Raw genomic sequence first — 144,179 nt, forward strand, 5'->3', positions numbered from 1 at the left:
TAGGTTTATCATCTATTATTTAACATGACCACAAAAGTTTCCTACACACAATATTTTGTGAGGCCCGCAGCAAAAAAAAAAAAAAACTTGGGCACACAAAACGAATCTCTATAACATAACACAATCATTTTTCCTACAACATAACTCTTATAAAACCCACATATTTATATAGGTTTATCGTTTCTCAAATTGTTAGACCATAAGCTAGTAATCATAACCATATGTGGTGGGTAAAAGCATTAAATACGGGAAATAAATGAGAATCAACGATCATGATTACTAGTTGGACGTCCAACAACTTGAGAAATAATTTCACACACACACATATATATATGGGATTAATGTTTCTCATGTTATAGAAGATAAAATTATTTTTTTATACACATATAAAAGTGTGTGAGGTCCGTGTGAAGAGAAGAAAGAGAAAAATGAAATATGGATATCGCACACTATTATGTATCTAAGAGATAATTTTATTTTCTTCAACATAGGAAACACAAATCCTATATATATATATATATATATATATATATATATATATATATATATATATATATAGGGTCAGGATCATTTTACACCAGTGTAAGTTACACTCTCGATCTTGTCCGTTGATCCCACTTATATCTAAGGGTTCAAATTTTTTAGCAATGTGAGCCATTAGATACAAGTTGATCAATGGTCAAAATTGAGTGTAAGACTTCTAACTCTTACACCGGTGTAAGAATATCCTGCCCCATATATATATATATATATATATATATATATATATAGGGATTGACGTTTCTACTGTAACGGGAAATAAAGTTATCTCATGTAATCCAAAACGACGAATTTTGGGATTGAGTAAAAAAATGCAAGTTATTTTAGTAAAATATAAGATACAAAAGGAGAATGAAATTACTTAACTATCCTGTTTTTTTTTTCTAAACCCCAAAATGACGTCATTTTGAAATTTTTTGAATAATTTTATCTCATATTGCATGAGAAACAATGGTGGGCTTAGAATTTTTATTATGGGGGTTGAAAATAAAATATCATATTTACAAGTGTTATTAAGACTAATAATAGGGATTCATTATTACAAGTATTTCAAGGGAGGGACTAACTATTAATATTAATAGTTTATTATTATTATAAAAAATATAATTGTATACACATAATAATAAAAGAATCAAAGTTTAGGAGAGGCGACCGTCAATTCATGCTCCTCCTTTATCCGTCCTGGGGAGAAACATTTTTTTCAGATATAAATATATATATATATATACTTTTCAATTTTTTTTTCTTTTTTTGTAAGTTTTTAGAGAGAGAGTGTGTATAGTGGCAAACAATAAAGATTGTAAGCTCAAACAAAAAATTATAAAATTTATGCAAAAAGTTATAGTTATAAAAATTTTATTTACAAACTACAATATGTATTAGGGGTAATCCATTCTAGCACACAGTACATTACCCCTAATACATAGTGTAATTTGTAAGAGTTTGTTAAAATTTTTTTGTATATATAACTCTCTCTGATCAGACCAATTACAATATGGGCTGGCCAATATATATCGGGCCTAATCACACATGGTTGAAATGATGAGGATGCTCTGCTTCTTGGGCTAAAAGTTGTTGATGATGATATATATGGATTCTGGTCCTTTGTTGGTACAGTCGTTGAGACTGGATGAGGGTACCTGCAATGACACTCCGATGCTTAAGTTAGTATCAGTTGCAGGTTTATGTGTATTCTTACTGAATTAGATGATCATACCTAGGCATGTACCCTCTATTTATATAGTGGTTCTGTTGCCGCCTTCAGAAGGCGGTAGGGCCTCTGATTGACCGTTCGTTGGCTGCAGGTTTGGCCATAGCCTTATCTCTTAATGTCAGGCTATCTTGATAGAGTAGTGGCAAGCTGGTGTTGTCCTCTGTTTATTAGTACAAAGGCGCGGTGAGTTTGTATTAACTCTTGAGATAACTTTCTTGCCTCTGAAGTTATGCTAAAGGACAGTTTCATGCACGATGGGGGCCTTCGTGAATTTGGGCCTCGTTTGTATGTTTTTGGGCCTCTAACGGGCCTACTATATTTTATCCATATCAGTTTCCCCTTAGCTCACAGTTTTGATATATGGCAAAGCTCTGAGGTATATATATGTATTTGTGCGCGAAATACAAAAGTGATTGGGCGCGATGATTTGATGCCGCAATAACCATGTCGAAGAGTCATCATGACTTATCAGCTTAAGAACGGTTGATTAGATATTAACTGTCAGAAGCATTTAATGCTACCGCAATTACGTGCGTGTTTAATGGCAAGCATGGGCTGTTTTGAGGTGTAAATATTTTACCTTCCCCCCACGTGTCCCTTTTAATCCGTTTTACTCAACACATTTTTAATCTTTTGAGTATCCATTTGGTAAAAGTTTCATATTTGTATTGAGCTATTCGATTTGGAGGGAAAATTCTTCATCATGATAATAAGAGATCCTTTGTTCCTCAGCATTCGTTTGCTTCCTCTGCTCTTCCGGTGTTGACACGTCCTGCTCTTGGTTCAGTTCATCTAAAGTATAAATCTCAGGTATGCTCTTCGTTCTATTTTACTACTTCATCTGTTTCATTTTTTACTTTGATCTTTGGATATGTCTGATAATCGCAAATTTATGAATTTTATCAGATTATCCGAGCGGTCTGGCTCATCCAGTCCCCCATCTAGGTCGTTACCTAGGTCGAGGTCATTTGGAACCGGGGAAGCGTGGCTTACTGACAAGTGTGTCTCTCCCTGGAAGAAAGTAATCGTAAATGATAACCGTATGCCTTCTGTTCGACGGTTTGAATTTGGATCATCTTCGCGAAAACCTAATCGCGAAAATGCAAAAACTCTTTCTCAACGAAGTTCATCTCTTTTTTCAAAAGTTTCCTTTAAGATGGTCAGTCCCATTTTGATTTCGAGTGACTCTGCTTCAAGTTTTGATTGTAGTTATAGGTCTGTTAATACAGTAAACCCCAAATCGTCTCCTTCAATTTCATCGCGCGATATCTCTTCTCCCATCGCGCAAGATCCTTGTGATCAAAGGAGTCCAAGTCCCCTGCCCTTAAATGTAATATACCCAGCGAGGTATCCTTATAAGAAAAGGAATTTTGACAATTATACTTCTGCATTTGTTGTCTCTTCTTCTTCGTCTGTCTCTACTGATTCTTCCTCTTCTGAATCAGATATCGTTTCGCCTAAAATTAGGGAAATCATGGCGAGGCGCAGTGCTGGTGACAAGAAGAAGCAAAAGCTAAATCCTGATTCAAAGAAAAAAGACATTCAGATTAATCCTGAGGCGAAGAAGAAAGCACTACAAATTGGTTCTGATCATTGGCGCCATCTGGAGGAAGTTTAATTATCTTCCTTTCCCACAGACAACGCCAATGATCAGACCAAATACAATATGGGTTGGCCAATGTATATCGGGCCTAATCACACACGGTTGAAATGATGAGGATGCTATGCTTCTTGGGCTATAAGTTGTTGATGATGATATATAGATTCTGGTCCTTTGTTGGCACGATCGTTGAGACTGGATGGGGGGTACCTGCAATGACACTCCGATGCTTAAGTCAGTATCAGTTGTAGGTGTATGTGTATTCTTACTGAATTAGATGATCATACCTGGGCATGTACCCTCTGTTTATATAGTGGTTCTGTTGCCGCCTTCAGAAGGCGGTAGGGCCTCTGATTGGCCGTTCGTGGGCTGTAGGTTTGGCCATAGCCTTATCTCTTAATGTCAGGCTATCTTGATGGAGTAGTGGCAAGCTGATGATGTCCTCTATTTATTAGTAAAAAGGCACAGTGAGTTTGTATTAACTCTTGAGATAGCTTTCTTGCCTCTGAAGTTATGTTAAAGGGCGATTTCATACGCGATGGGGCATCATGTCGTGTTATGCGCGATGGGGGCCATCGCGCCTAACTTTGGGCCTTCGTGAAATTGGGCCTCGTTTGTATGTTTTTGGGCATCTAACGGGCCTACTATATTTTATCCAGATCACTCTCCAAAAATTATATCATATAGTTGCAAGTAAAAAAACTTGTAAGTTATAAAAATGTTAGTAAAAGTTACATATTCATAATCTTTCATTACAAAGAATTTTAAAAAATTATAAATTTTAGAACCAAAATTATAATATTTTTATAAAAAATTATGAAATTAAAAGAAAAACAATATCATACCTCTCTAGCTCTCTCTGTTTTTTTTCCCCGAGTTTGATGTAAAAGGGGTTGTAATTCCTTGATTTGCAAGACCAGGCTTCATCATCTTTCTTTCTAATTAGTGACTAGAAAATGAATCCACGCATTATTCAAGAAGATAAATAAGAGTTATGTTGTAGGAAAAATAATTTGGTCATGTTAACATATGACAAAATAAAATCATTGAACAAAGTGTCTCATTTCATTTTTTTGTTATTAATTTTTTTTTGTCTTTTAGTGTTGCTTGGTAGAAATTTTCTTCATCTAATATGACAAATAAAGACCAAATGATAGTAGTTCAATTAGCATATGAGAATTAAACAGGTGGGGGTGAGAACATGTATATGTTCGAATCTTCTCAATATTACCTTTGAGAAATATTTAAAGCCTTAATTTTAGATTCATTTCCAATCGGATTAGTTAGGAAAGAATGAATCTATTGAAATAAAAAAAAAAAAAAAAAAAAAACCAAGATTGCCAAAGCTGGATCTGGATTAAGAACGATCTCCATACTTTAGATTTTATTGTCAGCCTTTTTAAGAATGGAACACTTGGGACTTGCGAAACACCTACTCATAGCACAACCCTTTTACATGCTAGTAGGAGCAGAAAGATAGTTAATACCTACTTCCTAGGGTAGGAAGCTCAACTTTATATCAACTCAAGCTCAATAATAAGAAGAGTTTTGGTGCACTATAATTTATATATTTATATACATGGAGAGTGGAAAACACCTTTCCGGTTTTTGTTGCTTGAACTTTCCCTTGTGCTGCAAATGCAAATAATTTATCAGTGAGAACTATATCTATCCTTTTCAAACAGAGTAAAAAAAGAAAAGGTCACTGTCATTTTCAGTTACGTTTTTGTATTCCTTCTCTACTAGCCAGAAGGCACAGCCGCACAGTACAATAGGGTACTCCTATAGTCCTATTGGGCTATTAAACTTTATTTTCAGTGTTAGTAGAATACCGTACACTCGATCATTTTTTATTAGATACGGTAAAAATTAACTTATTTAAATTATCTATATTTTTATGATTACTTTCATTCATATCCCATTTGTTTTCCTTATTTAACAAGATATGCCGAAAATAGAAGAAACAATGATCAAAATGTCATTGTTCTCCAACTTTCTTCTTTAAATGCCACGTCAATAATGTTAATTTCTCATATGCCACGTGGACAAGTTTGCTATTTTAAGTAGTGAACTTGGTTGCAATTAATGCATCTGCATGTTTTCATCTGCCACGCCACATGGCAGACATGCAACGAAGTTCGCTAGGGCGGTTGCATGTCTGCCACGTGTCATCGTGGCAGATAGAAACGTACAGGTACATTAATTACAACCAAGTTCACTACCTAGGAACGTGACACATCAGCAAACTGAGTTCGCTACAGTGCCCAACAAACTTGTCCGCGTGGCATATTAAAAATTTACACTGTTGACGTGACATTTAAAAAAAGAGAGTTAGGAAACGATAATATTTTGATCACTGTTCCCAAAATATGCTTCGTAAACTTGGGATGAACATTGCCTTTGCATGCAGCTAATTATAACCATAAATTTAATTTATTCATTTTATGGCAATTTGCTCATTGAGGGAAAGTTAGTTTGACCCAAAGCTTAATTATTCTCCTTCGTTCAGGGGTTCAACATAACTGGAGTCCTTTCGTGTCTTAATTCTTGTGTTGGAATCATATGCAACGCAATAGAGAGACCCTTTATTTACTTAATTAATGCATAACCGGAAACAACACAAAAGGTTGCTTTGCAAAAAATCGTATTATTATATATCAGTATTATTTTATAAGCATAAATATTTATAGTGGATTATGAGTAATAAATAAAAGGAGCACAATGAGTACCTAGAACGGAGGGAGTTAGAAAGAAGGCATTTTCTTCTAATTAATAGTTCCTTTTTCCTCTTCAGGTGAAACATCATTAATAAATATATATATATATATATATATATATATATATATATATATATATATTAATAAATAAAAAAGGAAAGAGGAGAGTTGCCTTTATATGTGGATATAATTAAGGTATGTTGAGTTGAATTTGAACCTTGATGGATCACTTTAGTCAGACACAAAGGTTCCTTACCACATGCTGATTCAACTTACTTAGAGCAGAAAACAAATTGGATCCACTTAATAGTCCTTAATCCTCTTGTTTATAATAATAGAGAATAGTGGATGTTTAACTAAATCAAAACCCAACGGATGTGATTTATTTATTCATTAAGGACCAAATAATGCTGCCTTGGTGGGCATTCCATTAAAATTGCATTATTTGCACTTGTATATCTCATGAGGGTGAGGAAGGGACTAGACAAATACAAAGGTACCAACCGTACAATACAAGGGAATTGGGCTACCCAGCCCAATAATCTCCATCTTAATCTTAGTGCTTAACAAAAGTATGCAACGGGCTTGAGTTCGCCTAAATGGGCTACAAGTTCAAAATGGCACAAACATTGGCCCATTCATAGGATATACATCTGACCCTTGTCATTATATGTGGTTAGTTAAAAAAGAAAGGGGAAGGATATTGTGACAACGAAGTTGTGTTACTACCAAGTGACTACCAATCAATCTCACCGTTAGATCGATTATGTTGATCCAACGGTTATATTTATTTTCATCTTTGTATGATCATGATTCCCCATATTTAAAGTGAAAGCATTAAATATGAGAAATCATAACCATACAAAGGTAAAAATAAATATAAAGTATTAAATTTGGGGAATCATAACCATACAAAGATGGAAATAAATATAACCGTTGGATTAACATAATCGATCTAACGGTGAGATTGATTGGTAGTCACTTGGTAGTAACACAACTTGGTTGTCACAATATCCTTTCCCAAAAAGAAATATGAAAATTTAAAATTTCTTCTAATATTCATTGAGCTATTAGTAAAGGTGTAAATAGACTAGGCTATGTTAAGTTTTGACTTAAATAAGTTAAGGTTATATAAAATATTTTAAGTTTGATCTGACCAATTAACATGGTGTAGACTAAAATATAGATTTGACTTATATTTAAAAATCAAAAGGTTTGGTTTAGGCTTTTTAATCTACATGGTAATGATGTGCTCCCTAAATATGTGATTTCTTATTTATGTGTAGCACGAATAATATGTAGGTGTGTGCTGATTGTAGTGTTTTGGCACCCTTTGAATGATTATATGGTGTTGCACATTATGCTAGTTTTCTTGAAATACATATGGATATTCTAATTTAACATGGTTGATACTTGACGATGATGAATTTTATCGAAATCGTGGCTACTAGCTTATGCGTATGATGAGTGATATGTCATTGTGAGTTAATTATAGCGCCTTCCTATGAAACACCGACACTTCAAAAACTCTGGCGTATTGTGTCCGACACTTCCCGACACTCTCGGACACTCCGACACTCCCCGACACTTCATCACGCGTTATAGAAATTCAAAAAAAGGATTTAAGAATTTATTTCCTATGTTGAGCTCACCCATGGAGACAAGAGATAACTTCTTAGGCTTCGTTTGAGAGTTAATTTTAGGAGGGGAAGGGAAGGAAAGTGAAGGTTTTAGTAAGCCCTTCCCTTGTTTGGGAGTTTAAAAAAAGGAGGGGAAGGATTTAGGGAACCCTCTTTCTTCTTAAAATGAAAGTTCTTCCAATTTGGAAGGTTTGAGGGGGAAAATATTAAAAATTATGTATCTACCCTTAGCATTAAAATGTGAAAACTATATAATTGTGAATCATTTTTAAATGTAAAATTATTAGAAAAGTCTCAAATACCGTCAGAATTTATCGACGAAAAATATTTCGTCAAAAAATAGAGATGAAATTTTTGATAAAAATCATATACGTCAGAAAAATTTCGTCAAAACTAAAGACGAAATTAGAGACAGAACTAGATTTTGCCATAACCACAAACATAAATTTTCTACGAAAAAAAAATTCAGTCAAAATTACTGATAGAATCTAAATTCCGTCGAAAGTTTTAACGAAAATATTTTTGGCCAAAATTTTTATGAAACACATTTCCATCGAAAAGTTTCGACGTAAAACAATTACGTCAAAATTTTTTACGGAAAATATTTCCATCAAAATTTTGGCGAAAAATATTTCTGTAAAAAATTTTGACGAAATTTTTTTTTTGTCAAAATTCTTTACAGAATCTAAATTTTTCCAAAATATTTCACAAAAAAACATATTCATCGAAATTTTTGACGAAAAATATTTGCATCAAAATTTTCAACGAAACACATTTCTATCGAAAATTGTTAACGAAATTTTTTTTTTATCAAACTTCTTAATAGAATTTAAATTCCGCACAAAGTTTGCGACAAAAACATTTTTGTTAAACTCTTTGGCAAAAAGAATTTCTGTCGAAATTTTTAACGAAACATATTTCCATTGAAAATTTTCAACGAAAAATATTTCCCTCAAGTTTTTTGGTAAAAAACATTTCCATCAAAATTTTCAACGGGACGCATTTCTGTCAAAAAATTTCGACAGAAAGTATTTCCGTAAAAAATTTTGATGAAAAAATATTCTGTCAAAATTCTTTCCAGAATCTAAATTTCGTCGAAAGTTTCAAATGAAATATTTCCCTCAAAATTTCGAACAAAACAATTTTTGTCAAAAATTTTGTCAGAATATATTTCCATCGAAATTTTAAAATTTTTGAAAGAATTCTTTTTCATTTAAACATTTGATGGAGGAAATCATTTTCGTCTAAACTTTTGATGGAAACTAAATTTCGTCAAAAATTTGGTTAGAAAATTTATTTTTGTAAAAATTTTCATCAGTTGAAAAATTCTGTGTCTTTTCAACAAAAAGTATTCTGACGAAAAAAATAATTTTGTGATGAAATTTTCATCGTTTGCAACGTAGAAATTTCATCGAAAATATTATCTTTTTTCGTGTTGTGAAAAGTACATAAATAATTTTTTTTAGAAATTTTAAATTTAATTTAATTTGTCAAGTATAATAATTATATTAATTCTAAAAAAAAAGGTAAAAATATCTCATTGACCCTCTATTATCCTCCCATTCCATTTTTTTGACTCCCAAACAAGGGAAGGGGATACCCTCCAATTTCCTCCCCTTCCTTCCCCTCCCTCCCCTTTGGATCCCCTTCCTTCCCTTCCCCTCCAAACTCCCAAACAAAGCCTTAGGAAAGTGCCTATGTTGGGATGAGTCTCATGGAGACATCAAGGACAAGTGTTTGAGTATAAAAATACAAAGTACAAGTGTCTCTCACGACTTTAGTCCTTTGTTGAGCTCAGCCATGGAGACAAGAGAGAGTCTCTCAGGAGATATCCTAGAGTGGATGAGTCTCGTAGAGGCATAAAGGACAAATGGTTGTTTATAAAGATCTAAGGGGTCGCTTGTTACAAGATTTTTTTTAGGATTCTCAGGAAACTGAAAGTAGTAATCGTATTTATCCACGTTTGGTACAAGAATTTTAAAATTTGTCCGAAAATCTGATTTTTTCGGAATTTTATTTTATGTGTAAATTTTTTTGAAGATACCATCCAGGAATACCATCTAGGGTGGTATTCTAGAATTTCTATGGAAAGGGAAAATTTAATATAACTAAACATAGTATCAAGAAAATTAACTCAATATTCTCGGAAATATTTAGCCTACCAAACAACTTTTTGGTAACATTCTCAGAAAATTTATCTTCCCATCATATTCTTGGAAAACGTGATTCCCAGATAAATTTTTTTTTCTCCTCTACCAAATGTTCCCTAAAGGATAAGTGTTTGTTTTGATGAGTGATGGTACAGATGATATGTAAATAGACCTTCTATGTACTGTCTTTAACTTGACTTTGTGCAATAGAATTCATATAAGGGAAAAGTATTATAAGAATCTAAAGCTTATTGAGAGTTTCTCTCACCCCTTTTAAGGGCTGCATTTTTGCAGGAAATGAGGAAGAATAAGGAACAAGTTTGTATGATGTTTAGTGATTCTTGGTTGCTATGGATGAATGTGTTTTGTCCCTTTCTTGTTGGCTTCTATCGAAAGATGATTGTATAAGTTATGTAATGATATAATGTATTGGAATTTTTTTGAAAAATGCCATAGACTGTAAAATAACAAGAGATGAGAGGAATATTGAAATAAATTTATATATTAAATTGATTCAGGAAAGTACAATATATAAAGAAACACTAATGGGCTTAGCCTATATCTAACCTAAATCCTAATGAAATAAGAAAATAGATCTTTATAAATAATAAAGATATCCTAAAGATATTCTTTCCAACACTCCCTCTCAAGCTGGAACGTATAGATCATAAGCAATAAGCTTGAACAAGAAAGACTAAGAAACATAACATCAAAATAAACGAGTGGGGGTTGTAACAATTCTACAACTCACCCTAAAGAAAAATAACAAATATTGTAAACTAAAATAAAATATTATCTATATCTCGAATACTCTCCTTTAAGATGGAGGGACACTTCATCTTGGGAAGAAAGAAAACTAAAAGGATGCTTCACGGAATGTAAGTCGAAGAAATCGACAGCAAATCAACTTGAATGACAATCAGTTAGAAGAGCTGGCAAATACATCAGCCTAAAGGGCTGGGAAAGACATTGTTGCAATTGGAATACAAGCCGACGGAGCCAAGTGTAACTGGAATAATCCGTGGACCAGGCAATAACAGAGATAATGGGAAAAAGACATTGTTGCAACTGGAATACAAGCCGACGGAGCTAGTGTAACTAGAATAATCCGCGGACCAGGCAACAACAGAGATAAATGTTGCAACTGGAATACAAGCCGACAGAGCCAATGTAACTCGAATAATCCGCGGACCAGGAAACAACGAGATAAATTCTTCCCCTGAATGGGAGGCCAAAATAAATCAAATACAAGCCAAATCAGACTTGAATAACACCACAAACATATGTCGGAATAAAATAAAATTGGCCAAATACAAGCCACAAAAGAAAATAAAAATAAAAATAATAAATCAACGAAGAAGAAGAAAACATAGTCGGAAGAAATAAGATTCGACTGGAGAAGAAAAGATGATGCAGCCGAAGGAAAGAGACGCGGAGGGAAACAACGACGCCGGTGATGATGGAAGTGGATAGAGGGCTGGACGGTGGCTAGGTCGATGACAGTTACGGAGCACAACACTTGCAACGGCGAAGGCAGGAACGAGAAGAAGAAACTAAGAGAAGCAGAGAGAAAAAAGAGAAAGGGAAAAGTTGGGAAAGTCAATCCCTCATGGTGGGTGATATCTCTCTACTATCATATTAAAATTATGAAAAAGAGTAAGGAAAGGCAGACAAGGATTCCTCTCGTTAGGCTCTGATACCATGTAAAATAACAAGAGACGAGAGGAATATTGAAATAAATTTGTATATTATAAATTGATTCAGGAAAGTACAATATATAAAGAAACACTAATAGGCTTAGCCTGTATCTAACCTAAATCCTAATGAAATAAGGAAATAGATTTTTATAAATAATAAAGATATCCTAAAGATATTCTTTCCAACATAGACCATGGTAATTATGATGCTAAGTTAGTAGTTGTAATTGTTATTCTGTGAACTGATGTAATTCCAAATGTTTGTCTATATGCATTTTATGAAAAAGGGGCCTCAATGGCATGAATTCTACATCTGAATATGATATTAGAATGAAAAGTTTGATGTGTGGCGTTCTTCCATTTGTAATATGAAAAATCTAAAATAGATATAAGGGTGTATAAGAAGAATAATAAAAATAACAATAATAGAGTTGAAACAGATTTTTGAAATGAATGCTAAATAGGTCTATATAGGAGATGTTTTCATAAGGAATGTTTGGAATAAATGGAGAGGTTGTCCTAGATGTTATAATGTGCAGAACTGATTAATGAGGATAATCGATAATCTAGTAATCTATGAATCCAAGAAGTTTTAGACCAACTCTTCTTAATATTGATCAAGGAATAATTGTAGTATAAGGTAATTAGTTAAGGAGTACAATCCTTAGCCTCAAGCAACCAAAGGACTTAATCATAGTGGCGTTATTATTCATTATACTCGATGGAAGAATTCCTTATTTGAAAAGTCCTTAAAATATGGAGCTAAGGAAGTGAGTAGCTAAGGTGATTACTTCCATATAGTTCCATGAGAAATTAAATTAATTCTATGAGTGGGCTGTTCTAAAATTAATGAAGAACAAAATTGTTATTTGCATGAAGTTAACTATAAAGTATAAAATAAATGGTTATAAACAAAATTATAAGTTGAGGAGAATTTTTTTGAATACTATAAAAATGTAATTGATAGGGAAATGGTTCGAAAGTGAGTTTGGTCGGAAAATGTAAAAAAAGTTGTTTGGTTAGAAAAATTTTTACCGGGCAAATTAAGTAAGATTTATAAAGTCTATGTTTGGTTTGAGGTAAAATATAGATGAGGAAATAACTTCAAAATTACAAATATAACCCCATAAAAAAAGTGAAACCTTGGCACTTTAGATGAGGGTATTTAAGTCTATTCGTGGGTTGCTCTTTTGCCATTTAGCTAGCTAAATGTAAAATATCACCCTCAAGTTGTCTTTCTAAATAATAACTTTGTCTTGCATTCTATGAACAAATAAGGAATGCTATGCAAATACAATACCTAGGGAAATTTTGTAAAACCATCTACCAAACATTGCTTTCTTACTTTGCCAATTTGATTTGCATAGGTAAGTTTTAAGAAATCTTCAACCAAACACCACCTTAATGATTTGTTCTATTGATAGGCGGTTGTCGAGAAGTTTTCTTTATGCTATAATTTTATTTCCGTAACCCAATCTGCATCAGCCATGGCTGAATATCTTCGGGAATGTCAAGGTGATTATGGGTCGCAGCATGGCGCACATTAATCACACGATCATTGACATTCGGATCGTCACAGGTGTTTCACACATTCGGATAATTATATATTTGTCTCAAAGAATCAAACCACAGATATACATATATAATAGCGATATGAAATTCAGGTTGCTGTACGTTAATTCCAGAAGAAATCATAACAAAATAATTTTCATCTAAAAGAAAGCTCTAATGACTTCCAAAGCTCTTTCTATTGAGGAGCTGATGCTGTACAAGAGGAATTTATTAAATTTCTCTGTTACTTGCTAAAGACGGTTAGGCAAAAGAGGGAACAATCACAATCAAAACCGATAGCACCTTCAAAGGAGAATGATTATCTCAATCACTTAACTTTCTGTCACTTTTATCTTTCTTGAAGAGAGCTCATATTACTAACTTAACAACACACAAGATTTATTTAATATTGAAAACAGCCATAAACCTCTCCATTATTCTTGATTGTAATTCTAAGGAATGTCCCTTCTTAGAGATACCTTTTTCTTAGAGATACCTTTATTCTTATTAGGTGAGGGATTCAAATTTATGATTTAAGGCATGATGTCATTAACATATATTCCTAAGATCCATACGGCAATCACATATGTACCTTTAAGACAAACAATCTAAATTAGCCAACTAGTCATTTAATCCAATCAGTACATGGTTACAAACAGCCTAATCGAGAAAGAAAGTCCAAAGCATTATTTGATGTTCAAAAACAAACTGTGGCAGCTCTCTTTCTAATTAAAACTGGGAACTCACGTGGTCACCAAAATTTCTAATTTTTGGATACGATAAAATAGACATATATATATAGCTATTTCTGTCTTATATATACTACCCCTATGGTATATCAAAATATTAGTCAGGGGTTTTCTTATAGTCATTAGTCTTATAGCCCTTTCCTTATTTGCAAGTCAGTTACACACCCTATTACGTCACATATTATGAGAAGAGTGCACATAACAACATTGCATTCATAAGTAGCATTACATCAACTTGCTCCCAAAGTACTCATGTCTTAAGCTGAAGGAATTAGAAAATATGTTTGAAAAAAAAAAGGAATTCCAAAATAGAATAGTTTCACTACATATATAGCATCTTTTGCATACATGTAACGTAACATATAATTTTAGTACTTTAACAACTTGTCCTTAAATCAACATACAATTAGGAACACACACTTATCCTTTTGTCTTCATAAGACTCGTCCAAGATAGATATATTTCCTATAAGAGACCATATATTGTCTCCATGGATGAGCTCAACATAGGAATAAATCCCAAGAAACATCCTCACGTGTCTTTTTTTGTCTCCATGAGGCTCATCCAAGATAGGAATACGTCCTAAGAGACCTCCTCTTGTCTCCGTGTATGAGCTCAACATAGGAATGAATCCTATAAGAGACATCATTTTTCTTTAAACTTGGCCACACTTAGTTTATGAATCACAGTTCAACAAAATTCTTACAATTACAGTTGAAACATTACGATCAGCCTACATATACATGTCAGCAGTAGCGGACCTACACTATTGCCATTGACTTCAAGTGCAGACAATAACTTGCATATTCATTTGTTTACATAGGGGATAATTGGGGGGCATTTTGCATGGGCAACACAACTTGGAATATCAAACTCAACAAGCACCAACCGATCTCAACACTCTCTCTCCTCTTTGGGTACTTCTCTCTTTGTCTCTCATTTTCCTCACTCTGACGGATACTCACTCATCTTTCCTATATTTCCTGACTATCTTGCATATTCATCATACCCAATAAAAGTTTGCATTAAATTTATCTTCTTTATTACACCAACAATTTCATCACTGAATGAATTTTTTCGTGTTGATATAAAATTAATAGGGGGGAAGAATTTCCCCCTCTTGCCCATTACATGTGTTTTCTGGGGTAATTAATCGAAGCTAATGATAATAATCTAAATAATGATGCATTTGACTTGATTCTGTTAACAAATATTACTCTTTTTCCTGGATTATTTGGAGAATGCTGCAATAGAGGTTTAGGTGTGGTGAGAGACCTTAAGAGGGGAGAAATTATTCTCAGAGTTCCAAAATCTTCTTTAATGACAACAAAAAGCGTCATGGAAGATGAAAAACTCTGTGTTGCTGTCAATAGGCACTCTACTCTTTCCTCAGCTTAGGTTTCTTTCTTAATTGTACTACTTAAGTTTGATAGATCTGTTGCTGGTTTTGTTTATATTGCTAAGTTGAAACTATTGTTCCTACAATCTAATTGGTGAAATTGCATTAAAGCCTTTTAGTTTTCATTGTCTTTCAATGGTTACACTAAACCAAGCCAAATATTTTTTGTTAAAATTATTGTATGCTTGGTTGAGTTAGGCTCTGGCCACACTTATTAGGATATGGTTTTAACTTTATTGTTGTATTATTAATATTATGCATTGTTGCTTACGATGAGTCTTTTTATGTCAAGTTGAAATTTTATTTCCTTTTATTTTCTTGTTTATATTCTTTTATTTTTTAATGCATTTAAAATTTTCTTTAAAAAATAAGAAATGTTGTTTATATTCTTTTGAAACCCCTCCGCTAAATGTGAAAATATAAATAATATTTTCTAGAGGTCCGCCACTGGATGCCATAATGTGCATTAACTAGGAACCTTAGTTTCTACGAAACACACTAATGGCAATTATTCAACATCTTTAAATCAGAATACCCATGACCATTGCAAACTAATAGACATATAATCAATATGCACACCTCATGGAATCACTTAAGTATCAAGAAGAGAAATTTTTTGCTATAAAGCATTATAACAACAACCATCTTTAACATCATCTAATTAAGGCATTAACAATCATTGTAATAAAGCTTTAAGCTAAGTGCACACAATTATCGAGCAACCAAAGGAAGAAAACACAAAGATTTGCAAGCTTAAATAATTTCTAATAAGAAGGAAGTTCACTTCTTGAAGTTAATTCCTAATTTCTTCTTTATGTTGCTGAACTTCTGCCCAAAAAAGCAGAAACTTTAATTAATTGTTGATTTCAGATACGATTAAACCTTTGGCCGTGCCCTTGCGAGATGTTGTTGAACTAATGCATGGTGGGGGTTATATTTCTCCCCTTCTTTTATGAATTTTATCCATAAAATTAAATGGAGCTACCTAACAAGATAACCTTATTAACAACTCTGTGTAGCAGCTTACTCAAATACGCTCGAGTAAGACTGTACTCGAGAAAACAAGCGGCCTACTCGGTTAAATCACAACGGTTGGATGGCTGGAGAAACATAATTTTAGATAGTGACTCCACAACGGTTGTCACTATGCTGACTAGAGTTGGGTGATGCAAATTGTGAGTCCAAACTTGTGACTTGCATACGTGCAATTTTAGCTAGAGATTGGAGGGTCATGATCATGTATACTTACAGATAGGGATGGCAAAAATGAGCCAACCCATCGGGTTGGCTCGTAACCCGCACAAAACGAGCCGGGTTGGGTTGGCAAAAATGAGCTGCCAGCTCGATTTAGCCCGACCGAGCCAACCCGAGCTCAAACGAGCCAGCTCGCGGGTTACTCTTTTTTTTTTTTTTTTTTTTTTTTACAATGGACTTTACTGATGGATTCTCCACTGATGGACTTCTTTTATTTTTTATTTTTTGGCTTTACATACGTTTTATGGTTATCGTGAGTTAGAGTAATTCAAAAAATCATGATAAATGACTCTTGTGATTCGTGGAGTGGTTTGTATTTCATTTAATGTTTTTGGATTTTGTAAACTACTCTACTTGTAGTTGGACTGCAAAATACAATAATTTTATACAGGAAAACAAACCACAAAAATTAAATTTTTTGAGCCAACCCGCTAGCCAATATTTTGAGCTAACCAACCCACGAGCCAACTCACTAGCATCATTTCGAGCTAACTCGCGAGCTTTTTTTGAGCCAACCCGTGAGCTTTTTTACGAGCCAACCCGCGAGCTGATTATCGAGCCAACCCGCGAGCCAACCCTAACCCGGCTCGGGTCGAGCCGGGTTGGATTTTCTGGCTCGTTTTTTTTTTTCGAGCCAACCCGACCCGACCCATTTTTTTCGGGCTGAATGCGGGTTGGGCCGGATCGAGCCGGGTTGGCCCGTTTTGCCAACCCTACTTATAGAGAAGGAAACACTTGCACAAACTGGATGGCGAACTTTCCCCTAGATCATCAAAATCATGCAGATACTTTATATTTAATTCCCCGCCCCCCGGGATTAGTTTGTTACTATTAGCAGATAAAGCCTCTTTTTCAGGGCTAGGACCATCTCAAAGTAGTTTGTTTTTTTGAAGCCTTTTTTTTCTACCAAAAAAAAAAAGAGAAAAAGAAATTGTAAGAGATAGTAATAACAAAAAATAAATTTATTTTATTTTATTAATTATTGTATAATTTATTTATGTAATATTTTATATATTTAATTAATCGAAAACCCTAAAATACAAAAAAATATCGAAATACTAAAGCAATAAGTAACATACAATAATATAGACAATAAGACTTGAAAAGAAAGAAGAAACCCTATTTAGAGGATGCAATATTTTTAAATAAAGAATGTAAAATCCTGTAATTATTATATATGTGTTTTTTCTTTTATTGGACAGAGTATGATAGGATATTTTTTTTTCTTAAACAAATTATGGGTTTTATTTATTATTGATATGTTTAATTAGAATTAGCTCGTTATTAGGAATATATATTATAAAAAAAAGAAGTGACATATTGCTCAATAATTCTGAGATAAATATGAAGAAAGTGAGAGACAATTATAACATAAAGCAAATTTATTATATTTTATTAATTATCGTATGATTATTTTAAGTAGGGTTTTATATATTTTTAATTCATCGAAAACCCTAGAATACAAAAGAATCGAAATATCAAAGCAGCAAGTAACATACACCAATATGAATAATAAATTTGTAATAGAAAGAAGAAAACCCTATTTTAAGGATGTAATGTTGTAAATAAAGAATGTAAAATTGTGTAGTAATTATAGATGTGTTTTTTCTTTTATTGGAAAGACTATGATAGAATAATTTTCCTTTTCAAACAAGTTATGATAGGACAATTTATAAATTTTATTTACTAAATTTGTTTTCCAATAATTAGTTATTTATTAGGAGAGTAATTATTAATATTTATTGTAAGGGTTTGATGTCTCATGTTATAGAAGATAAAATTATCTCATATATACATGCGTAAAAGTACATAGGACCTCTGTGAGATGAGAAAAAAGAGAAAAATAACACGGGTCTCATACACTTTTATATATATGTAAAAGATAAAATTTATTTCCTACAACATGAAAGACATTAAACCCCTATTGTAAACACATGTATATGATTGTTTAAGTAATAATATTTAGTTTTACTCATATTTCAACCTAGCATCAAAACCCCAATTATTTCCTATCACTATTGATTTGTGTAACACCACGCGTATACCCGGTTTGTTAACATGTCATCGTATTAAGCCACGCTTAATAAAATAAATGCAGAATATCTTTTACTTTTCAATTATGACGTCATTATCATTAACCAAGTTGATTACTAAATTCTATTTCAAAGACATCGCATGTATGTAAATTGCAAAAGACAGCTAACTGAAATACCTCAATAGATAGATAAGTGAGTATCTAAGTCACGGATCTACAACATGTAGTCCGGACAATATCCTGATACATTAATACAACTCAAACCTAAAAGCATAAGGTCAAATCAATGTGGCATGGACAATCCCCATGCTAACCAAATAACAACATAATCAACAGAGACTCATCTCAATAATCCATAATGTAACATCTCGTGTTAACCCGGTTTGTTAACATGTCATCATATTAAGCCACATTTAATTAAAAATTGCAGAATATTTTTTTTTTAATTATGACGTCATTTTCATTACCAAGTTGAATTACTTAATTCATTTTCCAAAATATTGCCTGTATGTAACTTGCAAAAGACAGCTAACTGGAATACCTCATAAAATAGATTAACTGTGTATATCTAAATCACGAAACTACAACACGTAGTCAGAACTATAATCCTGATACATTAATACAACTCGAATCTAAATAAGACATGATCAAGTCAACGTGACATGGACAATCTCCATGCTCACCAAATAAGGCAACAAAGCCCACAAGAGTCTCAACATCAATAATCATAAAGACTGCAAACATAAACAGCATCCAAATACCAGTCATGTCAGCATACAACATATATCAATCAACCAAGCTCTAGCCTCCTGCCACCAGAGGCATCAGCCCCCATGTTACCTGAACCTGAAAATGGTGCCCCAAACGTGGGGTGATATCTCTAAACAGAAATCTCAGTAAGACAAGGGGTCCTTACGGATCTTCCACCCCAAGCTCACTTACATGTGCAATATAAGTTCTAAAAACAATATACATTATAAGTTCCAAAATAGTGCAATGTAGTAGATAATCATGTCATGTGTGTCAATACTAATCTGCTGGCCAGAGAAATGCAGGAATACGTCTATTACCCACACTAGTGCAAGACGCCACTTGCACCCACCCACAGTGTCACCGTCTTGTATGACGCCACATACTCAGGCTTACCGTCTAAGTGGAATAACAAATACATATTAAAAGCCATTGCACATAAAGCTCAACAATATTTTCAAATATCAAAGCATGTAAACACATCATGCATATAACTTATTCCCCCATGGGGTATGGTGGAACCACACAATGGCTAAATCGAGGACACGAAAGCTTACCTGTCAAGTAGTATACTCAAGCTTAAAATCCAAACAGCAGTCCACAAATCACAAAACAGCAGGATCAAGGTCTGTTTATAACATAAATATCATCAATACTCATGCTTAATAATTTCATGTAAAAAAGAATACGTTTTCTTTCTCATTTTCGCTTACTGCACACTTTCCTCAAAGCCTTAAGCATTGAACCACGTTTACTCTTTTTAGAACTTTAATTGCAAATCGTTACCGAAAATTATAAGATTTTAATATGTTAAACTAGACATCTCCAGTTTTACAACGACATAATATACGTCTGAATCGGAGTTGTATAACTCCGGTTATGTTTTACGCAAGGTGACTGCTGCAACAGGAATTTCCAGCAACCAAAACGTGACTTCAAAATGACACTGCGATCAAACCACTTATCCAATGGTTACTAAATATCACATAGTTTTAGACCTATGTGTTAGCTTCACATAGGTCCAAACGGCACTCAATTTGGAGCTCTGTAGCTCAAGATATCGAATTTTTACTAAAATAGGTTTGTTGCTGTCCAGACCAAAATATCGGGATATTGCCAAAGGAATATCGGGATATCAATATCCGGATATCGATATCGGGATATCAATGTCCGGATATTGGTTTTCCAATATCGGGATATTTTGCGACAGTATTCCAAAAATGCATTTTTTTAGACTTTTTCCTACAAGATTCAACTTTTATCCACAACTGAAGTTCAAGCTACCATTTTCATATATATATTCATGCTCGTTTTCATCAAGTTTACTTATTCGTTTCATTTAACAAGTTAAAAATCCATTCTTTTCAAAGAAACTCAAAGAGAAAAGTTGAGATTTATACCCAAAGCTTCAAAACAGCAAAGAGGGATGTTCTTGGAGCTCTCTATGAAGCTCCCAAGGTTCTGACTTCAATGTGCACAAAAATAACACACCAAGAAGGGTTCTTTCTCTTCAAAGATCATTCCTTGAAGCCCAAAATGCTATCTCAAAGGCTCTCACAACTCCAACCACAAAGTCAGCCCCCACACCTCACACTCAGTAGCTAAAACTCAGAAATGAAGTAGCCTCACATGCACCCAAGGCTTGCTCTCACTTATTCAAGGTATGTAGGTGAAAGAACAAGAAGAAAAATGCTCTCTTGGAGGTTTCTATGGAGGAAGAAGAGGGTGGCAAGGGTGACACTCAGAATTCTGAAGCACAAGTCATGTAGGAGGCACAATATGGCCTAGGGTTTTGGGCCAAATGGGTATATATAGCCCACTTAAGTTTTAATCGCACTGTATTAGCGTTAATAGCTAAGCTTAGCATTTTAATCCCAAACTTAGGATTCTGAACCTACTCATTTTTCTAAGATTTATCATATTTTTATTTTATTTTTCGTAGCAACTTTACGGTACGCGCATTTTACAAAGCCAGTATCAGTTCTGGTACCAGTTCTCATTATTTTGAGCTGAAATTTGTTTTACAAGTCCTATATATTATTCTAATGACATATACATACTTTTTGTAATTTTTCGGGATACTTCATCGGTACGCATTTATAGCGAGTAGCAGATTCGGTATTTGCACTTTTCATCCGAAAAGCGACTTTCAACATTATTAATTACTTTCTATAATTATTCAAGCCTTATCATAATTATTAGGGTCAATTATGAAATTATTTCATAATTCTCATATTTATTTAATTAATTTCCTTAATTAACGGTACAAGTTCTTACACATAACATGAAACTAATAGGATAACCGCAACAAACATAATCCAGCATCCAAACATAATCAGCATAAGCGAAAATATCAGCTAAGCTCCGGCCTCCTGCCGCTAGAGGTCTCAACCTCTGGGTTACCTGAACCTGAAATAAGTGCCCCAAACATGGGGTGAGATCTCTAAACAGAAATCTCAGTAAGACAAGGGTTCCTCAATGATCTTCCACCTCAAGCTCACTTACATGTGTAATATAAGTTCCAAAAGCAGTTAAACAGTATAAGTTCCAAAACAGTGCAATGCAGCAGATAATCATGTCATGTGTGTTATAACTAATATACTAGCCAGAGAGGTGCAGGAATACGTCTATTACCCACACAGTACGCGCCCATGTCGTACCTGCCCACAGGAACTTAATCTCGTCTAGACGAACACCACATACATATCATAGGCATTTGCACTTAACAGCTCAATAGCATCTCAATAAAACATTACATGAAAACACATCATGCATATAACCATCCCCCCATTGGACATGGTGGAACTAACAATGGCTAAACCGAGGACACGAAAGCTTACCTTGCAAGCTAACTATCCAAGCCAAGAGTCCACACAAGTTCAAAGTCCACACACAGCAGAATCACAATCTGTTTTGGACCAGCAATCATATCAATATTTAACACAACAAGCGTATAACATAAAGACAACGCCTTTTCTTTACGTTTCATGTCTTTAGGCTTCTCACAAAGCCATAAGCCCTTAATCATTTTGATTCTGACTTAAAATAGTTATTACGGAGTAGCCAAACATGGGTCCACAAATCCAAAACAACATTCTGTATGAACAGTACCCTTACTGTCCTCGAAAACCCAAAATATTCGGATATATGTCGGGGTTATATCCGGGTATCCTATCTGGATATCCATATTCGGATATCTCAGGACCCATATTCAGATATCAATATCCGGATATCATATCCGGATATTTCGCGACAGAATACAGTTTCTGCATTTCACGAGATATCACACCCAAGGTTCCATTTTTAACACTTCAATACGTTAAAGCATGCATCTTTAAGTCCATTTAGGTTCATATACTGGTTGGTTACTTAAACAACTCCTTAAACATGCCAAGACTCCATTTTTAAGCAACTAAAACCCATGATCAAGGTGATGAAGCTTACTCAAGCTTAAAACAGAGCAACAATGGCTCTTGGAACTCTCCCAACAGCTCCCCAAGTTCAGACTTTAAGGAACCACGAAAATGCAACACAAGGTGGGTCCTTTACACTCAAAGGTGGCTTCTTGAAGCCTCCAAAGACAAAAAAGTGGCTTCCTCCAAGAGAACCACCAACTCAGCCCACACTAACCACACCAAGGCAGAAACAAACTCAGCAAACAGGGACCTTTGACTCACACAAGCCTTGCTCTCACTCACCTAAACCACTTTGATGAAGGAACAATGCACAAAGGTGGTCACTTTGGTGGAGTTTGTGAAGAAAAGGGCTATGGAAGAGTAGAGGAAAGGTGGCAACTGAAGAATACTCAGAAATCTTCACGTAGGCAGCCTCAATATGGCCTAGGGTTAAGAGCCCAAGGTTATTTATAGCCCACTTAAGTTAAGACACACAGTATTAACAATAATACCTACGCTTAGCATTTTAATCTCAAACTTGGGATTCTGAACCTAATCATTTTTCTAAGATTTGTCATATTTTTATTTAATTTTTCGTAGCACCTTTCCGGTACGCGCTTTTACATAGCTAGTATCAGTTCTGGCACCATTCTCATTATTTTGACTTGAAACTTGAAATCAAAGTCCTACATATTATTCTAGGACTATTTATGCACTTATTATAATTTTTCGGGATACTTCATCGGTACGCACTTATACCGTGGAGCAGAACCGGTATCTGCACTTTTCGTCAGAAAGCGACTATCAGCATTATTAATCACTTACCATAATTATTTAAGCCTTATAATAATTATTATGGTCAATTATGGAATTATTTCCTAATTTCTCATAATTAATTAATTAACTTCCTTAATTAACGGTGCGGGTTCTTACAATTTGCCCATAAAAATTAAGATTTTCTCACGTGATATATGATGATGCTATATAACACATAAATAATTAAGATCTATTTCCTATTGATTAAGTAATATAATGTTTAAGTAATATAATTTTTAAGTAAGAGATCGTTCCCACGAGGATTATATTCAATCACTAATTTACTACTTCAACTTAAGTTGGACAATCGAAATTTGATTTGTAACAGGATTTGAATTGAAATTTAAATATTAAAACTAGTTAATAGCAAGAATAAAAGCAAGAATTTAAATATTTGATTACTAAATAGAAAAGAAACGTAGCTAGTGTTTTCTGATTTCCTTCAATCTCCTTATTATGTTTGAATTCCTTCTTTAAGTTAATCGTTCTTAATATCAATCTAATCGATTCTTTCTAATGTAATTAGGGCTCAATCCCTTGTTACCCTAAGTCTTTACCATCTTGCAAGAACCCTAGTTCCCCGGTTATTCCACACGAAAATAAGCATTAAATTCAAGAATCTAAAGTTTACGCAAACCCTATGTCTATCCGTAGAATCATAAGGATTACGATGAAATTATCAGATACAGATCATGCACCAACATTCCTATTGTCATGCATTTACCTAAGATCAATATATAAGATTCAAGCTCATATAAAGCATTAAGAAAAGATAATTTCATTCATGATAAAAAGGAAAATTAACATAAAGAATTGTTCAAGACATAAATGATTAAGTGAATTTCATCTAACCCTAACTACTTCAGAATTTAGCCAGACATAGCAAAATCAAGAAAGAAAAGAATTAAGAAAGCTCCCCCAAATTCCATATTAGAATGGGAATTCTTCAATAACTCCAGTGCAGACTTGATTCTGATCTGTCTCCGCCTCTCACGAACATGAACTGATGAAATCTTCGCATCCCCTCTGCCTTCGAGTACCAAGAATGATCAAAGAATGTCAAAAAGTATGTAATTCTGCCCCAAATTATGTTTTTAAGGGCAAAGAATTTGTGCCCTAGGTGGACACTTCAAGTGGGCCTAAGTTGGGTCTTTCGGGGCGCTTAAGCTTGAATTTGGGGGCTTAAGCTCGCTGATGGGCGCTTAAGCCTGATTTGAGAGCTTAAGCCTCTTGGGACAGTAGTGCAGATTTGTATGAGGACGCTTAAGCCTGAATTTGGGGGCTTAAGCACCCTGAGGCAGTGACTTTTTGCAATTTTTGGAGTATTTGGGGGCTTAAGCCCTAGATTAGAGGCTTGAGCCTCATCTTCAAGAATTTAATTTTCTTTCTTTTTCTTCAAATAAGATCTTAATATCTTAAATTCTTGATCTCCATCTCTCCAATCTTCATAGTTGCTCCCAATTATCATCAAATACCTTCAAAATAAGCAAATATATATTATTTAATCCATAATTCATAAAGTTCATGTTTTTGTGTCAATAAACCCTAGATTTAAGTTATTTAACTTGATAATTCATGTAATTTTAGTCTATAAAACAAGATAAATTAAAGATTTATCAGACAGCTTGTAAGCTCTTTCCTGAAATATATCATGCAAAAATCTCGTTGCTAAAATAGAGTTTGGCTATTTAAATTCATAGCTTGGCTATCTTGTTCAGCAATGTGACAATTACATAACGATCCTTTAAACTGAATTATTTTTTTAAATGAATTAAATAATGATAACGGTCCTATAAAATAATAATTTTTGTTGTACAACGTTCCTAAAGATAAAGGAATTTAATTTATCCAATATTACTTGAGGGACAAACAATCTTGTATGTTCAACTCATGTTGACCCTTTTTACTCACTCCAAGCCATTAATGGGCAGCACAGATCTCCAAACACTAATTGAATTCAAATCTCCAATCAAGAGATTTAACGTAGTGATCAAGTGTTCTAATAGTTAGTACCCAAGTTTACGGATCTTGATCTTAGCCGAACATTGCCACCTTTATATTAAGTTGTTCCATTACTTCTAGTGTCATATAGTGTGCACAACACAATGGCTAGCGTTTGGAAGTCATGGTGTGTTTTGGTTACTGCACTTCATTTGTTGCACATCACGTCTTCAAATTTCATGGTCGATAATCTACCAGGTTTTGGGAAACTTCCATTCATGTTGGAAACCGGGTGAGTTAATATTACTTACAAATTGATGAAGGCATGAGAGTGGCTAGTAATAATGATTAAACTGTGCTTGCTCAGTGACACTGACATACAACATATAATGAAGGTACGTAGGAGTGGGTGAAAGAGAAGAGGTGCAACTATTTTATTATTTTGTTGAATCTGAAAGGAATCCCATGAATGATCCACTCCTACTTTGGCTTGTTGGAGGTCCTGGTTGCTCTGCCCTTGCTTCTTTCTTCTATGAAAATGGTAAATATCTTTCTAACAAATCATCTTAATATCATTATATTTATTTAAAACAAACAGTATTTATTTATTTTTTATTCTTTTGGTAAAAAAATCATTCAAATCAAACAGTATTAAATAAAAAGTACTAATACATTACAAAAAATTTAATATTTCTTCTGTGAGCAATAAATATTGCGATATATAAAATTATTCTCGCTGCAAATATTGCTTACAAAAGCCATTGCAATGTTTAGATATCATTTAATTTGTGTCAATACAGTCATCCTAGGAAACCAAGGTTCCTATTAGGTTGAATATGAATTGAGGATGACTTATCAAATTTCTCGTTTAAGTATTTTCTATATGTTTATCAACTTAATATATAGTACATGTTTTTATGTAAGAATATCATATAACAATAGAAAAAGAGTAAGAGATGGATTGAAAAATATTATTAAAAACATAATAGATAAAAATAAATAAAATTACAATTCTTTAAATAAAAGTATAATTTACTAATTAAGTGACAAAGTAATAGTAATACATAAATTATTACTATCCATATCTTTTGTTATCTTAAATAGTAATATTTTATCATTGAATATCTCTCTCTCGCTCTGTCTATATATATGAACAGTTCATTTATTTTTATTATTTTATAAATTACAAGTCTAAGTAAAGATCGTATATTTATTATTATCCACTAACCCATAGCATTGACTTTAAAGATTTTTTTTTTCTCTTTTAATATTTAAATTTATCTTCTATAATGACAATATATATGTGTATTAAATAGTAAACTAACAAAAAAGATATTTTATATAAGAAAAAATATGTAAGTTATATAAATTGAGTTTAAGTTTCATATTTTGAATAAGTTAAACACAAATTTTAATTTGAGACATAATTAAAGGATATAGACTTCAGTAATTTCTATTTTTCACCAGCAAAACTGGAGTTTTGAGTGCCCATCTGTGATAGAAAGCGTAAGTTGATCTTGGATTTTCGTGAGTCCAGGAAGCCCGTATTAATTCTTGAGCTGACTTGGTTGCTCATGATACTCTTGATTTTCCTTACTCGGTGGAGCTAAGCTTCTTGTTTTAACATCTTTTGCAGGACCACTTAAGTTTAATTATGACAATGTTAATGGCAGTTTTCCAGAACTTCAATTGAATCCAAATGCTTGGACGAAGGTATTCACTTTGCAGTTAATATATAATTTAATTAATTCTAAATCCAACTAACTGTTTCTCCTAATAATCTTATTAATTACTACATAAAAATAATAATTGCATTTTTATGTTCTTAATATATTATCTAATAGCAATCAATAAATATAAGTCTTAAGTAATAACGTTATTTATAAATCTCGGCATTAAATTTTGTTATTGTGTTCATGTAAGTCTTAACTTTTCAATATGTAAATTTTAAATAAGGTTACTTTAAATTGAGAATATTTTTAAAGCTTAAAAATAATAACGTTTTCTCTCTCTCTTTTTTTTTGGTGTGGATGTTTTCTCTTTTAATTTAGTGAATTATCATCACAATGAACTTTAAATTAAATTAAGGTTGAATACACTCATATTTGTGCCCACTTTACCAATAAATTCATTTTGAAAGAATTTTTTTTTTGGAAATATGTACATGTGTGTATAAAATTATATACATTCCGTATTTCTTTAAAAACTAAACTCTAAATCTCGGTGCATAATACTCCCAAACTTGTGATAGTGGGGATGGAGGTTGATTGTATATGTAGTTTTATCTTTGCATATTGAAAAGAGATTGTTTTCATATTGAAAAGAGATTGTTTTCAGACTCGAACTTGTAACCTTCCAATCACAAAGTGCAATCTTATTGCTATTCCAAAGACTTGCCCTCATTTCTTTAAAAACTCATTATGAATAATAAAAAATAAAAAATCAGTTTGTTCATCCTTAAATTTAATTTAAACTACAGTGGGATCTTAATCCATTAAATTAAAGGTGAAAAAAAATCATAAGTTTACATATTAAAGGGTTAACACTTACCTTTAACACACTTATATACCAAGTATTTTTCCTCATTAAGTTAGTTACTTTTCTTCCTCCTTGCTAAAGTTAATTACTTTTATATTTTCTCTTTTTAATAAAATTATTTGATTTAAAAAAATCATATTTAAGTGAAATCAATGGTCAAACATTAGTGTATACACTTATGTCAATTAATCTATGAGGTTTGATTTTCTCATGTTGTATGAGAATTCAATTCTCATGTTGTGACTCAACTAGTGGTGGATTCCACATTTATTAAAAGAAGAAAAGAAAAAGAAAAACTTTACACGTAAATCGAAGGGTTATAATATGAGAATTGAATTCTTATGCAGCGTCGGAAAATGTTTTCCCTTAATCTATATATGCGTATGACATGTGCGAGTGCGACGTCCAAGATTATTAAAAACTCTTCATGCGTGTGCATGTAAATAACCTGCAAGTTCTTAGAAATAACTCATTTTGACTGATCCATTCCAGGTACTCAACATATTATATATCGATGCACCCGTTGGCACAGGATTTTCTTACTCAAAAACCCAGCAAGGTTATTATAGCAATGACAAGCAATGGGTGGAACATATGTATGATTTTCTACAAAAGGTTCACCATGTTTTTTAATTATTACTTTCGAGAAAACTTCTGGCTGCAAGTGTATTTCATGTTCTTAGCATATGATGGTTGGAAGTTATTATTGTTTTATCTTCTTTCAAGTGGCTTGTGGATCACCCCAAATTCAGATCAAATCAACTTTACATAGGTGGTGGATCATATTCAGGCATGATTGTTACTCCCCTTGTGCAAAAAGTATATGAAGGTGAATATTGTGAATTTTTACATTAGGATGAAGCGATTCCACAATAAAATTGAAATTTTATTTTCCTTCAAATTATTTTATGATTGTCATTGACTTGTAGGTTATAAAGCAGGAAATTTACCACTCCTAAACATTCAAGTACACAAAGATGCCCATGATTTATGTTGTTAGATAATATGGATACCGTTCTAGTATATATATTATAGAATGTTTTAATCTCATTTTTTTGGATTTTGTATTTGAATTGCACTAGGGTTTTGTGCTTGCAAGTCCATCGATTGACTCTTACCAGGACATTAATACAAGAGTTCAATATGCTCACCAACGAACACTTGTATCAAATGAGCTATATGAGGTTATTATTCAACTCATTTAGTAGCACTTTGGATCATTAAGAATACTTTAGTGTTCTGTCTTAATAATGAATCGATTTTGAAATTCTTTTAAGAAGGTGGATCTATATTTGGAGAACATATATTTATGTAAACTAAGGTGCCATTATATTTCGCTTTTGCAGTCAATCAAAGCTAGTTGTAATGGAGATTATATCAGTCTTAATCCGAACAATGCAAATTGCATGTCAGATTATGAAGCCTACTCGGAGGTCAGAAGCCATCTTTTACTGCTGCTGACTTTGAAGTTGTTCATGTTCTTCCAATACATTAACTAATTAATACTTCACTACGTTGCTCAGTCAGTCCGTTACATAAACATGTTTCAAATTATGCAACCAAGTTGTATCAAAGGGTCTCACAAGAATCAAAGAAGGCTCTTTGAAAACCTCGAAACTATTCACCAATCAACATTTAGGTGTCAGGTAATTAGTAAACCCCTCTCTCTTTCTATTTCCGAAAGAAATATTTTAATTTTAATGAAACTTAATTACAAGTTACAACATTGATTTAGGAAGAAGAAAATGCATTAGTTGAATTGTGGGCAAATGATCCAAATGTTCAAAAGAATCTCAATGTTAGAGAGGTAATAAACGTTCTTTTAATGTGATATTAATTACCAAAAAAATAAATAAAGGGAAATTGGAAGTTGTATTTAAGAAAATGTGTGATGCATGTGTAATTGTAAATGTCATATAGGGAACGAAAGGACATTTCGAAAGATGCAATAATATTAGTGATACATATACAAAGAATGTTCATAGTGTTGTTGAATATCATCAGAATCTCACCAGCACAAACCTTCGATCTCTAATTTACATGTGAGTTTTCACTTTACATAAGCAAAATTCATTTACTCAAACTTTTCAGGTTAATACATAAGCAATATTTACTTGTTTATTTTCTTTTTTGGTTCTTTTGCAGCGGCGATCTTGACATGTCGATACCTTATCTTAGTACACATTCTATAATTAAGTCACTTAATTTGAACTTGAATAGCACTTGGCGTCCGTGGTTCACTGACGGTGAAGTGGCAGGGTTAGTTAAATGAATAAGTTTACTTAATTTTATGGAATTTATTTTATGATAAATTATCTACCATGAGAAGTTTTGAGTTCATAAATTATTATTTTTTTTGGATAAATGAGTTCATAAATTCTAATTAACTTACAATTATCATTATCATGTTTTGTTATTTTGTTATTTTTATTTTTTGGATTTTTTCACGATTTATCATAAACTCAACTAATCCAGTTCGAGTTATGTCAAATGCACATAGAGGACGGCTCTCTTAATTAAGACTATTTTTTTCTTACTAATTCAGTTTTTTTGTTATTTCTGCTCACAGGTATACAGAGAGATATAAAAAGAATGAGTATCACCTAACATATGCCACTGTTAAGGCAAGTTACTTATAAAATTTTAAAAGAACTTAATGTTGTTATTAGTATTACTGTGACTCCACTACTATATATTACTACTACTACTATTATTATTATTATTATTATCTGTTTTCTCTTTTATTGAAGTTGGGAGGTCAAGAGCCTTGTGTTTTTTTTCTTCTTTTTTTATGGTAAAATTATTGTATCAATTAGTCAGTTTTTGACTTTTTGCATTAATTATAAGGTTAAATATTTTTTTCAAGACAGTCTTAAAGAGTTAAAGGCCCCACATTTGAATAATTAATTAATTTGTTAAGTGTTGATTCAAATTTCATCTTTTTATTGTGTCAAAAGAAGGCTACATAAATTACAAGTTTACATTTAATTTCTACATATGTATAATGCCAACCTCTCGTCTAACACCAAATGAAAAAAATAAAGGTTGTGTCATATTATAATCTGAAAGAGCGTCAGGTGGGAGGGTTTTCAGAGCATTGTTGATCCTTTTTTGATATTCGTTATGACTTTGCCATTTTTCCTGTTTTATCTGTTTCTATTTTGTTTTTTTATTTTAATAAAAAAGAGTGAGGTGTACTTATGGGTGCCAACCTAGTTGCCATGCTTAGCACTTTACTCTGACCTGATTGGGTTTGTGTATAATCTGAAAGAGAGCCAATGGTAATGTCTATATTATTTACAAAGTAATTTTTTCCCCTTTTGATCAGTTGTAACAATTTGAGTTTTGGGTCATGTACTTTGCATTCTTTTCTATCCATTTCTTCTCTCTTCCATAGAGCACCTTGTTGGCTTCCCTGAAGATGTTGAACCCAAAATAATAATAAACTTTTAAACGAGAATTATAACTGTATGAAGTAATTAAGTAATAATATCAAAATTACATTATTGTGTAAATAGTTATGCCCACTTTTTTATCTTTATTTTTCATCTATTTTATATTATTTTATATAAAAAAAAAAACAGAGAAGCTTACATAATTATATCCTTACTTGTTTATTAAATGTGAACATGCACCTTTACTTTCAGGGAGGGGGGCACGTAGCTCAAGAATACAGTCGCAAAGAGATTTATGAGATGATCCATAGATGGTTCTCATATTATGATATCTAAATTATGATTTTCACTACATGCATTTTGGGAGTTAGTAGTTTTTTCTTTCTTTCCTTTATGCTACTATCGTATTGTTTCCCGGCAGTACTTGTTCGCCAGATCCTGTTATTTGAAATAAAGTGAGTGTTTGCACTTAATTGACAAAAACTAGAGATAGCAAATGTAATAAACTTTTCCCAGGAAATAATTCGTTTACAAACTTTTTTTATAAATTACACTAAGTATAATCGATCATACACTCTTGATTGAAATATGACTGATCATACTTAGTGTAGTTTGTAAGAATTTATAAATAAAAAGTAATATAACCTTTCCCATAATTTATAGGAGTTCTAAGAAACCCTAACCCTAAGTTGAATGGGCTCTAGGCTTCTTGGGCTATTCTTACACACTAGGCCTAATTAGGCTTTAATAAAAGAACAAAAACCCAACATTAGATACTACCTGTAACACCCTGTATGCATCCGGTTTGTTAACATATCATCGTATTAAGCCACGCTTAATTTAAAAATGCGGAATATCTTTTTCTTTTCAATTATGACGTCATTATACTTAGCCAAGTTGATTACTTAATCATTTTCATAAAAACATCGCTTGTATGTAAATTGCAATAAGACATCTACTGATATACCTCAATATATAAATAAAGTGTGTATCTAAAATCACGGATCTACAACTCGTAGTCCGGACCATAATCCTGATACATTATTACAACTCCAAATAAAACAAGACATAAACAAGACTATGTGTCATGGACAATCCTCATGCTCACCAAATCAACAGCGTCTCAACAAGATGATATACAATCATAAACTGAAGCTAAAACATAAAGCAGCATGCATAACCAGCATCCAACAAGTCAGCATAAAATAACAGCAATTCTGACTCAGCTCCGGCCTCCTGTCGCCTGAGGTCTCAACATTACCTGAACCTGAAATAAGCGCCCCAAACGTGGGGTGAGATCTCTAACAGAAATCTCAGTAAGACAAGGGGTCCTTAAGGATCTTCCACCCCAAGCTCATTTACATGTGCAATATAAGTTCAAAAGCAGTTTAACAATATGATTTCCAAAATAGTGCAATGCAACAAATAATCATGTCATGTGGGTTATAACTATTCTACTGATCAAAGAAATGCAGGAATACGTCTATTACCCACACAGTACCAGCCCATGCTGTATCAGCCCATGCTGTACCCACCCCCAAAGGGCTACCCCATGGTTTCCCTTTAAGGCAAACACCACATAAATATCATACAACAATTGCACTTAACAGCTCCATAGCATTTCAATAAAATAGTACATGAAAACACATCATGCATATAACCATCCCCCCATGGGAAATGGTGGAACCAACAATGGCTAAACCGAGGACACGAAAGCTTACCTGGCAAGCTCACTATCCAATGCCAAGAGTCCACACGGCTCAAGTCCAACACACAGCATATCACAATCTGATATGGACCAATAATAAATCAATAAACATGCACTACAAGCATAAATATTAAGACCACGCCTTCTCATTACGTTTTACGTCTTAAGGCTTCACACAAAGCCATAAGCCCTTAATCACATGATTTTGACTTAGTTCATTAATTACAGAAGTCCAACTTCATCAATCTAGGGTCCACAAACCCCCAATAGCCTACTGTACACACAACACAGCTACTGTTCTACGAAATCCCAGAATATCCGGATATTCCACTGGTACATATCCGGATATGCAATATCCGGATATCTCACTGTCCATATCCGGATATGCAATATCCGGATATACAGATTCCCATATCCGGATATCCAAATCCCCATATCCGGATATCCAATATCCGGATATTTCACGGGCAGATATCCGGATATTTCACGACAGAATGTAGAAACTGCATTTCGTGAAGATATCCTTCCAAGGTTGGGTTTTCACCGATTATAAACACTTAAGCATGCATTTCTAGGTGTGTTTGACATTACCCAACGTAAAGTTATCATCTTTAAGCCTTTAGATGCATCAAGGTTCCATTTTTAAGCATAAAAACTCATGATCATGGGTTCAACCACTTACCCAAGCTTCAAACAGAAAAGAGGGACGCTCTTGGAGCTCTCAAAGGCTCCTCACAGTTCTAACCTCCAGGAAAAACGAAAATGGAGCAACAAGTTTGGTTCTTGCACTCAAAGATGGCTCCTTGACACCCAAAAATGCCAAGAAAAGGTGCACACTCTCCCCCAAACCATAGACAGCAACAACAATCCACCCCACAGCCACTCCAAGCCAGAAAGGAGCATCCTTTACCCTCTCACTCACACCACCAAGTGTTTACTCAAGAGAAGAGGAAGAAAAATCAAAGGGAAAGATTCCAGGTTCACCACCCAAGGGAAGAGCACAAAGGAACCAAGTTTCTGGTCAGCCACCTCAAGACTTCACATAGGGTAAGTTTGTTATCTAGGGTTTAGTGCCTAAAAGCTATATATATAGTCCACTTAAATGAAATCACACAGTATAAAATTTAATTGCTACGCTTAGCATTTTAATCCCAAACTTTGGATTCTTAACCTACTCAATTTTACAAGAATTATCATTATTTTCTTATATTTTTCTGAGCACTTTTCCGGTACGCGCTTTTCATAGCCAGTATCAGATTCTGGCACCAGTTCTCATTATTTGGACTTGAAACTCGTTTTACAAGTCCTATATATTATTCTAGTAATTATCATGCACTTATTATAATTTTCCGGGATACTTTTTCGGTACGCATTTATACCGACTAGCAGAACCGGTATCTGCACTTTTCTTCCGAAAAACGACTTTCAGCATTCTTAATCACTTATCATAATTATTAGAGCCTCATAATAATTATTAGGGTCAATTATGGAACCAATTCCTATTTTATCATAATTAATTAATTAAATTCCTTAATTAACGGTGCGGGTTCTTACACTACCCTTTACTTATCGAAGTTGAGGAACGAACGTATCCAACGAAATAGGAGATCATAGAGATCTATACAATGTCCAACTTTTGGGCGAGATATCATCGTATCCATCCTTCATTAATAATAATAATAAGGGGAAGTATTCATTTACAAACTTTTAAAAATTACACTATGTACCCTCGGAAGTACATTACTAACCGAGTGTACTTCTGGGAATATATTATGTAGTTTGTAAATAAAAATTTTGTAAATATAACACTTCCCATAAATTATATGCTTATAGTTATCCGCCTCCCGGTCTTCACTTTGTGGTTGCAGAAGCTGAGGTAAAATCATCTCTGTGATAGTGAAAGAGTGCTCACTCACCAATCTTATCCCTCTTGAGAGATAGTCTGGAAGATCTATCACTAGCTAGGATCAAGGAGATTGTTCGTGCAGAGGAGAGCATTTCGTGAAGAGTAATCAAACACGAGGAGATACTGCATAGATCTGCACAACAAGAGTTATGTAACGCCTGGCCGCTTCAAGAATCAATGACTATCCCCACATACTAACACAAGACTTTTCAGTGTGCTTTTTCCTCACTCGCACACTTTACAAGAGGTCACCCATCCAAGAATTGCCCCAAGTCAAGCACGCTTAATTATGGAGTTCTTCCGTTTTGGGCTACCGAAAAGTAGATGCATATTGTTAGTATAGGTAGTACCAATTAATTCTTATAAGCTATCCCAAACTGCGCAGTCTCATACCTACACAGTCTTTGGAATCCTTCTCTTTCAGGTGTCGATTCTATTCATTTATGCATATAACCCCCCGCTGGAAGCCTGTCAGGAGTCGTTCCTTGTCCATGCCTTTTTGCACCGGCGATCACTCTCCGCCCTCGTCAGCGTTTGGGATGTTACATGCCCACCAGCTTCCGCCTGGTTCGCCCTCGAACCACACTGTACTGGAAGAGAGGCCCTGCTCTGATACCACTTGTAATGTAACACCTCGTGTGCACCCGGTGTATTAACATACAAATGGTAATAACGCGGCTAATTAAATGTGGAAGCTAACTTTTTCTTTTCAATTATGCAATCATTAATCATTAACCAAGTGGATTAATTATTCTTTTCAAAATATCGCCTGTATGTAGGGGTGTGCAAAAAAACTGGTTCACTTGCCCTGTCCTTGATCTGACCATGACCTGACCCATAAATACCTATATTTTTTGAACTGAGTTTAGATACTGACCCACTTTTATTTGGGTCAGTTTTAGACTTGACTTGTTTTAATAATGATCCACTGACCCAAAACTTGACCCACACCAATAATATAATTTTCCTTTTCAAACAAGTTATGATAGGACAATTTATAAATTTTATTTACTAAATTTGATTTCCAATAATTATTTAAGAATACAAAAAAATCATGTGATTGGTGGAGGTTAACAAAACTTCCAAAAAAATAAATAAATAATCATCTCTCTCGCACGAGGCATTGGGTACGGGATCTAGTGGTGTGGTTCCTCTAAATCGATGTGCTTGGTGTTGAACGTCAATTCCATGCTGCTTAGGTGAAATGATGCCAAATAAATCCGCGACTATCACTATAAATATTTGATATCATACCTAAAAAATAACACATGTAATTATTTCACTTCATAATTGTAATAGCACTCTTCACATTAATAATTCAATTTTTAATGAAATCAAGTAAAACATTGTCGTATAATATTTTTTCCCAATAAATTAATAGAAAATAAAATCAACGTGAATTCCTCAAACAAATATAAAATTATAAATGATGGAACACAACATAAGCTCTAAATAATAATAATAAAAAAAACCTTAAGGGTTAAGATTGCTCAATGATTCGGTGAAGAAAAAAAATTACCCAAAGAAAGCAAGAGAAGAGACTATTATACTTTATAGCATAAAGTTAACTTTGTTACAAGTGTTTGATTTTCTCATGTTGAATGAGAATTCAATTCTCATGTTGTGGAGATAAAAAGTATGTGAGACTCATGTGTTAGAAAAAATTATATGTAAGACTCATGTCAGCACGAAAATCGAAGGATATGTAAGAAAATTTTAATTCTCATGTTGAATGAGAATTATAAAACCCTTGCTATATTCTATTAAATATTACATAATTTATTTAAGGTATTATATATATATATATATATATATTAATTTATGGAAGTCCCTGGAGTTCAGAAGAACAGAAATACCGGAGGAGTGAGCAACAGACAGTGATAGAGAGAGAGAGTTTAAGATTGGAAGAGAAAGAAGAAAACCCTAATTCGAGGACGTAATTTGTATCAATCGATGAAAAACCCTAGAATCGCAGGCACATCGTCATCGACGTAGATGCTTGTTGTCGCTGGAATATCGTGGGATCTGAATTGGTTCCTGCAGTTGATATTCTCCATTCTCGTCGTTGCCGTTGGGTTGCACACCTTGGTGAAGAACACAGCTTCCAAGTACTTTGAGGTCGACGCCAATTTCGAAGGGGAGAATCATCCTCACACTGCTCCAATGGTCGGCGTTCTCGCCGCCGACGATCCTATTTGCGCCGTCTGCGCCACCCACGCCACCAAGAAGTGCTCCCGCTGCAAAGCCGTCCGATATTGGTACCACTCTTGATCGTTATTCTTATTTTTATTATTACTATTTTTGTTTTGTTTTTAATTCAATGTGATCGTTATCATTATGGAGGGATTTTGGTTTCTTTTAGGTCTTGGTAATTTATAGGATGTTGCCCTCTTGTATTGGTTTTGGCTTTTAGTTAATTGGCTTAATTAAGTGATGTAAATTCAGGGTTTAATGATGGAATTGACAAATTTATGTTTTTTTTATTAATCTGATAGGAATGGTATTAGTTATCGTATTTATTTTTTTTAAATAGGAAAAGGAAAGGTAAAAAAAAAACTGAATTTAGTTTGCCTGTTTGTGGCAATTTTTCAGCTCAAGAGAATGCCAACAGTCGCATTGGAACTCCGGGCATAAGACGAACTGCAAGGATGTTCGTGACACTGTTGCCATAAGTTTGACTCAAAATGGGGCAACTAATGGTGGGTTTAGGGCTTCTGAAGCAGGGGATAAAAGCTTGCCTTCAGTTGCATTGGTACCTGGTTGTGGAACGTCCAGGCCAATCAAGCAACCTAAAGATGTAATTTTCTTTTATGGAAGTATTGTCAAATTCACATTATGCTTTGCTTACCCCAGGTAGTCAAAGGAGAAAGGCATCCTTGAGGCAATGAGGTTTTAACGGCTTGAGGCGACATGCCAAAAGCGCACACCTTAGCGTAGAAAAGCCTCCTTACCTTTAGAAAAAAGAAAAGATTAATACACTTGGCTATTTTGCATTAAGCTTCCATATTAATTAATTACTCAAGATAAAAAAAAATCACTCCGCATTAAAACCTGACTAGTGGGTGTAGGGGTGGAGGCAATCTTTTGTACGCAGCCTTACCCTTGCATATTTGCAAAGAGGCTATTTTCCGGATTCGAACCCGTGATCTTTCGGTCACAAAGGAGCAGCTTTATCACTAATCCAGGCTCGCCCTCTTTAATTAATTACTCAAGATAGTAAAAATAAAATATTATGATTATTAATTTGCAAAACCCTAAGCTACTTGTTGCTAAGCAGCCCGACGACCAAACAAGTAGTTAATTTTCTTAACATTCTCACTAGTTTAGCTCATTTAGCATTCCAATTAACAAGTTAGGTGACTTTGCTTTCAGAGATTTTCTATCTGTTGTGGATAGGGCACTCAAATTAAGGTAGTCAAAATCGTGATCTTTCTCATGAGATCACACTAACATTGTTTTCCCTGCCCCAGCAATTTCGTTCACACTCTGGAACATGTTTTGGTGGGATTGTCGTGCAAGATTGTACGACCGTGATGATCCTACTTATCTTGAAAAAAACCTGTTTTCAAAACACCCATGCCCACTCGACAGAAAAACCTGTCTTTTACCCAGTTTTTAACTCCCATTTCGCTTAGATAGCTTTCCTTCTGAAGCCCTATTCATCCCCGTTGTGCTGCTGCTGCTGTTCCTGTTTTTAGTTTCAAGTCACAACAAGCTGGTTCGGCTTTTCTGCTGCTGCTGGTTCTGACATCGATGAGTGCAGCATCTTGCTTGCTCCTGTTTCGGATGGTCAGCCACTGCTGGCTCCTTGTCTCAACCGTGGTTTAGTGCCTCTTGCCCCTTCTTTGTTCTGCTGCCCACCTGTTGCTTGTGTTCTGCAGCAATATTCTCTTTGTCTTTGAAGGTGTTCTGCATTTCTGCGATTAGCCTTTTCTGATTCTGTGTTGTGCACGCTACTGTCTTCTAGTCTCTCCTGTGGGTTTCGTTGCCTAGCCTTTGCTCTGTTTTGCTCTTCGCATGTCCCTTCTCTTCTGCAGCAATCCATAAGCCTGAATTTGAATTTAATTTTGTATCCTAGGTAGGATCTTACAATCTGTGTTACAATAACATGGTTTATGTATTTTTCTTCCCATTAAAATTCTAGATATGATCTCGATTTTGACTACCTTGCTAAAAATGTGCCTCCCTTGAGCTAGAAAGACGTTTGTAAGGCACTAGAGGTGCATTTGTAAGGCGTAGGGGCATGCCCTTCACTGAAGGGCAGTGCCTCAACCGGCAAGAGTTGCTGATCCCTTCTGGCGCCTTGCCTCAGTGCCTTTTATTCTGTATTTACGAGTTTAAATCTTATATTTTCTTTCTCAGCACACCAAATTATACATTTTGCCTTTTTCAGGTTCTTTTTCCCTACGATGAATTTGTTAAACTTTTTAACTGGGACAAGCCAGGATTTCCTCCTTGTGGACTCTTGAATTGTGGAAACAGGTTTGTCCTTTTCACAATTGGGTTTTATTGCGATTAGGGGATTCAGGAAGAACTATACACTTATTTCAAATCTTTGTAGTTGTTTTGCAAATGTGGTTCTTCAGTGTCTCTCATTCACAAGGCCACTTGTTGCCTACTTGTTGGAGAAGGGTCACCGCAGAGAATGTAATGTCATAACTCAGACCTTTTGGTTCTTGATGGTTATCACCTATTCCTCATGCTTATGTTAGTTGGTGGTGGATTTTCAGGCAGTCGTAATGATTGGTGCTTTCTATGTGAATTTGAAAATCATGTTGAAAGATCAAGGCTAAGTTCACAGGCATTTTCTCCAAGGAATATTCTCTCTCGTTTGCCTAATATTGGTGGTACTCTGGGTTATGGAAGACAAGAGGATGCTCATGAGTTCATGAGGTTTGCTTTTCCTTGCAACATTGTCATTTCACTTTTTGTAGTGAATTGTATATTGCCTGTTTTGGAAGGATTTATATCTTATATTTAGTTTGATAAGATATGAAAGGTGCTTTTTTTTTTCCAATACCTTTTTTTTGTAGGTTTTCCATTGATGCTATGCAATCTGTTTGCCTTGATGAATTCGGTGGAGAAAAAGCTGTCCCTCCGAACCTTCAGGAGACAACCCTTATTCAACACATATTTGGTGGCCTCATTCAATCTGAGGTTAGACACCTAATAAAACAAATAAAAATTTTCTTGTTAGAATGGATGCTTTTCTACTGTTTGATTACATGTATAATGAAAGTGGAGAGACTAAAGATTATGTTGGCATTGAATTATTAAATGGAATTTACTGTGTTTTGTCTTCATATCTTTGAACTAAATATGTTAGTCTAGGCTAAGTGGTAAGACTCCATAATGGTGTAGAACACCAATTAAGGTAGGACTTGGAGGATGACATAATATCCTGTTTGGTTTTTATTTCCAAGAACATTTTTATGTTTTTAAAAATAATAAATAATAATCAAACCTGTTTGAATGAATGTTTTCTGGTCTTAATTTTCAAAACAATAGAATAGGAGATATGTTTCAAATGCAAGAAAGCAAGAACATTTTAGGATACCTGTTTCTCATCCTTCCTAGTATTTTTTTTGGCTGAATATCAGTTTCCACCTCTTGTGTAATTTTGATAGTGACATGGATGTGGCTGTCTGTCTTTAATCTTTTAATCTTTCTTCGTGCGAAACTAAACAGGTGATTTGCACAAAATGTGATAAGATTTCAAAGCAGTATGAAAATATGATGGACTTGACAGTTGAAATTCACGGAGAAGCTGCCTCGTTGGAGGAATGTCTAGACCAGTTTACTAGCAAGGAGTGGCTTCATGGGGAAAATATGTATAAATGTGACGGGTAAGGTTACCCTTCCTATTGAAAGACATTTTCACCTTAACAAGGTTTATTATTATCACATTGCAATGATTGCATATTGTTTCTTGCCATTGATGTCAGCATCCTTTAAAAAAAAATTAGTTATGATCACTGTTTTTGTAGTTTGATTAATTGAATGCAGAGGACAACATGAGGATTTTATTTTGTGGATTGAAGTGGAAGTTAGCCCTCCCCCCCCCCCCCCCCCCCCCCCCCCCCCCCCCCCCTTCTTCTCTCTGTCTTTTTCTGTCTCTCTCCTTCCCTTGATTTTTTTCAATTTTGCTCTAGGCAGAAAAATAAGTTCACGAGGCTGTTCTATAGCAGTGAACCATTAACAGTAACAATGTAATACTATTGCGTGCTTTGAAAATTAGAAATCAATTCAAAATTTGTACTGGGAGCTTTTGAAACACTGTTGTATCTCATTTGCATAAAGTTGACCATATACCTTAATTTTAACAACCAAGATAAGGTGATGCATGGCTGTAGCTTTATAGTTATATGGCAATAGCAAAATGCATTTTGCTTAAGCATTAACCATAAAAATTAACATAATAAGATTTTTCCTTAATTCAATTACTGGTTTTGGTTATACCAGAATTCTTATCGATTTTGTTTCCTGTTTAAATATAAGCTTGAGGTTTTTTTTTTTTTTCCTTCAAATTTTGGGGTGTGTTATTTGATAACTGAGGCACATGATTTGGAAAGATTTTATAAATAAGGAATTTTCTGTGGCAGAAAGTAAGTTTTGTCAACAAAAATATAATTTGAACATTTGCTTTTGATAATGTACTATGCTGTCAGGTAGACCCTTTTCTTAAACAAGTTTTGCTACTGCTTGCCAGGTGCAAGGACTATGTCGAGGCATGGAAACGTCTTACTGTGAAACGTGCTCCAAATATTCTTACAATTGCCTTGAAAAGATTTCAGGTCTGAGTAATTTGATCTAGACTATCTGGTTAAGTTATTGTAGATGATTTTAGTTGTATCGTATCTAATACTTCCCTGTCCAAAAATGTGCTTCATGTGATGTGAATTTTATGTTAGTTTATCATGATTATATACCCTACATTGAGCACATTAATTTTCCCCCCTTCTAGCATATAAAAGCTTGAAAGGCTTACATGTATTTAGTGTTATGAACTTTGTCAAAAAATTTCTCTTTTTTTTTTGTTGGTATTGTGTACATGCAGAGTGGGAGATTTGGAAAACTTAACAAGAGAGTAGCCTTCCCTGAGACTTTGAATCTCAGCCCTTACATGAGTGAAGCCGGAGATGGATCTGATATCTATAAGCTATATGCTGTTGTAGTCCATATTGATATGCTAAATGCTTCATTTTTCGGTCATTACATCTGCTACATCAAGGATTTCCATGGAAACTGGTATTGGATTGATGATTGGAAGGTAGATTTCTTTGTCTCCCCATGCAACTTTGGTTGTTGGGTACTCTGTATATCGTGCTTGAACATTCAGTATCCTCATTTGAGTTGCACTACACTTTTCAGGTTATGAAGGTGGAATTGGAGGAGGTACTTTCTAAGGATGCATACATGCTGTTGTATAGCAGGTATTCTTGTGACCATGTGTTGAAGATATGCTTGGACTTTCAGTAATCCTATCTTTTGTTGGATGGCTTAGGTTATATCTTTATGCTGATATTAAGTTGGTCATGGTCTTGGATTTTTTTCAAGAAAATAAATGCCCTTGTCTTAAAGGTCTACTTTTGGTTATTTTGATCAAAGGCCCAATAGCTGGTTCTGTTAACATGGTCTCAAGTGGAGCTAGTCAGTACAGTTTTGAGTGTTTTTGCCTTTATTAAGTGATTTGATGCATAACATGACTTGGATTGGATTGTCTGATCTCTTGAATAGTGGAACTGGCCACTGACTCAACCGGTTTTATGTGCATCACCAAAAAAAGATTCAGTTCTGATCTTTTTTGCTCGTTAGGCTTCATCTTTCATTGCACTCTGATGGAACCCAACAATTTACAGCAAGAATAACAACAATTAATAGTAAAATAACACTTCCATTAACAACAATATAGGAAATACAATGATGAAAATACAGAAAGATAAACCAAAAGACCTCAACTCCCCTTCAAAGCCAACAAACCTAGGCATTAAAAGTTCCCTAGAGATCCTTCCCCAAAACCCAATTCACCAAATACTCAATATCTACATATCACACTACACACACTCCTTTTATTCTAACTCAGAACATTCTAGAAGCTTTCCTAATTAACTAACTAACCAACTCAGGCCCATCACACTCTGTCTTAGCCTTTTCTTTGGTTTACATGGGGAACCCTAGGCCTTGGTGATATATTCAGTTTTAACTAGTTTGCTAAGATTAAGTGTTTAGTTTTGCATTCCGGTGTGTAGTGCATTTGCTCTGATTTCTGGTTGGGATCTGAAATCTTGGAACTTTGAAGTTGGTTTGCACCTATTGAGAACTCTGGTATTTTGAACCTATGACCTATCTTTACCTGAGGTTTGATAAATAATGGTTCCAATATTTGAAGTTGGGGCAGATGCATGTAGCTTTTTTATCACTAATTTGTGATTGTGTTAATTACATTCTGATTGAAATGGCAAGTATTGCTTGATATGATCTTGGACAGGTGTAATGCCCGACCATCAGGCCTTCAAATTCAAACTAATGAATCTTCAGGGATAGCAGAAGTGCAAACAGTCGAAGTGGAAGGGGAGCCTGCCCAAACTAAACAAGCTGAATGCCTCTCAGATGTGAAAACTTTGACTTGCCGTAGAGGTTGTGATGTTTTGCCATCTGATGTTAGTCCAGAATTGAAGGTTTCTAGCCATGAATACGAGTCTTCCACTGCATTGAACTCATATGCCAAAACAGAGCATTCTGAGGATATGGACAAGATTGATGTTGAGTCAACTGATATTGCAAATGAGATTTCTTGTAGTGCTGTTGAATTGTCTTATATGCCTATGTCTGAAGCTGTCGAAGATTTGATGGATGTAGATATGGGAAGATCTTTAGAAGAGACTTCAGGCTGCGCTGAAGAACAAGATGATACTGATATGGCTAGGTCTGGTCCTTCTCCGGGTTTGCCACATGACCTTTCTTGCTTTGATAAGCATTCTTTTGTTTCAACGGATTATCAAAATGAAGAGGAAGATTCAGAACATATAGATGTGGTTAACTTCAAGTTGATAACAGCTAAAGATAATGCATATTATGGCAATGGGTATGTCCGTGCAAACAAATCCGGTAATGATGCTGGTACACTGTTTTCTAGCAAAGGAAATGGAATTGAGAAAGTGAAAATATCAGCTGACAAGTTAATAATTTAGGCGCAGCTATTTTTGTTATTTTTTCATATCATTTGATTATCCCATCATCGAAAATATGTGGTGAGTTGGGAGATTTTTGTCTGAGGTTTCAGTATTTGGAGGAACCTTGGATCTTATTGTAACATTTCTAGATGGATTCTCTAATTTAAATATACTGATAGAATATAACTGCTTTGTCCTTATTTTTCTTCATTCTTTGTATATAAGAAAAGCGTAATTATAATTTGCCGCATGCCTCTACTGTTGCTAGTTGTACTTGTGACCCCTAATCTGATTTCACTAACAAGAATTTTTCTTTTGGTTCGAGAAGATACTTTGATTGCATATGTCCTTATCACTAATTTGAAAAGTTGGTGCCCTAAGTATATAGTCAAAGTCGAGGAAGAAACGCAAAACAATAGGTATACCTTGTACTGTTATTTAAGCTTGGGGAAAAGGCTATTTTGTGTTGGATTCAGAAGGTCATATTCACTTCACTAAAGACAAGAATTATAAATTCGGTGGCTATTGGAAGAGTCTATTCAAGTTCTTAGAGACTAACTGGAATAAGTGCCTGAATCTGAGAATGCCTTTAATCTATGTTAAATTAACTAATTACACTCGAATGGTATTTTTCAGAAGCTTATTTTGTTTATAGAATGTATGGCCTTGATGTTAAGTAAGTGTTGTTGAGATTCTTATATGGAAATTATACGTAAAGAGCATTATTAATTGCACAACCATCTAAAACAAGCATAAGGAAATAGTAACTTTACCAAACATCTATTGTCAAATGTGGATTAGAGGCCAGTGAACTTGATTTATCTCAGTAACGTCTCAGATTCCACAGAGGAAGTTCATTGGAGCCTTCTTTTGGTTAAAAAGAAAAAAAAAAGGGGGCGGGGCCAAAAGAAAGGCCAACTTAAACGAGGGTGCATCATGTGAGGAATCGAGACCACTGCATTGGGCCTTAATGGCTTTTGGGTGTGTTAGCATCTGCTTGAGCTGAAAGCACACGAGGAGCAGGAAAAGTAAAAAATCATGATTAATGGCTTTTGCTTTACAATATTTCCCCCCCCCCACTAATTTACTCTAATCGTTTTTGGAAAAAGAACAAAAAAATGCTTGTCTTGTGGATGGGGCTTGAGCGTTGACTTGTTGTTGTATTTGTATAGCAAAGAGCAAAGAAGTCAAAAGATTCCTTAACGAGGAGCCAAAGGAACAAAGAATAGAGGGTTGCTTCTTCCTTTTGCTTTGGGAGGGTCAGCTAAAAACTACAAAAGTCACAGATAAAACACAACACTTCCCTTTGACAATTGACATTGAAACTCAGTAGTCCTTTCTCTTTCTTTTATGCAACCCCCCCGAATCCAAAGCCAAAGCCTTTAAGCAGAGTCAACGACTTCTCTTATATAATGGCATTTATAAGCACATCATATTTTGCATCGAAAATTTAACATTAAGCCACTCGAGTGTGGTGTGTGCGTGTGCTTTGTCATATCTTATGTTAGTGTCAACCATCCAACCCCAACAAAAAAAAAGTTCCCCAGGAAGGTTCCCACCTCACTTCCTACTTGTTGAGCTCGCTTTCCCTTTTTTCACTCTTTTGGATTTCCTTCTCCAACGCCCATTTTAAACACACAATCCAACCTCAGAAGCTCTTATTATCTATCTTTTGTGTTCATTTGCTTTCCTATCCACTCAACAAAGCAGCACCTTCAGTTCTATCAGGTGCATTTCTAACCTTTTTTGATTTTGTTCGTGTGTCATCATTATCTTTCTGCTTTCTCGTTTCCCTTCCATTGAATGTGTCTTGAGTGACTATTTTTACTATTTGGAAATCTGAGCATTCTTTTTATTCCTGGTGCGAGGGTTTCTAATAAAAGGGGTAGAAGGAAAGAGAAGACAAGAGTAGAGGGAGAGATGAAGAGAAGGAAATTCATTTTTATTTTAAGTACCAAGCTTCATTTTTGCTTCTTAAGGATAGCTTGTTAAGCTACAAGGGTTTTTTTTTTTTTTTTTTGGTTTGTGGGTGGGTGGGGTTGGTTGGGTTCTTTTACAGTTCTCTAAAGTTTGCAGCTTTAATTGGTTATCAAAATTCAAGAAGCCTTGTAATTTTTTGTTGCAAAACTATAGGGGGATGGGGAACTAAAGGGAAAATCTTGATCTTTTGCATGCAGATAACCTTTTAGATTATTACTTAACGGCCACCCTTTTTCCTGATATATTTTTGGTTCAATTTGAAAGTGTTCATTTACATCAATTGGCTCAAATGATTGTAATAGGCTTTAAAAAAAAAATTGGAAAAATTGATTTCTTGATAACATCTTACTCCCCTTGTTTCTGCAGTTGTTTTCTCCATATTTCTGGTCAATGGAACACAGTTTGAAAAGAAAGTCCCCAGAAAACGGATTCAATAGCTTTTCTCTGGATGATCTTAATGAAGATCTCTTTGAAAGGGTACTTTCATGGTTACCAACTTCCACATTCTTCCGCCTTACTTCTGTGTGCAAAAGATGGAAATCAGCTGCTGCTTCTGTGAGTTTCAAGCTTGCTTGCTCACACATTCCTTCGCGTAATCCTTGGTTTTTGATGATTGCTCCCAGCCTCAACCAATCTATTATCTTTGACTCTTCTGAAAACACTTGGAAGAGACTAAATCATCCTTGTCTTCTTCATGAAGATTCCAACAGAAGTTGCATGCCTGTTGCAGCCTCTGGTGGCCTTGTTTGCTACAGAAAATTGTCAGGAAACTTCATTGTGTGCAATCCGGTGACCGGAGCTTGTAGTGAACTCCCTCCATTGCATTTTGCCCCAGAGAATCAATCTCTCAATGCCATTGTGATGAGTACAACTTGCAAAGACCAAATCTCCTACAAGATTGTATTAGTCTTTGGTGAACTTCCAAATCTTTTGTATAAAGTCTACCACTCAAGCTCTGGCAGTTGGGAAGACGAGACCGCGCTGATGAGGAAGGTTGATGATAATTCCATGGATTGTGATTCAACTGATGACAATGTTGTTTACTTCCTTAGCAAGGCTGGAAATGTGGTGGCAAGTAGCATGCAGAGAAGTCCATCTAAGCAATACTCATCAGTTATTACTAAAAAAGATGGTAAAGAGATAGTTTATTTTCTTAGCTCCTCAGGGACAGTAGTGGCTTGCAATTTGACATGCAAGTGCTTCTTTGAGTACCCCAGGTTGTTACCTGTTTTTAGTGAGTACTCTATTGATGTTGTGGAGTGTAATGGTGAGATGGTAGTTGTGTTGTTATATGAATTCTTGGAAAGTACAAGTCTTAGGGTGTGGAAATTTGATGAGGCTAATAGATGCTGGCAACAGTTAGCAGCAATGCCTGCAGCAATGTCTCATGAGTGGCATGGAAAGAAGGCAGATATTAACTGTGTTGGAGCTGGTGATAGGATATTTATATGCTTGAACTCCCCTGAGCTGTGTACTTATATTATGTGTGATTTGGTGACCGACAAGTGGATTGAATTGCCAAAATGTTGCATAAATGGCCAAGTCATAGAGTTCATGTCTGCCTTTTCATTTGAGCCCAGGATTGAGGCTTCTGTATGACAGTAAAATGCCCCAGCATTGTTTCTTGATTTTGGTTATCATCATTTTTTTTTTTTTTGGTGTTCTGTTAGCTTAAATTTTCTTTTCACTTGTACTACAATTTTTCATGCAAAATAGCTAGTTGGAGATTGGTATGAAAAAAAGAGACGGAAGCTAATCAGAATTATTGATTGCTGACCGAGATATTTGTAATTTTCTTCATTGATAAGATTGAGAGGCTGAATTGATATTTAGTCATTTATGTTAAAGGGTTTGATGGACTAAATTGATGTCAATTTTATTTAAATGACCAAACTAATATTATATCCATCTTTCATGGACTAAAATAAGTGTTTAATATTTTTTTTAAAAGATTAAACTTTTTTTTTAGTCCTCCATAGATGAAAGTGACGTAATTTTAGGGCATGTTTGATTACTTTTTTGAAAAATAGTTTCTTAGGTTAAAAAAAAAACTTGTTTGGAAAGGATTGGTATATAAAAATAAATTTTGTATTTCAAAAAAAACAAAAAAAATCAAAACAACGATTATATAATGAAGAACAATCTAGGAATGTTCTAATTTTTTTTTTCTTGTTTTTGTGGTGCCAATTTTATAATTATGAAGATTGATTAATGACATTTTTATAAATAAATTTATTTTTTAATTTTAAATTATTTTACTGTGACAATTTTATAATATAGACAAATACAATTTATTATCTTAATAACTTTAAATGTAACTATATTTTAACAAATTTATCATTCTTCAACACTAAAATTAATTTTCAAAATTTATATTAAAAAAGTTTTTTGTAAAAGAATTAATAACATATCAAAACACATTTGTCCGTGTCAACAAACAATTCGAAATGACTCGACTTTTTTAGAATAGGTCCGAGTCAAATAGCAATGATTCGAATCACTTTACACTATTTCAGAAACCCAAGGACTCAATCGTATGGATATGTAAAATACAGGATTTCCAATCCTAGCAGGATTGGGGGGGGGCGGATACTCAATTTCAAGTGAGTAAACATAATTCTATACTCGATCTCATAGATCCATATCGAATTCTGTGGAAAGCCGTATTCTACACTGTGAGATTTATAGAAAATTAAAGAATATAAAATTAATTGAGACTTATCAACTAAAATAAGGGGACATTTACATTATCTATCTTTTTAATCTTTCTATCATTATTATTTTTTTATCACCGTTAGATCAGATTTAAATTAACAGTCTCAAATATAATAATTTGTTTGTCTCTTTTCCATCTGTTAATTTAAATATAATCCAACATTAATAAAAGGGAAAATCAATCCTTGTTAAGATTGTGATTAGTAGGTTAATATTTGTTAAGAAAATTAGTTCATTCTTATCTTACTTTTTCTGTTATAACAAACCACACCTTTAGTGCAGAGTGGTGCGTTTTCTTTGGTCATTTTTGTTACAGGTTGTTAGGAGATTCCTTTTTGCTTTTCTCTCTCTCTTGTATATATATATATCAGAGATACCAATTTGTAAGTCACACAAAAAGATGAATATATAGTTTTTCTTCTAATATGGTATCAAGAGCATATAGGTTCTTTCCATTTTTTCTCTGATTGTTTGCCATGGCCAAGGGCCAGCAACCTCCGAAACCCACCACCACCACCACAAATCCGGTTGAGGACACAAACAGTCCATACTATTTGCACAATGCCGATCATCCAGGTCTTGTGCTTGTCACTCATCTTCTCACAGGGACAAACTATCACACATGGAACAGAGCTATGTCAATGGCTCTCACTGCTAAAAACAAATACCAATTCGTTGATGGATCACTTCCTCAACCAGACTCGGATGATTTACTTTCCTCTTTCTGGATTCGATGCAACAGCATGGTCACTTCATGGTTACTGAATTCCATTGCTCGTGAGATTGCTGATAGTCTCCTATACATACCCACTGCAGCAGGGATCTGGATGGATCTCAAGGAACGATTTCAGCAAGGTAATGGTCCTAGGATTTTTCAATTGAAATCCCAAATCACTACACTCACTCAAGGAGCTCTTGATGTGAACACGTATTATACACGATTGAAGACACTATGGGATGAATTGAAGGAATTTGAGCCTATGCCTTCCTGCACTTGTGGTGGATTAAAGGCTTGGACTCTGTACAGAGAACATGAACGTTCCCTCCAATTTCTAATGGGTCTTAATGACTCCTTCTCCTCTACACGAGCGCAGATCTTGCTCATGGAACCATTACCATCTCTTGGTAGAGTTTTCTCACTTGTTGTGCAAGAAGAACGTCAAAGAAACATCCATTCCCATCACTCAGTTGGATATCCTTCATCTGTGCCTACTGTCAATGCCACTCAGATGCCGGGAAAACCTCGCCGTCCTTTTTGCACTCATTGTTCCATGACAGGTCACACCATCGAAAAGTGCTTCCACCTTCATGGATACCCACCTGGTTTCAAGGGAAGAATGAAGAACAACCCTGGTCAGGGGAATACTGGTTTCAATTCGGGCCACAACTCCACTGCTTATGTTTCAGCAGATGGTCCATTTTCTTCTCCTGGCCCAATAGGCCCAAATCCAAATCTCACCCCAAATCAAGTGTCACAGCTCCTAGCACTGCTTCACACTTCAGGCACGCCTTCTCCAGCACATAGCACCGTGTCAATGTCTCCAGCTCACACCTCTTCTACCTTCATTGAGTCACCTCAAATGGATTCCGCTTCTGGTGAGTCACCTTCGTTTTCTTCTTCGGACTGGATCTTAGATACAGGAGCAACACATCATATATGTTGCAACCTCAATCAATTCCTTTCTTCTTCTCCTATTGTTGATTTTTTTGTCAATCTACCCAACGAGACTTCTATTTCAGTGCCACGTTTGGGTTCTGTCCGCATATCTCCCAATTTAATTTTACCATCCGTGTTGTATGTGCCAGATTTTAAATATAATCTTTTGTCTGTCAGTTGTTTAACGTCTGTCTTCAAACTCAATCTCTCCTTTTCATCCGCTTCGTGTGTTTTGCAGGATCTTACCACAGGCCACACGATTGGGACGGCTGAGAGACAAGGAAATTTGTATGTCCTGCATGCCGTCTCCAATGGTCCTATAGCACAGGTCTCATCCGCAAAGTTGTCTTCTCTCTGGCACATGCGTTTGGGTCATCCCTTTTTTTCCCGTTTACATGTTTTACAAAATATGTTGCACTTGTCTTCAATTCCAGATACTTTTTGTAATGTGTGCCCTTTGTCAAAACAGAAGCGTTTGCCTTTCATTTCAAATAATAACATGAGTTCTTCTCCTTTTGATTTGGTTCATTTGGATATTTGGGGTCCTTTTTCACATGTCTCTGTTGATGGTTTTCGTTATTTTTTAACTATTGTTGATGGTTGCAGCAGATATACTTGGCTTTATTTCTTACGGACCAAATCTGATGTTTTACAATGTTTTCCTGAGTTTCATACTATGATTAACACTCAGTTTCATGTAAATATCAAGGCTGTCCGGACTGATAATGCTCCAGAATTTAATTTCTCTGACTTTTTCAGAACAAAAGGAATTGTGTCTTACCATTCTTGTGTTGATAGACCCCAGCAAAATGCTGTGGTAGAACGTAAGCATCAACATCTGCTTAATGTGGCAAGGTCTCTCCAATTCCAATCAAATATACCTCTTGGTTATTGGCCAGACTGTGTACAAACGGCTGTGTATTTAATCAACCGTTTTCCATCTACATTGTTGACTAATAAATCTCCTTTTGAAGTGCTGATGGGGAAGCCTCCTTCTTATTCACATCTTCGGACATTTGGCTGTCTATGTTATGTATCTACATTGCCTCGTGATCGTCACAAATTTTCTCCACGAGCCTTTCCTGGTGTGTTTCTTGGATACCCACAAGGATACAAAGCATACAAGGTGTTGGATGTAGCCACCAACAAAGTCTTTATATCCAGAGATGTTGTTTTTCATGAGCATGAGTTCCCTTTCAAGCATTTACCTGATTTTTCTGCTACCATGTTTCATGATTCTGTTTTACCTATTCCTACTGTGGATGTGATTTCTGATTTGCCTTCAGAACAGCCCACTGCTACTCGCAGAACCTCCACTAGAGATATTCATCCTCCTTCTCATTTAAGAGATTATTATTGTTACTCTGTTCCATCTTCTACATAGCATCCTATTGAGCCCGTTCTCTCAAGTTCTCGACTCTCCACTGCTATGCAACTTTTATTGGCTCGGTCACTTCACATCCAGAGCCATCCTCCTTCTATGAAGCTGTTAAAGTTCCCTCATGGCAGCAAGCAATGCAATTGGAGATTACTGCTTTAGAATCAAATGGCACTTGGTCACTTGTTCCTTTGCCACATGGAAAAAAGGCCATCGGTTGCAAATGGATCTACAAAGTTAAGCTGCATGCAGATGGTACCTTGGAACGTTATAAAGCTCGTTTAGTAGCTCAAGGTTTCAATCAACAAGAGGGAGTTGATTTTTTTGACACTTTCTCTCCAGTAGCAAAGGTAACATCTGTTCGTTTATTGCTTGCTTTGGCCTCCTTACATGGCTGGTCCCTTACTCATTTAGACATTAATAATGCCTTTCTCCATTGTGAGTTGACTGAAGAAGTGTACATGGTTCCACCTCTCGGTTATCTCCATGAGGGGGAGCCTGTTTCATCAAATATGGTTTGTAAGTTACACAAGTCCTTGTATGGACTCAAACAAGCATCAAGGCAGTGGTTTCATAAATTTTCTCAAGTTTTAATTGCTCATGGTTTCAAACAATCCATTGGAGATTCTTCTCTTTTTGTTAAGAACCAAGGTGGATGTTTTCTTGCTGTTCTAGTGTATGTAGATGACATCATAGTGGCTGGAAATAATCATCCTGAAGTACAACAACTAAAGGACTATTTGAACAACCATTTTAGATTGAAGGACCTTGGTGATTTAAAGTATTTCCTTGGGTTGGAAGTTGCACGATCATCTAAAGGAATTTCCATCTGCCAAAGAGGATATGCATTACAAATTTTAAGGGATGCTGGAGTTACTGGTTGTAAATCAAAAACCACTCCAATGGAACCGAATATCAAGTTGTCTCAAGAGGAGGGTGACTTGTTAGATGATCCACTTGTTTACATAAGATTAATTGGACGGTTATTGTACTTGACCATTACTAGGCCAGATTTGTCATTTGCTGTAAACAAACTTAGTCAGTTTCTTGCTCATCCGCGAGTACCACATCTTCATGCTGCTCATAGGTTATTACAGTATGTCAAAGGGACAGTTGGACAAGGCATTTTTTATCCTAGTTCTGGACAATTGAAGTTAAAAGCTTTTTCCGATTCAGATTGGGGATCATGCACAGACACTAGAAGATCAATTACTAGTTTTTGTATTTTTCTAGGAGACTCATTGATAAGTTGGAAGTCAAAGAAACAACCAACAGTAGCTAGATCATCAGCTGAAGCAGAGTATAGAGCAATGGCTAATGTAACATGTGAATTGATTTGGCTACGGTCTCTTTTACTTGACTTTGGCATACTGCATCAAGAACCATGCTTGATTTTTTGTGATAATCAAGTAGCTCTACACATTGCAGAAAATTCAGTTTTTCATGAAAGGACAAAACACATAGAGATAGATTGTCACTTAGTCAGAGAAAAGGTGTCTAAAGGAGAGGTGAAAGTGATGTATATTTCCTCCCAACTACAGCAAGCAGATTTGCTTACCAAACCATTATTCCCGGGACAGTTTCTAACATTGCTTAACAAGATGGGAGTGTTGAACATACACTCTCCATCTTGAGGGGGAATGTTAAGATTGTGATTAGTAGGTTAATATTTGTTAAGAAAATTAGTTCATTCTTATCTTACTTTTCCTGTTATAACAAACCACACCTTTAGTGCAGAGTGGTGCGTTTTCTTTGGTCATTTTTGTTACAGGTTGTTAGGAGATTCCTTTTTGCTTTTCTCTCTCTCTTGTATATATATCAGAGATACCAATTTGTAAGTCACACAAAAAGATGAATATATAGTTTTTCTTCTAATAATCCTCCTGTTATCTGCAGACACTTCGAAAGTTGTGAAACTATTTTGTTTTTTTCATTTATTTATTTAAAATAGTGGGGCGTGTAATTATTGTATCAGTAACACGACAATAGCTATATCTTGCAATTTAATGGATACAAAGCCCTTAATAAAAAGATAGTAAGAGTGGGAAAATTAGATAGGTAGCCAATATAATTATTACCCTAAAATAATTCTTAAACAAAAAATGACAAATAATTTAAAACGAAGAAGTATTATATTATGAGTTCAATTTGACAACCCACGTTGATTTATTATGACATGTGTAGGGGTGATAAATAAGCCAAGGGCCTTTTAGGGGCCTTTGGCTCGGCTCGTGAAGGCTCAAGCTTACATGTCTAATATTGGTTGTTGGAACCAGGATTGGACTTATATAAAATCTCGTTTAATTAAAAGGCCTCAGGCTCCAATTCAAAAGTTCGGCCTTGGAGCCTCTCAGGCTGACCTAGTATATTAATTTTTATTTTTATTTATATTTTTTATACTATTTGTAATAACCCTCTCTCTCTTCTCAATCCATTTCACCCTTATTTTATTAGTTAAACAGACTTTTTGAATGATTTTGTTTTATATTATGTTGTTTCGATATATATTGAATTTATGAATATTTATAGAATTACTAGTGTTGTTGATTGTATATTCTGTTTGGATAAATTTTTATTGTCTTATTTTTTTCTAACAGGCTAACAGGCCAAAGCAGACTTTTATTTTTTATAAATAAGGCAGGCCATAGGCCGATAATTATATTCGTAATAGGTAACATGCTTGGTAAGGCCGACACATTTAATCATAAGCTTAACCTTTTAAGATCAAAGCTCGGCTCGACTCGGCTCATTAACACCCCTAGACATGTGTTATGCTCCCAATGGATTAGTTTTTTAGTGTTCTATAATATAACAATTCCTCCAATCACCATTAGCCCGGTAAAAATGTAAAGGGAGAATAAGTATAAGTAAATTAATTAATTAATAGCATGTTGAATAGTAAAATTCTTTTAAAAGTTTCAAATAATCTTTAGAAGAATCAAACATTTAGAAGGTCACAGTCAGCAACAGCTCGTGGATAATAAGAATAAATCTTTGGTGTTACTACTCTATTTAGATTTAGTGTATTCTATCAATAAGAACATTACATATCAGAGAAGAGAGAAAAAATTTGACAGAAAAAAAAAAATTTTTAGCTAATATATAATATTTTTATTAATGAAATGTGCTGAATCTTTGATACAACAGTAGTACCAAAGATTTATTCGGATAATGGATTGTTAGGGGTGTTAACGGGCCGAGCCGAGCCGAGCCGAGCTTTGATCTTAACGGGCCGAGCCGAGTCGAGCCTGTATTTAAACGTGTCAGACTAGCCTTAGCCTGTTACCTGTTACGAATATAATATTAGCCTGTGGCCTGGTTCGTTTACAAAAAATAAAAGCTTGTCTCAAGCCTGTGGCCTGTTTATATATTAAAAATAAAAACCTTACCTTTCAATTTGTTGCAGTATTTAGCCCATTAATCATGCACTGATAAGTATTTTTTTTGTAAGAAAATAATAGTTGTTTCTTTTATAATAAAAAACATTAATATTAAAAAATCAAAATAACAATAGCACCTTTACTTTATTTTACGTTGCTTTTCCTTAATTTTCTTCCACATTCTAGATTTTTTACATTAAATTTTCTTCCACATTCCTTAATATTCTAGATTTTTTACACTAGATTTGAACTCTACCAATAAATTTTCTTCCACATTTTACATTAAATTTTCTTCCACGGTTGCCGCCATAAGCATCATTATAAGCCGTGGAATCCGCATGGCTTATAAAAATAGATGGTGAACATGACTTCATTTACCTGTTGGTGGGACGATGACGGGGATAAGAGATAGAGAAGAGACAGAAAACTGAGAAAAGGATGTTGAAATGATTAATATAAAAATATAAAAAATAAATAAATTTAATGTATATGGGTCAGCCTTCAAGGCCGGACTTGGTTATGGAAGCCTGAGGCCTTTTAAATAAAAAGACTTTTGCATAAATATAAATCTGGACTTAATAATAAAAAAAGACAAGTCGAGCCGAGCCAAAACGGGCCGGGCCTAAGGCCCTTATAGACCCCAACCTTATTATCACCCCTATGGATTGTAGGTTGTAGAATCGAATCTCGCATTGTAATAATGACGTGCAGCGCGACCCGGCCCAAAACGACAGCTGAATTTAGTGTCGTTTAAATTATTTCGGGATAATTTCATGCCAATGACGTGGCTGAAAACAATTCGGTGACTTACTCAGGGATCGGTAGGCTTGTCCGTAGGTGATCATCCTCTTTGGTTTCCCCTTGCTGAAGAAAATCGATTTCCATTATAAAAAATCAAAAAAGGAAGAAGAAGACGAAGAAGAAGAATATAGGGTTTCTGAATTTTAATGATTTCATCTGAATCTGACTGAAAATCATTTGAATTTGAATTTGTTATATAAAGGGAAGAGAAAGAGAATGGAATCAGAGTATTTGGTGAAACAAGAATTGGAGGAATTGCAGAAACAATTGGGGAAGAAGCAAAATTTTGAGGCTGCTGTTTCGTCTCTCAAATCCATGCTCCAACACAAATATCCATCAGCTTCTCCCTCTCTCAGAAAATCCGTACGCTCATCTAAATTCAATTTTTTTTTTCATATTTAAATTTCCCATTATGACTCTATATAACTAGTTAGTGGTACATTCTTCAATTTAATTTTGTAACGTTTCTGGGTTTGGTTTATTATTCTTTGTTTCTATGAGTTTGGTCCGAAAGAACCGATTTTGAATTTGCTTGGATTGATAATTATGGTTATGTATGTAGTAATTATATATTAATATAAATAAATATTTCATGAGCCAAGCTTACTTGGTTATGCAATAATTTTATCTCGAAATTCACCATTGTAAAGTTTGTAACATACAATTCGTATTTCTAAAATATTATATTAATCTAAAATTATTTAGTACTTAATTAGTATGCATCAACATCATGTATACTTTTGAAATATATGAAGATAAATTTGATTATATACTTATTCTTGTTTAATTTTTATTAGATCTCACAAAAACAATCAAGATAATAGACAATGGTTGGATTGATAAAAATCACATTCTAAAAGTCTTTAGTTTGATTCCTACAAGTGATTTTTCGTTGGTAGGTAATCTGTATGCCCTTGTGTTGAGGTCTTTGTCATGTCCTGACCTTTGATAGGTCAACCTTTTTTATGTAACTTTTTTTTATTGTTTGTTGACGAATTAATAGCCAAGAAATTGACTGTGGTTTTGGTGGTGGTGCAGTTTTATTTGGTTATATGCCGGGTTGCTACTGTGTTGAAGACAAGGTATACAGCACCGGGTTTCTGGAATGCTGGACTGGGCCTTTTTGAGCAGGCTCAGTTGCTTGTTTCTGAACCTTCTGAGAAGGAACACTTGAAGGCTTGCATTGCCCAGGCAAGGGAACATTTGCATCTAGGAGACAACCCATCACAAGCTTCGCAACTCGTAGAGAATCATGCAAACAGAGGTGATTTCCTTTTCAGAATAATTGCAATTTTTCTTTCTTTTCTTGAGGTGTTATTTATGGTTTGTCATGTTCATGTGTTGTATCCTTCAGATGTTCTGAAATCATTTAACTTTGATTTCCTTTGTTTATTGTGTTTTGTGTCAATTCAGGATATCTTTTTGAGGGGCACCTTACAGTGGATCAAGAGCCACCACAGCCTCAATGGTTGGTGGAATCAAACCTCTTGAGCACAGCTGCTACACTATTTGCTGCTGAATCGTCTCAAGGTTCAGCTGCAAATGATACAACACCAGAAAATGCCGCAAATGTGCTTCAAGAGCTTATAAATAGATTGGAAGAAGTTGTGCCCCTGGTATTTATCCGAAATCTTTTCATACATTCCTGATAACCATTGGTTACTCCATTTTCAATTTTTTGCTCTTGAATATCAATATGGCTTTGAATCTCTAGTTTCAGCTTGTGTAATAGACAAGTTTCAAGAAAGAGATATAAATAATGTGGCTTACTCATAGTTTGAACCATAAGCAAACCAAGCTATTCTGGGTTCATTTGAGATCATTAACAAATTATTTACCCTAAATTTGGAACTTGAATACACCTAGTTGACTGTGAACAAGCATTTCTGCAAGCTATATTAAAGAAACCAAGCTACTTGAGAGTCATTCAATAGAATACTTCTTCTGCATATCAATTTGGCTTCTTCTATTTAAATGCTTATACGTAGTGTTACTTGTCATCGCTTTAGTGGATTTATCATCAATATTAATGCATCATCCAAGGGTATTTAGATATAAACAACCTACTCAGTTCAACTCATTTTATTAGTTCCTTTGTCACATTGTTGGTCTTTTCAATTTCCCTTTTTATTGGTATATGTATTTTGCCTATCATGAGCAGCTGTTCCATCGTTACACTTTGCACTGCTTAATTAAGGGTAACTAGCTGTAATTTTTTCTTTTTGTTTAGATGGATATAGATCCTGTAGCTCCAAAAGCCCCTCCTGCCAGTAAAGAAGTTGTGGCAAAACTTCCAGTCATCACTCTCACAGACGAAATCCTGGCTAATCTGGGGAAAGATGCAGAGTGTTCAATTTGCAGAGAAAACTTGGTTTTAAATGACAAAATGCAAGAGTTGCCATGCAAGCACACATTCCACCCACCATGTCTAAAGCCATGGCTGGTATTGTCCCTAAGTCCACAGATTTATTGGAAATTTATGTTCTGCTTTTGAAACCAACTTTATGCTTTTGATTCTGTGGCATTCTATAAGAAACAAGATAAATTGATATTAAGTGTGCTCAATTTTATCCTTTATGTGGCAGGATGAGCACAATTCTTGTCCAATCTGTCGATATGAGCTGCAAACTGATGATCGTGCCTATGAGAGCTGGAAGGAACGCGAAAAGGAAGCCGAAGAAGAGAGGAAAGGTGCCGAAAATGCCATTCGAGGTGGTGAATACATGTATGTTTAGACGGCTATTCAATGTATGGTTAATAATAAGATTTGTTCGTGTAATATTGGATTTGAAATTTTCTTTTGGTGACTAATTGTGTATTCATTATTATTTGAAGCTATAGATTTATCTCAAGTTTTTATTTGAAGAACTCAATTAGCCATTTGTCCACTTAAACGCAGCAAAAATGAAAATTTGATGACCCATCAATGGAGAATGGCACTCAAAGTGGGTTCCCATTGTAGTTCTCCATGGATGGTGTTATAGAATAAGGGACCGCAAAACTTAAGGATCATTTTGGAATTTCTTATATTTTGAGAGACAAATAATTTATTTAACAGAATTTTCCAAACTAACCTGTTAATAAAGTTGCAGTTGGTTCACACCACCCAGTGATTTATTTTTCTACACAATCAATGGTGTTCAAGGCTTGGAGCATCCATTCTCCAAATATTAAATGTAGCATTGTAGGCGTCACCCTGAATTCTGAATTCGGTAGTTGAGACCACGGGCATGCATGAATCGGTTCGATTTGCTTTGATTTTTATTAAAAATTGAACTCAATCGGTTTTAATAGTTTGGTTTTCAAACTAAACCAGTTTTAATTTTTTGAACTGATTTATAATTCATAACTGGTTTTGAATTAATTTTAATTTAAAATTGATTTTAAATTATAACTGGATTGAAATCAAAATCGGTTTTCAAGTTCAAAATCAATTATAAAATCGATTTTAAATCAAATCTAAGAATCATTAGCTCTTTAAATCAAATAAAATCCATATATAAATTTTTCTTTTCTCCTTATGTTCAAATCTAAGAATAACCGACTTTATTTACTCTATTCATACAGATCATTAACCCTTTATTCTGGTATACAATAACCAACTGTTAAGAAGAAAAATAATAATTAAACAAAATGATTGAAAATAAATTATTTTTTTTTAAAAAATAATTAAACAAAATCAACCATTTTCCTAGTAGATATTATTTGATTTTATGAACTTACTAACTTATGTCACGTTATTTGAAAGTTTTAATTTAAAAAAAAAAAACATGTGGAACAATACCAAACCAAATATTTAAATTCAAAAGCTTTTTGTGTTGCTTTATTTCTTAGCAACGAGGTATTCAAAACATTAACATTTATCTAACACTAACATTGTTAGCGTAAAACTAGAAATGGGTTAGGCGCGTGGCTCTACTCGCGCAATTTTTTTATGTCTGTTAGGGTTTTCTTTCTGTTTTTCGCTGTGTTTGCTTCAATGGGAGAGTCGAGAGATGGTGAGATCGAGTATTTGGTGATGTCAAGGAAGAGTACAAAGAGGACGAAGAGTGGTGATGAGATTCAACCGGAAGTTGTGATACGTGAAGCGATTAAGGATTTTCAGGCTGGGGCTCCAGGGTATGAAAAACCGAGGGCATTTGCAGAGGTTACAGGGGTTGAGAACGGTGTGTCGGGCGACAACGTTCCATGGCTATTTGAGGAAGATGATCCTGATATGGATCCCCTAGATCCTAAGCTAGGTGAGATCTCTGAATGAGGCTTTCAGACCATTGTTAGGGATGACGGTTCTGTTGAAATTAGAAGCAACAAGGAGGCGAGAACTAGAATGCGTCTAAAGTGGAAGAATGCGTTGATTGTGAAGCTGCTAGAAAGGAAGATTGGCGTTGGATTTATGAAGAAGAGGCTGGAGGTGATGTGGGCGAAGGCTGGGAATATTACTGTTGCGGATCTAGGTAACAAATTTTTTTTCGGTTAGGTTCAGTTGTCTGGTGTAAGAACCCGCACCGTTAATTAAGGAAATTAAGTAATTAATTATGTTAAATTAAGAAATGATTCCATAATTGATCCTAATAATTATTAAGAGGCTTTAATAATTATGATAAGTGATTAAGAATGCTGAAAGTCGCTTTTCGGAAGAAAAGTGAAGATACCGGTTCTGCTAGTCGGTATAAATGTGTACCTAAAAAGTATCCCGGAAAATAATAATAAGTGCATGATAATTACTAGAATAATATGTAGGACTTGTAACACGAGTTTCAAGTCAAAATAATGAGAACTGGTGCCAGAAACTGATGCTGGCTATGAAAAGCGCGTACCGAAAAGGTGCTCCGAAAATTATAAGAAAAATATGATAATTCTTGTAAAATTGAGTAGGTTAAGAATCCAAAGTTTGGGATTAAAATGCTAAGCGTAGCAATTAAAGTTAATACTGTGTGTATTATTTTAAAGTGGCTATATAAGTGCATTTTGCACAAAACCCTAGGTGGATATCAGCCTCCTACGTGACTCTTTGCTAGTGTGTGAGCTCTCCATGCTGCCACCTTCATTCCTTGGTCATTCTTGCTTGATTTTGTGTCAAGACTTGACATTTTCTTTTCTTTTTCATCATCTAAACACTTGTGGTGAGTGAGAGTGAGCATTGGGAGGGTGTTGGTGGCCTTGCTTCTGAGTGTTGGAGGCTGTGTTGTGAAGGGGATGAGTTGGTGGTTTGTAGTGTTGGAGCTTTCTTCTTGGCTTGTGAGCTTCAAAGTGTCAACCTTTGTGAAGAAGCTTGAGTGGCATTTTCGTTTGGTGTTAAAGTCAGAACCTTGAAGTTGTCTTGTGAGCTCCAAGAGCACCCTTTGTTGGCTTGTTGAGCTTTGGGGTGAGTTACCTTACCATGATCATGAGTTTTTATGCTTTAAAGGTGATGTCTTTGTATGTAAATGGGTTAAACAAGTAACTAACATATGTATGAACCTGTATAGACCTAAAAATGGAGTCTTGAACACATTTAATTGGTAAAAGTGGAACCTTTGAAGGATATCTTCGCGAAATGAAAAAACTGCATTCTGTCGCGAAATATCCGGATATTTGCCGTGAAATATTCGGATATTGATATCCGGATATTGATATTCGGATATGGGGATTTGGATATCCGGATATTGGATATCTGGATATTGTCAGTGAGATATCCGGATATTGGATATCCGGATATGTCCCCGAGGAATATCCGGATATTCTGGGATTTCGTGAAACAATAGCTATGCTGTGTGTACAGTGGGCTATTGGGGGTTTGTGGACCCTGGATTGATGAAGTTGAACTTCTGTAATTAATGAACTAAGTCAGAATCATGTGATTAAGGGCTTGTGGCTTTGTTGGAAGCCTTAAGACGTAAATAGTAAAAGGAGAACGTAGCCTTTATGTTAATGCTTTTGAGCTATGTATGTTGATATACTTGCTGGTCCTAAATCAGATTGTGATCTGCTGTGTGTTGGACTTGAGCTGTGAGGACTCTTGGCATTGTATAGTGAGCTTGCAATGTAAGCTTTCGTGTCCTCGGTTTAGCCATATTGTGGTTCCACCATGTCCCATGGGGGTATGGTTATATGCATGCTGTGTTACATGCTTTTGATGTTTTGGAAATGTTGTTGAGCTGTTATATGCTAGTGCCTTTATGATATACATGTGGTGTTCCACCTATACGATAATCCTGAGTATGTGGTACATACAAGATGGTGAGGCTGTGGGTGAGGTGCAAGCAGTGTTCCTTGTACTACATGTAGGTATAGACGTATTCCTACATTTCTCTGGCCAGTAGAATAATTTAAACACACATGGCATGAATATCTGTTGCACTGTATAGTTTTGGAACTGATATTGATTTAAATGCTTTTAGAACTTATATTGCACATGTAAGTGAGCTTGAGGTGGAAGATCCTTGAGGACCCCTTGTCTTACTGAGATTTCTAGTTTAGAGATCTCACCCTACGTTTGGGGAATGCTTATTTCTGGATCAGGTAATGTGGGGGTTGAGGCCCCAGGCGGCAGGAGGCCGGAGCTGAGTCAGATATCGATGATATTATATGCTGACTTGTTGGATGCTGGATATGCATGCTGCTTTTATGCTTTTAGCTTCTTTATGACTTTGGATTATTATGTTGAGGCTTGGCCGTTTACGCTGTTGATTTTGTGAGCATGGGGATTGTCCATGCCACGTAGACTTGTTATGTCTTGTTTCAATTAGAGTTGTATTAATGTATCAGGATATTGTCCGGATTACGTGATGTAATGCCGTGACTTAGATACTCACTTTATATTTATATATGGCGGTATTTCAGTAGATGTCTTATTGCAATTTACATACAGGCGATATTTTATGAAACTGATTAAGTAATCAACTTGGCTAAGTATAATGACGTTATAATTGGAAAAGAAAAAGATATTCCGCATTTTTAATTAAGCGCAGCTTAATACGATAGTATGATAACATTACCGGGTATACACGAGGTGTTACATCTGAAGGATATGAACCTAGCTATTACTGGTGGTCCGTGGGTTATCCTAGGTCATTACCTAGCCACAAGGAAGTGGGAACCATGTTTTGATCCTGACAAAGCTAATATCCATAAAGTAGCTGCACGGATTCGACTCCCAGGCATCCTACAGGAATATTGCGAATTTTCATTTCTGAATCATCTTGGTTCGGTGATTGGTAAAGTAATTAAGGTTGATCGTACTACTTCTACTGTAGACAGAGCCAGATTTGCCAGGGTGTGTTTTGAAATTGACCTCTCTAAGCCTTTGAGAGGTGAATATGTTTTGGATGGTGCTAGGAAGAGGGTGGAGTATGAAGGACTTTTTTTGATTTGTCTCAAATGTGGTAGGTATGAGCATAACTCTGACTCATGTCCAGATTTTGCTAGACCTACTCATGTGCATCAACCGGAGGAGGCTCCTGCTCAACTTGTGGAAAATTCTGGAGCCCAAGGTGTAGGACCATGGATGGTTGTTAATCGAAGGAAGAAAGATCAGCCATCCTATCAAAAGCATGATACCGAAAGTTACAGAACCTTTGGTGCTGACATCTCTAATAAAAAGAGTATGATGGGTCCTAAGTCTGGTGCTAACAAGGAAAAGGGTAATGCAAAAGGGGCTAATGTCCAACAGTCTGTGAGTGACTCTCCTAGTCCTATGGTAAACAATGAGAATGTATCCTCGTGTAGCAAAGCTGGGTCCCCTGTTCTTGGAATGTTGTTTGCAACTGTTGCATCATCTGCTGCTAAAAAAGTGGTGCAAATCGTTCGGGGGTTTATTCTTCCAAGAAATATGTGGTGAAGGCCTCTTCGGTTAAAGGTAAAGGATCTGTACAAGAATCACCTATCTCCTTTGGAGTAGGCAGCTCAGTTTTTCAAAAGATGGATGAGTTGGAGGGTGAAGATAATATGTCAGGGGAGCTTAGTTTGACACATGATAATTCCTCCCATGTTTCAAATGCTCTTGTTGTCGAGGAAATGGTTGCTGCTAGCATGCAAAAGGAACCTGAGCCTCTTGATCAAATTATGGATGAGCCTTCCAAGCTTGTGGATGCTAATATAGGTATGGAAGTTGACTTATCTCTAAAAGCTAATTTAGTTAATGATGTTAATATTAGCTATGAAACTGGTTGTGTTGATGGACTTGCTGGAAGTCAGAGCTGTATGAGTGTTAGTCATGATGGAAGCTGCAAGAGCTTTGTAATCTTGCATCATAGTCAGAATTCATGATGAATGTCCTTTCATGGAATTGTAGAGGTGCTGTCAAGAGACAATTTAAAAGCACTTTTAGTAGATTTAGGAATAAATATAAGGTTAGTGTGGCTGTTATTTTGGAGCCTAGGGTGAGTGGGAATAAAGCTGTTAGGATTATCAGAAGTTTGGGCTTCACTAATTATAGTATAGTTGAAGCTCAAGGATTTTCTGGTGGCATTTGGCTCATGTGGAATGCTAGTGATGTTAAGATTTCTTGTATTTCAAAGCATGAGCAGTATATTCACTGTTGGGTGGAGTTTTCTAATATGAAAGGCTTCTTTTTTACGGCTGTCTATGCTAGTCCTCATGAAGGGAAACGCAGAATACTGTGGGAAGAGTTGAAACATATTGGGAGGACTATGGAGGAGCCTTGGTTACTATCTGGTGACTTTAATGAAATCACTTGTGCTGAGGAGAAGAGGGGTGGAAGGATTGTTGATTATAACAGGTGCAACCAGTTTACTAATGTCCTAGATGCTTGTGGTGTGTTGGATTTGGGAGGAGGTGGTAATAGGTTTACTTGGAGAAGGCCCAAGTTCCTTCACTTGAATAGGGTTTTTAAGAGGCTTGATAGAGCTGTGGCTAATGAGATTTGGAGAGCTAGCTTTGAAGATGTTGATGTGCTGACCCTCCCTAGACTATTCTCTGACCATTGTCCTATTCTTGTCAGATTGGAGAAGGAAGAAACTGATTGGAGAGAGAGAGAGGCCCTCCTGGTTCCTTGCCTCCTGGTAGTATGACCCTAGATTCAGTCCTTTCCTTAAAGCTAATTGGAACCAAGCTGCCAACCTTTGTGACAATTTGAACTCCTTTACTCCAGCTCTTAAGGATTGGAATATAGATGTTTTTGGTTTCATTCAATATAAGAAAAATAGGATTATTGCTAGATTGGATGGTATTCAAAAAGTTAGTAGCAGTAATAACAGTAAGCAGCTTGAGAAGTTAGAATCTAAGCTGAAGGATGAACTTTCAGGTATCCTTGATCAGGAGGAACAACTATGGCATCAAAAATCTAGGGGAGATTGGATTAGAGATGGAGATATAAATACTAGACTTTACCATACTAGTACCTTGATCCGAAGGAAAAGGAATAAAATTATTAAACTCCAAGATGAGGCTGGCGATTGGATAAGTAGGGAAAATGAGTTAATTGAGTTGGCAAGGAATTTCTTCATAAATCTCTTTAAGGATGGAGCTATTAATCCTGTGTGGGTGCATACTAGTAACAATTGGCTGTAGATATAAGGTATGTTTTGATGATAACAAAATGGCAACAACAAAAAGAGAAGATCTTTGATCAAGAGCAGAAAGCATCAACCGTATGTGGATATTGAAGATGTATGATGTAGTCACACAAGAAGAGTAATGTCACATCAAAGTGGCAAGATCATTGGATCAAGAACAACAAGAAATAATTAGAATAGCAACACCAAGATCAAAGACAACTAACCATAGACAACATCTAAGAGAATCTCAATATCATAACCATGGTGAAAAATGATCAAAACCAACAAAGTGCCAAACATTGTCATATTCAACAAGTCAACACATCAAGTTCAAGTAAGGATCCAAGACACAAGACATATAGCTAAGTCTAAAATCATATTTAGAATATATCTTTAGGACTTAGAATATATGTGAGGGTATATGGTAGATTACTTTGAATGAGCTCAAAGTTTTTCTCAAAGTAAACGTGTTTTTCAAATTGCATAATCATAATCTTTATATACTTGAAAGAAATTTGAAAAATCCAAGGAAAAGATCCTTGACATATTTTATAACTTCAAAACATATTTATCAAGTCAAGATCTTTCACAAAAAATGGTTGGAAGCAAGCTAGAACACATTTGAACCAAAAATTTGTTGCTTAATTTTGCTGCTTCCTTCCATACAACTTTTCGTATCTAAGATGATAGATTTGGATCTTGTGTTCTTCATAAAAGTTTAGATATTTCTTTTATCTTTCCAACGAGACCAAGATCACATCAATCCGACAAGTATAACTCAAGTTATGCCCAAAATACGAAACAGTGTTCTTGTTGAAAATAAAGTATTCGAATACCTGATGCATTATTCAAATACCTTATTAAGTATTCGAATACCACACAAAAAGTATTCGAATACTTGCTGGGAAGAAGGACTATAACGGCCATAAACGGCTATAAATGAAGTATTCGAATTCCACACGACAAGTATTCGAATACTTACTGGGCAGAATGCATAAAACGGTCATAAACGACTAGTTTTCAATGGAAACACTATAAATACATTCCTTATGACCCTAAAACGTAGAGATCACTATTCCTAGACATATTAAGGATGATTTGAGAGCTTCTACACTATCATTTGCATATTCTTTCATATCTTTCAAAGATCAAATATATTTGAGCTCATATCTTGAAAATCCATATACCCATAGTGCTTCAAGTTGTATATCCAAACTTTGAGAGTGTATATTCATTTCCTAATATTCCCCTTCTTGTATTCTTGAGTTGAAAGGGTTGTGAGACCCATTGTTTGAGAGGTAGCCAAATACCTAAGTAAATTTGGAGTAAATTGTAAGGTTACCAAGTACTCGTAAACTTGGAGATTGAAAGGTATCCAAGAACCCGAAATCTTGGAAGATTGTAAAGGTTTGTCAAGCACCCGTGAAGCTTGACCATTAGTGAAAGAGTTGATCAAGCGGCTTCAGTCTGGACGTAGGTCACAAGTGGTGGTGACCGAACCAGGATATATTGTGTTAGCAATTCTCTAAACTCTAAACTCTTTATTTCTAGCACTCTAATTTCTTCTTTGATATCTTGTATGTGCTAGTATAAGTTCTATAATTATGATATATTATATATTATGGATTGTCTGAATGTATTGATTAGATTTCCACATATCAAAGTTTGCTTGAAATAATTATTTAGAAACTAGAAGGGGGCTTTTGCGAAAATTTTGTAATACTCAATTCACCCCCTCTTGAGTATGGAAGCCACATTCTTAACATTGGCCAGACTTGAAGGAGGACCAATTGGCCTCTTTGTCTTTGGATGTTGATTTGGAGGAAGTGAGAACAACTTTTTTTTTCAAATAGGTCCTTTGAAGGCTCCTGGACCTGATGGTTATCCTGCTCTCTTCTTCCAAAGGAATTGGGAATGTCTTAAATCTCAAGTTTTTAGAAGTGTGAAGAAGTACCTTAGAGAGCCAGATTTGATTAAGGAGATCAATCATACCCTGCTAGCTCTTATTCCCAAGGTTGAGAGGCCATGTTTAATGAAACAGTTTAGGCCAATTGCCCTCTACAACTCTGTCTACAAGGGACTCAGCAAAATCCTTGTCAATAAGATTAAGCCTCTTTTGGGGAGTCTCATTTCCCCTAATCAAGTGAGTTTTGTTCCAAGGAGGAAAATACAGGATAATATTATCATTGCCCAAGAAATGGTTCATGCTATGCACAAGATGAAAGGTAGGAAAAGCTTCTTCTCTATTAAAATTGATTTGGAAAAAGCTTATGATAAGCTTAATTGGAGTTTTATCAGGTCAGTTTTGGAGGAAGTGAAGTTCCCTGCGAATTTGATTGATGCTATTTTGGGTTGTGTAACTAGCCCTTGTTTGGAGGTTCTGTGTAATGGTGCTAGGACACCTGGCTTTAGTTCTCAGCAAGGGATTAGACAAGGGGATCCAATATCCCCTTATCTATTTGTCTTATGCATGGAGAAATTAACTCATTTAATTTTGGATGAAGTGGATGCTAAAAGGTGGAGACCTATGAGGGCTGGTAAAGCTGGTCCACTTATCTTTCACTTCATGTTTGCAGATGATGTAATTCTGTTTGCTGAAGCTTCTATGGATCAGTTGGAATCTATAGCTCACTGTTTGGAGAAGTTTTCATTGATATCAGGTCAATGTGTGAGTGTGGAAAAGTCTTGTATATTCTTTTCGAAGAATGCAGCTCAGGAGACTATAAATTCTGTTACAGCTGTGAGTGGATTTAAAAGAGTCAGCAGCCTTGGATGTTATTTGGGAGCTTTGATGAGGCATGGTAGAGTTAAAAGAGACCACTATGCTGATACGATTTCTAGAGTTCAAGGTAGACTCCAAGGGTGGAAATCTAAGTGCCTTTCTTTGGCGGGTAGGATCACCTTTGCCAAGAGTGTCATCTCAGCTATACCTTCCTTTCATATGCAAAATAGTATGCTACCTGTCCATGTGTGCCAGGAGATTGAGAGACTACAAAGGAATTTTATTTGGGGGGACTCTGATGTCAAAAAAAGAGCTCACTATGTATCTTGGGAGCAATTGTGTCTGCCTAAGGATTGTGGCGGGCTTGGTTTTTTAGACTTGAGAAGACAAAATGCTACATTTATGCAGAAATTAGCATGGAAGGTTATGAATGATCAAAATAGCCTCTAGGTGCAGGTGATGTTAGGCAAGTATGGTAGGAATCTTAATCCTAACCGGGCTTTAATTTCAAAAGCTACTGATTCTCCTTTATGGAAGTATATTTGTACTGCTAGAGACAACCTATCCCAGCATCTTGAGTGGGTGGTTGGAAATGGCAATGAGACTTGTTTCTGGACAGACTTGTGGGGAGGTTGGAAAAGGAGTTTATATGAACTTGCTGTTTGTAAACCTCTGAATGATCAGCTGCCTCTCAAAGTGTGTGACTATGTGGATCTTGTTACAGGGGAGTGGAGATGGTATTGCCTTCTGAACTGGTTAGATCCTAATACCCTAAATAAGCTTAAAGGCATTAGGCCTCTTGTCAATGATGTTTTAGATGATAGACTGAACTGGTTGTGGAGTAGACCAAACATGTCTTTTGTGAGAAATGCTTACTGTCATATGTCTGATTTTAGTGTTGGAAAGGATAAAATTTGGGCTGCTATTTGGAGATGGAAATGTCCTTATAGGATAGCTGTTTTCATTTGGCTTGCATGTCTTAATAAAATTCATGTTAGAACTATGACAGGCCAATGGAGTGGAGGAGATCTTGGATGCCCAACCTGCTACAATTCTCATGAAACTGTCTTACATGTGTTGAGGGATTGTAGGGTGGCCAGACAAGTTTGGGAGAGATGGTTTGCAGGTCATGTCCCAAGAGAGTTTTTATCTGCTGAAGGTCTTGTATGGTTTAAAATTAACCTGTTTTAACAGTTTTCTAGTCAGTTGTGGCAGTCTTGGAAGGAGATCTTTTTAGTCACATGTTGGTTTCTTTGGCAGTGGAGAAATTCTACTGTTCATGAGGAACCCTTTTCTTTCCCTCAAGATCCTGTTCTTTCCATTTTGGGCTACCTGGCTAGTATGAAGAGAAGCATGAGTTCTGTGAATGCTTGTGTTGTTTCTGGTGGTATTGTTAATTCTGAGTTGGCAGGGAAGCAGCAGGTACTGGATCAGATCAACATATTTGTGGATGAAGCTGTTTGTTTAAATTCCAGCAAAGGTGCTTGTGGAGGGCTGGCTGTTTCTTCAAGTGGGGAGTGGAAAGGGGTCTTCTCAACTAATTTAGGGACAGTTTCTGTTTTGGAAGCTAAGTTATGGGGAGTATACATGGTCTCAAAATGGCTGGGGATTTGTGCTATACCAAGGTTTGGATGGGTTGTGATAGTAAAGAAGCCATCCTTTGCTTGGAGGAAGATTCTGAGATTTGTGACTTTACATCTTTGATCTGCAAAATTAGAAGCATTACTCAAGATTTTGACCAGCTGCAGTTGGAGTTTATTCCTTGGAAATCCAATGATTGTGCAAATTTTTTAGCTAAGCTAGGCTTTAGTTGTAAGGGTGAAGAGTTGATGTTTTTCTCCTCTCCCCCTGTTGATATTTTACCTTACTGGTTAGAGTTGTGCTCCAATATGTTGATGGAACAATTGAGTCTGTATATGCATAATCTGAGTGTTTAGTTTTCTGGGCTTGGCCCTCCACTTTTATCAACAAAAAAAACATTGTTAGCGTAAATAAAATCAGATTAATATGGCTAGCAAAACTGCAAAAGTGGTTTGGTTAATATCCAAACCATTTTTAAAATATAAGATCTAGTCTATATCCAAAAAGTAGGAAACATTTTGGTTTGAAAAACTGGTTTTTATAAATCGGTTTGGTCTGGTTTCCTATTTGGTTTCGTTTAATTAGATCTTTAAACCACCTAGTTGAGAAATATATGTGAATGTTACTATGCTTCGACAACATTAAAAGCAAAAGCAAATTACACATCTAATGCTTTTGCCCAATTATTATTTGTTTAATCATTGAACATACCAACACTGCACTACTACAAACACTCGCATTTATCGTGTGCAGGCTTCGTGCACATTTCATTCAAAATCCTAGACTGCACACCCTTACTAAGTAATTGTCCTACTTGTAGCACTAAAAACAAATAAAAAAAGTCATATATTCATGGTTATCGATCTAATGTTGACTAGTGTACGTTTCCCAGTTTCAGGATTAAATTTATTATCAATTAGCAAAATAAGTATAGTCTTATCGATGACCCAAACTAACTTGAAATATTCTTTGTCAGTACGGTTTGGGTTGACCATAAAAAAAAAACCTTGCCATAAAATTTCTCATCATCTCAAACGAACTATTCAATAAATAAATGTAAATAGTGCCGCCTAAGTAGGATCGAAATTAGCAATACACACTAAAACCATAGAAAAATTGTAATTATAAAGTGGTGAACATTCATCCAAGTATACCATGTAACTACAGACAATGTATAACCTCTCACATATCATGAAAAGACCAACAAAAAGTATATACGAAACATTCTTCAACCCATCTGTTAGGTCCTAGCACCGTATTGCTATACTGTATGGTATGCGCTCAGATATATCTTAGGGGTAGATATTTAGATTGGCTTATAGCCACTTCTTCAATCACTGCGCACAAGCAATAGGCTTATAGCCAAGACGTGGGTGTGTGCACAATGTTGGCAGTAATAGTAAAATAGGTCAAAAAATGTATACCTGGGGTCTTTGGCCTCTTATTTATAAGGGTTACCTCTAGGATTTGTGTAGATCTCCCAGTTGCGGTAGGATTCAGCTTCCTTTATGTTGAGATAATGACTCTATCTTGAGTAGCTTTGTTATTTGATATTGTTAGGATAATTAGGTATTTATTTTTTAGTGGATTCTTAGGTAGGTAGTTATAATATGATATATATCCATAACAGTTGCCCCCCAGTTCGGTATTCTGAAACTTGAAATGCCGGGGTGCTGAGATATTATCTTGGACTCGATCTGGCCGAGCTTGTTTATTTGGAAATTTTGCTCCTCCTTGGTTATATTGATTCGGGTGTGAATCCGACATGGAAAGTTTTTCCTTTCTTTATTTCTGTCGAGGTTTAGGTCGGTCACATTTGGCCGTGGTGGCAATCTGTCATAACACCATGGGTAAGATCAAATCAGATTTCAATCACGTCAATGTGACCTGCATTTTGCCTGCAATGACGGTTATGACGTTCCACATGTCCTATGCTCATTTGAGGTTCGTACATCATGGGTCGTGCGCCATTATGAGCCTGTGTAGGTCATGATTATTGTGGGTGGTGTTTTTACCCCCTTGTCCTTGGCCACTCAAACGTTTGAGGCCCTTTCATATTCGCGCCCAAGGCTGAAATTGCCTCTAGGTTTTCCTTCTCTCGTCCGTTCACAACTTCCTATTTTCATTTTTTTGCTTCTTCACCATTTTATCTTTGCATTTTCATTTCTGTGTTTTTCTTTCAAGTGAGCTTTCCAGTTCCTTCAGAATCATTTTTCACGAAGGCCCTCCGAGGGTTGAGTCTAGCTTTCCTCATCCTTTTTCTCAATATTCAGGTACTTTCTAATCCTTTCATTTCTTTTCACAATTTGATTTTGTCATTGTTCGCATTTCTTTCATTTTGGGAGTCTGGGATTTGTGGTTGTTCCTCACTAAGTTGAGGGAATAACTCATACTCCTTGAGGGTTTTTATTTGACTGCTTCGAGAGAGGGTTCCTCTCTTCTGTAATCTTGAGTTTGGTTATGAGTATTCCTGGTTCACCTTCGGGCTCGGCTGCTGGCCAAGGTGATGAACATCGCATTAATGAAGAGGAAGTGAAACAGTTGCCTGGTCAGTCCAATATTGGTTTTATGGTAGGGAGTATACTGAGAAAGAGAAACTCCAATAACTTCTTCGAGGTCACCGAGGAGGTCATCGGAGCTCCTGAGGTGGGCGCGGTAGGAGAGGACGAGGTAGGAGAGGGAGAGGGGAACGTCAACCCTAGCTTAACTTTAGTAATGTCGCTGTCAAGGGTGGACTTTCTTTGGTCTCAAACCTCGTTGATCCTATTGAGCCGAGTTCTTCTGGTAACTCAGTTCTTTTAGCTTATATTTTTCCCTCTTCTCAAGATCCTTCTGGTTCGAGATCTGTTTTAAATCGGATTCCTCCCCTTGGTCTCAGCGATAGAACTTCTAGCTCTTCTTCGTCTGAGTTGGGCTTTCTGAGGTCCCAGACCCCTTTTACCCCATTTTATGATTCGACTTCAAGTCAAGCAGCCTTTATCGACCTTGACAGCAGTTCCGATAGTTCCATCCCTTTTTCTTGGAGTCCAAATTCGTCGTTGTCCGACCTGGATGGTCCGAGGTTGGATTTAACTGATTTTAATACTGACCATCATCCTTCGTGTTCCAGTTCTGTGGTCATGGAAGAATCCGACATCCAAAATTGGGTTCTACTTGAAATTCTCAGTATGCGGTCCACCATGTCTCTTGCCGAAGTAACCCAACTTCCTGTTGGAGACCCTTCGGGGGTTGATATTCTTCCCGTAGGTGATAGCCCGGTGTGTGCGGGTCCTCATGTTGATGAGCTTCACTACTTATTTTTCTACCGAGATTTAATCACCAAAATTGGACTTCGATTTCCTCTTTCCGATTTTCATATTTCTGTTCTTCATAGGCTCCGAGTTGCACCGACGCAACTTCATCCCAACTCCTGGGCCTTTATCCGAGGTTTTGAACAAGTGTGTGCATATGTCTTCCTTCCCTGTACAGTTGATTTGTTCTTCTATTTGTTCAATGTATATACAGCTCGGTCTGGGGCCGCAGCTAAGGAGAAGAAAGGCTGGGTTACCCTCCGAGGCGCTCCTAATCGGGGTATTTTTATTCCTTATTCCTAATCTCTTAAAGGCTTTAAGAATGCCTATTTCAAGGTGGCAGCTCATTCTGATTTTCTCCCTTGGTTTGTCTCGTCATGGTTAGACGGAGGGGATTTGGCGTCTTGGTTCGAGCTTTATTGGATGCAGAATCACTATCAAAGGCGCTATAGGGATTATACTACCCCAGGAGTAGCTCTTTCCGATTCGGAGAGATTGGCGGCTTCCGTCCTGGTTGGCTATGCCGACGAATTCGGCATTATCGACTTAAGTCGAATTGTAAATAAGTTTGAACAAGATCTTCTTGAAGAGCTTGGTATGTGATTCCCCTTATAAGGTTCACTCAAGGCTCCCTTGTATTTATTTCCTAACTTGTGTCCTGATTTTGCCTCTTTTTTGCAGTTAGCATGACGAGCTCTGCATATAAGAAGTTTTTTCCCAAACCCAAGAAGTTTTCTTCGAAGGGAAAGGCCATAGATGAAGCCGCCGCCGAAGCCGAGGTGACTAAGAAAAGGCGGCTTGACGTTGTGTCTGGAGGTAGCTCCTTCATCATGGGCGATACTACACCTGCCTCTGAGGTCTTCGCTTCTCAGATCACCCCTCCTCCATCATCGCCCCCTTTACCTACTTCTCAAGGGGACGTCGTTGTTTTAGAGCCCGGTGAGTTATTGAGAGTCGGGGTTTCAGATCAATTTAGAGCTGCTTTGAAGCCCCCTCAACAACTCATGGGTAATTCACCGTTGACTCCTGACCATAGGTCGATGTTGGCTCGGCTGGAGGAAGATGCTTTGAAAACAGCTTCCCTGATCCAGTCCTTTCAAGATCTCCATCAACGGCTCGACGTGTCTACTGCTTCCAATTCCTCTCTTACAAATAAGGTGGAGGAACTTTTGGGGAAGCATGAAGAGCTCCATAAATTGAATTACGAGTTGGAGACGAAGGTTCAAGATCTGACCTCCGAGTTGAAGGAGGTGAAGAAATCTTTGGCGTCGGCTAATGCTAAGGTGGACGACTTAAATGTTGAAAAAGAGGCCTGCTCAGAGTCCTTGGCTAACAAGAATGCTCAATTCCAAAAACTACAGGCCGACTATGAAGCCCGGACCGTCATCATAATTGTCGCGGTCGAGTCCTTTGCGAATGCCATTGCTCAGGCTCGGGTTTTAAATCCCGACCTCATTACGGAAGGGATGGATGTTTTGTATGGCGTGAAGGACGAATTCATCGTTCCTGGCACTCCGGGTTCCGAATCTCCTGAGGAGGAGGAAGCCGAGGCCGAGGCCAATGAAACTGTTCTCCTTCGTGATGCAGAATGAAAGAGGTCAGAATGCCAACTTTTATGATGTACCTATATTTTGGGCCTTTGATCCTCTTTTTAAGTTTGTATGAACATCTTTGCCACTATACGTCGGCTTTTTGACTTGCAATTTTAATTTGTTATTCATATTTCCGAGATCATTGCTTCGATTTACTTCCCATTCTATTCGTGTCGCGAGGTTCAATTCTGATCTTGTTTTTATTGCACTCTGACTTATAGTTGCCGAGTTAACTAGATTATTTTGATCAATTTAGAATAAGTTTTGTTCGCCAACAAAAGGTATTCCTTTTTAGATCATTAAGCTCGAAGGCTTTTATTATTTGAATAGAAATCGATATGCATTAAGATTGAGATCAAAGCTCATATTATTTGCATTTAACTGAAATCTAGTTACATGACTGAGCTTAGAAGCTCGTCTTATTTGCATAGAAATAAACTCTATATACTGACTGAGCTTAGAAGCTCGTCTTATTTGCATAGAATTAAAATCTATCTATTGACTGGGCTTAGAAGCTCGTCTTATTTGCATAGAATTAAAATCTCTTTACAATTTCTTGGATGTCAGATTTGGAGCCTACCTGTAGTAAGCCTTAAGCTTATTTGCGTTCCAAGATCTCTTAACCGACTTCTTAGAGATGGTTTCTAATGTATAGGCTCCTCTTCCCAGGTTTTCCTTAACTCTGTAGGGGCCTTCCCAATTCACGGTGAGCTTCCCATCTCTAGCATTCTTGTTGTCGATGTCAGCCCTCCTTAGCACTAAGTCACCATTCTGGAATGACCGAGGTCTGACCTTCTTATTGAACCTCGTCGTCACAAGGCGCTTTGCCATCATATTTCTATATCTGGCATTCTCCCTGCTTTCATCCAGTAAGTCGAGCTCTACAGCCAATCCCTCACTGTTCTTTTCCTCAGTTCCTTGCAATCTTTGCACCCTCCTCCAGGATGGTTCTCCGATCTCTACTGGGATCATAGCCTCACATCCATATGTTAGCTTGAATGGAGTTTCCTCTATAGAGGTTTGGGCACTTGTTCTATATCCCCATAGGACGAGGTGTAATTATTGTACCCAATTTCCCTTAGCATCAAACAACCTTTTCTTGAGGCCGTTGATGATCACCTTATTAGCTGACTCAGCTTGTCCATTTGTTTGGGGGTGCTCCACTGATGCGAACCGATGTTTGATTATGAAATCGGCCATCAACTCTTGGAACTTTTTGTTAGCGAACTATGTTCCGTTGTCCGTGATGATTTCAACTGGAATTCCAAATCAGCTTATCAGATTTCTTTCAAAGAATCTTTGAATCCTTGTCGAGGTTATGGTGGTGAAGGGTTCGGCCTCAATCCACTTGGTGAAGTAGTCTACAACTACTATCAACCATTTGAGTTGCCCTTGAGCTGCAGTGAAAGGACAAACAAGTCCATCCCCCATTTGTAGAACGGCCAAGGTGCCGTGATGGTTTGCAACTCCTCAAGAAGTGCATGAAGGATGAGTGCATGCTTTTGACATTGTTCATATCTTTTGACATGCTCCTTTGCATCCGCTTCCATGGTGGGCCAGTACTATCCTGCCTTGAGTGCTTTCCTGGCTAAAGCTTTTCCTCCCATGTGATGCCCATTGATGCCCTCATGGATCTCGGTCAAAGCATAGTCTGCCTCACTTTGATTCAGGCACTTGAGCATACGTGTATAAAAACCCTTTTTATAGAGTTGCCCTTCTACTATAGTGTAACAAGCCGAGTTCCTCACGAGCTTTCTGGCCTCTTGGACCTCGTCAAGAAGAACTCCTTTCTCCAGGTAGGCTACTATTGGCCTTCTCCAGTCTTCATTATCAGTTATGACCATCACGCAAGTCGGCTCTGGGATGATTTGCTGTATTACAGTTCGATGATTTCCTGAACCCTTCGTGTTGGCGAGCTTCGACAAAATGTCTGCCCTGCTATTCTCATTTCGGGGTATATACTGGACCACCGCTTCTTTGAACTCGGCCAAAAGTTCCTTAACTTGTTGGAGATATTTCATCATGAGGGTTCCTTGGCCTGATACTTCCCTTCTATTTGCGAGATTACAAGCTGCGAGTCACTGAGGATTTTTATCCTTCTTGCTCCGTGCTCCTTTGCCTGTATGATACTTGCAATGAAAGCTTCATACTCGGCCTGATTATTTGAGGTCAGAAATGCAAGGTACAACGAGTGTTCAATGGACACCCCATCTGGGCTTTCAATTATCACCCCAACTCCGCTTCCCTTGGAGTTTGAGGATCCATCGACATATATAGTCCAAAGGTCCTCCTTCTCTTGCTCTTTTCCTCAGATGGGAGTAAGTTCCAATACGAAGTCGGCCAGAGCCTGAGATTTGATTGCATGTCGAGGTTCATATGATATGTCAAACTCTGAAAGTTCAACAGCTCAATTGATCATTCTTCCTGCTAAATCCGGCTTATGCAATACTTGTCTGATGGGCTGGTTGGTTCTCACGATCACTCGATGCCCTTGAAAATAAGGTCGGAGCCTTCTTGCCGTGGTAAGCAAGGCGAATGCCACCTTTTTGAGCTTCTGATATCGGAGCTCAGATCCTTGCAATGTTCGCCCTACAAAGTACATCGACTGTTGTCCCCTGTCTGTTTCCCTTACCAGGGCGGCGCTAATGGCTTCTTCACCCACAAGGAGATACAAGATCAATGTCTCTACGAGTTGCGGCTTTGACAGCACTGGTGGAGAAGCTAGGAACTTTTTTATTTCTTCAAATGCCTTGCAGTCTTCTCCCCATCCGAACTTTGCCTCATTTTCAGGAGCTTGAAGAAAGGCAGAGATTTCTTTGTCGATCTTGGTAAAAACCTAGTTAAGGCTGCAAGATGACCTGCCAACTGCTGGATCTTTCTTTTGTTCTTTGGTTCTTTCATTTCCAAGACGACCTTGCATTTGTCGAGGTCAACTTCAATTCCCTGTTGGTGAGCATGAAGCCCAAGAAATTTCCAGCTGGCACCCCAAAAGCACACTTGGCTGGGTTTAGTCTAATTCTCCGAGCTCTCAATTGCTCGAAGGTCTCTTTTAGGTCGGCCACATGTCTGGCTGTGTGCATGGACTCGACGATCATGTCATCAATGTATACTTTCAGGTTTCTTTCAATTTGACTTTGGAAGACACAATTCATCATTCTTTGATAGGTTGCCCTGACATTCTTGAGCCCGAATAGCATGACATTGTAGCAGAAGTTCCCCATTCCAGATATGAAGCTGTCTTCTCATGATCATCTGGATGCAGTGGAATTTGATTATACCTGGAGTACGCATCCATGAATGATAGTAGTTGAAATTTTGATGAATTATCAACTAGCTGATCTATGTTAGGCATTGGATACGAATCCTTTGGGCAGACCTTATTGAGGTCGGTGTAGTCTACACGAATTCTCCACTTCCCACTAGGTTTCTTTACCATCACAACGTTGGAGAGCCATGTGGTGTATTTTATTTCTCTAATGAAACCAGCCTCTAATAGCTCGTCCACATGCTCATTCAAAGCCTGACGTCGGTCAGGGCTCATTTTTTTCTTCTTTTGGGAGACTGGTTTTGATCCGGGGTACATAGAAAGCTTGTGACAACAAAATGTTGGATCTATCCCCGATATCTCCGATGCCTTCCATGCAAACACGTCAGAATTCTCGTTGAGAAACGAGATCAGTGTCTTTTTTACCTCGTCCTCCAGGCCTTTTTCAACCTTGGTATGTCGTTTTTTGTCCTCCCCAATGCTGACATCTTCCAGCTCTCCTTGGGGCTCTGGATGAGGTGCTTGGAGCTCTTCCCTCATATCTAACTCGACCAGATTTACTTGGTTTCCACATGGGTACATCGATTGGTCTCTGATGGCGGATTTACTTCCATTTTTAATTATAGGAGGAGATGATGGCCCTTTATGGATGATTCTCAGTGTTTCATAGTAGCATTCTCTAGATTCCCTTTGATCTCCTCTTATGGTGATGACCTCGTTCTTTGACCCCACCATCTTCAATGCTTGGTGTTTGGTGGAAACTAACATGTCCCACTCATGGATCATAGGCCGGCCAATAATTACATTGTAGGAGGATGGTGCATCTACTACTATAAACCGAACTCTGCCAGCTCGAAATGCTTCTTTTGTTCCCAAAGTCAACTTTAAGTCTATATAGCCCTTTGGGGGAGATGGTTCTCCATTAAAGCCAACTAGCTCGATGATGCACGGTTTCAGATCTTGCTCATCCAAATTCATATTTTGGAAAGCACTCCAAAAAAGTATGTCAGCCGAACTTCCGTAATCGAGGAAGATTCTTTTAACCCGGCAGTTAACTAGCACCCTGGTTATTACTAGACCATCAGTATGTCCAGGAACGACCATTTCTAGGTCTTCTTCAGTAAAGAACAACCTTGGAGGGGCGGGCTTACTAGCTCTTCCTTTGAAGGTTAGTCTGTCTCTAACCAACATGACTTCCTTTAGGTATTTTCTCCTAGCATTTGCAGTGTCGCCTCCTTCACCCAAGGCTCTGCTTATCACATTGCATTCAAAGTCAGCTTCGTGGAACTCCTCATCTTTGTCTTCGACCTTCTTGCCCTTAGGAGGGCGGTCTTGTTGACGATCTTTCCTCTCCTCCCTCTTCGGGCTATAACTTCTGCTCCGGCTTCTCTGCCTTCGCTTGCCATTTTTCTTTCCCCAAGTTTGGATGATGTATTGCTTCAACTTTCCTTCTCTGATGTGCTTCTCAATGGCATCTTGAAGATCCCAGCAGTCATCCGTAGTGTGGCCATTCTGATCGTGAAAAGCACAATATTTGTTTCTGTCCAAACCGCCCTTGCTTTTGAGGGGCCGAGGCCTTTCGACATTACGCATTTCGGTTTGAGCCACTTCTTTCCATATCCGAGATCTGGATATGTTTAATGGTGTGTAACTATCGTATTTGGTCCTCGGATATCGTTCGTCCGACCTCTTGTCACGAGAGTTGGTTCTTTTCTTTGACCCTCGCTGATCTCTATCCTTGTTTTTCTTGCTTGGACTCTGGTGGTTCAGACTCTGCCCCCTGGACTCACCATAAGCCTTCTGCATGTCTTCAATGTCGATGTATTTGTCCGACCTTCGTCGAAATTCCTCCAGATCATTGACCGAGTTCTTATAGATGGATTTTGCGTGTGGAGAGTCTCCATCTAATCCTGAGATGATTAAGTGCAGGTGGACTGGCTCGGTTAGATTTCGCACTTTGAGGGCTGCATCGATCGAGATATTTTTGCAATGATTCATTCTCCTTTTATCAGATTCTTCCTAGAGCATAGGCCGACATGGGATGAGCTTTATTGGTGGCGAAGTTTAGGCGGAAAGTTCGAGCCAGGTCCTCAAATGAATTGATTGAGTTCCTGCGGAGCCGGGTTATCCACGCCATTGCCTGACCTGTCAAGGTCGTAGCAAAAATTCTGGCCTTAATAGGTCCAGTTATCCCGTTGAACAACATCTCGATCTTGAATGCCTCTAGATGAGCGTCTGGATCCTGACTTCCGTCATGGGGGGATCTTGGCACTTTTGAATCTCGGTGGAATTGTCAAGTTCATGAGCTTCTCAGTAAACGGGTTATCATTAGCCTCTTCATCATGGAGATAGTTATCTCGTTGGTTGTTGCCCTGTCCTCCGCCTTCATGCTGGTTGTCGTTGCGAGGATCTCAGACATTTTCAGCTGCCGAGTTCTGATGTTCTGGCCCTTCAGTTTGAACTGGGCCTGCTCTTCCAGCGTGGCCTTCTGGGCCTGCTCTTCCATCTCGGACTTCTGGGCCTGCTCTTCCAGCTCGGCCTTTAGCGTTCTGGTTTCACAACTCGACCTCAAATGCCTCCATCCTCTGGGCATTCAGCCTTTATTGAGCCAGAAATTTGTTCTTCATTTCTTGCATCCTTTGAAGAATTGCGTTTATGGCGGTATTGACCACGTGATCCTCACTTTTGGGCTGGTCATTATGCGGAGGTGGACGTGCAGGCTCCGCTACTGGGTTGCCCTGGGTCACGAAGGGTGGTTGCTCGGTGCCGACCTCTCCGACTTGCACCTCCACCAGCACTGGTTCTGCAATCAATTGGAGGTGTCCGAGGGCAGACTGATGCAACGACGGTAGAGGTTGAGCGTTGCTGCGAACGGGTGTTCGTCATCGTGGAATAGGAATCAAAATTTAACGTTCCCACAGATGGCGCCAATGTTAGATCCTAGAAGACCGTATTGCTATACCGTATGATATGCGCTCAGATATACCTTAAGGATAGGTATTTGAATTGGCTTATAGCCAATTCTCCAATCACTGCGCATAAGCAATAGGCTTATAGCCAAGACGTGGGTGTGTGCACAGTGTTGGCAGTAATAGTAAAATAGGTCAAAAAGTGTATACCTAGGGTCTTTGGCCTCTTATTTATAAGGGTTACCTCTAGGGTTTGTGTAGATATACCAGTTGCGGTAGGATTCGACTTCCTTTCTGTTGAGATAATGACTCTATCTTGAGTAGCTTTGTTATTTGATATTGTTAGGATAATTAGGTATTTATCCTTTAGTGAATTATTTGGTAGGTAGTTAGGATATGATATATATCCATAACACCATCTTTTACAAGCGAGCAATGTCTAAGTAATTAAACCCAACTGCAAGTTATGAAGCACCGATACTTCAAAAAACCTGACGTGTCGTGTTTGACACTTTCTGACACTCACCGACACTCCGACACTTCCCGACACTCCAATACTCGTTGCAAAGACTCAAAAAAGGTTCAAAGGTTACGTTGTGTTGCATTTTGAGTTCCAACTATTAGGGGGTGTATTGGATTGAGATTTCAAAGTATTTTAATGGATTGTTTTCAGACAAAAAAATCCATTGGTATTCGATTAGGTTTTTAATGGACTGAAAAAAGTCACGTGATATTTGATTAGGATTTTAAAAGATTATTTTAGAGTCTATCCAAATTCGTTGGTATTCAATCAGGATTTAGAACAAAGGAAAAATAATCTTGTGGTATTCAAAAATCTGACGATTTTAATAGAGTGGTGTGAATTTCGTGAAACTTTTAGTGAGAAATATAAATAGGATGTCTCTCTCACAATCTCACTCTAACTCTTAGAATTTCTTGATATTTTTTATTGCATTGTTTTCTTCTTCCTTTGATTGGTTGACCCGCTCAAAACCATATTCTTCCATGGGAGCTTCGTCAAAGCTCAAAAATAGCAGATTTTTGAGCGACTTTCATCACAAAATAACCCAAAAAAATAAACCAACAAGATTCTAATATAATCCATTTCAAAAACAACAGATTTTTTGAGAGCTTTTGGAAGTTTAAAAAATGATATTTCAAGCTATGAGTCACGATTTTTCTTGGCACAAAAATGTATGGTTTTTGTATTAAAAATAACATAAAACCCTTAAACCAATTTTTGTTTTACATCAATGAAACAAAATCAATTTAAAGAAAGATTGAATCTTTCATAATATAAACTCTATATTTCATAACAATACATTCATGAACGAAATACCTTCGCTATAGGAAACGATTTCAAACAATTTTTGTATCAATTGAAAACTAAAAACTTATTTTTCAAAAGCCCCAAAACAATTTAATGAATAATATGAAATTCAGGTTTTAATGTATCGTTTGAAAATAATTTGAGAAAATTTTTAAACTTTCATGTAATAAAACCCAAAAATTCACATTCAAATTTTTTTAAAAATACTCAATGAAAACATACATATGATATCTGGTTAGAAAGTTCTCATAACGTAGAACAAAAATCCCAAGGTTTCCAAGATCAATTGCAAAATATTCCAAAAGAAATTTTGTCATGAACTTTAGGTTCTATATGTAAATTTAGAATTATTTTAATAAATAAATAAAAATTGGGTCTTATAATAATATATGCATAGCTCTGATACCAAATGAAAATAATTTTTAACTCATTGGTCAAACCCAAGAGCATGAACGAGAAAATGCTAATGCATGGAGGACTAATATAATTTTAGATGATAGGTTATTCTGCCTACTCCCATTTTGCCTACCTTTACTTACTACCCCTTTCATTACCGTTCGATTACAATCTAATCCAACGGTCCATATTTGCAAAATAAAATAAACCTTTCCCCCCCCCCCTTTCTTTCTCCTCACTTCCTCCCACACCCTTTCTCTCTTCCTCTATGCCATACTAAAGACTTTTTCTTCCTTCGTCATCGCTGGTGTCTGCCGCCGTGGACCTCTTTAACCCCCCACCCTCTCCAACTCCATTTTAAGTGAGAAGCTTCGCAACTTCAGAAAAAGAATTGAAAAAAAAACCCTTCCTTTTTCTACAACTCTATCCAAAGCGGCGGTGCCACAAGGTGGGTTCTTATGCGAATTGCTTGTGCAAAATGGGTTTATCCATGATTCCTTTTTCTGCAACTCTATCTATGATTCCAAATTGCTTGTGTGAAATGGGTTTATCCATGTAATTTTAGCATGTTTCAAAGAACAGTGTACTTCAATAAAGCAGCTCCAGGGTTCTGTAATTTAGTTTCTTTTCATTCTTTTTGAATTGCTTACAAGAATATTTGGCTCTGCTTCTTAAGCCTTGTGACTGTAACTAAACAAATGAAAACTCAAAGAAATATGTAATTTTAGCATGTTTCATGTGAACTTCTTCAAAACCAATTCAAAAACTTGTGGTTCAATTTTGATTTTTCTTCCTGATCATAGATACGTTTAATTGAATTATGTAATTTTTGGCCATTCAGATTTCATCCTCAAGTTCAGTTCAATGTCATTAGTCACAATAATTTCGTTGCACTATGCCTAACCTATTATGTAAAACTTCACAATAACATTAAAAATAACCAAAAAAAAAAGTTCTTCAACCTCCCCCTCCACCCCCTCGTAGTTACACCAAACTGTCAGATTTGTTGAGTAAGATTGGGACTTCAAAGTCGGGGCAACAACTTTGGCTAGAACAGTGATAGAGAGGGTGGGGGGCTTAAAGAGGTCCACGGCGGCAGACACCAGCGATGAAGGAAAAAAAATTGTCTCCGGTATGGCGTAGAGGAAGAGAGAAAGGGTGTGGAAGGAAGTGAGAAGAAAGAAAGGGAATTTTTTTATTTTTTTTATTTCACAAATATGGACCGTTGGATTAGATTGTAATCGAACGGTAATGAAAGAGGTAGGTAAAGGTAGGTAAAATAACCTATTCCTAATTATATTTGGGATAGGTTATTATGCCTACTCTTATTTTGCCTATCTTTTCCTACCTCTCTTAACACCGTTAGATTACAATCTCATCTAATAGTGGAGATTTGCGGAATAAAATAAACATTTTTCCCCTTTCTCTCTCCTTACTATCTCCCACACTCTTTCTCTCTCCTCCCTTTTCTCTCTCTTCAATGGCGCTTCAGCATCAAAAAAATGTGCAAGTTTTTTTCTCAATTCATCCAACCCAGCCATTATTATGAGCATTTACATAAAAAATTGAAAAAGGATGTTAAGAAGAAACAAACCCAGATGCCCTATGTTATGGGATCAGGTTGCATGTTGTTGGGCGTAACATAGAGAGAACATAGATCATTTACCCACTTCAAGGTGAAAAACAAGATAAGAAAAAGAAGGAGTTAAGTTGATTCGATTTCAAATTTCAACAGCAAAATAGAAACATTACCGTAATCGTGGATTAATTCAAAGGAAGGGATTCTTTGTGGTTTTCATTTTTTTTTTATATTTTTGTGGTTTTTGTCGTGTTCAATTATATCAGATTCAAGGAATTTTAAAAATTATATTCATCCCGCAGAATTATCATGCCATTAATCATTGATTGGATTTAGATTCAAATATAAATTCAGATTGTAAATTATGCAAATCAATAGAGAGAAATGGGAGGAGAGATAAAGAGTGTAGGAGGTAGTAAGGAGAAAGAAAGGGGAAAACGATTTATTTTATTCCGCAAATCTCTACCATTAGATGAGATTATAATCTAACGGTGTTAAGAGAGGTAGGCAAAATAAGAGTAGGCAGAATAACCTATCCCGTTAAAAAAAATATTATGTTTTATTGATTGAGAAAATTATATTAGGTTTTACTTTTTTTTATTAATATCATTGCATTTCTTTGTTATTTTTTTTTATTGACTCTTGTAATTTTGAATGTTTGTTAAAAATTCATATGATTTTTTAAAATCTTATAAATCCATATTGTCCTTTAAAATCTTATAAATTCTATTAAAATCCTTTAAAATCTAATCTTATAAAATCTTGATTGTAAAAAATGTCTTTTAAAAAAGTCTTTAAAGTTCATTCAATTCTAAATAGTCTTTTAAAATCTATAAGATTTTTTTATCTCAAAAAAGTCTTTCAAAATCATAATCCAATGCACCCCCTTAAATTCGTTAGATTACGATTACGATTTTATTGAGTTTAATCTAAGCATTTGGGATATATTATGTTTCTTTGCAAATTGATGAATATTATATGTTTAGCTTTATTTTTTTGTTACATTATTGAATACTAAATATAATTTACACTACATAAATTAAAAATATTATATAATATCAAAACATGGATTTTTTAGAATTAAAATGTCAGAATGTCGTGTTGTATCTCGTGTCGATGAAACATAGACTGCAAGTCTCAATCCACCAAATCCAGCAATGTTGAATGCTGACTTCACAACTCAACCATTGTTATTACCTCAACAATCAATATTTACTATTAGTCATCATTACTGTATAAACCATCAAGCTAAACAAATCAAAAGGTCATATAAGACCCTGCCACATCTTGGCTTGGTAGTAAAAAAAATAGACCAATCACGATAACATCTCACCAAATTGCAACCATTATTGTATTGCAAGCTCACTCAAATATATACTAGCGCCTGTGTCTTATGATACCAAAACAGTACCCAACTGACCAACTTGAGCATACACCGATAGAATAAAATTGTTGCTGCATAAAGCTCTCTCAGAAACCAAAGTAAAGGTAAGATACCTCATGTGCTCATGACAAACACGGTGAAAAGTATTAGGTGATTGCAATGAACATAACCAACACATGGGTGTTAAGATCAAAGAATTAACTATGAACAACATACACTGGCAGAGACATGATTTAATTTTAGCCGGGGCCAAAAAATTTGATATATCAAATTATAAAAAAAAAATCATAATTACACAAATCTATTAGGAAAAAAATTTACTTGAAATTTTCAAAGTAATAGGATCGATGTTATTTTAACAAATAATAGTTATTTATTTAAAATATAGAATATAATATAAAATAAAATTAGTCAAGAAAGTGCAAATTATATATACATATATGAAATTTTCATGTGATTTTTGTGCACATTTTCATGTGATCTTTGATAACATTATTTCATGTGATGTTAATGAAAGCTTATTTCATGTGATGTTAATGAAAATTGATTTCATGTGGTCTTTGTGAATAAATTTTTTTATTTTTTATATTTTAATTTGATTTGGGCCTACAAACTTTAGTTTGCAACTTGGTAGGCCTTACAAGTCGTATTCGGTTTTTTTTAATTTTTTATAATATGGCAGGCCATAAATCAAGTATTGAATAGGCTAATAGGTCAGTATATGTTCTAAATATTTTACATAAGCTTAGGCTATCAAACCCAAAATTTGGCTTAACTTGACCCATTTATACCCCTAGTCGTGACCTGTGAAGAACATTAACATAGAGGGACAACAAACTTCACAATTAAAAAGAAACATGGAATAATCAGCGACAAATGTCTAAAATCATTTAAATGACATTGGATCCACATAAATCATTTAATTAGTGTTTAGATATTTTAAAAATACAAAAAAAGAAGAAGTTGTTAATGGATATGTATAAGAAATTTTCATACTACGTATATAAATATATCTTCGTTGATTTTTCTCTTTAACAGTTTCCACTAATTAATAACCAAAATTCACATTCTTGTTGTGAAATAAAATACAAATAACAACAATAAACAATTCAATTCCATTACCAATAGTAATTGTAGCTCTACATTAAAATAATTTTTAGAAAAAAAGGTAAACGTAAAACAACACTCCATTTTTTCAAAAGAAATAAAATCAATAACAACAACCACAAAAAAAAGTTGTTAATAAAATAAAGGGGGCGTGAATTTCACTCATGTTAGAAACACCCAATAAACAATTATGGTCAGCAAAGACAAAGAATTTCACTTTTATAAGGTTAAAAAATATAAATCAATTTTTTCGCTAACGGACAATATAATTACCAATGCATATTCCAAGAACAAGTATCCGTAAAATCTTGAAGAAAGGAACGAAACATCGTGCCTTGTCGTAGAATGGTTGGGTTCCGGGTGGTGAGTGCGAATAAGAAAAAAAGTTAGAAGAAAACCTCAATTGGAAAAAGATGAAAGAAGAAGAAGAAATTAAGAAGAAAGAAATGTTATCTAGCCATACACGGAAAGCAGCTCCATATCTTTATCGGTTACCACTGTTACAATTTTAGCTAGGGTCAACTTACAATTTTAGCTAGGGTCTAATTATAATTACTTATATAATTATATACACGAAGGAAAGTTCTCACATTTGGGAATTAGGTTTTTGACTATTCTTTGTGTGCAATACCCAAAACATAATAGTTCAATGCACCTTCATATTCCATAATTGTAGTCTCGTTATTCATTTGGTTTCATGATTGTTACTTTCAAAGGTTAAGTGTTTGTTCTTTCAAAGGACATAAATTGTGTCCTCTTAATTTTTAACATTATGTCTTACTGGTAAGACATAGTTATAACATGAAAAATAGTTTTTTTTCTCTCTCCACGTCAGCTGAAGTTAGGGATGTAAATGGGCTGGGCTGGGCCAGACTTTGGCTTTGGCGGTCTAAGCCTACGTAAAAATATATTGAGCCTATCTGGCCTATCAGCCTATCAAAGGCTTAGTTTGTAGGCCAAGCCCGACCTATTGTTAAAAAATAAAAAGCATGTCATGGCCTATGAGGCCATTTAGGCCTACAAAGTTGTAAATTAAACTAAAATCAAAAAAATATCTCATTCATTATAAAATAATGTTCAACAAAGACCCAAATTATAAAAATTCTCAAATGGTTTTTAACAAGAACACACAAATTTTTAAATAATATTCATGACAACAATCAACAAAGATCCAAATTATAAAAATTCTCAAATATTTTTTAACAAGAACACAAATTTTTAAATAATATTCATGACAACAAAGATTGTTTTTTTTTTTTGGCAGTTTTGACAATCTTCTAATGAGTCTTCTTCTCTTTTTCCTACTTTGATACACTTCCACTTTTTGCATCTATCAAACTTCATCTTCCTGAAAAATAAAATTCTGTTAATTAATTAGTAAATGCAGGTGTATATGGTGATATATCCTTTAGTTTAGGTGCGGGTGTCAGTAAGTGCTGCAGCTTCAGAAGTTCTCTCCTTCATTTTAAAACCTATAAACCTAACATCCATTTATCACTCTTAAAACCTACAAAAATAGTTCAAAACAATTTTCTGCAGGGTTATAAATTTGAAAAGAGCTCAATGTAATGGTGAAAAAGACACAATAATCAGCATAATTACAAAATGCAAAGCAGCACCTAGTGCCAAATCTGATAGGAATAAGTAAAATTAAACTATAAAAAGGAACATATTATTAATATTCCAAGCAATTCGACATTCAGAAGGGTTGTAATTCAGGAGGAAGGGATCTTTGTTGGTAGCGTGAGTTTGGTCCTCCATGGCGTTGCGTTAAGGCAACGCGACTCGGTTTGCGCTACACGGATTATAACTTAGTAGAGGCACTCGGTTCTTATATAATTAATTATAGGGTTTGTTGTTTATCATTTTAAATGTTTATGTCATTTTAGGAGAGAGATAGACACAGAAAAGCGAAAATCATAGGAAAGAGAAAATAGGTGATTTTTTTTAATTTAAAATTCAAATTTTCTGTGTCTGTATTTCTCTTGAAATGACATAACTTTCTGTCATTTAAAATGACAAACACTTTTTCCTTAAGTATAATTAACTAAAAGTAAAAATTATAAAATAACAACAAATCTAAATCTAAATCTAAATAGAAAATCAAATCTTCTATACAAAATAACAACAATTCATCTAAATACAAACAAATAATAAGGAACATGTCTAGTATAGTTTTTTTTTTTGTGTTTTAATTTTTTTTTTATCCTGTATATATTTTTTTCTGCTTTATTCTAATCAGTTATGTTATTTATTCTTTCTCCTGTTATTTTTGAAAAAAAGACTTCTAAACTTAATCACAAAAATGATTAGTTGACTTATTTCAAAATATGGACCCAATTAAACCAAATAATCACGTTTAAAAATAGGAAAAAGGGTTTGTCCTTCTAGGCTTTGTTTGGAGTTGGTTTTAGGAGGAGGGGAAGAAAAAGAAATGGAGGGTTTTAGTAAGTTCTTCCCTTGTTTGGGAGTTAAAAAAAAGGAAGGGAAGAAATTAGAAATTTTACTTAACCCTCCAAAACTTTCATTCTTCTTAAAATTAAAGTTCCCCTAATTTGGAGGATTTGAGGAGGAAATATTAAAAATTATTTATCTACCCTTAGCATTAAAATGTTAAAACTACATAAATGTGAAACATTTTTAAATGTGATATTATTAGAAAAGTCTCAAATATCGACAAAATTAATCGACGAAAAATATTTTGTCAAAGTAATGATGAAATTTTTGATGAAAATCATATACGTCAAAAATTTTCCGTCAAAATTAAAGACAAAATTAGAGACGGAACCAGATTTTGCTATAATCACTAACATAAATTTTGTATGGACAAAAATATTCAGTCAAAATTATTGATAGAATCTAAATTCTATCGAAACTTTTAACGAATATATTTTCGTCCAAAATTTTTACGAAACACATTTCCATCGAAAAGTTTCGACGAAAATAATTACGTCAAAATTTTTGACGAAAAATATTTCCATCAAAATTTGAGACTAAAAACATTTATGTAAAAAATTTTGACGGAAAACTTTTTTGCCAAAATTCTTTACAAAATTTAAACTTCGTCAAAATATTTCACAAAAAATCATATTCATCGAAATTTTTGATGAAAAATATTTTCATCAAAATTTTCCACAAGACACATTTCCGTCAAAAAATTCTGACAAAAAAAAAATTTCTTCAAATTTTTTTACAGAATTTAAATTCCGTAGAAACTTTTTAGCAAAAAAAAATTCCATCAAAATTTTTAACAAAACACATTTCCATCAAAAAATTTCGATGAAAAATATTTTTGTAAAAAACTTCAACAGAAAATTTTTTGTCAAAATTCTTACGAAATCTAAATTCAGTCAAAAAATCATATTCGTCGAAATTTTCGATGAAGAATATTTCCCTTAAAATTTTTAACGAAACACATTTTCGTTGCAAATTTTCGTAACAAGTTTTGAAGAAAAACATTTCTATAAAAAAATTTGACGGAAAAAAAGATTCGTCAATAATCTTTACAGAATCTGTATTCCATCAAAAGTTTTAGTCAAAAATATTTTCATCATACTTTTTGATGGAAAAAATTTTCGTCGAAACGCATTTCCATCGAAAATTTTCGACAAAAAACATTTCTATCAAAATTTTCAACGGAACACATTTCAGTCAAAAATTTTCGACGAAAATATTTTCGTAAAAAATTCAGACGAAAAACATTTTTGCAAAAAATTTCCACAAAAAAAATGTTCCGTACAATTCTTTTTGGATTTTAAATTCTGTCGAGAGTTTCACACAACATTTCCCTAAAAAAATTTGACAAATTTTTTTTTCGTTGGGAAACGTTTTCTTCTAAAAAATTTGACGGAAAATATTCTATCAAATTTTTTGACAGAATTCTTTTTTCTGCAAAAATTTTGATAGAAATTTTGTTGTCGAAAATATTTAACAAATCATTTTCGTCAACTTTTGACGGAAACTAAATTCCATCGTAAATTTGTTTTTGTAAAAAATTTCATCGGATAAAACTTTCGTCGCCTTTTGATGAAAAGTATTCCAACAAAAAAATATTTTTTTGACGAAATTTTTATCGTATGCAACGTAGAATTTTCGTCGAAAATATGATCTTGTTTTGTAGTATGAAAAATACATAACTAATTTTGTTTAAAAAATTTAAACTTAATTTTATTTATAAAATATAATAGTTATATTAATTTTTAAAATAGGCTAAAATTGTAAAAATATCTCATTGACCCTCTAATATCTCCCTTACCTTTTTTTTAACTCATTCAGCTTAAAATCATGCATTACTTTGATAGAAAAAAAACACGTGTAAATGAGCATTAATCCGATAAATGATATAGGCTACAGCAACATATTTTGATCGTTATTTTAACCTTTTTAAGTTATATACACAGCAAATGTTTTCAATTATCACCTTTGGATTCAAATGTCCAATACATATTATAGCCAATATTATATTGCATTATGTGTGCAATGCAATTCATCCCTGGCACTTCAATCCTCAAAACGTCTGAACCAGTCACTAATGGTTCTGGCAAGGATTCTAGTCTCATTCAAAGAAAGAGATTTGAGCCCTTGGGCAACAGCATCTGTTGGAGTATACAATTTACCCACTTGCCATCTTGGTTCCTGAGCTCCCAGTGTAACCGGCCAGTGATTAAAAATGAATCAAGACAAAATTCAAACGAAGTGAGATGTATGGCTTTCATAAGAAAGGGAATCATCAGAGATTTTCAACATAAGTTTTCTTCTACACAACAACACAAAATCACACCTAATGTAATTAGAAAAAAAGTCCTACAAAAGTGTTTGAAAATCCGTGCTTCCTTCAATCAAATAAGATTGTCAAAGTGATATTAAGATGGAGCACATATATGTATTAAATTATGTTCTTACCTATTCTTTTTTTGTAAGCTGATAGGAACCAAAATAACAGAACCAGAAAATATGAATGAAACATTGTATTTTATATCAAACTGCAGAAATACAAACTATATTGGAAAGGAAAGTGTAAGAAAATACAAGAAAATGAAAGAAACTATAAGCTAGAGGATTCGAGAGGCTCTAGACTCTCCCAAATCACCAAAGAGGTGCCCAAAAGTCCCAAGTCCAAAAGATACTCCCATCCTTCTATTATTCCATATTTATACTAATTCTTTCCCTTCATTCCAGTGTTGCTTTTCACGTGTGACACTAACAAAATTGCCTTCCACTCATATTTGCTTCTAAACTCAGCTTCTTCTAGAATATACCTTTAGAGGTGGTTTAAGGGTGGTGTCCTATTATAAGCTAACAAACTCATGGGCATAATCTTAATGCTTCAGCTGCCCATGATAGGGTTATTCTCGGGGAATCTCTAATTTAGAGATTACTAGTGGAGTGTGTGCCATTCAAAACTTAATAATAAAATAAAAGAAAGTAAATCAAGGAAAAATATTTAGAAGAAAAATTTCATTTTCATTTTTTCTAGCCAAGTTATTTTTAAAGTGAATATACTATCATGCCAGGATTGAAGAGCTAAATCTATCAACTCCCAAAGCATATATCAAATATATCAAGGGTTCATGTTTTCTTATGTTGCATGAAAACATGAGAGAACAAAAGTAGAGACAAATTAAATGTGGGTCCCACATTTTATATTAGAAAAAAAAATTAATTGGCACGGAAAACGAATGTGTGTAGGAAAATTTTTTACTCTTCTGTTGCATGAGTATGATTTCCCATATATCAAAGAATGCAATTTGCATGTGAACAAAGTCCCAGCTATGATAACTCAAAGAAGGGGATTCTGCCAAAGAGGAAAGACTTCATTGCAAGGAAATTTTACCTGAATGCATGGTGTGATGTGGTTACCACTCAATTGTACTTTTTCTAATGTCCTCCCCAATGACTCCACACGAGGCCTCAGTGTTTCTTCAAGAATATCTGTCTCATCAATTGTGTCAAAATTAAACTTCACCTAGAGAGACAGATAGACAACATCAGACATATCTTAACAATGCTAGCTATCTATCAAGAATAAGTTCTAAAATATAGGGCGTCAGACATACCAGTAATGTGTGTTGAACATTGTATGAACTTTTAAAGCAATCACGGTTTTCAGATGGTGTTGGCTTGAACTCTGATACTCCTTGTGTAACCTGACAGAGAGATATATATGCATCAAGAATAAGAATATACAAGTAAGTTTTAAGCATTAACGCGTAAAATAAGTTTTAAGCATCACAGTCAAATTTTCCTTGCAAGACAAAGATATTCAACCATGTTCAAGTTGGGCTTCATACTTACGAATCATTGTTAATCATTATAGATCAATGGTGACAAAGATCGCCATTACTTATTTATAGATTGACCCAAGGGATTATATGCAACAAATACAAATACAGGCAAAATTAAATAGAAAAAAATGATTCAGGAATGTGGTAGGTACAAAAGCAATAATTGGAGGCATGGGAATCAACAGAAAAACTTGACCTCCAAGGTTTTCTCTGTAACACATTGAAATAAATAGCATAGCATAATTTCCAAAATCAACACTTAAAACGTACCTCATTCATTACTAATGGTAACTGGTCAACAAATTTAGTTAATGAATTCAGAACTTCCTGCTCGCTTTCCTGTATAATTGATCCAACAGCATCCAGCATCATCTTCCATGCATCTCCTACATTGGTTGCAGGTGACATGTATAATCATCATAGATGCACTAATTTTTATGGTTAATATATGCAATGAAATACACATACATATATACACTAGATGAACTCTATATGTAAATGAACACACCAAGGAATCCAACAACAAGGGTTGAGGAGGTAGGACAACAATTGCAGCTACTGATTTTAACAGCAGAATTACATCATTAGAAGATCAACGACAATTTTGTGTTTTAGACCAGGACTTTAAATTAAAGAACAAATTTACTATATTGTATCTGAATTTCTAAATTCTATACTTATACAATCACCTCACCGCCAGTAACTGGTAAAATAATGAATAAGTAGGATGACATCAAGTAAAATATATTTCGTCTTCTAACAAATTAGACAATGATAGCAAATTGGAGGAGTAAGATATAGTTCACAAAGCTACATTGGGACTTAGCATATCTTCAAAGCAATAGAAGCAAGAAATGGAGATACCTGATGCATTTCTGGCCATTGAATAAACAGGACTTCCTTCTACAACCGGCATCATCTGTCTGACTGCAGGACCCAACTACAGGACAGCACTGCAAAGTTTTAGATTTTAAAGCACAAAATATGAATAATTTTAGGCACTTTGAAGAACATTTTTTCTCTTCAAAGCCGTGTGAAATGATTTCAGGAAGTATGTTTATTTCAGTGGTTCTGATGCTGTTCTGGATGGTTTGAAAAAAAGGAAACAATCAATTCCGTGAGCAACAAAATTTATTGCTCTGGACAGACTAAATTTATCTTTAGATTGCCTGTAAATGCTTATGTTAATTGAACTTAATTATATGCATAAATGTTACATTGCTTGAGCTTACAAGCCAATTATTTTACATTGGATTGGAAAAGAAAATAGAAATGGAAACGACAGCTTTCGTAAGCTTATTTAAATGTTTCCCTCTTACTTGGACAGTTTTAGAGTCCTTTCAGCAGCTATGCTGAATATGTTATAAAAAAGAAAAAAGAAAAAAGATACTAAAGTCCATTCAGGTGTGTTCCCAATATATTCATAAATCATGACCAGTATTGAGTATAAAAACCACTTCCCGTTAAACCCAACTAGCGAGTGTGAGGTGGAGGCAGTCCTTGTACGCAGCCTTACCCTTGCATAATTGCAAAGAGGCTATTTCCTGGATTGAATATGCCTAAAAATATTTCCATCTTGACCTTGATTAGTTTGTGTAAATCATCCAGGTGAAATACAACATATTAAGGAACCTGTCCAAACGATGAATGTTTCTCTAAAGAACATATTCTTGTTAAAACTCATGTGAAGCGCGCAGTGTTTATACTTCTATGTGGTATAGCTATCCTCCATAATTTTTTCATCCTCAACCAAACTTAATTTTAACTTTAATAACAAAAGTTCTATTGGCTAGGTCTAGTTAGCCTATTCCTTCATCATAACCACAAGAATGAATAATCCTATTTAAGTAGCCTACAAAGACTCTTGTACAAATTGCAGTATTAGCATTCAACAAGTATGAGTGTTAATACCTGCTCAAAGTAAGGGACTGCCTCCGTTGCTGGCCTGTTGTTGTATGAGATTATGGCATTTGCCTTCCACAAGAGATATATACCTTTTCGTCACACTCCATGAATTGCTATAAATCTAAAAGTTTTATTGAAGTAAATGAAACTTCATAATCTGCATTATGCTTCCACAACTAAAACATGCTTATAATAATTTAATTAATACGATACTAACTATTCAGTTGAAATATCAAAATCATTTAGTGCATAGATAAAAATACAGTCTTGTGATGCAGCAGACAGTAAAATAACCAAACCTTGGGTATTTTCTCAGAAAATAAGCTTCCTGTGAGTAGTTGAAGAAGTGCACCATTGCTACAGATTTGAAAAAAAAAGGCAAGAAATACATTACATCCCTGACCTTAATTCCAGTAAGATTGATACTAAACAACCCACCTCCTACCTGTGGCCAACAGAGAAAAGAGGAAGGTCTCCAAGCTGAGCTGGTGACAAATTGGCTTGAGGCAAGCCAGATGTTAGGATTGTATCCAAACAAGTGTGGAACCTCTCATATACTTGTTTAGCAGCTTGAGTATGGTCAAATGTCACATTGTAAGGCACCACCACAACAAGAAAACCTTCCTTTGCCAATAACTCTATTAGGTAGCTGCAATTTGCAAATTAAATGAAGAAAACAACATATCATACTATCAATACTACCAACATAGGAATAGCTAGCAACTATTAATGATAAAGAATCAAACTTTGCATTGAAAAAACAAAAGGGTAACACAGAATACCCATATGTAACTTCAGGAACAGCACCAATGAAGGCACCACCCAGGAATTTGATTATAGCCCGAGGCTTAGCACGATTAGGGGTAGGTGGTATCACTAGACAAGAGTCCAGCTTGGTGTATATCTTGCTATTGATTCTGATGCTTGTGTCTCTTCCAACATACACATCAGAAACCATCTTTGTAGTCCCAACCACCATTCTAGTAGACACAGTGGGAAAGTGGAAGCTTTTACTGAAGAAACCATGTGGGTATTGGTGTCCCAATCCAGCAAACCCAGACAGAATCTTAGTATTACTCGAAGAGAATGTGCATTTGAAATCTGAGCCTAAGATGAAGGAGGAGGAGGTCGCCATTTCCATTACCCAATAAAAGAAAAAAAGAAAAAAACAGAATATGGAAAATGAATAATAATAATACTTTAGATTTAAGAACACTGCTCTATGGAAAGTGTTGTGGAAAATAAAGTAACAAATAAATAAATGAAGGAATTATATAAATTTTGTGTTGTTCACTGGTTCCTCTGATTGTAATTTTCAACCTTATTGGTTGTTGCAAAAGCAGGTACATATGTTAAAGATTTCGCCACGATTTTGGGGTCTCTCCCTGTTGTTGAATCCAATGGCTTCAGATGAGTGACTTGAGATGCTGACTGTTTTTTAGTTTTGGGCTTATGACCCATAACACTCACTATATGGACCTCAGATAATTCAAGTTTTGTTCTATTTTGCGTGGGTTTGCTGTAACGTGATATTGCACTTCCCTTGATTTGAATGACAGGTAAACCAATGGATCTTGTTTACGATTTAGGATTTATTTGAAGGGATTCGGTAGAGGATAAATTTTTTTTTTTTCCGGAAATTTCATTTTTTAAAAATATGATTTTTACATTTAGTTTACGATAATATTCAAAAATTAAAAATTTAAAAAAATTCAATTTACCGAGAATCCTAAAAATTACCGTGAACCAAATGCCCCTAATTTAAGGGAAATCATTGTTTTATATTACATGAGATAACTTTCTCATGTTTCTTAACGGGGAAAAGCAAATGTTATGCAACAGGAAAATGATTTACTTTCATGTAGAGATTTCGAAATTTGTGTTTTGATATTTCTTTTTAGGGTAATATTACTTTCATGTAACATGAGAGTAGTTCTCTCATGTTACAGAGAGAATCAAGTAGGGCCCGCTATTTAAAAGAAAAAAAGAAGAAGAAGGGACACGATTTTCGAAGTGAGAGAAAATGAAATAACTACCTCATGTAAAATGAGAGTAGTATTTCCCTTCTTTTTATTCTATTTAAAAATTATGATGGGCCCCGTTGGTTTTTGTGTGTGCAACATGATGAGACTAAAATTCTGCAACATGACAATCGTTTAACCCTTCTTAATATCCAAAAAAAAAAAAACTTTCTGATGTTTCTATCACATAAAAGTTACATAAAAAGTTGTGTCACTATTTTTTTCTTTTTTTCTTTTTTAATGGATGGTGGGCTCCATCACATCATGTGTCTATGGTAGGAGATACTTATTTTCAACAATATGAGAAAAATAGAACCCTTTATTTTAATGGGGAAATTTTTGATACAAAATACTGCAACATTGCTTTTTGATACAAAATATTTGGGTTGCTGCTCTCTTCTCATCGTTTCAAAGCGTTGAATTAATTGCATTTGAAGTATGTCCCAGAAAAGGTTTAACAGGTTGCGCCAATTGTTCTTTTTGAAACATGAAATATACTTCAAAAAGCAATGTTGCAGTATTTTCGAAAATATTCTACTTCTTTGATGGAGAATATGGCTATTGAGAATTTGAAGATTGCAACACTAAATGGTCACAATGAAGCCAAATATCTATATTATATGCTTTTAATGAGTGTTAAAAATCAGGAGCAACGAGATATTGGATTTGATATCTTTAATTCTTTAAAGGCATCCCTTGATTTCAAAGCGTTGAAACATTGAGTGAAATGTTTCATCCGAAGCATGTGGGTACGTAAAGAGGTCCTGCCAGATCCAGACTTTTATTGGTGCCATTCTAAGACATGCAAGCGAGTTAAGGATTCAAAGGGACTGATAGAGTGGGAGAAGGATGGACATGGTAATGCTATAAGTGTGATTATTGTCTTGCAGATGCTGAAATTATTGAATTTTGCAAAATGACTATGGGAGGTCTTTAATCTCAGTGTTGTTGTGATAACATTTTCGTTGTTGTTTTGTTGCGATTTAAGAATGCTTGAGTTTATTCGTGAAATCATTAAATCACATGTTGTTCTTTGGTATTCGCATATTAAATGCTTTAATTCGTCTGTTTATAAAAAGTTTTATTTTATATCAGATAGAAAATGCGGTTAATATTTTATCAGATAGAAAAATACTAATATGAATAGTAAAACCATGAGTAATTATAAACGTTGTGCATTGAGAATTTCAAAGGTTACAATGATTGATTCCACCAATAATTAAAGACGTTGTCAACTATGTCGTTTGGGCAATCATGTTGTTGAGGGCCTGAGGCAACTATTCTTAGAGGAAGCAATATAAGAGAAATTGTGTTAATCCCTAGAATAACGATGAGACCATCAAGTCATATATATTTTCTATAAATTTTCAAAGAAGACATTTCCCCCTTGTCGTGTCTTTTGCTATGACTATCAATAAGAGTCAATGATAATCGTTTTCTCATGTTGGAATTTATCTCCCTAAGCCTTCACTCATTGACAATTATATGTGGCACTCTCAAGAGTAAAAAGTAAACAGGGATTGAAGATGTTGATACTTGATGATAATGGTTGTGTTACAAATAATACATTTAACATAGTTTCCAAGGAAGTATTTTAAAGATTAGTGTAATTGATTTGGTTCTGTGTAGAAGGAGATAACAGTGTTGTTTGGCACAAGTAAAAATAGAAGGAAAAAAATAGCACAAGGGTCTTTTTTTATTATTTTTATTGTCATTTTGTTTTTGGTTTGGCCTAATCTTTGTTTGTGTTTTTGTTTACAGTAAATTGTTATAATCTTTATTTTGCGTTAATTTTCCAATTACATATTGCGCATCAGTTCAAGTTCAAAAATAAGAACATCTTCCTATTAAGAATGCTTTCCAATTGCTGTTTGGCACAGATAGAAATAGAAGGAAAAAATAGCACAAGGGTTCTTTTTTATTATATTTATTGCCATTTTGTTTGTGGTTTGGTATAATTTTCTTCCATTTTTTTATTGTATGCACAATCATTATATCATGCACAATTAGTTTTTATTATTATCTTTATTTGATTGAATGACCTTTTTCTTTATTTGACATTTTTTTTATTCATTGTTTTTCACAGCATTCCAACTAGAGAATGGATCAAAAGTGGATCGTGAAATCGTTTTTTCCACCCATGATTTTGAAAATTCGAATTTTAAAAATTTTCAAAAGAAGAAACATTTCAAAAAATTTCAAGTGTAAACACAAACCTGAGAATAAAGGAGAGAGTGACACGTCAACAAAGTTGTCAAAGTTTGGATGAACATTTTATATATTAAGATAGATAGACATTATTTTATTGGGTGCCTACGATAATAGTTAAAATTGAAATTTTACCTAAAATTAAAAAGAGGATAAAAAGTCATAAAACAAAAAAATTTAATGTAAAAAAATTATAAAAAATCATAAAAAAATTTGGAATTTTTTTTGATTAAAAAAAATCATAAAATTATAAAAATACAGATTTAAAATTTTAAATCAGAATTTAAATCAAAATTTTAAGTATAATATCTTACCGTATCTGCACATAATCTTTTTGTTACTGCACATAATCTTTTTTTATTACTGTGTTAATAAAAAAAAACATATATATAACTTGTTCGTTGTTCCTACGCGAAGTCGCGAACCCTCTTCTAGTACGTGTTTGGTATCAGATACCGCAAAGCAAACCGAGTCGCCTTAATGCCATGCACAATCATTATATCATGCACAATTAGTTTTTTTATCATCTTTATTTGATTGAATGACATTTTGTTTTATTTGACATTTTTTTATGCATTGTTTTTCACAGCATTCCAACTGAAGTATGGATCAAAAGTGGATTGTTAAATCGTTTTTATCAGATTTGCAAGTGCATGTTGGACCATCTTTATTTCACCTTGATGTGAAGCACAATATTTTATCCTTCTTTTTCTTCATATGTTGCTCGATTAGAATTTATTATAGACATCATGTAACATTTACGTTGCAAACAACTTACCTATTTTGTCTTTTATTTAACTGTCTAACAATTGCTCTCAACTCTATGATCATGGTCATGTTGATAATATCTACTGTTGAGCATGATTATTTAGTTTAAGAGTGAAGAAGGACATTCATTTTTTTTTTTTAACATCATGTCATGCAATTGTGTGTGATGTCCTATAAAGTTTTAGAGAAATTATACTCTTATATCACATAAGACTCTTCTCTCATTTTACACTCAGATAAAAAGACGTGTCTCTCTTTTCTTTCTTTTTTCTTTTTTTAAAAATTGGTGGATCCCACTTAATTTATCTCACAACATGAGATAATTTCTCTCATACAACATGAGAGAAGTAAAACCCAAAGTTTTATTTGTAAATTTTTTTTGGAAGTTTGTGTAACAAACAATAATGACAGTTTATTTGGTTTTGTTTAAACACATTGGTTTTACTATAAGAATAAAAAAGGACAAACACTTTTCTTCTTTTTTTAAATGTGTTTATTTGGTTTAATTGAGCTCATATTTTGAAATAGGTCAACTAATTATTTTTGTGATTAAGTTTAGAAGTCTTTCTTTTTTGAAATAACAGGAGTAAGAATAAATAACAACTGATTAGAATAAAGTAAAAAAAAAATATACACGATAAAAAATAAAAAAAAGCACAATTGTCGCCGCCACCAACCACCATGCCACCGCTACCACCGCTAAGAAAAAGGGTTTGTCCTTTTAAAGGACACAAGGTTGTATCCTTTTAGTTTTTGACACTATATCTTACCTGTAAAATATAGTTATAATATGAAAAAAAAAAAATTTCTAATCCTCAGACACTTCTGCTGACGTGGAGAGAGAGAAAAAATTATTTTTCATGTAATAACTATGTCTTACCGGTAAGACATAGTGTTAAAAACTAAAAGGACACAATTTGTGTCCTTTAAAAGAACAAACACTTAACCCTTGAAACTAACAATCATGAAACCAAATGAATAACGGGACTATAATTATGGAATTTGAAGGTCCATTGAACTATTGTGTTTTGGGTTATTGCACACAAAGATTTGTCAAAAACCTAATTCCCAAATGTGAGAACTTTCCTTTGTGTATATAATTATATAAGTAATTATAATTGGGCCCTAGCTAAAATTGTAAGTTGGCTGTTGCGTAAAATCGGCAAGTGCACCGATCGTACCAAGTAATAAAAATGATGAGTAGAGTATCGTCTCCACAAGGATTGAGGCACCTAAGTTATTATAACTATTTCTCTTTTGTTGGATTAATAAAATTGGGTTAAGGACAGTTGTGGTTTTTGAAATAAACAAAACAATTAAAGAAAATGTAAATGATTCCAAAAGTCTTTTAGAATTCAAGAACACGGAATAAAGGTTTAGAAAATATTTGAGAAAATATTGCGGTAAAGAGACGCCAACACCTTTATGATCTCCACCTTGTAACTTGAATTAACGTTTACATTCAATTATGTCATTGATCAAACGATTCATTATCTTTTATTTAATTGGTTAAGCCTTAATTCCTTAATGATCTTAACCTTAACAACCCTATTAGAATCCTAATCCCTTAGAAATCCCTTTTTAAGTTGAGCCTTCAAATCAGCGAATCTTTCACGTTTGCGCTTCATATAGCCTATCCCTAGTGCATACATGAATAGTTATCTTACCTCTTGTCAGGAATTAGAATTCTAATATTCCTATTGAAAACCTTAACCCTCGCAATCCTAAAAGAGTGATCAAGTCTAGAAGAATTATAGATAAAGAACAAGATAAAATAAACTCAATTAACATAGATGAATATAAATTTAGCCAAATCACAAGGGGTTCACATCAAGGGTTGTGACTCTTACCACAATGATTGAACTATCCAGACATATTCATGTCTGACAAAATAAAAGTAAAAGAAATTAACATTCAGAACCTAAAAGAGAAAAAGAAGATGAAGATCTTCCGTCTTGATCGATCGAATCCTTGAATCTCCAAGAAGCTCCCAAGAATTCTCTCTCTCCTTGTTGTTTTTCTCTTCCTAGTTGTCAAAAAGCTTGTCCTTCTTCTGTTTCTGATCCTTTTATTAGGTTTTGGGAAAATCTAATTTCACTTGCTCTCCAATTGGGCCTCCATTTGGGTAATTCGCATCAGATTGGGGTCAAAAATGTATCGCCCACGCACTTTGCGCCAGGCCTGGCGTACCGTGCTTGGGAAAACAGAAGAAGGACTGCAAAATGGCGCACCGTGCGCCGCATCCCGCGCACCGTGCGCCGGGTTGGCGTGCCGTGCGTCGCCTCCCCCGCACTGTGCGCCGGGATGCAGTGGTGACTCGCGTAAAATGGCGCGTGGTGCGCCGGTACCGAGCACTGTGCGCCGGTACCGAGCACTGTGCGCCGGTACCGAGCACTGTGCGCCGGTCCCGCGCACTGTGCGCTGTTCCCGTGCACCGTGCGCCGTCTTCAGAGCGCCGTGCGCCAGCGGGAAACTTGACTTCTAATTTTTTGCTCCCTTTTGTGGCATTTCATGCTATTAAAACATATAACTTGAGTGAGAGCATGATTGAAAAGGAATAATCAATAATTCTTGCATTTAATGACTATTTTCACACATTTATGATTAATTCCTTGCTTCTTTTAAGTTAGAAAGCATCATATGCTAGACGCACATCATTGGCCCTAGCTAAAATTGTAACAGTGGTAACATATGAAGATATGGAGCTGCTTTCTGTGTATGACTAGATAACAAATTTTTTGTTCTTAATTTCTTCTTTTTCTTCTTCTTTCATCTTTTTCTAATTGAGGTTTTCTTCTAACCTTTTTTTCTTATTCGCACTCACAACCCGGAACCCAGCCATTCTGCAACAAGGCACAATGTTTCGTTCCTTTCTTTAAGATTTTACGGATACCTGTTCTTGGAATATGCAATGGTAATTATATTTCCTGTTGGCAAAAAAAATTGATTTATATTTTTGAACCTTATAAAAGTAAGATTCTTTGTCTTTGCTGACCATAATTGTTTATTGGATTTATACTTTTGAACCAGAATTTATAAGATTTGAAAGGACAATATGAATTTTTAACAAACATTCAAAATTACAAGAGTCAATAAAAAAATAACAAAGAAATGCAATGATATTAATAAAAAAAAGTAAAACCTAATATAAGTTTCTCAATCAATAAAACATAATATAATTTTTAACAACATTCAAATTACTTAGCAACAATTCTCCACATAACTAAAATTATACTAGTCCTCCATGCATTAGCATTTTCTCGTTCATGCTCTTGGGTTTGACCAATGAGTTAAAAATTATTTTCATTTGGTATTAGAGCTATGCATATATTATTATAAGACCCAATTTTTATTTATTTATTAAAATAATTCTAAATTTACATATAGAACCTAAAGTTCATGACAAAATTTTGTTTGGATTTTTTTGCAATTGATCTTGGAAACCTTGGGGTTTTTGTTCTACGTGATGAGAACTTTCTAATCAGATATCATATGCATGTTTTCATTGAGTATTCTAAAAAAAATTTGAATTTGAATTTCTAGGTTTTATTATATGAAAGTGTATAAAATTTCTCAAATTATTTTCAAACGATACATTAATAAAACCTGAATTTCATAGTATTCATTAAATTGTTTTGGGGGCTTTTGAAAAATAAGTTTTTAGTTTTCTATTGATACAAAAATTGTTTGAAATCGTTTCCTATAACGAAGGAATTTCGTTCATAAATGTATTGTTATAAAATATAGAGTTTATATTATGAAAGTTTTAATTTTTCTTTAAATTGATCTTGTTTCATTGATGTAAAACGAAAATTAGTTTGGGTGATATATGTTATTTTTAATACAAAAACAATACCTTTTTGTGCCAAGAAAAATCGCGATCCATAGTTTTAAAAATCATTTTTTAAACTTCCAAAAGCTCTCAAAAAATCTGTTGTTTTTGAAATGTATTATATGAGAATCTTGTTGGTTTGTTTTTTTGGGTTATTTTGTGATGAAAATGGCTCAAAAATCTGTTGTTTTTGAACTTTGACAAAGCTCCTATGGCAGAACCTGGTTTTGAGCGGGTTAACCCATCAAAGGAAGAAGAAAACAATGCAATAGAGAAATCTCAAGAAATCCTAGAGGTTAGGATGAGATTGTGAGAGAGACATCATATTTATATTTCTCACTAAAAAGTCTCACAAAATTCACACCAATAGAAAATCTATTAAAATCGTCAGATTTTTGAATACCACAAGATTATTTTTCCTTTGTTCTAAATCCTGATTGAATACCAACGGATTTGGATGGACTCTAAAATAATCTTTTAAAATCCTAATCGAATACCATGTGACTTTTTTTCAGTCCATTAAAAACCTAATCGAATATCAATGGATTTTTTTGTCCGAAAAAAATCCATTAAAATACTTTGAACTCAAAAAAATCCAACCCCTAATAGTTGGAACTCAAAATGCAACATAATGTAACCTTTGAACCTTTTTTGAGTCTTTGCAATGGGTGTCAGAGTGTCAGTGAGTGTCAGGAAGTGTCGGACACGACACATCAGGATTTTTGAAGTGTCGGTGCTTCATAGCTTGCAGTTGAGTTTAATTACTTAGACATTGCTTGCTTGTAAAAGATGGGTTGAAGAATGTTTCGTATATACTTTTTGTTGGTCTTTTCATGATATGTGAGAGGTTATACATTGTCTGTAGTTACATGATATACTTGGATGAATGTTCACCACTTTATAATTACAATTTTCCTATGGTTTTGGTGTGTATTGCTAATTTCGATCCTACTTAGGCGGCACTATTTACATTTATTTATTGAATAGTTCGTTTGAGATTGTGTGGAATTTTATGACAAGGTTTTCTTTTATGGTCAACCCAAACCGTACTGACAAAGAATATTTCAAGTTAGTTTGGGTCATCGATAAGACTATACTTATTTTTCTAATTGATAATAAATTTAATCCTGAAACTCGGGGAAACGCACACTAGTCAACATTAGATCGATAACCATGATATACAAAAGTGGAGTTGGTGAGGATCGAATCCGGTATACCGAGGCTCTGATACCGTGTAAAGAACCAATTCAATCCAAACACTTAAGCTTTTGGGTGAGACTACATTAATGATTTTATATATCTCAACCGTATTTGATATATGCTTTGGGAGTTGATAGATTTAACTCTTCAATCCTGTCATGATAGTATATTCATTTTGTAATTAACACTTTAAAAATAACTTGTCTAGAAAAAATCAAAATGAAAATTTTCTTCTAAATATTTTTCCTTGATTTACTTTCTTTTATTTTATTATTAAGTTTTTGAATGGCACACACTCCACTAGTAATCTCTAAATTAGAGATTCCCTGAGAATAACCCTATCATGGGCAGCTGATGAAGAATTACGATTATGCCCATAAGTTTGTTAGCTTAGAAAAAAGAATAGGTAAGAACATTATTTCATACATATATGTGCTCCATCTTAATATCACTTTGACAATCTTATTTGATTTGAGGAAGCACGAATTTTCAAACTTTTTTATAGGACTTTTTTTTCTAATTACATTAGGTGTGATTTTGTGTTGTGTAGAAGAAAACTTATGTTGAAAATCTCTGATGATTGCATTCCTTATGAAAGCTATATATCTCAGTTCGTTTGAATTTTGTCTTGATTCATTTTTAATCACTAGCCAGTTACACTGGGAGCTCAGGAACCAAGATGGCAAGTGGGTAAATTGTATACTCCAGCAGATGCTGTTGTCCAAGGGCTAAAATCTCTTTCTTTGAATGATACTAGAATCCTTGCCAGAACCATTAGTGACTGGTTCAGACGTTTTGAGGATTGAAGTGCCAGGGATGAATTGCATTGCACACATAATGCAATATAATATTGGCTATAATATGTATTGGACATTTGAATCCAAAGGTGATAATTGAAAACATTTGTTGTGTATATAACTTAAAAAGGTTAAAATAACGATCAAAATATGTTGTTGTAGCCTATATCATTTATTAGATTAATGCTCATCTACACGTGTTTCTTTTCTATCAAAGTAATGCATGATTTTAAGCTAAATGCCATTCTAAGGGGTTGGAAGTCTACATAATTCAGGATGAGTCTTGACTTAAAATTTAGATGTTTATATAGCCTCTAAATTTCAAGTAAATATGAGAGAGGGCTCACCTGCATGCAATTTCAGACTATAATATAAAAGTCATTTCCAAGGTATACTACAAAGATTATCTTTTAACCTCATATTTATATACATTCGTATAGTAATAATATTACTGGTAAAGAAACCATATGTTAGGTCCTGGAAAGACCGTATTGCTATACCGTATGGTATGCGCTCAGAGATACTGTAGAATCAGGTATGTATTCGGCTTATAGCCAATGTCCCAATCACTGCGCACGAGCAATAGACTTATAGCCAAGACGTGGGTGTGTGCACAGTGTGGGCAGCTATAGTAAAAAAGTCAAAAGTGTATACCTGTGGTTTTTAGCCTCTTATTTATAAGGGTTACCTCTAGAGTTTGTGTAGAACTCTCAGTTGTAGTAGGATTCAGCTTCCTTTCTGTTGAGATAAGGCTTCTATCCTGAGTATCTTTGTTGTTTGATGTTGTTAGGATAATTGAGGATTTATCCTTTGATAGATTCTTAGGTGAGTAGTTTAGATATGGATAATATTCCATAATAGTTGCCCCCTAGCTCGGTATTCCGAAGATCGGAATGCCGGGGTGATTATGTGTTATCTTGGACCTGTCTACATTGAGGTCTTGCGGTTAGGTCGGTAAATGGAGCATAACTTCGATGTTCGACATGGTTGTGACGTTATGTGCCCTCGATGGGAAATTTCAAAATTTCTGCTTCTTTTGGCACAATCTTTTTTGTCGTATTAGGCCGTGGTTTAGATCTCGGCCATCATGCCTCGGATAAGGTCGTTCCTGATGCCTGTCATTTCATCGTGACCTTCTGCATAACCTTGACGGTTATGAGCTCCACGTGTTGCGCCCCTGTTGGTTTTTCGTGGAACGGGTGCCGTACTGAGTTTTGGCAGGCCATGATTGTGTTTATTCAATGTATGCGTCAGCAAATTTACGGTTTAACCCCAGGTCATGATTATCTTGGTTTAACGTGTGGCTGGTATTTTACCCCTTTTTCCTCGGCCACTCAAACGTTTGAAGCCCTTTCACCTTTGCGCCCAAAGTTGAGGTTGCCTTTAAATTCTCCTTCTTGCGTCTGCTCACAACTTTTACATTTTCGGTCTCTGTTTCTGAGTGTTTCCTTCTTTGGGCATTTCTGTTTCTGGGCATTTTTCTTTGAGCGAGTTTCTCAGTTCCCTTTGTGTGGTTTTTCGCGATGACCTTCAAAGGGTTGATTTTTCTCTTCTCATTTCTCAATATTTAGGTACTTCCTATTCCTTTATGTCTTTGAGTCCAGTAGTGTTTACACTTCTTTCATTTGGTAGTCTAGGCTTGTAGTTTTTTTTTCATACTTAGGAGAGGTTCTTCGCTTTTTGTCTGTCTGATGAACACTCCTGGTCCATCTTCTACTTCGGCTACTGGCCGAGGTGATGGGGGAGATGAGGAGATAGTAAGGCAACTGCCTCGATCAGTACAATACTAGTTTTATGGTAAAGAATATACTGAGGAGGAAAAGCTTCAACAACTCCTTTTGGTAGAGGTGGAGGGGAACGTTAAACCCAACTCAATTTTGGTAGAGGTGGTCCACCTTCGGTTTCGAATCCTGTAGTTCCTCTTGGGTTGACTCCTCTCCTGATCCAGTTCATCTTTCTTACATTTTACCTTCATCTTGGGTTACTCCAGGTCCAAGATCTGTTCTAGATCGGATCCCTCCTCTCGGGTTAAGTGACAGTTCTCCCAGCTCTTCTTCATCCGAGCTAGGTTTTCTGAGGTCCAAAACCCCTTTTTCTCCCCCTCGATGATTCGACTTCAAGTCGGATGCCGTTTGTTGATCTCGTCAGTAGTTCCGACAGCTCCATCCTTTTTTCTTGGAGTCCATGCTCTTTGCCGTCTGATCTTGGTAGTGCAAGGTCAGATTTGGCTGATTTTTATACTGACCCTCCGCCTTCGTGTTCCAGGACTTCAATGATGGAAGAGTCTGACGTCCGAAATTGGGTTCTTCTCGAGATTCTCAACATGCGTTCTACGATGTCTCCTGCCGAAATAACCCAACTTCCAATTGGAAACCCCAGTAGGGTTGACATTCTCCCAGCAAGTGATAGTCCGGTATGTGCGAGTCCCAATGAAGACGAGCCTCATTTCTTTTATTTTTATCGAGACCTGAATACCAAGTTAGGAATTCAGTTTCCTCTTACTGAATTTCAAATTTCTGTGATCCGCCGACTTCGGATTGCTCCTACGCAGCTTCATCCCAATTCATAGGCTTTCATTCGAGGTTTTGAGCAAATGTGCGCATATCTCTGCCTTCCTTGTACAGTTTGTCTGTTTTTCTTTTTATTTGATGTATATACATCCTGGACTGGGGCCGCGGGTAAAGAAAGAAAGGGTTGGGTTACCCTTCGTGGTGCTCCAAATCGGGGTATTTTTATCCCCTATTCCCAATCTTTCAAGGGCTTCAAGGATGCCTATTTCAAAGTGGCAGCTCAATCTGATTCCCTCCCCAGGTTTGCCTCGTCATGGTTAGACGGAGGGGATTTGGCGAGTTGGTTCAAGCTCTATTGGACGCAGAATCACTATCAAAAGCGTCTTAGGGATTATACTACCCTAGGAGTAGCTCTTTTCGATTCAGAAAGATTGGCGGCTTCCGTCCTGATCGATTATGCCGATGAATATGACATTATCGATTTAAGTTCGATTGTATGTAAATTTGGAGAAGATCTCCTTTGCGAGATCTGTATGTGATTTCTCTTCATGGTTTACTTTTGGTATATCTTATAACTTGTATTCTGACCGTTTGGCTCCTTTTTGCAGTTAGTATGACGAGCTCTGAATATAAGAAATTCCTGCCAAAACCCAAGAAGACTTCTAAGGGAAAGGCCATAGAAATCCCCTCCTTCGAGGTTGAGACCTTGAAGAAACGGCGACTCGACGTCGTGTCCGGTGGCAGTTCGGCGGGTGAGGAGGTGATTTTAACCGAGGTTTTTGCTCCTCATTTTACTCCTTCATCATCTCCACTCCCACCTCCTCTCAATGTTCCTCAAGGGGACATGATTGTCTTGGAACCTGGGGAGCTGTTGAAGGTTGGAGTTTCAGACCGACTTAGAGCTGCATTGAAGCCTCCTCAGCAAATTATGGGCGGTTCGACCCTGACTTTTGACCTAAGGTCTGTGATAGCTCGGCTGGAAGAGGATGCTTCAAATGCGGCTTCCTTGCTCTAGTCCTTCCAAGATCTTGATCAAAGGCTCGATCTGTCCACTGCTTCCAACTCGTCCTTCACTATTAAGGTGGAGGAGCTTTTGGGGAAGCATGATGAGCTCGGTAAATCTAAATCTGAGCTGGAGATGAAGGTACATGAACTATCTTCAGAGCTGGCTGAAGTGAAGAAGGCTTCGAAACTGGTCAGGGCTGGAGCAGATGACTTCAAGCATAGAAGGAGGCCCTCTCTAAATCTTTGGCTGACAAGGATGCTCAGATCCAAAATTTACAAGCCGACTTTGATGAGGCTCGAGTTGTGATCGTGAATGCTGCCACTGGGGCCTTTGCCAATTGTATTGCTCAAGCCCAGGTTCTAAACCCTGGCCTCATTACTGACGGGATGGATGTTTCTTACGACGTGAAGGACGGCGCCATCGTTCCTGGAACTCCAGGATCCGAGTCCAATGAGGAGGAGGAAACCGAAGCCGAGTGAAGGGGTCGGTATACCGACTTTAACGATGTAATTATATTTTGGGGGTGTGACCCCCCCTTTTAAATTTGTATGAACATTTTCGCTGCTTTAATTTATCTTTTTAACTTGCAATTTATTGTTGTTTATGTTTTCGAGATCGTTGCTTTGAGTTACTACCCGTTTGATCTATCTTGGGGTTCAATTCTGATCTCGTTTTATCGTACTGACTTGGAATTGTGCCGAATTACGACATTGTTTTGATCAATCTAGGATAAGCTTTGTTCGTCAACAAAAAATATTCCTTTTTAGATCATTAAGCTCGGAGGCTTGCATTATTTGGATAGAAGTCGATATGCATGAAAATTTGAGGTCAAAGCACATATTATTTGCATTTAACTAAAATCTATTTACATGACTGGGCTTAATAGCTCGTCTTATTTGCTTAGAAATAAATCTACCTACTGACTGAGCTTAGGAGCTCGTCTTATTTTCGTCGAAATAAAATCTATCTAGTGACTGAGCTCTGAAGCTCGTCTTTATTTGTATAGGAATAAAATCTATTCACAATTTCTCGGAAGTCGGACTTTAGTCCTAGCTGTAATAAGCCTTGAGCTTGACCGCGTTTCAAGTTCTTTTGACGGGCTTCTTGGAAATGGTTTCCAGTGTGTAGGCACCTCTTCCCAGGTTTTCCTTAACTCTATAAGGGCCTTCCCAATTTGCGGCGAGCTTTCCATCTTTGGCATTTTTGTTGCCGATGTCTGCTCTCCTTAATACCAAATCACCGTTCTGGAACGACCAAGGTTTGATCTTCTTGTTGAACCTAGTCATCACCAGGCATTTGGCCATCATATTTCTATATCTGGCATTCTCCTTACTTTCATCCAGTAAGTCTAGCTCTACGGCCAATGCCTCACTATTTTCTTCTTCAGTTCCTTGCACCCTTTGCACTCTTCTCTAGGATGATTCTCCGATCTCGACTGGGATCATAGCCTCACATCCATACGTCAGCTTGAAGGGAGTTTCCTCTGTGGCGGATTGGGCACTGGTTCTATATCCCCATAGGATAAGGTGTAATTGTTGTACCCAATTCCCTTTAGCATCAAATAACCTTTTCTTGAGGCCATTGATGATCACCTTATTAGTTGATTCGACTTGTCCATTTGTTTGAGGGTGCTCCACCGACGTGAACCGATGTTTGATCTTGAAGTCAGCCATTAACTCTTAGAACTTCTTATCAGCGAATTGTGTTGTCTGTGATGATCTCGGCTGGAATTCCAAATCGGCTGATCAGGTTTCTTTCAAAGAATCTCTGAATCCTGGCCAAGGTTATGGTGGTGAGTGGTTCGGCCTCAATCCATTTGGTGAAGTAGTCCACTGCTACTATCAGCTATTTGAGTTGTCCTTCGGCCGTAGTAAAGGGCCCTAGCAGGTCCATCCCCCACTTGTAGAATGGCCAAGGTGTCGTGATGGTTTGCAGTTCCTCAGGAGGTGCATGAATGGTGAGTGCATGCTTCTGACATTGTTCGCATCTCTTGACATGCTCATTCACATCCATTTCCATAGTAGGCCAGTAATATCCTGCCATGAGTGTCTTCTTGGCTAGAGCTTTTCCACCCATGTGATGCCCATTAATGCCTTCATGGATCTCGGCCAAGGCATATTTAGCCTCATTTTTGTTCAAGCATTTAAGCATAGGTGTATAGAAACCCTTTTTGTAGAGCTGCCCTTCTACTATGGTGTAACAAGCTGAGTTCCTCACGAATTTTTTGGCTTCCTGGACCTCGTCAGGAAGAGCTCCTTTCTCGAGGTAGGCTACTATTGGCCTTCTCCAGTCCCCATTCTCAGTTATGGCCATCATGCAAGTCGGTTTTGGGATGCTCTGCTGTATCACTGTTCGATGATTTCCTGCTCCCTTCGAGCTGGCGAGCTTTGACAGGATGTCTACTCTATTATTCTCATTTCGGGGTATGTACTAGACCACCGTCTCTTCGAATTCGGCCAACAGTTCCTTAACTTGTTGGAGATACTTCATCATAAGGGGCCCCTTGGCTTGATACTTCCCTTCGACTTATGAAGTTACCAGCTGTGAGTCACTGAGGATTTTGATCTTTCTTGCTCCGTGCTCCTTTTCCTGCACAATTCCTGCAATGAAGGCCTCATATTCGGCCTGATTATTTGAGGTCGAAAATGCAAGGTGGAGTGAGTGTTCAATGGACACTCCCTCTGAGCTTTCTATTATTACTCCAGCTCCACTTCCCTTTGAGTTTGAGGATCCGTCGATGTATATTGTCCAAAGGTCCTCATTCTCTTTTTCTTTTCCTTTGGAGGAGGTAAATTCCAGGACGAAATCGGCCAATTCTTGGGACTTGATTTCCTGCCGAGGTTCGTACGATATGTCAAACTCCAAGAGCTCAACGAACCAGTTGATCATCCTCTCCGCTAGATCCGGCTTATGTAATACTTGCCTGATGGGCTGGTTGGTTCTTACGACCACTCAATCCCCTTGGAAGTACGGTTGGAGCCTTCGTGTCATGGTAAGCAAGGCGAATGCCACCTTTTCAAGCTTCTGATATCGAAGTTCAGGTCCTTGCAATGTCCTCCCTACAAAGTATATCGGTTGTTGTCCCTTGTTAGTCTCCCTTACTAGGGCGGCGCTAATGGCCTCTTCACCAACCGAGAGATATAAAATCAACGTCTCTCCGGGTTTTGGCTTTGACAGCACAGGTGGGGTGGCCAGGCATCTCTTTATTTCTTCAAATGCCCTTTTGTAGTCTTCCCCCCATCTGGATTTTGCCTCCTTTTTAGGAGTTTGAAGAAAGGCAAGGTTTTTTCTGCCGACCTTGGTAGAAACCTGGTTAAGGCCGTCAGGCGACCTGTGAGCTGCTGGATTTCTTTTTTGTTTTCTGGTTGCTTCATTTCGAGGACGGCCTTATATTTGTCAGGGTTGACTTCAATTCCCCTATTGGTGAGCATGAAGCCCAAGAACTTCCCAGCAGGTACCCCGAAAGTGCATTTGGCTGGGTTCAATCTGATTCTCCGAGCTCTCAATTACTCGAAGGTCTCCTTTAGGTCGGCTACATCTGTAGTTATGTGCATGGATTTGACGATCATGTCGTCAATGTACACCTCCATATTCCTTCCAATTTGATTCTGGAAGACACGGGTCATCATCCTCTTATAGGACGCCCCGGCATTCTTGAGGCCGAATGTCATGACATTGTAACAGAAGATTCCCTTCTCTGAGATGAATACAGTCTTCTCGTGGTCATCTGGGTGCAGCAGGATTTGGTTATACCCAGAGTATGCATCCATGAAAGACAGTAGCTGAAATTCTGATGAATTATCAACTAGCTGATCTATGCTAGGCATGGGATACGAATCCTTTGGGAAGATCTTATTGAGGTCGGTGTAGTCTACACAAATTCTCCGCTTCCCGCTGGGTTTCTTCACCATGACTATGTTGGAGAGCCATGTGGTGTATTGTATTTCTCTAATGAAGCCAGCTGCTAACAGCTTGTCCACATGCTCGTTCAAAGCCTGACGTCGGTCAGGACCCATTTTCCTCTTCTTTTGAGAGACTGGTTTTGACCCGGGGTACATGGACAGTTTGTGACAGCAAAAGGTTGGGTATATCCCCAGAATATCCGACGCCTTCCATGCAAACACATCAGAATATTCCCCCAAGAATGAGATTAGTTCTTTTTTTACCTCGGACTCCAACCCTTTCCCAACCTTGGTATGACATTTGTCGTTCTCCTCAATACTGACATCCTCCAGCTCTCCCTGGGGTTCCGGACGAGGTGCTTGGAGCTCCTCCCTCATGTCTAACTCAATCAGATTTACTTGGTTCCCACATGGGTATACCATTTGGTCTCTGATGGAGGCTTTGCTTCCATTTTTAATTCTAGGAGGAGATGATGACCCTCCATGGATGATCCTTAACATCTCATAATAACATTCTCTAGATTCTCTCTGATCTCCTCTTATGGTGATGACCTCATTCTTTGATCCCACCATCTTCAGTGCTTGATGCTTAGTGGAGACCAACACGTCCCACTCATGGATCGTAGGCCGGCATATGATTACATTGTAGGAGGATGATGCATCAACTACTACAAATCGAACTCTTTCATCTCGAAATGCTTCCTTATTTCCCAAGGTCAGCTCCAGGTCTATGTAGCCCTTTGGGGGAGATGGAAAGCCAATCAGCTCGGTGACGCATGGCTTCAGGTCTTGCTCATCTAAGTTCATCTTCTGGAAAGCATCCTAAAAGAGGATGTCGGCCGAGCTTCTGTGATCAAGGAAGATCCTCTTAACGTGGTAGTTGACTAGCACCCTGGTAATCACCAGACCATCAGTATGTCCGGGGATGACCATTTCTAGGTCCTATTCAGTAAAAAAATAGCCTTGGGGGAGCGGGATTCTTGGCTCGTCCTTTGAAGGTCGGTCTATCTCTAACGAACATGACCTCCTTTAGGTATTTTCTTCTAGAATTTGCAGCGTCTTCTCCTCCACCCAAGGCTCCACTTATCACATTGCACTCAAATTCAGCCTCTTGGAACTCCTCCTCTTTATCTTCGAGCTTCTTGCCCTTATGAGGGTGGTCTTGTTCTCGATCTTTCCTCTCCTCCCTCTTCCAGCTATGGCTCCTGTTCCGGCTTCTTTGCCTTCGCTTGCCATTTTTCTTGCCCTGAGTTCGGATAATGTATTTCTTCAGCTTTCCTTCTCTAATGTGCTTCTCAATGGCATCTCGGAGATCCCAGCAATCTTCCGTTATGTGGCCATTTTGATCGTGAAAAGCACAATACTTATTTCTGTCCAAGCCGCTCTTTCTTTTAAGGGGTCGAGGTCTTTCGACGTTGCGCATCTCAGTTTGAGCCACTTCCTTCCATATCCGAGATATGGACATATTCTATGGTGTGTAGTTGTCGTATCTAGTCCTCGGATATCGTTCGGACGACCTCTTTTCATGAGAGTCAGATCCTTTCTTTGGCCCTCGTTGATCTCTGTCCTTATTTTTCTTGCTAGGACTTCGGCGATTCGGACTCTGCCTTCTTGAGTCACCATAAGCCTTCTGCATATCCTCAACGTCGATATATTTGTCCGACCTTCGTCGAAATTCCTCCAGATAATTGACCGGGTTCTTATAGATGAATTTTGCAAGTGGAGAATCCCCATATAATCCCGAAATGATCAAGTGCAAGTGGACTAGTTCAGTTAGGTTTCGAACCTTGAGGGCAGCATCCTTGAATCGATCGAGGTACTTTCTCAGTGATTCATTCTCCTTCTTCCGAATTCTCCCTAATGCGTAGGCCGACATGGGGAGAGCTTTACTTGTGGCGAAGTTCAACCAGAAAGTTTGAGCTAGGTCCTCAAATGAGTCAATTGAGTTCCTGGGAAACCTGGTTATCCATGCCATCGCCTGACCTGTTAAGGTCGTAGCAAATATTCTGGCCTTGATAGGTCCAGTTATCCCATTAAAGAGCATCTCGGTTTTGAACGCCTCCAGATGGGCGTCTGGGTCCTGACTTCCGTCATAGGGGGTATCTTGGCACTCTTGAACCTCAGCGGTATTTCCAAGTTCATGAGCCTCTCAGTAAATGGGTTGTCGTTAGCCTCTTCATCATGGAGATAATTATCCCCATGGTTGTTGCCTTGTCTTCCACCCTCCTGGTGATTTCCGTGGCGAGGATTTTGCACATTCCTAGCTGTTGTGGCCGTGTTCTGATGATGCGGCCTGCCAGTTTCAGCCTTGCCTGCTCCTCCAGCTCGGCCTTCAGTGTTTTGGTTCTGCAGCTCGGCTTCCAGTGCCTCCAACCTCCGGGCATTCAGCCTTTGTTGAGCGAGGAACCTGTTCTCCATCTCTTGCATCCTTTGAAGGATGGTATTCATGGCCATATTGGCCCCATGACCCTCTCCTCCTGGCTGATCATTCTGCGGAGGTGGGCGTGCTGACTCCGCCGCCGTGTTAGACTGGGACCTGAAGGGTGGCACTTCTGTGCCGACCTCTCCGACTAGGACATCCACCAAAACCGGAGTCGCGGTTGATTGGAGATATCTTAGGGCAGATTGGTGCGGCGGCGGTTGATCAGTGTTGGACGTTGTAACACCCCGTATATATCCGGTATGTTATCATATCATCGTATTAAGCTGCGCTTAATTAAAAATGCGAAAAATCTTTTCTTTTCAATTATGACATCATTATTCATTACCAACTTGATTACTTAATCATTTTCCAAAACATTGTCTGTATGTAAAATGCAAAAGACAGCTAACTGAAATACCTCATTAATTAAATAACATCAAATATGTCTCTAGTCACGGAACTACAACACGTAGACCAGACAACCATAATAGGTTATACAACTCAAGCTCAAAGGTACTAACATTAAAGCGGCATGGACAAACCCCATGCTCGCCAAATACAGCAACACAACCAACAAAGTCTCAACAACAGCATCATAATAATAACAAGCTAATAGCATATCATCAGCAGGTATAATTCAGCATCCAAACATGACAGCATATAAACAGCAATATCAGCTAAGCTGTCGTACCTACCCTTAGGATCACATCCCATCGGGTGAACACCACATACATATCATAAGCCATTGCACATATCAGCTCAAAAGCATTTCAAATATCAAAGCATGTAACACAGCATGCATATAAACCATTCCCTCATGGGGTATGGTGGAACCACACAATGGCTAAATCGAGGACACGAAAGCTTACCTTGCAAGCTAACTATCCAATGCCAAGAGTCCACACAAGCTCAAAGTCCAAACACAGCAGAATCACAATCTGTTTCGGACCAATCAACATATCAATATCCATACTCAACAAGCATAAGATAAAAGACAACGCCTTTACTTTACGTTTCATGTCTTTAGGCTTCTAACAAAGCCACAAGCCCTTAATTACTTAGATTCTGACTTACATTAATTAATACAGAAGTCCCACTTCCTCAATCTAGGGTCTACAAACCCATAACTCAGTCCTGGATGAACAGTACAGACACTGTCTCGAAATTCCCAGAATATTCGGATATTTGTCGGGGACATATATCCGGATATCACAAAACCCCATATCCGGATATCACAGAACCCCATATCCGAATATCAATATCCGGATATCACAGAACCCAATACCCGGATATTTTGGACAGAATGCAGTTTCTGCATTTCGCGAGATATCACTCTAAAGGTCCAACTTTTACCATTACAAAACGTCCAAGGATATATTTTTAGGCATACAAGTTCATATACGTGTTGGTTACTTCATTTTAACATATAACATGCCAAGACTCAAGCTTTAACCCATTAAAACTCATGATCAAGTTAGGGAACATACCCAAGGCTTCAAAACAGAAGCAAGAGGTGCTCTTGGAGCTCTCACAACAGCTCCTAAATTCAGACTTGCAAGGAGAACGAAAATGCCAACAAAGCTTGGTCCTTTCACAACAAAGATGGCTCCTTGGAGCTCAAAGTGCCAACACCAAAAGCTCACACAACTCTAACCACCAAGTCAGAAGCTTTCTCACTCACCACAACCCTCACAACTCAAAAATGACAGAACACTTACCCACCCAAGGCTAGAGCACCCTCTAATAAGCAACTTTGGTGAAGAAACCAAGTTGAAAGGTGCTCTCTTGGAGCTACAATGGAGGGGAGAAGGTGTCTGGTCACATACACTCAGAATTCCAATGCTGGAGGCTCAAGAATAAACCTAGGATCATGTGCCAAGGCTATATATAGTCACTTAAGTCTTAATCGCACTGTATTAGCGCTAAATGTTACGCTTAGCATTTTAATCCCAAACTTAGGATTCTGAACCTACTTAATTTTACAAGATTTATCATATTTTTATTTTATTTTCGTCTCACCTTTCTGGTATGCGCTTTTACATAGCCAGTATCAGTTCTGGCACCAATTCTCATTATTTTAACTTGAAACTGGAAATCACAATCCTAAATATTATTCTAGTAACATATACTCACTTTTCATAATTTTCCGGGATACTTCATCGGTACACATTTATACCGCGAGCAGAACCGGTATCTGCACTTTTCGTCAGAAAAGCGACTTTCAACATTATTAATCACTTACGATAATAATACAAGACCTCTCATAATTATTAGGGTCAATTATGGAATTATTTCCTAATGTCACATAATTAATTAATTAACTTCCTTAATTAACGGTACAGGTTCTTACATTCACCCCACCTTTTTAGGATTTTGTCCTCCAAATTAGAATATATTTGTCTCGGAAGTCGGGATACTACTGGAGAAGCTCGTCCTCTCGCTCCCAAGTACACTCCTCAGAAGTTCTCCCTGTCCACTGCACTTTGACCATCGGAATAATCTTGCTCCTCAGCTGCTTCTCGCCACGATCGAGAATCTTGAGTGGTCCGACGGGAGTTTTCAAGTTCTCCCGAACGTCCACATCATCCGGTTGCACCACGTGCGAATGATCTGCTACATACTTGCGAAGCTGAGACACGTGAAACACGTCGTGGATGTTGGCCAAGTTCGGAGGCAAGGCAAGCCGGTAGGCAACAGGTCCTACTCTACCAAGGATCTGGTATGGCCCAATAAACCGCGGGCTCAGCTTCCTCACTCCGAGTGCCCGTCCAACGCCGGTGACAGGTGAAAGTCTCACAAACACGTGCTCACCCTCCCTGAACTCCAGTGGACGATGCTTGACATCGTAATAACTCTTCTGGCGATTCTGCGCCTGCTTCAGCTTTTCCCTGATCATCTGGATCTACGGGGTGGTATCTTGGACAAAGTCCAAGCCAAAAAACTCTTTATCTCCAACCTTAGACCAGCAGGTAGGAGTCCGACACATCCTACCATACAACGCCTTGTAGGGTGCCATGCCTAGGCTAGCATGGAAACTGTTGTTATACGAAAACTCAACCAACAGAAGGTACTTATCCCATGCTTAACCCTGCTCCAACGTGCAAGCCCTCAACATGTCCTCCAAGGTCTGGATGGTCCGCTCAGTCTGTCCATCATTCTGAGGGTGATAGGTTGTACTCAGTCTCAACTGAGTTCCAAAAGCTTCCTGCAACGCCTCCCAGAACCGAGATGTGAACTTCGGGGCCCTATCACTGATGATACTCTTGGGCATCCTGTTAAGCCTCACGATCTCGTGAACATACATTTGGGCCAACTGCTCTGTAGTGAAGCTCACCTTCACTGGAAGAAAATGGGCAGACTTTGTCAATCTGTCCACAATGACCCATATAGAGTCGCAGCCAACCTGAGTCTTCGGCAAACCTACAACGAAGTCCATGGAAATGCTCTTCCATTTCCATTCCGGAATTTCAAGAGGTTGAAGCTTACCAGACGGCTTCTGATGTTCTATCTTCACCTTCTGGCAAATCAAACACTTGGACACACACACAGCTATGTCCTTCTTCATTCCTGGCCACCAGAAATTCCTCTTCAAGTCTTAATACATCTTTGTCGCACCAGGGTGGACAGTAAACTAGCCCTTATGGGCCTCTTCCATAACCTCTTCGGTCAACGAACCTCGAGGAATCACGACCCACTTCTGAAACAATAGAAGTCCATCCTCATTCCAAGACACACCGTCTTGGTTCTCCACGTAATCAAGGCACTCTCTCTGCACTTGCGCCTATTGGATCGTCTCCATAAGCTCTTTCTTGACTCTCACAGTCTCCATCTCGAGAAGTGCACCCCCAAACAAGGAAGTCACTTTCAGGTCTCGAAACTTCTCTATGACATCAAAGTCACCCATCGTCAAACTGGATAAACTCACGGATTTCTGGCTCAGAGCATCAGCTATCACATTGGCCTTGCCAGGATGGTACTTCAACTCAAAGTTGTAGTCTTTCAGAAACTCCATCCATCATCTTTGTCTCATGTTCAGCTCCTTCTGATCAAACAGATACTTCAAGCTCTTGTGGTCACTGAACACAGCAAACTGCATACCCAACAGATAATGCCTCCAAATCTTGAAAGCAAACACAATCGCAGCCAACTCCAAATCATGAGTCGGGAAGTTCTCCTCATGAGGCTTCAACTGCCTCGAAGCAAAAGCAACAGCTCTACCAGTCTGCATCAAAACACAGCCCAGCCCCTTTCCAGAAGCATCACAGTAAAGCTCAAACTGCTCCTCAGGATCAGGAAGGATCAACACAGGTGAAGTCGTCAATCTCTCCTTCAACTCCTGAAAGCACTCCTCACACTCGTGAGTCCACACAAATGAAGTCTCCTTCCGGGTAAGGCGAGTCAAAGGGAGAACCATCGTGGAGAAGCCCTTGATGAACCTCCACTAGTAACCTGCCAAACCCAAGAAACTTCGAACTTCTGTAACCGTCTTGGGCCTCTCCCAATCTAGCACAGCCTCGATCTTGTTGGGATCCACTGCAACTTCTTCAGCTGAAATCACATGCCCAAGAAACTTGACTGATTTGAGCCAAAACTCAAACTTTGAAGGCTTAGCATAAAGCTTTCTCTCCTTCAGCACTTGCAGAACAATCCTCAGATGCTCTGCATGCTCCTCCTTAGTCTTGGAGTAAATCAGAATGTCGTAAATGAAGACGATCACAAACTGATCCAGATACGGCTGGAAAATCCTGTTCATATAATCCATGAACACAACAGGTGCATTGGTGAGTCCAAACGGAATCACCAAATACTCAAAATGGTCATATCTCGAACGAAATGTGGTCTTTGGGACATCCTCCGACTTCACCCGAATCTGATGGTATCCGGACCGGAGATCAATCTTTGAATACACGAAAGCACCCCTAAGCTGATCCAACAGATCATCAATCCGAGGAAGGGGATACTTGTTCTGGATCGTCACCTTGTTCAGCTGCCTGTAGTCGGTGCACAATCGCATTGTCCCGTCCTTCTTTTTCACAAAGATGACCGGTGCTCCTCAAGGAGACACTCTCAGTCGAATGAAATCTTTCGCTGAAAGATCCTCAATATGCTTCTTCAGCTCAGCCAACTCCAGTTGCGACATCCGGTATGGAGCTAATGAAATAGGCCCCACACCCGGCAATAGATCAATGGAGAACTCTATCTTCCTCTGTGGAGGAAACTCAGGAATCTCCTTAGGAAACACCTCGAGGAATTCCCTCACCACAGGAATGCCAGTGATATCCTCCTGTGTCCCACTCACCAAACCTCCCAACATGACATAACCAAATTCCCCAGCTCTCAAGGCTCTCCTAGCCTGCAGCAAAGAAATGTACGGCGAGGAACTGGCTGTGGAATCACACGGAGACATCACCAAACGCTTGGCACAACAGTCAATCATAACACAATTCTTGGACAACCAATCCATGCCAAGGATGATTTCCAAATTAGCCATCGGCAATTCTATCAGATCTACCGAGAAGTCACGACCATCCCATTGAAACACGACATCTTGATGTATAGTGGAGGTCTCACATTTTTCTCTGGTGGCGGTAGTCACCCGCAATGGTGGAGAAAGCACAGCACTGGGCAACTCAAGTCCCAAAGCAATCGGGGTTGCAACAAAAGAATGTGTAGCCCCGGAATCAAACAAAACATCAACAGATGAATCACCAATATACACAGTACCTCTGACAAGGTTCAGAGCTCTATTCGACTGCTGGCGATCCAACGTGTACACACGTCCAGTAGCAGGTGGCACTACAGCTGCCGAAGCAGGTGCCAAGGGAACCATCTGCAACAGAATTGCCTGAACAGTTGCAGCTCTCGCCGTCGACGATGGACAATCTCTAGAAAAGTGGCCCTCCTTGCCACACTGGAAACAGATCAGCTGCCCTGTAGCACAACGCCTTGCATGCTCCTTTCTGCACCCCGAACATCTAGGGGTGGAAGGAGGCCTCATAAAACTTCCCTGCTGTGAAGAAGTCCTCTTAAACTTACCAGGCGCCTGCCTAGTCGCAAACTGTTTTCCTTTTCCTTTCGGACCAAACTTCCTATCTCTCCAGGAGGTGGAAGTGGAACTACCAGTCCCCTTCGTCTCAACAACCTTGGCCCTCTTCGCCTTACTCGTAATACAGACATCCTCGATGTTCCGACACTGCTGCACAAGTGTCCCGAAGTCTCTCGAAGTCGCTCCAGCAAGGCGATTAGCTATCTCCTCGTTAAGTCCCCTACGGAACTTAGCAGCCAAGAACGTCGGAGTAGGCGATACCATCCAAAAGTGTACAAACTTCACAAGTTCATTAAACTTGGCCAGGTACTCGTCAACAGACAACGAGCCCTGCACCAACCTGTCGAACTCCCCCTGCTTTATCTCCTGTGCATCATACGGGAAGTACCGACCCAGAAAGAAATCCTCGAAGAATGGCCATGTCATAACATGACCATGCATCTCAAAAGCGTGAGAGGTGTTCATCCACCACTCATGGGCATCGCCCTCCAGCATGTATGTTGCAAACATCAACTTCTGCGGGTCAATACACTGCATGACCCGTAAGATCTTATCCAGCGCCTGCAACCATCTCGCCGCAGCAATAGGGTCATAAGACCCATCAAAAGCAGGTGGCTTATGCTTCCGGAAAACATTCAACCAACGGTCGATCACGTCACGGTCCTCAGCAGGCTCCATAAAGGGTTCCATCACCCCAGTGACATGAGTAGCACTACCAATGTGACTCAGGCTCTCATCCTGAACACTAGGTGGAGGCGGCGGCAGTGGTGGCAGTGGAGGTGGTGGCGGAGGATACTGGCCAATAGCAGGACCAACCCTCATCTCCTCCAACATGACCCTCATCATGGTTATGTTCGCTAGCCGGTTCGCCTCAAGGGCATCCTCTGTGGCCTTTTGGTTCGCCTCCCGAGCGGCGTCCATCATTGCCACATTGGTCAATCTAGTGGCCTCCTGCATCTCAGCCAATGCAGTCAGGATTAGGTCGGGTTGACCCTCAACAGTCTCGCCGGTTCTCCCGGGCCTTACCAAGACTCTGCACAAGTTACACAAATTATGAGTTGATCAGGCCCACGCAATGTGATCACATATGTATCATCATAATAAAACTCAACGGAGCAAACACACAAGACAGACACAACTAAGCATCCTAGTTATTGCAATACATACAAGCTTTTCCCTCGAACCATTGCTCTGATACCATAAAATGTAACACCCCGTATATATCCGATATGTTATCATATCATTGTATTAAGTTGCGGTTAATTAAAAATGCGGAATATCTTTTTCTTTTCAATTATGACGTCATTATTCACTACCAACTTGGTTACTTAATCATTTTCCAAAACATTGCCTGTATGTAAATTGCAAAAGACAGCTAACTGAAATACCTCATTAATTAAATAACATCAAATATGTCTTTATTCACGGAACTACAACACGTAGACTGGACAACCCTAATAGGTTATACAACTCAAGCTCAAAGGTACTAACATCAAAGCGGCATGGACAAACCCCATGCTCGCCAAATACAGCAACACACCCAACCAAGTCTCAACAACAACATCATAATAATAACAAGCTAATAGCATATCATCAGCAGGTATAATCCAGCATCCAAACATGACAGCATATAAACAACAATATCAGCTAAGCTCCGGCCTCCTGCCGCCAGAGGCATCAGCCCCCAAATTACCTGAACTTGAAATAAGCGTCCCCAGACGTGGGGTGAGATCTCTAAACAAGAAATCTCAGTAAGACAAGGGGTCCTCAAGGATCTTCCACTCCAAGCTAACTTACATGTGCAATATAAGTTCCAAAGGTAGTTTAACAATATCATTTCCAAATCAGTGCAATGCAGCAGATAATCATGTCATGTGTGTCAATACTATTCTACTGGCCAAAGAAGTGTAGGAATACGTCTATTACCCATGTAAGAACCCGCACCGTTAATTAAGAAAATTAATTGATTATATACGAGAAATTAGGAAATAATTCCATAATTGACCCTAATAATTATTATGAGGCTTAATTAAGTATGATAAGTGATTAAGAATGCTGAAAGTCTCTTTTCGGAAGAAAAGTGCAGATACTGGTTCTGCTAGTCGGTATAAATACGTACCAAAAAAGTATCCTGAAAAATTATAATGAGTGCATGATAATTCCTAGAATAATATATAGGACTGGTAAAACGAGTTTCAAGTTAAAATAATGAGAACTGATGCCAGAAACAGATACTGGCTATGAAAAGCGCGTACCAAAAATGTGCTTCAAAAAATAAAATAAAAATATCATAATTCTTGTAAAATTGGGTAGGTTAAGAATCCTGAGTTTGGGATTAAAATGCTAGGCGTAGCAATTAAAGTTAATATTGTGTGTTAATACTTAAATCGCTATATATACATTAGTTGGCCCAAAACCCTAGGCCAAAATTCTGATCCTAGGTGAGTCTTGAGGTTGGTCAGCTGCTGGTCATTGTTCCATTGGCCTTCTTCACCATTTCTTGAGCAAGTTGGCACCTTTTGCCTTGATTCTTCTCTTTTCTTCTTGTAAACACTTGAGTGGGTGTCTTGTGAGTGTGGAGAGTGACCTTGGGGAGTGTTCAGCCACTGTTGGGGAGTGGTTTTGAGGGCTGACTTGGTTGGTTGGGTTATGGGAAGCCTTGTGTTGGCACTTTGAGCTTCAAGGAGCCCTTTTGTTGTTCAAAGGATCAACCTTTCATTTCTGAGTTTGAACCATTGGTGAGTTGCCTAACCTTTGATCATGAGTTTTTGGTTAAAAATGGAACCTTGATGCATGTAATGAGCTTAACACACTTAAAATGCTTAACCTAACGTTGGGTAATGCTTAACACACTTAGAAATGCATGTTTAAGCTTCTGTAATCGGTAAAAGTTGGACCTTTGGTTTGGATTTTCGCGAAATGCAGAATCTGGGTTCTGTCGCGAAATATTCGGATATTGATATCCGGATATGGGTATCCGGATATTGATATCCGGATATGGGGATCTGAATATCCGGATATTAATATCCGGATATTGGAAGAGAGATATCCGAATATTGATATCCGGATATGCCCCCGACGAATATCCGGATATTCTGGGATTTCGAAGAACAGTAGCTGCATTGTTCATACAGTAGGCTATTGGGGGTTTGTGGATCCTAGATTGATGAAGTTGAACTTCTGTTTTAATCAAACTAAGTCAGAATCAAGTGTTTAAGGGCTTATGGCTTTGTGTGAAGCCTTAAAACATAAATCGTAAGAGGAAAACACAGTCTTTATGTTTATGCTTATGAGCTATGAGTATTGATATGCTTGCTGGTCCTAATCAGATTGTGATCTGTTGTGTGTTGGACTTGAGCTGTGTGGACTCTTGGCATTGGATAGGGAGCTTGTAAGGTAAGCTTTCGTGTCCTCGGTTTAGCCATGTTGTGGTTCCACCATATCTCATAGGGGTATGGTTATATGCATGCTGTGTTACATGCTTTTGATGTTTTGGAAATGCTGTTGAGTTGTTATATGCTAGTGTCTTTATGATATGCATGTGGTGTTCCACCTATACGGTAAGCCTGAGTATGTAGTACATACAATATGGTGAGGCTGTGGGTGAGGTGCAAGCAGTGTTCCTTGTACTATCTGTAGGTAATAGACGTATTCCTGCATTTCTCTGGCCAGTAGAATAGTATTGACACTCATGGCACGAATATCTGTTGCACTGCATTGAGTTTTGAGAACTTATATTGGATTACTGCTTTTAGAACTTATATTGCACATGTAAGTGAGCTTGGGGTGGAAGATCCTTGAGGACCCCTTGTCTTACTGAGATTTCTGTTTAGAGATCTCACCCCACGTTTGGGGAATGCTTATTTCAGGTTCAGGTAATGCGGGGGTTGAGACCTCTAGTGGCAGAAGGCCAGAGCTTAGCTGATAGATATTACATGTTTATTCTGCTTTGCTGATATGCTGTTATGATTGGATGTTGGATCTTGTTTACTGTCTTAGGCTTTTAACTTCAGTTTATGGATTTCTCTGTTGAGACTTTGTTGGTTATGCTGTTGATTTGGTGAGCATGGGAATTGTCAATGCCACGTAGACTTGTTTATTGTCTTGTTTAATTTGGAGTTGTATTAGTGTACCAGGATATTGTCCGGACTCTGTGTAGTAGATCTGGGACATAGATACTCACTTTATCTATATTTGAGGTATTTCAGTTAGATGTCTATTTGCAATTTACATACAGGCGATATTTTATGAAATTGACGAAGTAATCAACTTGGCTAAGTATAATGACGTCATTATTGAAAAGAAAAATATATTTTTTGCAAATTTTTAATTAAGCGCAGCTTAATACGATGATATGTTAACAAACCGGGTATACACGGGGTGTTACATTTTATGGTATCAGAGCAATGGTTCGAGGGAAAAGCCTATATGTATTGCAATAATTAGAATGTTTGGTTGTGTCTGTCTTATCTGTTTGTTCCGTTGGTTTGTATTACGATGATGCATATGTGATCACTTTGCGTGGGCCTGATCAACTCAAAAATTGTGTAACTTGTGCAAAGTCATGGTGGGATCCAGGAGAACACGAGAGACTGATGAGGGTCAACCCGACCCGGTCCTGGCTGCATTGGCTGAGATGCAGGCGGCCCGACAAGCTGAACAAGAGGCCATGAGAATGGAAAACCAGGCCATGTTGGACGCCGTCAGAGAGGCGAACAGGAAGTCCACTGAGGATGTGTTGGAGGCCAACCGTTTGGCTAACATGACGATGATGAGAGTCATGTTAAAGGAGTTGAGGGTTGGTCCTGCTATTGGCCAGTTTCCTCCGCCACCACCTCCACCGCCACCGCCTCCTTCCAGTCTGCAGGACGATAGTCAGAGTCAGATGGATGATGGCAGTCACCTTACGGGGGCCATGTAGACCGTCCCTGTTTTTGTTGAGGATCGAGATGAGATCGATCGCCAGCTGAATGCTTTTCGTAAGCATAAGCCACCTACCTTTGTTGGATCTTATGATCCTGTTGCTGCGGCGCGTTGGCTACAGACGTTTGATAATATTTTTTGGGTCATGCAGTGTACTGATCCATAGAAGTTGATGTTCGCTACCTACATGCTGGAGGGCGATGCCCATGAGTGGTGGACGAACATTTCTCATGTCTTCGAGATGTAGGGCCATGTGATGACGTGGCCATTCTTCGAGCATTGCTTTCTGGGTCAGTATTTCCCTTACGATGCTCAGGAGAGGAAGCAGGGGGAGTTTGACAGGTTGGTTCAGGGCTCGTTGTCTGTTGACGAATACCTGACCCAGTTCAACCAGCTGGTGAAGTTTGCACACTTCCGGATGGCAAGGCCTACTCCGACTTTCTTGGTTGCTAAGTTCCGCAGGGGACTTAGTGAGGATATTGCTGGTTACCTAGCTTGTTCTGCTTCTAGAGACTTTGGGACACTGGTACAACAGTGTCGGGATATCGAGGACTTCTACAGCTCGAGTAAGGCCAAGAGGGCCAAGGTTGCTGAGGCGACGAAGGTAGTTGGTAGATCCACTTCTTGGAGAGACAGGAAGTTTGGGAACAAGGGCAAGGGAAAGTAGATGGCGGCTCGGCAAGCGTCGAATCAGTTGAAGAGGACTTCTGCTCAGGGGAGTGCAGCGAGACCTCCTGCTCTCAAGTGTTCGGGATGCGGGAAGACTCATTTTGGGCCATGTTCTACCGGCCAGTTGATTTGCTTTCAGTGTGGCAAGGAGGGCCACTTCTCTAGAGATTGTCCGTCGTCGAGGCGAGAGCTACTGCATTGCAGCAGTGCCACTTCAGATGGTTCCCCTTCCACCTACTTTGGCACCGGCAGTGCCACCGTCTTCTGGGCTTGTTTATACTCTGGATCGTCAGCAGTCGGATCGAGCTCAGAACCTAGTCAGAGGTACTGTTACTATTGGTGCATCATCTGTTGATGTCTTGTTTGACTCTGGGGCTACGCATTCTTTTGTTGCAACCCCGATTGCTGTGGGGCTTGAGTTGCCCATGTCTGTGTTTTCTCCACCGTTGCGGGTGACTACCGCCACCGGAGAAAAGTGTGACTCTACCACTGTACATCGAGATGTCGTGTTTCAGTGGGATGACCGTGAGTTCTTGGTAGATCTGATAGGACTGCTGATGGCCAACTTGGAGGTTATTTTGGGCATGGATTGGTTGTCCAGGAACTGTGCATTGATTGATTGTTGTGCCAAGCGTGTGGTGATGTCTCCGTGTGATTCCACAGCCAGTTCCTCGCCGTACATTTCTTTGCTGCAGGCTAGGAGAGCCTTGAGAGCTGGGGCATTTGGTTATGTAATGTTGGGAGGTTTGGTGAGTGGGACACAAGAGGATATCACTGGCGTTCCTGTGGTGAGGGAATTCCTCGAGGTGTTTCCTGAGGAGATTCCTGAGTTTCCGCCACAGAGGGAGATAGAGTTTTACATTGATCTGTTGCCTGGTGTGGGGCCTATTTCATTAGCTCCATACCGGATGTCGCCACCGGAGTTGGCTGAGCTGAAGAAGCATATTGAGGATTTTTCAGTGAAAGATTTCATTCGACCGAGAGTGTCTCCTTGGGGAGGACCGGTCATCTTTGTGAAGAAGAAGAAGGACGGGACAATGCGATTGTGCACCGACTACAGGCAGCTGAACAACGTGACGATCAAGAACAAGTATCACCTTCCTCGGATTGATGATCTGTTGGATCAGCTTAGGGGTGCTTTCGTGTATTCAAATATTGATCTCCGGTCCGGATACCATCAGATTCGGGTGAAGCCGGAGGATATCCCAAAGACCGTATTTCATTCGAGATACGACCATTTTGAGTATTTGGTGATTGCGTTTGGACTCACCAATGCACGTGTTGTGTTCATGGATTAGATGAACCGGATTTTCCAGCCGTACCTGGATCAGTTTGTGATCGTCTTCATTGACGATATTTTGATTTACTCCAAGACGGAGGAGGAGCATGTGGAGCATTTGAGAATTGTTCTGCAAGTGCTAAAGGAGAAGAAGCTGTATGCGAAGCCTTCTAAATGTGAGTTTTGGCTTAAATATGTGAAGTTTCTTGGGCATGTTATTTTTGCTGAAGGAGTTGCAGTGGATCCGAACAAGATCGAGGCCGTGCTGGATTGGGAGAGGCCCAAGACAGTTAGGAAGTGAGGAGCTTTCTGGGTTTGGCAGGTTACTATCGGAGGTTCATCAAGGGTTTCTCCATGATGGTTGTCCCTTTGACTCGTCTTACCCGGAAGAAGACTCCATTTGTGTGGACTCACGAGTGTGAGGTTTGTTTTCAGGAGTTGATGGAGAGACTGATTACTGCACCTGTGTTGGTCCTCCCTGATCCTGCGCTTGAGATTGAGCTTTACACCGACGCCTCCGGGAAGAGGCTAGGTTGTGTGTTGATGCAGTTGGGCAAAGTGATTGCCTATGCTTCGAGGCAGTTGAAGCCTGATGAGGAGAACTACCCTACTCATGATTTGGAGTTGGTTGCTATTGTGTTTGCTTTCAAGATTTGGGGGCATTATCTTTTTGGTTTGAAGTTTGTGGTGTTCAGTGACCACAAGAGTTTGAAGTATCTTTTCGACCAGAAGGAGTTAAACATGAGGCAGAGGAGATGGATGAAGTTCCTTAAGGATTACGAATTCGAGTTGAAGTACCATCCTGGCAAGGCCAATGTGGTAGCTGATGCTTTGAGCCGGAAACCCGGTAGCTCATCCAATTTGTTACTTGGTAATTTTGATGTGGTTGAGAAGTTCCGAAACCTGGTAGTGACCGCTCCGTGTGGGAGTGCACTTCTCAAGATGGAAGCAACATACGTTGTGAATGAGCTGTTAGAAAAGATCAAAGAGGCACAAGTTCAGAGAGAGTGTCTGGATTATGTGAAGAACCAAGACGGTGTGTCTTGGAATGAAGATGGACTTCTCTTGTTTCAGCAGAGGATCGTGGTTCCTCGAGGTCCGTTGACCGTAGAGGTTATGGCAGAGGCCCATAAGGGCCAATTTTCTATTCACCCTGGTGCTACTAAAATGTATCAAGACTTGAAGAAGAACTTCTGGTGGCCGAGAATGAAGAAGGATGTTGCTATTTTTGTGTCTAAGTGTTTGGTTTGCCAGAAGGTGAAGATCGAGCATCAGAAACCGTCCGGTGAGCTCCAACCTCTTAAAGTACCACAGTGGAAGTGGGAAAGTATTTTCATGGATTTCGTGGTGGGATTGCCTAAGACGCAGGCGAGTTGTGACTCTATCTGGGTCATTGTGGACAGACTGACGAAGTCTGCCCATTTTCTTCCAGTGAAGGTGAGCTTCACTACAGAGTAGTTGGCCAAGCTTTATGTTCGCGAGATTGTGAGGCTTCACGAGGTGCCCGAGAGTATCATTAGTGATAAGGACCCGAAGTTCACATCTCGATTCTGGGAGGCACTGCAGGAGGCTTTTGGTACGCAGTTGAGATTGAGTACCGCAATCACCCTCAGACTGATGGACAGACTGAGAGGACCATCCAGACCTTGGAGGACATGTTGCGGGCTTGCACGTTGGAGCAGGGCTCGGCATGGGATAGGTACCTTCCGTTGGTTGAGTTTTCGTACAACAACAGCTTTCATGCTAGACTAGGCATGGCGCCCTACGAAGCACTGTATGGTAGGAGGTGTCAGACTCCTACCTGTTGGTCTGAGGTTGGAGACAAGGAGCTTTTTGGCTTGGACTTTGTCCAAGATACCACCCAGCAGATCCAGATGATCAGAGAAAAGTTGAAGCAGGCGCAGAATCGCCAGAAGAGCTACTATGATGTCAAGCATCGTCCACTGGAGTTCAGTGAGGGTGAGCACGTGTTTGTGAGACTTTCACCTGTCACCGGTGTTGGTCGGGCACTCGGAGTGAGAAGCTGAGCTCGCGATACATTGGGCCATACCAAATTCTTTGTAGAGTAGAACCTGTTGCCTACCGGCTTGCCTTGCCTCCGAACTTGGCCAACATCCACGACGTGTTTCACGTGTCTCAGCTTCGGAAGTACATAGCAGATCCTTCGCATGTGGTGCAACTTGATGATGTGGAGGTTCAGGAGAACCTAAAGACTCCCGTCGGACCACTAAAGATTCTCGATCATGGCGAGAAGCAGCTGATGAGCAAGATCATTTCGATGGTCAAAGTGCAGTGGACTGGAAGAACTCCTGAGGAGTGTACTTGGGAGCGTGAGGACGAGCTTCTCCGGCAGTACCCCGAGTTTCGAGACAGATATGTTTCTGATTTTGAGGACAAAATCCTAAAAAGCTGGGGTGAATGTAAGAACTTGCACCATTAATTAAGGAAATTAATTGATTATATATGTGAAATTAGGAAATAATTCCATAATTGACCCTAATAATTATTATGAGGCTTAATTAAGTATGATAAGTGATTAAGAATGCTGAAAGTCGCTTTTCGGAAGAAAAGTGCAGATACCTTTTCTGCTAGTCGGTATAAATGCGTACCAAAAAAGTATCCCGAAAAATTATAATGAGTGCATGATAATTCCTAGAATAATATATAGGACTGGTAAAACGAGTTTCAAGTTAAAATAATGAGAACTGATGCCAGAAACAGATACTGGCTATGAAAAGCGCGTACCGGAAAGGTGCTCCGAAAAATAAAATAAAAATATGATAATTCTTGTAAAATTGAGTAGGTTAAGAATCTTGAGTTTGGGATTAAAATGCTAAGCGTAGCAATTAAAGTTAATAGTGTGTGTTAATGACTTAAACCGCTATATATACGTTAGTTGGCCCAAAACCCTAAGCCAAAATTCTTGATCCTAGGTGAGTCTTGAGGTTGGTCAGCTGCTGGTCACTGTTCCATTGGCCTCTACACCATTTCTTGAGCAAGTTGGCACCTTTTGCTTTGATTCTTCTCTTTTCTTCTTGTAAACACTTAAGTGGGTGTCTTGTGAGTGTGGAGAGTGACCTTGGGGAGTGTTCAGCCACTGTTAGGGAGTGGTTTTGAGGGCTGACTTGGTTGTTTGGGTTATGGGAAGCCTTGTGTTGGCACTTTGAGCTTCAAGGAGCCCTTTTGTTGTTCAAAGGATCAACCTTTCATTTCTGAGTTTGAACCATTGGTGAGTTGCCTAACCTTTGATCATGAGTTTTTGGTTAAAAATGGAACCTTGATGCATGTAATGAGCTTAACACACTTAGAAATGCTTAACCTAACGTTGGGTAATGCTTAACACACTTAGAAATGCATGTTTAAGCTTCTGTAATCGGTAAAAGTTGGACCTTTGGTTTGGATTTTCGCGAAATGCAGAATCTGGGTTCTGTCGCGAAATATCCGGATATTTTGTTGTGAATATCCGGATATTGATATCCGGATATGGGGATCTGAATATCCGATATGGATATCCGGATATTGGAAGAGAGATATCCAGATATTGATATCCGGATATGCCCCCCACGAATATCCAGATATTCTGGGATTTCGAAGAACAGTAGCTGCACTGTTCATACAGTAGGCTATTGGGGGTTTGTGGACCCTAGATTGATGAAGTTGAACTTCTGTTTTAATCAAACTAAGTCAGAATCAAGTGGTTAAGGGCTTATGGCTTTGTGTAAAGCCTTAAGACATAAATCGTAAGAGGAAAACGTAGTCTTTATGTTTATGCTTATGAGCTATGAGTGTTGATATGCTTGCTGGTCCTAATCAGATTGTGATATGCTGTGTGTTGGACTTGAGCTGTGTGGACTCTTGGCATTGGATAGGGAGCTTGCAAGGTAAGCTTTCGTGTCCTCGGTTTAGCCATGTTGTGGTTCCACCATGTCTCATGGGGGTATGGTTATATGCATGCTGTGTTACATGCTTTTGATGTTTTGGAAATGTTGTTGAGCTGTTATATGCTAGTGCCTTTATGATATGCATATGGTTTTTCACTTATACGGTAAGCCTGAGTATATAGTACATACAATATGGTGAGGCTATGGGTGAGGTGCAAGCAGTGTTCCTTGTACTATCTGTAGGTAATAGACGTATTCCTGCATTTCTCTGGCCAGTAGAATAGTATTGACACACATGGCACGAATATCTGTTGCACTACATTGAGTTTTGAGAACTTATATTGGATTACTGCTTTTAGAACTTATATTGCACATGTAAGTGAGCTTGGGGTGGAAGATCCTTGAGGACCCCTTGTCTTACTGAGATTTCTGTTTAGAGATCTCACCCCACGTTTGGGGAATGCTTATTTCAGGTTCAGGTAATGCGGGGGTTGAGACCTCTAGTGGCAGAAGGCCAGAGCTTAGCTGATAGATGTTGCATGTTTATGCTGCTTTGCTGATATGCTGTTATGTTTGGATGTTGGATCCTGTTTACTGTCTTATGTTTTTAGCTTCAGTTTATGGATTTCTCTGTTGAGACTTTGTTGGTTATGCTGTTGATTTGGTGAGCATGGGAATTGTCCATGCCACGTAGACTTGTTTATTGTCTTGTTTAATTTGTAGTTGTATTAATGTACCAGGATATTGTCCGCACTATGTGTAGTAGATTCAGGACATAGATACTCACTTTATATATATTTGAGGTATTTCAGTTAGATGTCTATTTGCAATTTACATACAGGCGATATTTTATAAAATTGACTAAGTAATCAACTCGGCTAAGTATAATGACATCATTATTGAAAAGAAAAAGATATTCCGCAAATTTTTAATTAAGCGCAGCTTAATACGATGATATGTTAACAAACCGGGTATACACGGGGTGTTACAACCCACACAGTACGCGCCCTGCCGTACCTACCCTTAGGATCACATCTCATAGGGTGAACACCACATACATATCATAAGCCATTGCACATATCAGCTCAAAAGCATTTCAAATATCAAAGCATGTAACACAGCATGCATATAAACCATTCCCTCATGGGGATGGTTGAACCACACAATGGCTAGACCGAGGACACGAAAGCTTACCTTGCAAGCTAACTATCCAATGCCAAGAGTCCACACAAGCTCAAAGTCCAAACACAGCAGAATCACAATATGTTTCGGACCAATCAACATATCAATATCCATACTCAACAAGCATAAGATAAAAGATAACACCTTTACTTTACGTTTCATGTCTTTAGGCTTCTAACAAAGCCACGAGCCCTTAATCACTTAGATTCTGACTTACATTAATTAATACAGAAGTCCCACTTCCTCAATCTAGGGTCCACAAACCCATAACTCAGTCCTGGATGAACAGTACAGACACTGTCTCGAAATTCCCAGAATTATACAAGCCTTCTCATAATTATTAATCACTTACCATAATTATACAAGCCTTCTCATTTATACCGTGAGCAGAACCGGTATCTGCACTTTTCGTCAGAAAAGCGACTTTCAACATTATTAATCACTTACCATAATTATACAAGCCTTCTCATAATTATTAGGATCAATTATGGAATTATTTCCTAATTTCACATAATTAATTAATTAACTTCCTTAATTAACGGTGCAGGTTCTTACAGACGTCGAATGAGTGTTCGTCATCGTGGGATGGGAATCAAAATTTATCGTCCCCACAGACGGCGCCAATGTTAGGTCCTGGAAAGACCGTATTGCTATACCGTATGGTATGTGCTCAGAGATACCGTAGAATCATGTATGTATTCGGCTTATAGCCAATGTCCCAATCACTGCGCACGAGCAATAGGCTTATAGTCAAGACGTGGGTGTGTGCACAGTGTGGGCAGCAATAGTAAAAAAGTCAAAAGTGTATACCTAGGGTCTTTAGCCTCTTATTTATAAGAGTTACCTCTAGGGTTTGTGTAGAACTCCCAGTTGTAGTAGGACTCAGCTTCCTTTCTGTTGAAATAAGGTTTCTATCCTAAGTATCTTTGCTGTTTGATGTTGTTAGGATAATAGAGGATTTATCCTTTGATAGATTCTTAAGTGAGTAGTTTAGATACGGATAATATTCCATAACACAATGTATATATTATAGGCATGCATTCAGCAAAGGATGAGTGAGGCTGACTTTCTTATGGCTTCGAATAATTGTATGATAGTCTTCCCTCATAATATAAATAGTCTTAAGTGTATCAAGTTGTATCGCTGAACACCTATTTTGAGCACCGTGACTATTTTTGGTGTGTAATAAAATCGACAAAAATATTTAAAATCCACTCAGGATCGAGTTGTTAGGCTTTCTATATTGAATTACATAACCAACATGGGTCAAATACATCAATATGGTACGGATATTCATAGCTGAACAAAACAATCTATACTATATATATATATAAAAAAAATGGTACTGAAAAATTGAAACGATTATGTTTGGTTTTGTTTCAATTTCTTATTTTTGGAAAGTTTGATCAATTCAGTTATTTTTAAATTTTCATTTATTAAACTGAACAGAATTAAATCAAACTAAACTAAACTCATATAATTGTATGTATATTTTATTTGATTTACATACTTAAAGTTATTTAGATTTCTAGTTATTGTTGTTTTTATAAACTTGTTAGGTTGATATAAATAATCACTTATATCTATTAATGATGCTTTTATTATTGCATCTAGGAAAATTTTGTTGTTAATTAAGATTGTTTTTCTTTTGATTTGGTTATTTAATTAGAAGGAAATTGATCTGTTTTCAAAATTAAAAAAAAAATGATTGGTTTAATTCACATTACTATTGTCGGTGCAGGGAATAACATGTTCGTTTGATTTTAAATTGTTGGGCTTCCTCCTTCAATGCTAAGCCCAAGCCCATTTGAGGGGTTTCCTAAAAATCCTAACCCTAATTTCCACCTCCTCTATATATACTCATTAGTTGTGGGTGGAGGCTAGGTTAGATTTGAGATGTCAGATTTGAGAGAACAAATTTGAGAGAAAAATTATTTGATTGTTTGAGTAAAGCTTTATGCTTTGCATTTGAGAGATCTCTAGAGAGAGTTTGAGTGAAACATCTCTAGGGTAGTTTGATTATCACCATTGTTGGAGAGGTTGAGTTAACCACCACATTGATGTATTTGATTATTTGTAACCATTATTTTCATAGTGGATTTCTGATCTGGACTAGGTCCCGTGGGTTTTTACTTCTTCATTCAAGAAGGTTTTCCCACGTTAAATTTGGTTGTGTTCTTCTTCTCTCTCTCTCCTGTGTTTACGTTTTGATTTTTCCGCTGCGCTGCCTGACCTGGTGAAGTTCAGGCCGAGGTATTGTCGAGATCCGAGATCAGGATCTTGTTGATTGACTTTCGCACAAAGGCCCCTGAGCCGATGAGTTTTCCCAACAGTGGTATCAGAGCCCGAGTTCGACGGGTTCTGAGGGAGACGAGATGGAGACCAGTGGCATAACTCATGATGGAGATATGTTCAAGTTGACCGCAGATAATTTCACATATTGGAGACCGATGATGGAAGATCATCTCTACTGCAAAGATTTGCATGAGCCCATTATCCTTGATGAGAGACCGGCAGGCAAGACAGATAAGGAGTGGGAGATCCTGAGTCGGAAGGCGGTAGCCACGATCAGGAAATATATTGATAAAAGCCTCTTTGAGCACGTGTCTGAATTCACGAACGCGTATGAGTTGTGGACGAAATTAGAGTCCATGATTCAGAAGAAGACTCCCAGGAACAAAGCACACCTGGTTCGCCGACTTGTTAAGCTTGAATACAAGGACGACATGAGCATGATTGAACACCTGAACACCTACAAAGGTATTGTGAATCAGCTGTCAAAGGCTGACATGAAAATTGATGAAGAATTGCAGGCATTGCTGCTGTTGAGCTCGCTGCCAGAAAGCTGGGATACTCTGGTGGTGACCCTGAATAACTCGACTCCAGATGGAAAATTGAAGATGGATGTCGTGACAGACAGCCTCCTGGGAGAAGAATCCAGGAGAAGAATCCAGGAGAAGAGAACGAGGTACTTCGAGTACGTCTGAGGCCAACGTTGCTGAGAACAAAGGGAAATCTGACTCCCGTGGTAGAAGTAAGAGCCGCGGTAGAAGTCGTGACAGACGAGACAAGTCCAGAGGTCGGTCAAAGCCGAAATATGAGTTGAAGTGCTTTTACTGTGGAAAGACAGGCCATAAGAAGCCAGACTGCTGGACCCTATAGAATGATGAGAAGAACGACTCTGTGAAGCCGGATCAGATTATTCCCAAGAAGAGGGAAGACAAGAGCACCACTGCGGTGGCTGCCAACCCGGATGCCGAGATATTCCTCCTCGGTGAGGATAATTATTTGAATGTTGCATATGATGATTGCACCTGGATTGTTGACTCCGGTGCCTCCTTCCACGTTACTCCACACAAAGGTTTTTTCTCCTCTTATCGAGGTGGTGATTTTGGAGTCGTGAAGATGGGAAATCAGGTGACCAGCAAGATTGTTGGTGTCGGTGATGTAACTTTGACCACAGATATCGGATGCCGACTTGTGTTGAAAGATGTAAGGCATGTTCCTGACATGTGTTTGAACCTAATCTCGGTAGGCAAACTTGATGATGCCGGGTTAGTGAACTACTTCGGTAGTGTGAGATGGAAGCTGGCCAAGGGAAACTTGGTCGTGGCCCGAGGTAAGAAGGAAGGCTCCTTGTACGTGATGCAAGGAAAAATCAATGGCGGAGAAGCCAATTCTGTTCGAGATGAACCTAGCTTGGAGCTATGGCACAAGCGCCTCGGCCACATGAGCGAGAAAGGGCTACAGATCCTGAACAAGAAAGGATTACTGACTGGGTTGAAAGGCCAAGCGTTGGAGAGTTGCACGCACTGCCTAGCTGGAAAGCAGCACCAGGTTTCTTTTGTGAGACCAGATCAACCAAGAAGACGAAGGAATATTCTTGACCTCGTCCATACTGATGTTTGCTCCATGTCGGAAAGATCCCTTGGAGGAGCTCAGTACTTTGTTTCATTTATTGATGACCATTCCCGCAAAGTGTGGGTATATTTTTTGAAGACTAAAGACCAGGTACTCCAATCCTTTAAAGAATTCCATGCTATGGTTGAATGGGAGACTGGTAAGAAATTGAAGGTGGTCCGATCTGATAACGGTGGTGAGTATTGCGGCCCATTTGATGCATACTGCAGAGCGGCCGGGATCCGATTTGAGAAGATGCCCCCAAGACTCCACAGTGTAATGGACTTGCTGAGAGGATGAACAGAACTATTGAAGAGAAGGTCCGAAGCATGTTATCCAATGCCAGATTGCCGAAATCATTCTGGGGAGAAGCCGTCAAAACTGCTGTTGACTTGATCAACCTGTCACCATCACGGCCACTTGAAGGAGAAATTCCATAAGAAGTCTGGACATGTCAGAAAGTGGCCTACAATCAACTGAAAGTGTTTGGATGCCGAGCTTTCGTGCATATCCCTAAAGATGAAAGGGCCAAACTTGATGCAAAGACCAAAGAATGCATTTATCTTGGTTCACCGAGAAGTGAGTTCGGGTTCCGACTTTGGGATCCAATCAATAAGAAGATCGTGAAAAGCCGAGATGTGATCTTTCATGAGCATGAGAACATTCATGACATCTCGAAGCCCAAAGTCCGGGTTACTGTCAGACATGAAGAACCCGTCCCTCTGTCCGAGCTGAAGCAGGGGGAGAAAATCAAGAGAATGAAGAAATTGATGACCAGCAACAAGCTGAAGATGACCAAGACACTGATGTCCGAGTTGATGATGAGATCCGGGATGAGAATGATGAACTGGGTCCTCAAGCTGAAGAACAGCCGAGATATCCAACTCGAGAAAGAAGACCCTCTATGAGATACCCATCTGATGAATACACCGTTGTTGCTGAAGACGGTGAGCCTCAGAGTTATGATGAGGCTGTGACGAGCTCAGAGAAAGAAGAATGGGAAAAGGCAATGCAAGACGAGATGAAGTCTCTGCACGAGAATCAGACTTATGAGCTGACCGAATTGCCAAAAGGAAGACGAGCTTTGAAAAATAAATGGGTCTACAAGATTAAGAATGAAGAGAACGGGCAAAAGTCGAGATACAAAGCCCGGATTGTAGTGAAAGGCTGCAATCAGAAGAAAGGAGTTGACTTTGAGGAGATTTTTTCTCCTGTGGTGAAAATGACCTCGGTCCGAACCGTGTTAGCCATGGCGGCTTCGATGGACCTCGAGGTAGAACAAATGGACGTGAAGACGGCATTTCTTCACGGTGACTTAGAAGAAGAAATATATATGGAGCAACCTGAAGGATTCCAGGATCCAGACCAAGAAGACTTGGTATGTCGTTTGAAGAAGAGCCTCTATGGCTTGAAGCAAGCACCTCGGCAGTGGTACAAGAAGTTTGAATCATTCATGACCGATTATAAGTTTGAGAAGACTGAAGCCGACCACTGCGTATTTGTGAAGAGGTATGAGGCAGGAGACTTTCTGATCTTGTTGTTATATGTTGACGACATGCTTATTGTAGGGAAAGACAAATCGAGGATAGCTGCCCTGAAAAAGGCGTTGAGCTCGTCCTTCGCAATGAAGGACCTCGGCCCTGCAAAGCGGATTCTCGGAATAGAGATTATCTGAGATAGACAGAAGAAGCTACTGTGGCTGAGTCAAGAGAAATATATTGAGAAGATTTTGAAGAGATTCAGCATGGACAAAGCCAAAACAGTGAGCACCCCCCTAGCCGGACACATAAAGCTAAACCAAAAGCAATGTCCGAGATCTGATGAAGACAAAGATGAGATGATGAAGGTCCCTTACCAATCCGCCGTCGGAAGCTTGATGTATGCAATGGTTTGCACTAGACCCGACTTGGCGTATGCTGTTGGAATGGTAAGCCGGTATTTGTCAAACCCCGGCAAAGAGCACTGGGAAGCAGTGAAGTGGATCTTCAAGTACCTCCGAGGTACGACCGACTTATGTCTCCGATTTGGAGAAGGCCAAGCCGAGTTGCAAGGCTACTCGGATTCTGATTTAGGGGGAGACGCCGACTCGAGGAAGTCGACTACAGGATATTTGATGAGATTTGCCGGAGGAGCTGTCTCTTGGCAATCAAGACTTCAGAAATGTGTTGCACTATCGACAACTGAGGCTGAGTACATTGCCGCTACTGAGGCAAGCAAAGAGATGCTGTGGATGAAGAAGTTCCTCATGGAACTCGGCCATGATCAAGACAAGTACGAGCTGGGTTGTGACAATCAAAGCGCAATCCATCTTGCGAAGAATTCGACCTATCACTCCCGCACTAAGAATATTGATGTGAGGTATCACTGGATCCGGGATGTGGTGGAAGGTGGTGAGCTCGAACTCGTCAAGGTGCACACTGACCAAAATTGGTCCGACATGATGACAAAGCCGGTTCCAGCAAGAAAATTTGAAGACTGCTGCGAATGAGCCGGGTTGATGCTGAAGCCGACGCATTGAAGTCGGAGGGGGAGATTTGTTGGGCTTCCTCCTTCAATGCTAAGCCCAAGCCCATTTGAGGGGTTTTCTAAAAACCCTAACCCTAATTTCCACCTCCTCTATATACTCATTAGTTGTGGGTGGAGGCTAGGTTAGATTTGAGATGTCAGATTTGAGAGAACAAATTTGAGAGAAAAATTATTTGATTGTTTGAGTAAAGCTTTATGCTTTGCATTTGAGAGATCTCTAGAGAGAGTTTGAGTGAAACATCTCTAGGGTAGTTTGATTATCACCATTGTTGGAGAGGTTGAGTTAACCACCACATTGATGTATTTGATTATTTGTAACCATTATTTTCATAGTGGATTTCTGATCTGGACTAGGTCCCGCGGGTTTTTACTTCTTCATTCAAGAAGGTTTTCCCACGTTAAATCTGGTTGTGTTCTTCTTCTCTCTCTCCTGTGTTTACGTTTTGATTTTTCCGCTGCGCTGCCTGACCTGGTGAAGTTCAGGCCGAGGTATTGTCGAGATCCGAGATCAGGATCTTGTTGATTGACTTCCGCACAAAGGCCCCTGAGCCGATCTGAGGGAACCGAGTTTTCCCAACATAAATTGCTATCTATATTTAATTAATCCTAAGAAACTCAGGGCCTCATTTTCTCTCAGTTTGTAAATGGGACCAAAGGAGAGGGAAGGCGACATGAATTAGGAAAGTGGGCGAGCAACATGCATGCCTTTGAAATAACGCAACCTTGGTCAAAACTTGTGAAGCTTGAACAATAAATGAAATGTTTGTGTGACCTGTGACCACTGTACAATTAATTTGTCTCTGGAACTTGTTGTGAGCCTTGTTATATGGACCAGCCTACTGGTAATGTTGGATGGTTTTGTTTTCGGTGCAATTCTGTTGTTAGACACTGCCTTTAATTGGGAGGGGAAAACCAAGCTTAATGTTCATGCATAATGTTTGTTCATTATCATGCAAATGTGATCTAATTAATCCCACACTTGTGTTGGGTAATTAAGTCAAAGATTAAAATGTAAGTTGCAATAATATCTTCATGATGCTCCTAAACAAATCGAATGGAGTCAAATGTAATCATGCATTTATTTATGTCACAGTTTGATCACTTTAATAAATGTTAAGCAAACATAGCATGCATGAGGACATATATGTTTGTCACCACCACTAACTCTTATCAAAATTATCAAGTTGTGGCATTTATTTCTGTCCATAAGCCATTAGCAAAATTCACTTATTTGATTAACGGGAAGAACTACTCTCATGTTGTCGGAGACTAACTTTCTTTCCTACATATCCATTGAGTTTCATGTAGTTCAATTTTTATTTTTATTTTTTATAAGTGAGTGGGCACACCCATACAACATGAGATTAATAAAGCTCTTGACTAATATATCTATCTTTTATAAAAAATATGTTTTTCATATTGCATGAGACAAAATTCTCTCATACACACACAAAAAGTGGATGAGACTCACTTTTTTCTTTTTCTTCTCCTTAGTTGATCTTATCCATTTTTTTACGGGTTGCATAAGACAATTTGTTGGAACATGACAAAATATATTCCTTATTAATTATATATATATATATATATATATATATATATATATATATATATACTACGACAAAAATGACTATATAAAACGCTGTTCATTTTAATTATTTTTTTGGGTACAATGAATCGTAACGTAAAATACATATCACAAAAGTGGAAGGATTGTATCACTGCACCTCATCTATGTTGTATTTATCATATTCGTGCGTGGGGTGGGGCATCAAATTAAAGCGCAGCAGCTAGCTAGAAGTGAAAAGTCTCTTTAATCCTTGTCATTTCACATGAAGGATTGGCTTTGATTGGTTGCAAGTTGCCATCTCAAAATCGAAAATATAACCAAAGTCACAAAAAAAGGTTCTTGCTTCTATCATATTCAGGAAAGTTTTCTCTAATGAACATCCACTTCTTCAGTGGCGGAGCTGGCTTAAAATTTTATGTGGTGTCAAAAAATTTGACATATTAAATTATTAAAATATTTATCGTAATTAGACAAATTTATCAGAAAAAAAAAATTACTATGAATTCTAACATAATTATCTAAATTATGTACTAAATAATGTCACATAATATTGAAAATTCAAATGAACAATTGTCGTTGATTATATATCAAAGCAAACATATAAAAATGCACTAACATTTTTGGTTAACATTTCAAAAATAAGAATTTCACTTTCCTCCCATAACATAATAAATAATGAATCAAACATTATTCTAAGGATATAAAAACATACAAATATAATAATTATATGTATAATAAGCATTATCCTTAGTCTCCTGTTTTATTATCTCTATTCCTTAAATATTCAATATCTCACGTTAGAGAACATCGCCCTTGTTTGCAATAGTCATAAGCATGATGGAAAGTTCTCACATTTGAGAATTATGTTTTCGATTATTCTTTGTGTGTGCAATAACCCAAAACACAATAGTTCAATGGACCTTCATAATCCATAATTATAGTTCTGTTATTCATTTGGTTTCATGATTATTACTTTCAAGGGTTAAATGTTTGTCCTTTTAAAGGACACAAATTGTGTCATTTTAGTTTTTAACACTATGTGTTACCGGTAAGACATAGTTATAACATGAAACATTATTTTTTCTCTCTCTACGTCAGCTGAAGTAGGTCAACTAATCATTTTTGTGATTAAGTTTAGAAGTCTTTCTTTTTTAAAATAATAGAAGTAAGAATAAATAACATAACTGATTAGAATAAAGCAGAAAAAAAAATATACAGGATAAAAAAAAAAAAAAAAGGTAAAACACAAAAATAACCATACTATACATGTTTCTTATTATTTGTTTGCATTTAGATAGTTTGTTATTATTTTGTATTGAGTATTTAATTTTCTATTTAGGTGATGCCAAATTATATTTTTTACCTTAGTTAATTATAATTAATTATATAATATATATATATATATATCATAAGTAAAAAAAAAATCAAGCAGGTGTCAAGGCACTTGCTAGGCTGTGGCTCCGCCACTGCACTCCCTTCTTTATTTTATGTGTCTTTATCAAAGCAAACCTCTCTTAGAAGGGCATGCAAAAAACAAGGGAACACTGTAACAGAAGGAAAGTTGGTTGTGTTGGTGGCAGATTAGAACATGAAATAGTGGTCCATGGCCATGCTCACTTATAGCGGAAAATGACCTTACAATTTGGGGAGGCAAAGAGTAGTGAGTGTGAAGGGTTGCATTCCAATTCATAAATGACAATTTAGTCTTTCCATCGCAACACCGTTATTAATATTATGGATATTTATTACTTACTGATATATATGTATCTTAAAACCCTAGAGCCCAACCAAGTGGAGGCCATGGACCATGTCGACGAAATTCTTTTTTTTTTCCGTGAAACTTTGAATAGAATTTTGTTCCGTCGAAAATATTAAAGAAATTATTGTCATTAAAATTTTTGACTAAAATTAAATTTCTTAGAAAATTTTGATGGAATTATATTTTGTCGAAAATTTTGACGCAAATTTATTTCTCTCAAAATTTCAACTGATAAAAAATTTTGTTGCCTTTGGATGAAAAAATTCCGTGGAAATGTGGAATACATATTTTTCATCTTTTGAAATGCACAGATTTCATCGAAAATATGATCTTTTTTAGTAGTGAGAAAAGTACATAAATATTTTTTTTTTAAAATTTAAATATAATTTAATTTGTAAAATATAATAATTACATTAATTTTTTAAAAAAGGTAAAATGATAAAAATATCTCATTAACTTTTCATTTTTTTAACTCCCAAATAAGGGAAGAGAATATCATTCAATTTCTCTCCATTCCTTCCCCTTTGTTTGGGAGTTTGAAGGGAAGGAAATTCAAGGGGGAGGGAGAGGAAGGAAGGGAGAGAAAGAAAAGGAAGAAAATTGAAGGGTATTCTCTTCCTTTGTTTGGGAGTTAAAAAAACGATAAAGGAGGAAAATTGAGGGTTAATGAGATATTTTATCATTTTACCCTTTTTTTAAAATTAATATAATTATTATATTTTACAAATTAAATTAAATTTAAAATTTCTAACAAAATTATTTATGTACTTTTCACAACACCAAAAAAGATCATATTTTCGATGAAATTTTTCCGTTGCAAACGATGAAAATTTTATCACAAAATTATTTTTTTGTCAGAATA

The 144,179-nt window shown here is 37.2% G+C and overlaps 8 protein-coding genes across 10 annotated transcripts; 6 read left to right on the forward strand and 2 right to left on the reverse strand.

The window, feature by feature from the left end:
- Positions 1–25,611: 25,611 nt before the first annotated feature.
- On the forward strand, positions 25,612–31,716 carry LOC133311078 (serine carboxypeptidase-like 17). Its single transcript, XM_061512089.1, has 14 exons — positions 25,612–25,739; positions 25,843–25,988; positions 27,084–27,160; positions 28,478–28,600; positions 28,712–28,814; positions 28,915–28,952; positions 29,068–29,169; positions 29,332–29,418; positions 29,509–29,631; positions 29,721–29,792; positions 29,906–30,027; positions 30,131–30,244; positions 30,555–30,609; positions 31,633–31,716. The coding sequence occupies exons 1-14, from the start codon at positions 25,612–25,614 to the stop codon at positions 31,714–31,716; spliced, it is 1,374 nt and encodes a 457-aa protein (XP_061368073.1).
- A 5,127-nt stretch (positions 31,717–36,843) lies between these two features.
- Positions 36,844–44,409, forward strand: LOC133311083 (ubiquitin carboxyl-terminal hydrolase 18-like). The gene is made up of 11 exons (XM_061512097.1): positions 36,844–37,252; positions 37,587–37,791; positions 39,388–39,476; positions 39,556–39,641; positions 39,725–39,887; positions 40,028–40,151; positions 40,683–40,840; positions 41,704–41,788; positions 42,052–42,264; positions 42,366–42,427; positions 43,483–44,409. Exons 1-11 carry the CDS (start codon positions 36,990–36,992, stop codon positions 44,183–44,185), a joined length of 2,151 nt encoding a protein of 716 aa, XP_061368081.1. The 5' UTR covers positions 36,844–36,989; the 3' UTR covers positions 44,186–44,409.
- A 2,128-nt stretch (positions 44,410–46,537) lies between these two features.
- LOC133311093 (F-box only protein 13-like) lies at positions 46,538–47,746 on the forward strand. The gene has a single exon (XM_061512110.1). It carries the CDS (start codon positions 46,538–46,540, stop codon positions 47,744–47,746), a length of 1,209 nt encoding a protein of 402 aa, XP_061368094.1.
- A 1,592-nt stretch (positions 47,747–49,338) lies between these two features.
- LOC133311079 (uncharacterized) lies at positions 49,339–50,387 on the forward strand. Its single transcript, XM_061512090.1, has 2 exons — positions 49,339–50,275; positions 50,341–50,387. Exons 1-2 carry the CDS (start codon positions 49,339–49,341, stop codon positions 50,385–50,387), a joined length of 984 nt encoding a protein of 327 aa, XP_061368074.1.
- Positions 50,388–50,442: 55 nt separating this feature from the next.
- Positions 50,443–58,924, forward strand: LOC133311088 (E3 ubiquitin-protein ligase AIP2). Its single transcript, XM_061512106.1, has 6 exons — positions 50,443–50,471; positions 56,294–56,441; positions 57,117–57,342; positions 57,492–57,694; positions 58,309–58,521; positions 58,664–58,924. Exons 1-6 carry the CDS (start codon positions 50,443–50,445, stop codon positions 58,811–58,813), a joined length of 969 nt encoding a protein of 322 aa, XP_061368090.1. The 3' UTR covers positions 58,814–58,924.
- Positions 58,925–60,405: 1,481 nt separating this feature from the next.
- Positions 60,406–63,897, forward strand: LOC133311080 (uncharacterized). The gene is made up of 2 exons (XM_061512092.1): positions 60,406–60,532; positions 63,128–63,897. The coding sequence occupies exons 1-2, from the start codon at positions 60,406–60,408 to the stop codon at positions 63,895–63,897; spliced, it is 897 nt and encodes a 298-aa protein (XP_061368076.1).
- An 11,439-nt stretch (positions 63,898–75,336) lies between these two features.
- On the reverse strand, positions 75,337–76,310 carry LOC133311081 (uncharacterized). The gene is made up of 2 exons (XM_061512093.1): positions 76,177–76,310; positions 75,337–75,793 (listed from the first exon to the last, which is right to left on the reverse strand). The coding sequence occupies exons 1-2, from the start codon at positions 76,308–76,310 to the stop codon at positions 75,337–75,339; spliced, it is 591 nt and encodes a 196-aa protein (XP_061368077.1).
- Positions 76,311–91,066: 14,756 nt separating this feature from the next.
- LOC133311085 (uncharacterized) lies at positions 91,067–96,126 on the reverse strand. 3 transcript variants are annotated; one of them, XM_061512099.1, is made up of 9 exons: positions 95,702–96,126; positions 95,365–95,568; positions 95,219–95,276; positions 94,926–94,988; positions 93,879–93,954; positions 93,285–93,400; positions 92,787–92,876; positions 92,564–92,695; positions 91,067–91,365 (listed from the first exon to the last, which is right to left on the reverse strand). In XM_061512099.1, the coding sequence occupies exons 1-9, from the start codon at positions 96,058–96,060 to the stop codon at positions 91,231–91,233; spliced, it is 1,233 nt and encodes a 410-aa protein (XP_061368083.1). In that variant the 5' UTR covers positions 96,061–96,126; the 3' UTR covers positions 91,067–91,230. The 3 variants fall into 3 exon arrangements, 2 of the variants coding, with proteins under 2 accessions (XP_061368083.1, XP_061368084.1); XR_009751522.1 differs by having other exon boundaries at positions 91,234–91,365; positions 92,564–92,661; XM_061512100.1 differs by lacking the exon at positions 94,926–94,988.
- Between the last annotated feature and the right edge of the window lie 48,053 nt (positions 96,127–144,179).

This window comes from Gastrolobium bilobum, unplaced genomic scaffold (genome assembly GCF_033153095.1).
Source record: "Gastrolobium bilobum isolate Gb01-03AN ecotype WA unplaced genomic scaffold, APGP_CSIRO_Gbil_v1 utg6878, whole genome shotgun sequence".
Lineage (NCBI taxonomy): Eukaryota > Viridiplantae > Streptophyta > Magnoliopsida > Fabales > Fabaceae > Gastrolobium > Gastrolobium bilobum.

Coding starts and splice junctions, on each gene's coding strand:
- LOC133311079 (XM_061512090.1), top strand. CDS start 49,339: ATGGCCAAGGGCCAGCAACCTCCGAAACCCACCACCACCACCACAAAT. Junction 50,276..50,340: donor TGCTTATGTTTCAGCAGATG/GTCCATTTTCTT, acceptor CAAGTGTCACAG/CTCCTAGCACTGCTTCACAC.
- LOC133311081 (XM_061512093.1), bottom strand. CDS start 76,310: ATGGAAGCGGATGCAAAGGAGCATGTCAAAAGATATGAACAATGTCAA. Junction 75,794..76,176: donor TACAAATGGGGGATGGACTT/GTTTGTCCTTTC, acceptor ATGGGGATATAG/AACAAGTGCCCAAACCTCTA.
- LOC133311085 (XM_061512099.1), bottom strand. CDS start 96,060: ATGGAAATGGCGACCTCCTCCTCCTTCATCTTAGGCTCAGATTTCAAA. Junction 95,569..95,701: donor GTTCCTGAAGTTACATATGG/GTATTCTGTGTT, acceptor TGCAAATTGCAG/CTACCTAATAGAGTTATTGG. Junction 95,277..95,364: donor CTTTTCTCTGTTGGCCACAG/GTAGGAGGTGGG, acceptor TCAAATCTGTAG/CAATGGTGCACTTCTTCAAC.
- LOC133311093 (XM_061512110.1), top strand. CDS start 46,538: ATGGAACACAGTTTGAAAAGAAAGTCCCCAGAAAACGGATTCAATAGC.
- LOC133311080 (XM_061512092.1), top strand. CDS start 60,406: ATGCGTCTAAAGTGGAAGAATGCGTTGATTGTGAAGCTGCTAGAAAGG. Junction 60,533..63,127: donor TATTACTGTTGCGGATCTAG/GTAACAAATTTT, acceptor GGGTTATCCTAG/GTCATTACCTAGCCACAAGG.
- LOC133311083 (XM_061512097.1), top strand. CDS start 36,990: ATGCTTGTTGTCGCTGGAATATCGTGGGATCTGAATTGGTTCCTGCAG. Junction 39,888..40,027: donor GATGCTCATGAGTTCATGAG/GTTTGCTTTTCC, acceptor TTTTTTTTGTAG/GTTTTCCATTGATGCTATGC. Junction 42,428..43,482: donor TACATGCTGTTGTATAGCAG/GTATTCTTGTGA, acceptor GATCTTGGACAG/GTGTAATGCCCGACCATCAG.
- LOC133311088 (XM_061512106.1), top strand. CDS start 50,443: ATGGATTCCGCTTCTGGTGAGTCACCTTC. Junction 57,343..57,491: donor AGAGAATCATGCAAACAGAG/GTGATTTCCTTT, acceptor GTGTCAATTCAG/GATATCTTTTTGAGGGGCAC. Junction 58,522..58,663: donor CATGTCTAAAGCCATGGCTG/GTATTGTCCCTA, acceptor TTTATGTGGCAG/GATGAGCACAATTCTTGTCC.
- LOC133311078 (XM_061512089.1), top strand. CDS start 25,612: ATGGCTAGCGTTTGGAAGTCATGGTGTGTTTTGGTTACTGCACTTCAT. Junction 25,740..25,842: donor CCATTCATGTTGGAAACCGG/GTGAGTTAATAT, acceptor CATATAATGAAG/GTACGTAGGAGTGGGTGAAA. Junction 25,989..27,083: donor TTCTTTCTTCTATGAAAATG/GTAAATATCTTT, acceptor CATCTTTTGCAG/GACCACTTAAGTTTAATTAT.